We start from the raw sequence: 143,838 nt of genomic DNA, 5'->3' as shown, positions 1-143,838 counted from the left end.
TGGCCTTGAACCTGCAATCCTCCTTTCTTAGCCTCCCAAGTACTGAGATTACAGGCATGCACCACCATACCTGGCTTCTCTCTTTTTTTATTATTACAGTGTTGGCAGATTGAACTCAGGGACGTTCTACCTCCAACATACACCACAATTTCTTTTTCTATTCTCATTTCTTTTATTTTTGGTGGTACTGGGGATGGAACCCAGGGGCCTTCTACCCCCGGGCTACACTCCCAGACCTATTTTATATTTTATTTGGAAACAGGGTCTCTTAAGCCAGCCTAGGCTGGCTTCAAACCAGCATGATCCTCCTGTCTCAGGCTCCCAAGCACAGGGATTACAAGTGTGCATCACCACGCCTGGCTCTCATTTTTTTTTAAAACAAGGTCCCGCTAAATTGCTGAAGCTGGCCTTGAACCTGTGATCCTCCTGTCTCATCTTCTTAAATACCTAAATTTGAATGACAAAAGATGAATACAGTCATCTGCCACCATACCCAGCTCCAGTATTTCTTTTAGTATGTATGGTGGAGGCCGGTACTGGGCACTGAACCCAAGGGTATCCTACCTCCAAGCTATACCCCTGACACTTTTTATTTTATTTTATTTTATTTTATTTTATTTTTGTTGGTGCACTGTAGTCTTAACAGGGTACAAGATGGTAGAGGCATACATGCACATAGCACTCATTTAGCCCTTCCCCAATTCCCACCTCATTCCCTCCTTCTCAAGTTTGGCTCTGTGATTGACTCTGATATGTTTGTGAATGTACGTCATGTACATTAGAGATTTCCCTCTCCCCCGTCCTATCCCCCTCAGTTAGGTCACCTTATTTGTTCATCTATGGTTTTTCCTTCTTCATCTCTGCCCTTTAATTTTTATTATTTTCAAAAAAGGATCTCACTAATTTGTTGAGACTAGTCTCAAATTTGCAATCCTCCTATCTCAGCCTCCTGAGTACTGGGATTAAAGACTTGTGCTATCACTCCAGCCTTATGTTTCTTTATATAGATAGAAGCAGATATAAATGTATTTCTGTGCCAGGCGTGGTGGCCCACACTTGTAATCCCCGCGCTTGGGAGACTGAGACAGGAGGATCACACAGGTTTGAAACCAGCCTCAGCTACTTAGTGAGGCTCTCAGCAACTTAGTGAGATCCTGTTTCCAAATAAAGTATAAAAGTATAAAATAGGTCTGGGAGTAGAGCCCAGAGGTAGAAAAGCCCCTGGGTTCCACCCCCAGTATCACAAAAAAAATGTATTTCCTAGTTCACTTCCCTTCTTCCTTACAAAGAATGTTCCATACTATACACACTGTTATACATGATGCTTGACACGCAAAAATACATCCTAGAAGTCTTTTCACATGAGAGAACTAGAGAGTTTCTAGGATTTATACAGCCACAATATGAGATCACATAGTGTACTACCTTAAATTACACGGATATACAATCTTTTATTTAGTGACTGCAGTCCCCTATTGATGGACAGTCAGGATGTTTTTATTCTGATATTACCAACAGTGCCATCACATGCCAAGAATGACATTTGTAACTTTGGTAGATCCGACCAAATTTGCCATCCATAGGTATTGTATAATTTTGCCTTTTTATATTTATTTATTTATTGTGCTGGGAATTGAACCCAGGGGCATGCTTCCTCCAAGCTATACCCACAGCCCTATTTTATTCTTTTAGTCTGAAACAGGGTCTTGCCAAATTGCTGACAGCCTCACTAAGTTGCTGAGACTGGCTTCAAACCTGCAATCCTGCCTTAGCCTCCCAAGTACTGGGATCACAGGAATGTGCCACTGAACCTGGCTTATTTTTTATTTTGAACCACGGTCTCACTAGGTTGCTTTAGGCCTCATTAAGTTGCTGAGACTGGTTATGAATCTGCAAGCCTCCTGTATCAGTCTCCCAAGTACCAGCCTGCACCGCCTCATCCAACTTCATTTGGCATTTTTCCCAGCAGTATGTTTCAGCACAGCCTCATAAGCAACAAAGTATATTGTTAGGCTTTCAGGATTTTGCCAATGTGATAAGTAAGAATTACTATCTCAGTGTATTTTTTTTGTGTCACTGAGAATGGAACCCAGGGGCATTCTACCTCCAAGCTACACATCCAGCCCTAATTTTTTTTTTCAGTACTGGGATAGAACCTACAGGCATTCTTCCTCTGAACTACACCTCCAGCCCTATTTTTTATTCTTTATTTTTTTAAACAGGTTCTCACTGAGTTTCAAAGGGCCTCACTAAATAGTAGCTGAGGCTGTTGGCGAACTGCAATCCTCCTCTCAGCCTTCCAAATGCTGTGCTTACAAACTTGTGCCACCACACCCAACTTATTCTTTATTTTGAAACAGGGTCTCACTGAGTTGCGGAGGGCCTCACCAAGCAGCTAAGGCTGGCCGAGAACCCATGATCCTCCTGTTTCAGCCTTCCAAATTCAAGTGCGTGCCACTGTGCCCGGCTAATTTTTTTTTTAAAACAAGGTCTTGTAGAGTGCCTCTCTAAGTTGGTAAGGCTAGCTACGAACCTGTGATCCTCCTGTCTCAGCCTCTCAAGTACTGGGATTACAGTCATGGGCTACCACGTGCAGCTTGAGTGAAATTTAAAAAACAATTTGAGCTGAGTGTGGTGGCACATGCTTGTAATCTCAGGACTTGAGAGGTCGAGAGAAGGAGGACCACAAGTTCATGGCCAGGCTCAGCTACTTAGTGAGGCCCTCAGCAACTTAGTGAGACCCTGTTTCAAAATAAAGAATAAAAATTAGGGCTGCAGGTGTAGCTTGGAGGTAGAATGCCCCTGGGTTCCATCCTCAGTATCAAAAAAGAAAGGAAAGGAAGGGAGAGAAATAGAGAAAGAATAATAAAACAAGGCTGGGGTGTAGCTCAGAGATAGAATTCTCTTAGGTTTGATCCCCAGTTCTGAAAAAAAAAATGTGTGATACTAGGGATGGAACCTAGGGGGTTTCTACCTCTGGCTACACTCCCAGCCCTATTTTGTTTTCTCTCTAACTTGCTGAGCATCTCACTAAATTTCTGAGGCTGGCCTCGAACCTTCAACCCCCCTGTCTCAGCCTCCCAAGTAGTGCGATTACAGGCATGTGCCACCAAACACACCGGCTGAAATTTTAATTTATATTTCTCTCGTTATGAGTGAGGTTGAACATTTTTCCAACTGTTTAAGAGCAATCTTTAGCCAAGTGTGGTGACATACACCGGTAAACCTAGTATTTGGGAGTCTGAGACAGGAGGATCACAGGTCCCAGGCCAGTGCTCAGTAATTTAAGGAGACCCTGATTCAAAATAAAAATAAAGTCAGGTGGTGTGGTGCATGGCTATAATCCTGGTACTTGGGAGTCTGAGAGAGGAGGACTGCAGGGTCAATGCCAGCCTCCGCAATTCAGCAAAACTGTCAGCAACCTAGTGAGACCCTGTTTCAAAAACAAAATATAAGTCAGGTGTGGTCATGATTCCCTTTGCAACTTAATGGGATCCTGTTTCAAAATAAAATATAAAACTAGGCATGGCAGCACACGCTTGTAATCCCAGCATTCGGGAGACTGAAACAAGAGGACCTCAGTTTGCGGACAGTCTCAGCTACTTAGGCCCTTTGCAACTCAGTGAGACCCTGTTTCAAAAATAAAGAATAAAAAATAGGGCTGGGAGCCGGGCGTGGTGGCGCACGCTTGTAATCCTAGCGCTTGGGAGGCTGAGACAGGAGGATCGCACAGGTTTGAAGCCAGCCTCAGCTACTGAGTGAGGCTCTTAGCAACTTAGTGAGACCCTGTTTCCAAATAAAATATAAAATAGGTCTGGGAGTATAGCCTGGAGGTAGAAAGCCTCTGGGTTCCACCCCCAGTACCACCAAAAACAAAAATATATAAAATAGGGCTAGGGTATAGCTTGGAGGTAGAATGCCCCTGGGTTCCAACCCCAGTACCCAAAATAATTATATATATAGATGTACATATGTATACATAGATATATATGGGTGTAGCTCAAATGTAGAATGCCCTTAGATTCAACAACAAGTATCACACACAAAAAAAAGAATGCCCCTGGGTTCAATTGCCAGAACTACAAAAAGAGCCATCTTTATGTCTTTTTTATTTATTAACTATACCTTCTCTTCCTTTTTGTATTTAGTTATTGGCCTTTCTTTGAATCTCTATAATGAAGGAGATCCCATGCCGGGCGTGGTGGAGCTCACTTGTAATTCCAGTACTTGGGAGGCTGAGACAGGAGGATCGTGGTTCGCGGACAGCCTCAGCTACTTAGTGAGGCCCTCTGCAACTCAGTGAGACCCTGTTTCAAAATAAAGAACAAAAAATAGGGCAGGGGGTGTAGCTCAGTGGTCAAATGCCTCTGGGTTCCATCCCCAGACCTGCAAAAGACAAAAAGAAAACCCCATATTCTTCAGTGATATCAGTTGTCAAAATCTTTTCCAATTTGTTGTTCTTTTTACTTCATTAATCAATTTTTCTGAGCTCATTGGTTTTGTGTGTGTGTTAGTTTCCAGGAATTAAACCCAGGGGTGTTCTACCTCTGACCTACACCCCCAGCCCTATTCTATCTTTTCTTTTGAAATAGGGTCTCACTAAGTTGCTGAGGCTGACCACAAACCTGTGATCCTCCTGTCTCAGCTTCTCAAGTAGTCGGATTACAGGCGTGTACTAGCATGCCCAGAGTATGTTTTCTTTTATGGATGCTAGATATCCCCCCCCTACTGGGTATTGAACCCAGGGGCATTCTACCTATGAGCTACATCCCCAGCCCTATTTTAAAAATTCTTTATTTTGAAACAGTGTATCATAAGTAGCAGAGGCTGCCTGGGAACCTATGATCCTCCTGTCTCAGCCTCCCAAGTACTGGGATGACAAGGGTGCACCACCATGACCTGCTTGGATGCTAGATTTTGAGTCATAGTTGTTCTAAAATGCTGCTTTAATGACTCTATTTTTTCATTTGTCTTTGTATCCACAGCTTTTGATAGTACCCTCCTGGGCGCTGGGTTTAGCCATGTGACTTGTTTTAATGAATATGATAGTAGCAGGCTTAATATAAGGAGACACTTGAAAAGCCTCTGGCATTTTCTGCTTCTGCTCTTGGAGCTCTAGCACAGATGTGTGAACATACCCAGGCTGGCTGCTGGAGGGCTGGCAGACATATCGAAATAATCTTAGTCAACCCAGTTGACTCATCCTATAGCCAGGATCTTCCCGCTAAGCCACGAACTGAGCAGAGACACATGGATGAGCCCAGTTGAGAAAACAGAGAGGTCCAGACCGTAGGACCCCCAGCTGACCCATAGCATCCCTTAGTTTGGTATGTAGGATTTTTTGGGTTTTGTTTGGTTGTGGGGGGTATTGGGGATTGAACTCAGGGGCATTTTACTTCTGAGCTATACCCCCAGCCCTTTTTATTTTTTTTATTTTTTATTTTTTGCAGGTACTGGGGATGAAACCCAGGGGCATTCAACCTCTGAGCTACCTTGCCCTATTTTTTTATTCTTTATTTTGAAACAGGGTCTCACAGAGTTGCAGATGGCCTCACTAAGTAGCTGAAGCTGTCTGCAAACCACGATCCTCCTGTCTCAGCCTCCTAAATGCTGGGTTACAAGCGTGCACCACCATGCCTGGCTCCATTTTAATTTTTACTTTGAAATGGAGTCTCACTAAGTGACTGAGGCTGGCCTAAAACCTGAAATCTTCTTGTCTCAGCTGCCCAAATACTGGGATTATATGCATGAGCCACCATGCCCAGCCTCTCGTTTTGGTTTTGTACAAAGTATTGTTGTGGTAGGAGTCCCCTATTATTGTTCCACTTTCCCAGATATATTCTGCCATGCTTGCTTATTATGTTTCCATATGTACTTTAAGGTAGCTTGTTTGGGTTCAGAAAAAGAACAATAATCTGTGCATGGTGGTACAGGCTTGTAATCCAAGTACTTGGGAGGCTGAGACAGGAGGATCACAGTTGTTTTTTTTTTATTGTTTGTATTCTTTTTTTTTTATTATTGGTGCACTGTATTCATACATCATAGTGGGATACAAACTTTTGTAGACATACATGCACACATCGCCCAGTCAGCCCCCACCCGATCCCCACCCCATTCTCTCCCCATCTCTCCCTCTCATGCTTGGCTTAGTGGTTGACATCTAGTATTATAGCAATTTATCCAAAATTAAAAATGATAATCTCACATAATAGTTTCATTTGTCTGATACCAAGCTTTTGATGACTTAAAGATAACATTTCAATATTTCTTTTTACTTTCTTTCTTACCAGAGAATATTTTTTTCTATTTTTTAGGTGAAACTATCATATATTTATATATTTATTTTTCAGAAAAAAAATCTATCCTAATATGGAATATGGACTCTAGATACCCAAAACGATCTTGAAAAAGAACAAAGCTAGAAGATATATATTTTCTGATTTCAAACCATATAAAGCTACAATAATTGAAACAGTGTAGTACTATTCTAAAGGCAGATATATAAACCATTGGAGTTAGCCGGGCGTGGTGGCGCACGCTTGTAATCCCCGCGCTTGGGAGGCAGAGACAGGAGGATCGCGCAGGTTCGAAGCCAGCCGCGCGCGCTGGCTTAGGAGACCCTGTTTCCAAGTAAAAATGTAAAAATAGGTATGGGAGTATAGCCCGGAGGTAGAAGGGCTTCCGGAAACCCCAATACCACAAAAAGAAATAAATAAAAAAATAAAATAAAAATAAAACATTGGAGTTAAATAAAAGCCTAGAGCTAAATTCTTCCCTATATTGTCAAGTTATTTTTGACAAGGTTTCCACGAACATTTGGTGGTGGAAATAATCTTTTAACTAAATATTGTTGAAACATAATAATTACATGGAAAAGAATAAAGTTGGACCCTTACCTAATCCCATATACAAATATTAACTCAAAATAGATAAAAGACCTAAATATAAATCTTAAGACTATAAACTTTTAGGAGAAAATCTGGGTCATAAAACCTCACAACATTGGAAACTGGCAGTGATTTCTTGGATATGATTTCAATGGCACAGGCAACAGAAGAGTATACAAACTCCCTAAAAAATAAAAAAGATATTGTATATCCAAAGACAATGTAAACAGAGTTAACAGTTACTAATAGAATGGGATAAAATATTTCCAAATGCTATATCTGAAGGTATATTAATATTCCAACTAGAAATCCTAAAAATTAACAACAATAAAGGCAAACAATACCATTTAGAGATAGGTAAAAGACTAACATAAGTAATGAATCTCCACAGATAACCAATCTTAGTTGACTGTTGGATGGAAACTCTTTTTTCTCTGGTTTTGGTGTGTGTTACCTATTTCTTCTTTGTAGTTCATCTCTTTGAGTATTTTCTCTAGTGCTGGTTTTGAAGACATAAATTCCTTCAGTTTCTGTTTGTCATGGAAGCTTCTTATTTCTCCATCTAATTTGATAGAAAGTTTTGCTGGGTAGGAAATTTTTGCCTGGAAGTTGTTTTCTTTCAGAGTTTGGAATATGTTACTCCAAGCCCTTCTGGCTCTCATGACTTGGTTTGGGAAGTCTGGAGTGATTCTAATTGGTTTGCCTCTGAATGTCACTTGGCCCTTTGTTTTTGTTGCCTTTAAGATTCTCTGCTTGGCTTCCACATTGGTCATTTTGACAATTATGTGGCGTGGGGATCCTCTTCTCCGATCCTGTCTAAAGGGAGTTCTATAAGTTTCCTGGACCTGTGTATCAACCTCTTGCTCTATGTTTGGAAAATTTTCTGCTATTACTTCCTTGAAGAGATTGTTGATCCCTTTGGTTTCACTTTCTTTTCCCTCCTCTATTCCAATTATTCTTAGGTTAGCTCTCTTAAAATGGGCCCATATTTCTTCAATATCAGATTCCTGCTGTCGGATATTTTTTCCTAGATTAGAAACTATGCGTTCATTTTTGGAATGATCATCTTCTAAGAGCGAGATTCTGTTCTCCATGTGGTCTAATCGGTTGTTTGTGCTTTGAATTGAGGCCTTTACTTCATTAATTGCATCCTTTATCTCTTTTTGACTCTCTCTGAGTTCTTTTCGAAGAACCTCTATTATTTCTACAGTTATTTTCCTGATTTGATCTTCTAGAAATCTCTGATTTTCTGTTTTATCAGGTTCTGATGTTGTGGGGTTGTGGGCATTCATTGCTCCAATATTATTCCTCTTTCCCATGATTTCAGAAGTTTGTGCCTTCTCTGGGTTCTTCCCTTGGGTCACTATGACTTCACTTAAGGTGTTCTGGATCTCGAGTCAGTAGTATCTCAGACCCCACTACTCCTTTACTGGGTTGTATCACAGAGTCTCCGACCCAGAGAGTCGATAGAGGCTGCTTTAGACTGTGGGGGGTGCCGGGTTGCATGTTCTCCTATGGTGTGATATCTCTGCCACCGCCACTCCCCCACTGGGTCAAGTCCCAGGGAGTACAGTACTGGGATTTCTCCTCTGTGGCCCGCAATTTGACTCACTGTTCTTGAGTACGCAGATGTAGCTGTACTGGATTCGGTGAATTCTCTGCTGCTGCCGCCGGTGACAATATGGCGCCGCTGCTACGGCCTCGGCCGTGAGACTGGCGTATTTCTTCTTGGTTTTGATTTCCACTCTGAATCCCTGCAGTGTGTGCTGAGCTCAGCCACTGGAAGCTTTAGATTTTACCTGCGGCGAGAAATCCCGCCTGGCTGTTCCGCAGCGGCTCACCTCGGCTTACTGTAGCCGTCCGGTGAAGTCGCAGCTGCCGCCGGCAGTATGGCACTGCTGCTGCGGCCTCGGGCGTGAGGCCGGTGTATCTCCTCTGTGGCTCTGAGCTCTGTTCTCAGACCACTTTCTCTCTGAAGCCTGGTGATTTTTTTGTTTCTCTGGTGATGGTGTTTTCTGGCTATGAAAGGCGCTGATTTTGTGGTAATGGAGATTGGTTGTTAGCGGGGCTCTTAAGCCCCGCTTTTCTCGGTCGCCATCTTCAGGAGGATCACAGGTTTGAGGCCAACTTTAGCAATTTAGTGGGACTTTCAGCAGCCTAGCGAGACCCTGTATCAAAAAAAAAAAAAAAAATTCTAAGCCGGACGTGGTGGTGCACGCTTGTAATCCCCGCGCTTGGGAGGCTGAAACAGGAGGATCGCGCAGGTTCGAAGCCAGCCTACGCTGACTTAAGAGACCCTGTTTCCAAATAAAATATAAAATAGGTCTGGGAGTGTAGCCCGGAGGTAGAAGACCCCTGGGTTCCATCCCCAGTACCACCCAAAAAAAAAAATTCTTAACAAGGACTGAAGGTACAGCTTGGAGGTACAATGTCTCTCAGTTCAATCCCCAGTACCACAAAATGAAAAAAGAAAAAGAATAGGTATCTTAATGGGTTTACACTAAATTTATAAATTAATTTGAAAGCCAGGCACAGGGGCATGTGCCTATAGGCCTACCAACTCAGGAACAGGAGGATCTCTTGAGCCTAGGAGTGTGAAACCAACATGAGAAACATAGTAAGACCATGTCTCAAAAACCCCAAACAATCTGAGATGAACTTGGTACACGCCTACAATCCTAGACTTGGGAGGCTGAGACTGGAGGAGCACAGGTTCACCGCCAGCCTCAGCTACTTAGACCCTGTTTCAAAATAAAAGAATAAAATAGGGCGGTTGTAACTCAGAATACCCTGGGTTCCATATATAATACCACACAAAATTAAATAAAGTGTCTGGCATGGTGGCACACGCATGTAATCATCAGTATTTGTGAGGCTGAGACAGGAGGATCACTGGTTCAAGGCCAGCCTCAGCTAATTATCAAGGACCTCTTAAACTTGGTGAGATCCTGTTTAAAAAAAAAATAGCCAGAGCCAGGTGTGGTGGGATACAAGTGTAATTCCAGCACTTAAGGAGACTGAAACAGGAGAATCATAGTTTGTGGACAGCTTCAGCTACTTAGTGAGGCCTGCTTTAACGTAGTGAGACACTATTTCAAAGTAAAGAATAAAAAATAGGGCTTGGAGTGTAGCTCAGAGATAGAATGCCCCTGGGTTCCATCCCCAGTACTACACACATAAATTTTATATCTATATCCATATATAATATATTATATATGAATTATGTATTATATATGGCTGGGGGAGTAACTCAGAGGGTTTAATCTCCATTACCACAAAATAGATCGAAATAAATAATAGGACTTGGGGTATCAGAGATACAACACCCCTGGATCCAATTCCTAATACCATAAAAAACTGTGCATTTAATGACTATGATTTTGAGTCTTCCTATATACAAACATGGGATGTGTCTCCATATTTTTAGCCTTCAAGATGTTATGAATGTTTCTGATAAATGTCATGGACCATTTTGTAGGCGAGCACAATAAAGGAGACTGAACGCAGGTCCTCTCACATGCTAGGCAAGCATACTACTGAGCTATGTATCTGGCCCTTTTTTATTTTGAGACAGGATCTTGCTAAATCATCCAGGGTTGAATGAAACATGTGATCTTCTTGCTCCAACCTTCTTAATAGCTGAAATTATAGATGTATGCCACTGCACCCAGCTAAACATCTCTATCTCTCTCTCTCTCTCTCTCTCTCTCTCTCTCTCTCTCTCTCTCTCTCTCACACACACACACACACACACACACACACACACACACACTGGAGATTGAACCCAGGATCATATTCTACCTTTGAAATACATGCTCAGAGCCTTTTTATTTTGTTCTTATTTGTTTATTTTGTGGTACTGGGATGGAAACCAGGAGCGTTCTCCCTTCAAGCTACACCCCCAGCCCTATTTTATTTTATTTTATTTTTTGTGGTAATGGGGATGGAACTCAGGGGTATTCTACCCCTAAGCTACAACCCCAGCCCTATATTGTATTCTTTGTCTTTGAAACAGGGTCTCACTGAATTGCAAAGGGCCTCACTAAGTACTAGCTGAGGGCTGTCCTAGTAGCTGGGATTACAAGCATGTGCCACCACCCCAGCTATTTTTTGTTTTGAAACAGGGTCTCACTAAGTTGTGGAGGGCCTCACAAAGATACTGAGGCTGGCCACGAATCTACGATCTTCCCAAATGGGATTACTGATGTGCACCACCACGGCTTTATGTTTGCTCATTCTTGTATTTTATTTCCCAGTACAGGGGAGTGAACCCAAGGGTGCTCTACCTACCACTCAGCTACATTTCCGCCCTTTTTAAAAAAAAGTTTATTTATAAGCCGGGCGTGGTGGCGCAGGCTTGTAATCCCCGTGCTTGGGAGGCAGAGACAGAAGGATCGCGCTGGTTCGGAGCCAGCCGCGCTGGCTAAGAGACCCTGTTTCCACATAAAAAAAGTTAAAAAATAGGTCTGGGAGTGTAGCCCGTGGGAGTGTATCCCGGAGGTAGAAGGGCTTCCAGGAACCCCATTACCACCCAAAAAAAAAAAAAAGTTTACTTATTTAGTGCTGGAGATTGAACCCAGAGGCATTTTTACCTCTGACCTACACCCCCAACTCTTCTTATTTTTAAACAGGGCCCCACTAAATTGCTGAGGCTGGTCTTGAACCAGCAATCCTCCAATCTCAGCCTCCCAAGTACTGGGATTACAGGTGCGTGCCACCACTCCTGGCTCATGTTTCATTTTGAGACAGGATTTCACTAAGTTATTGAAACTAGTCCCAAACTTCCCATCTTCCTGCCTCAGCCTCCTAATTAGCTGGAATTACACGCGTGTACCACATTGGCTGGCACATTATTATATTTTTAATCTGTCTGAATCCATTTGTTTTGGCTTGCTCGCTTGTACTTCGTCTCCTACAGTGCTAAGGATGGAAGTCAGTGCCTCCGGCATGCTAGATAAGTGGTCTACCACTGAACCTCATTCTCAGACCCTGTTACTCTGTTGAATAAAGCAGCTGGGTTTTGCTTGGTGATCCAATGGGAAAATATTTTTCTTTGACATGTGAGCTAATATATCATTTCTGTTTATTGATATGAAAGATGTTTGCTGTATTTATTGATAATTTTATTTTTTATTTTCATCTATATATTTATATTAAAAGCATTTTGCTGTATAATCTCTTTTTTGTGGTACTGGCAGTGGAACCAGGGGCTTTCTACCCCCCTTCTACTCCCAGACCTATTTTCTATTTTCTTTGGAAACAGGGTCTCACTAAATTGCTGAGAGCCTCGCTAAGTAGCTGAGGCTGGCTTCGAACCTGTGCGATCCTCCTGTCTCAGCCTCCCAAGTGCGGGGATTACAAGCGTGCGCCACCACGCCCAGCTTCTTTTTTGTTTTTGTAGTTATCCTGACATTTAGAAAGGTTTAGGACTGGAGCTGGAGCTCAGTGGTAGGGTTCTTGTGTAGCATTCAAGAAGCCCTGAATTCAATCCCTAGCACTGTTTTAAAAAGTAAGAAAATTAACTGTTCCTTGAGAGTCTGGCACAATATACCTGTAAAACTATCTGTGCCTGGATCGGGGGTGGGGAGGGAGGTCTTTGACTGCCATTTCAATTCCATCACTACTTAGCTGTCTATGGAAGTTCTACATGTGTTTCTATACTATTTTTGTCATTTGATATTTCTCTAGGAAAAAAAAAAACTTATCCAAAATTCCAGATTATTTCTGTCTAGTTCCTAAGTCAGGTTTCTGGCTCAAGCGCAGGCAGTCCCTTAACGGGGTCGGGGGGGGCACTAGAGAAGCAGCATGCCTGTCATTTGGGGGCCAGAGGGAGTCTGGCTCCTTTTGCACTTTTAAAAAAAATGACTGAATGATTCTCTGGCATTGCATATTTGTAACTGTATATGATTGTGTACACTCCTATGAATGTGTGTGTTTATACATGATGCTCTGCTGTGCTTCTGTTTATATGAAAATATAAGGCTGAAAGAGAACGATTTTTTTTCCAAGAGAAATTGGCTGGATGATTCCCCGCATAGCTATTCTTCTGTATCATTTTGTACTGGTCCCGGAGCTGCACGGAGGTAGTTCTGTGGGGCTGTGTGTCCCTATGGACGTCTACATCTCGGCCAGTGGGGATTCATTCTGTGTGCTCTCCATGTCTCTGAGTGGCTGCGTCTGGGAGGGCGTGTGACTCTGCGTGGATCTTTGCTGTTTCTGCACGTGTCTGGGTCTTGAAGGGTGGGGATTCTGCGCACGTCTCCGTGTCTCACTGTGGAAATGTATAGATGGAGTGCGCACGCTACGTGGCAAGCGCAGACTCTCCAAGTCTGGAAGAAACATTACAACAGGAAATGCTCTGGATTCCAGCTTCCGGATGGAATTTCACTCAGAAAAAAATACCCCTTCCTGGTCCTCCCAATTAATGCAGCATTCGTTGTCTTTCTTTAAGAGGCCGAGTCGAGGGGGTTTATGCTAACCTTGACCTCAGAGGCCACATCTTTCAGGAGGTTTTGGCAGAGCCATGAAATTCCACACCCTGCCACTCGCCTCTCGCCAGGCCTACTCCTTCCTCCTAAACCCTTTTATAGCTCCACATTATCTACCAGACCAATTGCAATCAAAATTGTTCACAGTGGCCAGACGAAGACACAGATGAGAACAAAAAAGTAGTAGAAGATTTTGTGGGGTACTAGGGATTGAAGCTCTGAGCCCCCGTCCTTTTTATTTTTTTTTCTTTTTTGCGGATTTGGGGATGGAATCCAGGGGCATTCGACCTCCGAGCTACACCCCCTGCCCTATTTTGTATTTTTTATTTTGAAACAGGCTCTCACTGAGTTACAGAGGTCCTCACTAAGTAGCTGAGGCTGTCCGCGAACCGCGATCCCCCGGTCTCAGCCTCCCGAATGCTGGGATTACAAGCGTGCGCCACCATGCCCGGCTTTTGATTTTTTTAAATTTTGAAACAAGGTCTCACGAAGTTGCTGAGGGACTTTCTAAGTTGCTGAGGCTGACCTCAAACCTGTGATCCTCCTGTCTCAACCTCCCAAGTACTAGGATTATATATCTGTGCCACCTCACCCAGCCAGTATAATGCTTTTTTGCAGGTCTGGGGATGGAACCCAGGGGCATTCGACCTCCAAGCTATACCCCATACCCTATTTTATTTATTCTTTATTTTGAAACAGGGTCTCACTGAGTTGCAGAGGGCCTCACTAAGTAGCTGAGGCTGTCTGCAAACCACAATCCTCCAGTCTCAGCCTCCCGAATGCTGGGATTAAAAGTGTGTACCACCACGCCCAACTCAGTATAATATTTTTAAAGTAAATCCATAAATATAGATAGATATGGGGAATGAGGAACAAACAGAGAAATAAAGAAACAGAGACAAAGAAGTACATTTTGGGAAGTAGGAACAAAGGGACAAACAGTTAAAAAATGGAGATTAAAGAAACAGAAGTCCAGCGTGATGGTACAAGTTTGTACTCTCAGCATTTGGGAGGCTGAGACTGGAGCATCCTTGTTAATCCTGGTACTTGGGAGGCTGAAACAGGAAGATCGCAAGTTTGTGGCCAGCCTCAGCAATTTAGTCAGGCCTTCTGCAACTTAATGAGACACTGCTTAAAACTAAACATTAAATAGGGCTGGGAGTGTAGCTCAGAGGTAGAATGCCCCTAGGTTCAATCCCCAGTACACAAAGAGAGAAGGGCAGGGCATAGCAGCACACACTTGTAATCCAGTACTTGAGAGGATGAGACAGGAAGATCTTAGGTTTAAGGCCAAGCTCAGCAATTTTGCAAGACTCAGTAATTTAGCAAAACCTGGTCCAAAATAAAATGTTTTTTTGTACTGAAGGTTAAACACAGAGATAGACTACCTCCAAGCCACATCCCCAGCCCCTTGTTTTTATTTTGAAGCATGGTCTCACTAAATTGCTGAGGGTGTCCTCTAAATTGTGATCCTCCTGTCTCAGCCTCCCAAGTACTTGGATTATAGGTTTACATTACCATTCCCCACTAAAAATATTTTTTAAGAAACGAAAGGATGGCCGGGCGTGGTGGCGCACGCTTGTAATCCCCGCGCTTGGGAGGCAGAGACAGGAGGATCGCGCAGGTTCGAAGCCAGCTGCGCGCACTGGCTTAAGAGACCCTGTTTCCAAATAAAAAAATGTAAAAATAGGTCTGGGAGTGTAGCCCAGAGGTAGCAGGGCTTCCAGGAACCCCAGTACCACCAAAAAAAAAAAAAAAGAAGAAACGAAAGGATGGAGATGCACACAGATGAAATAAGCAGGACAGTGGAAGAGGGGCTAAGCCAGATGAGGCAGAAATGTAGGACGAGGTAGCAGGAGATGGAGAGACAGATTCAGAGAAGCAATATCATTAAAAATGAGGGCAATGTAATCCCAGCATTCGAGAGGCTGACAGGAGGATCGCGGTTCGCAGGCAGCCTCAGCTACTTAGTGAGGCCCTCTGCAACTCAGTTAGACCCTGTTTCAAAATAAAGAATAAAAAATAGGGCAGGAGGTATAGCTTGGAGGTCAAATGCCCCTGGGTTCCATCCCCAGACCCGCAAAAAAAAAAAAATGAGGGCAAGCCAGGCGTGGTGGTGCACGCGTGTAATCCCAGCACTTGGGAGACTGAGACAGGAGGATGGCGGTTCATGACCAGCCTCAGCTACTTAGTGAGGCCCCTTGCAAGTCAGTGAGACCCTGTTTCAAAATAAAGTAAAAAAAAATTTTGCCTGGGGGTGTAGCTTGGAGGTAGAATGCCCCTGAGTTCCATTAGCAGTACTGAAAAAAAAATGAGGGCAGACAGCCAGGCATGGTGGCACATACCTGTAATCTCAGTACTTGGGAAGCCAATGCAGGAAGATTACAAGTTCGATGATAGCCTCAGCAATGTAGCAAGATTCTCAGCAACCTAGCAAGACCCTATTTAAAAAATAATAATACAGCCAGTTGTGGCAGTGCATGCTTGTAATCCTAGTACTTGGGAGGCTGAGACAGGAGGATCGAGGTTCTTGGCCAGCCTCAGCTAATTAGTGAGGCCCTCCTCTGCAATTTAGTGAGACCTTGCTTCAAACTAAAGAATAAAGCTGGGCATGGTAGCGCACACTTGTAATCTCCGCATTTGGGAGGCTAAGACAGGAGGATCACAGTTCGTGGACAGTCTTAGCTACTTCGTGAGGCCCTTTGCAACTCAGTGAGACCCTGTTTAAAAATTAAAAATAAAATATAGGGCTGGAGTATAAAGTTACAACACCCCTGGGTTCCATCCCCAGTACTGAAAAAAAAAAGGAATAAAAATAGGGCTGGAGGTGTAGGTCAGAGGTAGAATGCCCCGGGGTTCAATCCCCAGGACCACAAAAATAAAAATGAAAAAATACAAGCCAGGCGTGACAGCACACACTTGTAATCGTAGTACTTGGGAGGCTGAGACTGGAGGATCACAGACTCAAGGACAGCCTCAGCAATTTAGTGACGTTCTCAGCAACCTAGTGAGACCCTGTTTCCACATAAGAAATAAAATTGGTCTGGGGATGTAACCCAGAGGTAGAATGCCTCTGGATTCAATTCTCAGTACCCCTGAAATTTAAAAAATAAAATAGAAAATAGTATAGAGCTAGGAGTGTAGCTCAGAGGTAGAATGCCCCTGGGTTCAATCCCCAGTGACACACACACACACACATACACACACACACACACAGACAGCTGAGGCTGGACATGGTGCTGAATGCCTATAATCCAAGCTACTCAGGAGACCAAGGGAAGAGAATGGCACATTCAAGGCCAGCCTGGGCAACTATATCAACTATATCAAAATAATAATGGTGTGGATGGAGCTCAGTGGTAGAGCTCCCCTGAGCTCAATCTCCCCCTCCCCCAGTGAGTGCAGAGAAATGATAACAGATTGAGGTAGACTGGGGGAGCAACTAGGATTAGACAGAGATGCCAATAGAAACCATAAGGAGGCAGAAGATGCTGATGTTGAAGCTAACATTTTTGGGTGGTTTTGGGGATGGAAGCCAGGGGCATGTACCTCTGAGCTACATCCCCTAGTCCTCGTTTATTTTGAAACAGAGTGTCGCTCAGTTTCTGCCTGCCAGCCTTCAACCCAGGATCCTCCCAGCTCAGCCTCCCAAGTGCTGGGAGTATGGGAGTGCACCCCCACACCCAGCGGAAATGAACATTTTTGAGCATTTGTCCTGAGGCAGTGATCTCCGAGTTGTTCGTATATTCATCGGTTGACTCTACACAGTCATACTAGGAACCACAGATTCTCAGCCTCATTTTACACTGGGGCACAGCCTGTCCACGGCGCTTCTAGGATTGGAATCCAAACAGTCTAGCACCAGAGACCAGCCACTCCATTATTCCCTCAGTGACAGAGACAGAGGCAAAGAATGTGAATTAAGGGACAGAGATGAAGACAGATACGGAGATTGGAAGAGAGAGGTGAGAGCAAGAAACCGGGTGTGATGGCGCACACCTATAATTCCAGTACTTGGGAGGCTGAGACAGGATCACAGATTCGAGGACAGCCTCTGCAAGTAGTGAAACGCTCATCATCCTAGCGAGACTCTGTTGCAAAATAAAAATAAAATAAAATAAGGCTGGAGGTGTAGCTCTGAGGTAGAATGCCCCTGAGTTCAATCCTTAGTAACACCAAAAAAAAAAAAAAAAAAAAAAAAAAACCAGAGCAAGAAAGACAGATATGGAATAGAGACAGGTAAATGCAGCAACACCATTAGAAAGATGGAGACTGGGAGGCAGTCAGAGAAGATACATAAGGACACAGTGATAGGGACATAAGGACAGAAAAGTGGACACAGTAGTGCATGCCTATAATCATAGTACTTGGGAGGCTGAGACAGGAAGATCGCAAGTTTTAGGACAGCCTCAGCAACTTAGTGAAGCTCTCAGCAACCTACTGTAACCCTGTTTCAAATAATCATTTTGAAAATGACTGGGGATGTAGCTCAAAGGCAGAATGCCCCTGGATTTCATGCCCAGCGTGTGGGGAGCCATTAAGGCTTTCCCCTGGATTAATGTTTCTGACTCAGCTGACTGTCCTTCGTCCAGAGTCAACAAGGTTCGGGGTTATGGAGAGTTCAAAAAGGTCTGAGAGAAGATCAGGTGGTGATGACACGAGGGTATTGATTGATCTACCTGTACTGTATGTGCTTTGGATTTGGTCTTTATTGTATTCCAGTGGTGATAGCACGAGAATGTTGATTGGCCTGTGGCTGTGTATAAATACCTCTGGAAAACAAACCCATCGTCAGTGCAATAAAGATGAGATTGACCCAGGCATAGTCATCGACCTGTAGGAAATATTGACCCAGGAACAGGGGTCAGCCAGTAGAGATAGTAGGCTGGCGGCTCCCCCACGTTAGAATTAAAAATTCTTCATCCTCACTCCTCTCTTCAGAACCCATACTTTTGCCGGCTGGCTCCGGCACCAGCACAACAACAAAAAAAAAACAAAAAAAAAAAAAAGGAAGGAAGGAAGGAAGGAAATGGAAAGAGACACACAAACGACAGAAATTCTAGAACACAGAAATTCAGAAACAGATAAGGTTGGTCACATATATAAGGACAAAGACACAAACCAAACCAAGGTGAGGGTGGTGAATTAGGCCCAGGATGAAGACCAGGCAGCCCCAAACCTAATATATAGAGTAAGGCAGCAGAGACCAGAAGGGGACAGAGTGCGAGAAAGAGAAATAGGCAGACAATGAGAAATAGGCAGACAGGAAGAAGAAACAGCCAGACAGATGGAAACAAAAGGACAAGAGAAAATAAGAAATAGAGATGGGGATGTCTGAGAGGTGGTGAGAGCCAGTGAACAAGGGGGGAAGAAACAGGCGAACAAGTATGAGAAATAGAGACAAAGGACAAAGTCATTTCAATCCAGTGACCAGTCAAAAGTCTCTGGACACATCAGAGCCAGCTCTGGACTGCATGTGTCCCACTAGACTACGGTCTTGTAAAGACAGCTGGGTGTGGTGGCGCATGCCTACAATCACTGTATTTGGGAGGCTGAGACTGGAGGATGGCAGGTTCGAGGCCAGCCTAGATTATTTATTTATTTATTTATTTATTTATTTATTTATTTATTTATTTATTTTCGGTACTGGGGATGGAACCCAGGGGCATTCATTCTACCTCCAAGCTACACTCCCAGCCCTATTTTTTATTCTTTCTTTCTTTCTTTCTTTCTTTTTGGTGGTACTGGGGTTCCTGGAAGCCCTTCTACCTCTGGGCTACACTCCCAGGCCTATTTTTACATGTTTTATTTGGAAGCAGGGTCTCCTAAGCCAATGCGCGTGGCTGGCTTCGAACCTGCGCGATCCTCCTGTCTCTGCCTCCCAAGCGCGCGGGGATTACAAGCGTGCGCCACCACGCCCGGCTATTCTTTATTTTTTTGAAACAGGGACTGACTAAGTTGCAGAGGGCCTCACGAAGTAGCTGAGGCTGTCCTTGAACCATGATCCTGCAGTCTCAGCCTTGAATGCTGGGATTATAAGCATGCACCGCCACACTGTTCTCAGCCTAGACAATTCCCCCCCCCTTTTTTTTTGTTGGTACTGGGGGTGGAACCCAGAGGCTTTCTACCACCGGGCTATACTTCCAGACCTATTTTTTAATATTTTATTTGGAAACAGGGTCTCACTGAGTTGCTGAGAGCCTCACTAAGTAGCTGAGGCTGGCTTTGAACCTGTGCGATCCTCCTGTCTCAGCCTCCCAAGCGCAGGGATTACAAGCGTGCGCCACCCCTGGCTTCAGCCTAGACAATTTAGTGTGACCTTCAGTAACCTAGTGAGACCTTGTTTGAAAATAAAAAATAAAGAGGGTTGGGGTGTAGCTCAGAGGTAGAATGCCTCAGGGTTGGGTTCGATCTCTATTACCAAAAATAAAAATAAAAATAAAAATAAAAATAAAAGGCATCACCCTGGCCTTTGTTATTCACCACTGCATCCTAAGCCCATAATAGAATCCTGGGGAGGACTCTCACTAAGGATTAGGTACCAAGGACTGCACTTGCGAGTGTGTGGATTATATCATCAAATCCTCATGACTTTCAAATCCATACATCCTCAAATCCTCCTAACTCCAGTGTAGTAGCATCATTGGGTTATAGAGAGGGAAAGTGACACTTTAATTGATAAGTAACACATGTCACACAGGAGAGGTCCAAGTGAAGCCCTAGTCTGGAACAGAGATGAGAGGTATTACACTCTCATCTCACTTACATCAAGGATTTGGATGTGTGCACAAGTGCGCACCACCAACTGTTTAAATTTTTTTTCAAAATTAAAAAAAATAATAAAGCTGGGCGTGGTGGCACACGCTTGTAATCCTAGCACTTGGGAGGCTGAGACAGGAGGATCGCACAGGTTCGAAGCCAGCCTCAGCTACTTAGTGAGGCTCTCAGCAACTTAGTGAGACCCTGTTTCCAAATAAAGTATAAAATAGGTCTGGGAGTACAACCTGGAGGTAGAAGATTCCTGGGTTCCACCTCCAGTACCACAAAAAATAAAATAAAATAAAAATAAAAATAGCCATGAGTGGTGGCACACGCTTGTAATCTCAGTACTTGGGAGGCTGTGACAGGAAAATCAAGGTTCGCAGCCAGCCTCAGCTACTTAGTGAGGACCTCTGCAACTTAGTGAGACCCTGTTTGAAAATAAAGAATGAAAAAAATAGGGCAGGGGGTATAGCTCAGAAGTAGAATGCCCCTGGGTTCAATCCCCAGTGCCTAAAAATTTAAAAATTAAAAATAATAAAAAGGGCTGAGCAATCCCCAGCCCCCCAAAAAACCAACCAACCAAACAAACAAACAAAAAACAAACAAAAAAAAAAAGAAGCCAGGTGTGGTGGAGGACGCTTGTAATCCCAGCATTCACATTCGGGAGGCTGAGACAGGAAGATAGCAGTTCGGCAGGAGGATCGCGGTTCGCGGACCGCCTCAGCTACTTAGTGAGGCCCTCCATAACTTAGTGAGACCCTGTTTCAAAATAAAGAATAAAAAACAGGGCAGGCTTGTTGACAGACAAATGGAGGGCTGCACAGGCTCTAGTAAGCATGTCCTGACAATTTATTCTCTGTAGAAAAAGAAATTCTATCAACCATCATTAAAAAGGACTGGCGGCCAGGCATGGTGGTATAAGCCTGTTATCCCAGTACTTGGGAGGCTCAGACAGGAGGATTACAGGTTCACAGCCAGCCTCAGCAATGTAGTCAAACTCTCAGCAACGACAGAGACCCTTTTTAATCCCAGTACTTAGGAAGCTGAGACCAGAGGATCACAGATTTGAGGACAGCTTCAGCAATTTATTGAGACCCTATTTCAAAATAAAAATAAAGCTGGGTGTGGTTGCTCATGCTTGTAATCTCAGTACTTGGAGGCTAAGACAGGAGGGTGTAGGTCGGAGGTAGATGCCCCTGGGTTCAATCCCCAGTACCACAAATAAAATTAAAAAAATCATACTGGGGATATAGCTCAGGGGTAGAATGTTCTGGGATTCAATCCCCAGTATCACTAAATAAATAAATAATAAAATAAACACATGCCTGTAATCCCGGTACTTGGAAGGCTGAGACTGGGGGATTGCAGATTTGAGCCAGCCTCAGCAACTTAGTGAGACCCTGTTTTTTTCTTTTTTCTTTTCCTTTTTTATGGTATTGGGGACTGAACCCAAAGGATCTCTATCTGAATTAAACTCTCAGCCCTACTTTATTATTTTTATTTATTTTTATTTTATTTTATTTTTTGGTGATACTGGGGTTCCTGGAAACCCTTCTACCTCCAGGCTACACTCCCAGACCTATTTTATTTATTTATTTATTTTTTTGAAACAGGGTCTCTTAAACCAGCGCAGCTGGCTTCGAACCTGCGCGATCCTCCTGTCTCCGCCTCCCAAGCGCGGGGATTACAAGCGTGGGCCACCACACCCGGCTATTATTTTTATTTTTATTTATTATTTTTTGGTGATACTGGGGATGGAACCCAGGGGCCTTCTACCTCCGGGCTACACTCCCAGACCTATTTTTTATATTTTATTTGAAAACAGGGTCTCTTAAACCAGCTGAGGCTGGCTTCGAACCTGCAGGATCCTCCTGTCTCAGCCTCCCAAGCACGGGGATTACAAGTATGCATCACCATGCCTGGCTTTATTTTTACTTTGAAAATGGTCTTGCTGAGTTGCCTAGGGCCTCACCAAATTGCTGAGGCTGGCTGCTCAATCTGTGATCCTCTTGTCTCGGCCTCCCAAATACTAGGATTACAAGTATGCACCAACATGCCTGGTAACCCTGTTTTATTTTATTTTATTTTATTTTATTTTATTTTATTTTATTTTATTGTGTGTGTGGTACTGGGGATGGAACCCAGGTGTATTCTACCTCCGAGTTACACACATAGCCCTATTTTTTATTCTGTATTTTGAAACCAGGTCTCACTGAGTTGCAAAGGGCCTCACTAAGTAGCTGAGGCTGTCCTTGAACCACGATCCTCTGGTCTCAGCCTTCCAAATGCTGGGATTACAAGTGTGCACCACCACTCCTGGCTCTAACCCTGTTTTAAAATAAAAGGGGCATGGTAGTTTCCAAACGTCCTCATTCTAACCTGCCATACTCCTGTTTCAGCCTCCCAAGTACTGGGATTGCAGGCGTGCACCACTATACCTAGGTTCTCCCTAAATGAAATCCTTTTTATGACTGGAATGTAATTCAGCCCTGGGTTCAATTCCCCAGTACTGCAAAAGCAAAATAGTATCCTCGTATTTTATTTTTTTCTGCACTGTTTTGCAACATGTCACGACATCCATATATTATTTAATTTTGCATGTTTCCAGCTTTATATAAATAAATGTTTCTGGAGATGTGTGTGTGTGTGTGTGTGTGTGTGTGTGTGTGTGTGTGACTAGAGATTAATCCCAAGGATTTTCTACCTCGGAGTACACCCCCAACCCTATTTTTATTTTTTTGAAACAGGGTCTCACTAAGTTTCAGAGGGCCTCACTAAATTGCTAAGGCTGGCCTTATACCTGTGATACTCCTGTCTCAGCCTCCCAAGTACTGGGATGACTGGAGAATCTCATTGATGTTGACACAGCTTTCATTTTTTATTTCTTCATAGTATTCCACTGTATAAATATGTCTCAAAGTATTCATCCCATGCTTATGTTTCAAGTTTCTTGCTGTTATAAATAGGCTTTTGGCTGGGCATGGTGGTGTATGCCTGTAATCCCAGTATTTAGGAGACCGAGACAGGAGGATCACAGGTTCACAGCCAGCCTCAGCTACTTAGTGAGGCCCTCTGTAACTTATTGAGACCCTGTTTCAAAATAAAGAATAAAAATAGGGCTGGAAATGCAGTTCAGATTTAGAATGCCCCTTGGTTCTAACCCCAGTACTATACACACACAAAAACTTCCTCTGGACTATTTTCCCAACCCTCTTTTATTATGGAAACAGGGTCTCACTAAGTTACAGAGGGCCTAAGTAGCTGAGGCTGGGTGTAAACTTGCTATCCTCCTGTCTCAGACTCCCAAGTACTGGGATTACAAGCATGAGCCACCATGCCCGGCTAAATACATTAATTTAAAATTAACAATATTCAAGCCAGGTGTGGTGGTGCACGCTTGCAATTCCATTTCTTGGAAGGCTGACACAAGAGGATCACAGATTCAAAGCCAGCCTTAGTAACTTAGTGAGACTCTTATCAAACCCTGGGTTAATCCCTAGCTCTACAAAATAAATATCTTCAACCTTCTACATTTAACACAAATATCATATTTTTTAGTGTGTGGTCCTAGAGATTGAACCCAGGGGAATTCTACCTCTAAGTTATACCCCCAGCCCGATTTTTATTTATTTATTTTGTGGTACTAGGGGTGGAACCCAGGGGCTTTCTACCTCTGGGCTATACCCTAGCCCTATTTTATAATTTATTTGGAAATAGAGTCTCACTAAATTGCTGAGAGCCTAAGTAGCTGAGGCTGGCTTCAAACCTGTGCGATCCTCCTGTCTCAGCCTCCCAAGCACTAGGATTACAAGCATGCGCCACCACGCCCAGCTCTCCCAGCCCAATTTTTTACTATTTATTTTGAACCAGGGCCTCACTAAGTAGCTGAGGTTGGCTGTGAACCCGGACTCTCCTGTCTCAGCCTCCCAAGTACTGGGATTACAAGCATGCACCACCACGCCTGGCCAATTATCACATTTTTATGAAAAATATATTTCCCAAAACAAATAGAATTGAGCCAGGTGTGGTGGTGCACGATTATCATCCTAGTACTTGGGAGGCTGAGACTGGAAAGGTTAATGGCTAACCTCAGCAACTTAGTGAGACTTTGTTTGAAAATAAGGCTGGGGGTATAGCTTGGAGGTAAGAAGCCCCCTGTGTTCCATCCCCAGTACATCATCATCATCATCATCATCATCAAGTGAGAAGAGTGACACCACTGTATATTTTGGGAAATCCCTACTGTATGGCTTAATAGAAGGCAGCTGGAATTTCATATCTACGTCTACATCCAATCTGTCGTGATATCACATATCATGTAGCCTCACAGGACCCCTAGACCATACTGCGAGAACTGCTACTCTGGGATATGCACCTAGAATTGCTGAATTATGGAGTATTCACCTCATTCCATTTTTTTTAGAAAATGTTCAGCTTTTCCCAGAGTGGTCCTATCAATTTACACTCCCACCAATGAATGCATTCTGGTCTCACCCTCACCCCGCCAGAACTATCCCTATCAAGGCCACCGACAATATTCATGTGGCCATAACCAATGGACCCTTTAGTCCCTCCTCTTACTTGACTTCTCTGCGCTCTTGAAATATCCCAGACACTCTCCCAATTGGGAGCTCACCTCTTTACCCCTCTCTTTCTCTTTTTCTTTGCCAACTGCTGCTCCTTTACCAACCTGTAGAGCTGGGCTTCTTTACAGCTCAGTCATGGAACCACTTCCATTTTTATTCTTAGCTCTGTCTCAGGCTGATCTTTATTCCATGATGCTGGCGATTGAATCCAGGACCATTCACCTCTAAACTGTACCCTCAGCCCTATTTTAGTTTTTATTTTATTTATTTATTTATTTATTTATTTATTTATTTATTTATTTATTTGTGGTACTGGGGGTGGAACCCGGGGGCTTTCTACCTCCGGGCTATACTCCCAGACCTATTTTATATTTTTTTTATTTGGAAACAGGGTCTCACTAAGTTGCTATGAGCTTCACTCAGTAGCTGAGGCTGCCTTTGAACCTGTGCGATCCTCCTGTCTCAGCCTCCCAATTATGGGGATTACAAGCGTGCGCCACCACGCCAGGCTTAGTTTTTATTTTTGAAACAGGGTCTAAGTTTCAGAGGACCTTGCTAAATTGCTGAGGCTAGCCACGAACCTGTGATCCTCTTGTCTCATCCTCCCAGATACTTGGATTACAAGCATGAGAGTTGATCTGTGCTTTTTTGAGGGGAGGGTACTAGAGGTTGAATGCGGGGTATTCTACCTCTGAGCTACATTCCCAGCCTTATTTTATCTTTTTTTTTTGTGGTACTGGAGCTTGAACCCTGAGGTATTCTACCTTTGAGCTATACCCCCAGCCTGAATTTATTTATTTGTTTTTTGTTTTTGTTTTTTTGGTGGTCCTGGGGGTGGAATCCATGGGGTTTTCTACCTCTGGGCTATACTCCCATACCCATTTTTATACTTTATTTGGAAACAGGGTCTCACTAAGTTGCTGAGAGCCTCACTCAGTAGCTGAGGCTGGCTTCGAACCTGTGCAATCCTTCTGTCTTAGCCTCCCAAGTGCTGGGATTACAAGCGTGCACCACTACGCTTGGCTTGTATTATTTATTTTGAAATAGAGTCTTGCTAAATTACTGAGGTTCTCATTTAGTTGCTAAGACTGTCCTCGAACCTGCAATCCTGTCTCAGCCTCCCAAGTACTAGACTCACAGGCATGGGCCACCGCTCCCAGTTCCAAAATCTTATTTTAAAAATGTTGAACCGGATGCCGGGCATGGTGGTACACACTTGTAATCCCGGTGCTTGGGAGGCTGAGACAGGAGGATCATGCAGGTTCTAAGCCAGCCTCTCTGACTTAAGAGACCTTGTTTCCAAATAAAAATATAAAATAGGTCTGGAAGTGTAGCCCGGAGGTAGAAGGGTTTCCAGGAACCCCAGTACCACAAATAAATAAATTAAGTAATTAATTAATTTAAAGGTCAAGCCGGGCCGGGTATGGTGGCGCACATTCGTAATTCCCATGCTTGGGAGGCGGAGACAGGAGGATCACGCAGGTTCAAAGCCAGCCTCTCTGGCTAAAGAGACCCTATTTCCAAATAAAAATGTAAAATAGGTCTGGAAGTGTAGCCTGGAGGTAGAAGGGTTCCATCCCCAATACCACCACAGAAAAAAAAAAAAGTCAAGCCAGGTATGGTGGTACATGCTTGTAATCCCAGCATTTGGGAGGCTGAGACAGGAGGATTGTAGTTCGCAGACAGTCTTACCTACTACTTAGTGAGGCCCTGTTTCAAAATAAAGAATAAAAACAGGACTGAGGGTGTAGCTCGGAGGTAGAATGCCCTTGGGTTCCATCACCAGTACTGAAAAAAAAAAAAAAAAAAAAGAAAACCTCAAAAGCCATATGTGAGCCAGGCTGGTGACGCATGTTTGTAATCCCCCTGCTCGGGAGGCGGAGACAGGAGGATAGCGCAGGTTCAAAGCCAGCTGCTCTGGTTTAAGAGACCCTGTTTCCAAATTTTTAAAAAAAGTATAAAATAAGCTGGGTGTGGTGGTGCACACTTGTAATCCCCGCACTTGGGAGGCTGAGACAGGAGGATCACACGGGTTCGAAGCCAGCCTCAGCTACTTAGTGAGGCTTTCAGCAACTTAGTGAGACCCTGTTTCCAAATAAAGTATAAAATAGGGCTGGGAGTATAGCCCGGAGGTAGAAGGCCTCTGGGTTCCAATCCCAGTACCCCCCCCAAAAAAAAGTATAAAATAAATAGGTCTGGGATTGTAGCCTGAAGGTAGAAGGGTTTCCAGGAACCCCAGTACCACACACACAAAAAAAACAGATGTGGTGGTGCACTTAGTAATGTCCTCCGCAACTTAGTGAGACTCTGTTTAAAATGAAAAATAAAATAGGGCTGGGAGTGTAGCTCAGAAGCATAAAGCCTCAAGGTTCAACCCTCAGTACCACACACATGCACACATGTACACGCGCACACACGCACAGTGTTAAATATTGTGTGGTTGATTCCAAGCTAAAACCTTTCAGCATGTATTTCAGCACTTTTTGGATGTGAAGTGTCCAGAAAAGAGATAACAATTTCCTAACTCACGAGGCGGCGCATGCTTGTAATCCTAGGACTGAGGAGGAGTTCAGAGATAAAATGCTTGGGTTCAATTCCTAGTACCTCAAAAGAAGAAAGAGGAGGCAGGGGAGGAGGAGGGGGAGGAGGGAGAAAGAGGAGGAGGAGAACAAGGAGAGGAGAAGGAGGGAGGAGGAAAAGAAAACGATACTATTTCCTTATAATTCAGTTCATGTATGGTACTAAATGATAAGTTTCTTGAAACATTTTCTTCCCATATGATCCTATGATACGTTCTAACTTTATTTTTATTCTTTCTGGCCCTGGGGATTGAGCTCAGGGACATTCTACCTCTGAGCTACATGCCCAGCCCTATTTTTTTTTATTTTGAAACAGAGTCTTGTTAGGTTGATAAGATTCTCAGTACTTGGGGAGGCTGTCCTCCAACAGGCAATCCTCCTGTCCCAGCTTCCCAAGTACTGGGATTAAAAGTATGTGCCACCATGCCCTGCTTCAGTCTGATACTTTCTATTTCCTCAAATTGACTTCAATGCCTTCTCCAGTTTGGCCCACAGGTAAATTCACTGCTCAAACCTTTTCCATTGTTTGAAGAATAAAATCCATACTCGTTACCACTGCCTAGAAAGCCCTGCACAATCTGGCTCCTGGCAACCTCTTCAATCTCTTGTGTGGCTCTTCTTACCATTGGCTCTCTATTCTCTATTCACACCAGCCTTCCTATAGCTCCTAAATACAAGTGGACCTACTGGTTCCAGGACTTCCACCCAAATTTGCTGATGCTTATACCCTTATACCAAATGACATAATCTGGGCAACACAAGACCCAGCTCAAAAAAATGTCCCACCAGTTGGGCATGGAGACGCACACCTGTAATCCCAGTACTTGGGAAGCTGAGACCAGAGGATCAGAGATTTGAGGATATCCTTAACAATGTAGTGAGACTTTCAGCAACCTAGGGAGATCCTGTTTTGAAACCAAAAACAAAAAGGGCTAGAGGTGTAGCTTGGAAGTAGAATTCCCCTAGGTTCAATTCCTACTAGCACGTGCATGCCACACACACACACACACACACACACACACACACACAATCATAGTATTTGCAAATAACCCGTGCCCATTCTCATGTATACTTTATTTTTTTTGTGTGGTACCGAGGGTGGAACCCAGGGTCTTTTCTACCTCTGGGCTACACTTCGAGACCTATTTTGTGTTTTATTTTGAAACAGGGTCTCACTAAGTTGCTGAGAGTCTCACTAAGTAGCTGAGGCTGGCTTCGAACCTGTGTGATCCTCCTGTCTCAGCCTCCCTCCCAAGCACTGGGATTACAAGCATGTGCTACCACACCTGGCTCCTCATGTATACTTCAAATCATCTCTAGATTACTTATAAGACCTACTACAATGTATTCTATGTAAATAATTGCTATACCTTATTGTTTAGGGAATAATGACAAGGAAAATGTCTGTACAAGTTTTTTTTGTTGTTGTTTTTTGTTTTTGGGTGTGTGTGTGTGTGTTACTGGGGGTCGAGCCCAGGGCATCACACATGCTATGCAAGAGCGCCACCACTGAACTATACATGTGATTCTTATTGGTTATTTTAATTTGAAATACAATGTCACTAAATTGCCCAAGCTGGCCTCCAACTTTCAAGCCCCCTGCCTTGGCCTCCCACAAAACTGGGATTACAGATCTGTTTCACCATATACAGCTTCAAATATTTTTTTCCTGAAGTTTGTTGAATTGCAGGATGCTGAGGGACAACTGTATCTATTTCCCATTATCCCCAGGGCTTTCCCACGTCCTGTGTCCACTGCCTGCAACGAACACATTTGCCTTCACCAACTCTCATTTCTTCAGTCTCAGTTTAAATATCAGCCTGACCCTTGTGACTATAGCACCCCCAACCCCGTTATTCTTTCTCCTGTCATCCTGTTATCCTCTTTATTGCCTTATCACAATTTGTAATTATGTGTGTTCATGTGTAGTAATTAGGCATTTGTTTGTCGGACAGTCTTTCCAGTACCAGACAGTAAATAGTTTGTTCACCACCATCTTGTTCCTGTCTGTCTTACTACTGAGTAAGTAGCGCCTCCCAGGGAGCTTGGCCCATAATGTGTGCTTAAGAGTCAGTTATTGAAGCTGGGCACAGTGACACACACCCGTGTAATCCCAGGACATGGGAAGCTGAAATAGGAGGATGGCAGGTTCGGAGCCAGTCTCAGCAATTTAATGAGACTTCCTGCAACCTAGGGAGACCCTGTTTCCAAATAAATAAAATAGGTCTGAGGTTGTAGCCTGGAGGTAGAAGGCCCTTGGGTTCCAGCTCCAGTAGCACAAAAAAATCAAAATAAATAAGCTGAGAGTTGGAGAACAAATAAAGTGGAATTAAGGGAAAAGGTGGACAAAGTTTCATGTTGAGGCGACAACATATGCAAAAACTCGGAGGCTATGGGGACTCAGAAACAGTCTAAGAATTTCAGTTTTGACTAAAGTATGCAGTCTGGAAGGGCTGGCAGGGAGCCAGATCATGAAGGGCCCAGCTTAACCTTCCCTCTTAAGGAAGGTAGATTTCCTTTTGAGCCAGTGGGGACACGCTGAAGGAATCTAAACACAGGAGTGATATGAGTTGATCTGCTCTTTTTTTTTTTTTTTTTTTTTTTTTTTGCAGTACTGGGGATTGGATCTAAGGGCATTCTATCTCAGAGCTACATATCCAGTCCTATTTTTTTCTTTATTTTGAAAGAGGGTCTCACTAAGTTGTGGAAGGCCTCACTAAGTAGCTGAGGCCACAAACCTGTGATGCCTCTGTCTCAGCTTGCCAAGTACTGGGATTACAAGGGTGGACGCCAAGCCTGGTTTGATCTGCCCTTTCAAAAGATACACACTGCCTTCAATGCATAGACTAGATTTCAGAGAACCCAGCTGAAACAGGAGGCTGCGAAAGTCCTAAAGGTTGGCAAAGGTGCTGGTCTCTACTAGGATAGTGGTTGAAGAAATGAAGAGGCTACCTAGATAGCCTTGGGTGATATTCAGGAGGTAAATGACAGGATTTGCTAATTGCAAGGGAGATGGAGGAGAAAAAAGAGGTAAGGGTGTTGCTCAGATTTCTGCTTCGACCAGAGTAACATTTGCTAAGCTAAAGAACAGAGAAGGAGGCCGGGTGTGGTGGCGCACGCTTGTAATCCCAGCATTCGGGAGGCTGAGACCGGAGGATCACGGTTCTTGGCCAGCCTCAGCTACTTAGTGAGGCCCTCTGCAACTCAGTGAGACCCGGTTTCAAAATAAAGAATAAAAAATAGGATGGGGGGTGTAGCTCGGAGGTAGAATGCCCCTGGGTTCCATCCCCAAACCCGCAAAAAAAAAAAAAAAAAGACCAGAGAAGGACAACTGGTTGAGAGGAGGTGATGGGGGACATGCTGCCGGATGTCTCTGAGATATTTAGGTGAAGATATCTAATAACCAGCTGAATGCATGAGTCAGGAGAAACTTGCAGTCTTGAGGTATCTGTTTGGGAGTAACCAGCAAAGAAATGATCACTGAAGGCATGGGTGCAGAGGAGGAGAGAGACAAAGGTGAGGAGAGAGAGAAGCCAGGCGCAATGGCACACACCTGTAATTCCAGTACTTGGGAGGCTGAGACAGGATGATCACAGGTTCACCACCACCTCAGCACTTTAGCAAGATCCTCTTTGCAAATAAAAACTCAAATAGGGAGCCGGGCGTGGTGGTGCACGCTTGTAATCCCCCTGCTTGGGAGGCAGAGACAGGAGGATCGCGCAGGTTTGAAGCCAGCGCTTAAGAGACCCTGTTTCCAAATATACAAAGTGTAAAATAAGTCTGGGAGTGTAGCCCGGAGGTAGAAGGGCTTTCAGGAACTCCAGTGCCACCAAAAAAAAAAAAAAAAAGAAAGAAAGAAAACAACTCAAATAGGGCTGGGGTTGTAGTCCAGAGGTAAAAGGCCCCTGGGTTCCATGCCCAGTAACACACACACACACACACACACACACACACACACACACACACACCAGCGAAGGAACTCAGGCTAAAACCCTGAAGAATATGAACATTAGGGATTGGACCAAGAAGAACCCAGAAAGTAAAAAGGAATTACCAAAGGAGTAGGAGAGAAATAAGAAGCCCGTGGTGTCACAGAAGCTGTTTAAGGAGAGAGTGGTCACCAATGCCAAATGGTTCCTAGAGGTGAAGCAGGGTAACTTCTGGTAAGACTTGATTGGATTCAGCGACATAATCCATGGTCTTGAAAAGCAAGTAGTGGAGGCAGATTGGAGTGGGTTGGGAGATAAGTGGGAGGTGGGAAAATGTAGACAGTTGAGTGTAGGCAACTCTTTGCAGAAGTTTGTATAGGGAGGAGGGAGGTGGTCCGAGAGAGAAAGAACTTGGGGCAATTGTTTATTTGTTTTCAGATGGAAGAGACCTGGGTATATTTAGATTCTGATGGGAAGGAGTTAGGAATTAACGAATTCCTAGGCTTGATGGCAAAAAGTCAAGAGCTTCCTCTTGGCTGGCTTTTGTTTACTCTGTGAAGTAGGAGGTGGGGTCATCTGCTGAGAGGGGGCAGATGGAAGCGCTGGGGGGCTGAGGGGAGGGGAGCCGTTTGTAATGGCCGTCGTGGAGAGTGAGGAGAGATTAGGGAGTGGTTCCAAAGAACTCGGAAAAACTGGGAATCACGGTTTATAGCGGCAAGAATCCGTGACGCTGAATAGTTTTCTCCAGCAACGTTCAGCTGCCTGGAACCGGCAGGGAAAAGCCTAATCCACGGTTGGACTGATCCAAGGTTGGGATGGTGCCGGGAGGATACGAAGAAGCAGGGAACTGAGAGTCTTCGTTAAGAGCGTGGAAAAGTAAAGGACCATGAGGTCTGGTCTCTGGAAAAGAACCAGAGACAGGCCCGCTAGGAGCTGAGCCCTAGGGAACTCTGGAACGCGTGCAAAGGCGTCTGGAATAGAGAATGATGGGCGAGCGGAAGAAGACCTGAGACGGGACGGAAGAACAGACTTCGGCGGTGGAGCCAGGAGACTCGCCGGTACCGGACCGGAGAGGGATGGGGAAGGCCAGCGCAGAGGGAATTTTTTAAGGGGCCGAAAGAGGGCGGTCGCCGCGAGGAGCGAGGCGGGACCAGCGAGGGGGCGTGGCCAAGCGCAAATCCTGGGCGAGGGGGCGGGGCCCCGGTAACTGGGTCCCAGCGCCGCTGTGGCTGCGGCTGCCTCGGGGACGGCTCCCGCCTCCCCACCCTCCTTGCCAGGGCTTCTTCCCGCCCGCCGCCGCCGCCGCCGAGACCCGGGCTGAGGCTGGAGAAGACAGCGGCGCCCGGCCCGGGCCGCTCCCCTGCCCTCGCGGCCGGAGCATCGTCCGGGAGGACCGGCTGAAGGAGCGCCCCGCAGCCCCAGCGCGCGGCGCACACGCGCGCCCCCAGGCCACCGCCGTCCTCTCCCCTCCCTCTCCCTTCCCTCCCCTCCCTTCCCTCTCCTCCGCCCCCAGCCTCCGCTGCGGCGGGAGGAAGAACCCCTTCCGACCAGCGGGGAGAGCCCTGATCGATTCCCGTTCGGGGAGTACGGAGAGACCCGGCACTCGGAGCCTTCTGGCCGTTCGCCCCGGGGCCACGGAAGTGGCTCGCCGTCCGCCGGAGAGCCCGCGCCGAGTGCAGCCCTCCGACCCTCGGCCGGCCGCTGCCGCATAGACAGCGCTCCCCAGCGGGCCCCCGGCCCGGCCGAGCCCACTCCCCGCTTGGGGCCAGGGCCGGCGATGCCTGGCACGGCAGCGGCGGTGGCCGCGGCTGCTGCTGCTACTGCCGCCGCTGCCACGGCTGCTGGCCCGGGCCCGGGCCGGGGGCTCGAGTCTCCGCAGTGGGGCTGAGCCCGCAGCCCCGCCCCCCGAGCCCGAGGCCGTTGCTCCGCCGGGCGCCGGGCCTCCTCCGCCCGCGCCTCCGCCCCAGGAGCTGGAGCCAAGCGGGGAGCCCGGGCCCCGCGCCCAGGCCCGGACCATGCACGGCCACCGAGCCCCGGGGGGCGCCGGGCCTTCGGATCCCCAACACCCGGCCACAACCCCCCCAGGAGCCGCTCCGCCCGCCGGTGCCGACTCGGACCCTGGAGCCTCGGAGCCCGGACTGCCCGTACGCAGGGGCTCAGGCTCGGCTCTCGGCGCCCCGCCGGATCCCCCATTTGCCGGACCCTCGGACGCCAGCCTGGGTGCCTCTCCGGCGCCCCGGGTCTTGCCCTGCGGCCCCAGTCCACAGCACCACCGGGCCCTGCGCTTCTCCTACCACCTGGAGGGCTCGCAGCCTCGGCCTGGTGAGTGATCGAGACGGCACGGGAGCCCGAGCCACGGGCCTGGTACTGGGAGCGGGTTCTTGTTCTCCGGCCCTCTAAGCCCCACCTCAGGGGCGGCCCGCTCACCCCAGCCCTTTGGGTCCCTTCAACCCCGATTCCCCATTCCTTCCCCTCTCCCTCAGCCTTCGTCCTCTCCTTTCAACCTCTGTTCCCTGACTTTTCTCTGTCCCTTGTGCCCCTCTACCCAACCCCCTTCTCTTCTATCTGCTCAGGCTAATGGGTGAGGGAGCACTGCAAGAAAAGGGGGCAGATTGCAAAGCAGCAATCGGTGTGTAGTGGGAGAACTGGTGTTTAGTTGGGGAAACTGAAGAAAAGGAGTCTCCCATTAGCCAGGCGCCTACATTGTGCAAGGCTTTGGACTGTGTGCTTTACTTGGTTGGATTCTCGGTTCACCTTCAGGAGCCCTCTGTGAAGTAGATGTTGTTAACCCCATTTTGTGGGGAATGGAGGGAGGAAACCGAGGTTCAGAGAAGTTAAATAACTTGCCCAAGGTCACACAGCCAGTATGGAGTCTGGCTTGAAAACCAAATCTATCAGAGTGCAAAGTCTGTGGTCTTTCCGCTTCCCCAAACTCAGGCTCGAGACCATGAAAGTAATGCCAAGCCTTCTGCTTATGTGATTTTCTCCTGTGCTATTCAGCAGCCCTGGAGTATGAGTGGAAAAAAAAGAGGGATGGTGGATTCATCCAAGGTTGGGGTTCTGCCAGGTGTGTGTGGCGGGAGGACAAGGGAAGGAAGGAGTTGAAGGTGCTGATGAGAAGGAAAGGTGGGCCTTGGTGTGAGGCTGGAAGGAGAGGCTTGAGGGGCGAGTAGGTAGGCGGCAGCAGAAAGGTCAGAGGGGGCAGAAGCCAGTTGTAGCAGAAGCAGAGAACCGCAGGGCCACGAGGTTGCTTATGAGGATAAATCAGGATGGTTGCTCGATGGATTTGCAGAGGCGGAGCAGGTCTGGGTCAAGCCAGGGCCACAGACAACTGCCCTGAGAGGCGTTTGCACAGCCCTTAGTGTCTGAGGAGCCCAGCAGAGCCTCCTCCATCTGGGCACATTCTCATGGGGGCCGGAGCCCAGGAGCCACAGAGAAAGAGGCAGTGTACATCTGCCCTGCCTTCCACTGGGAAAAAGGAGCTTGCAATGACTTCCAGGGTTCCCTCCCAGGCTCTACAGGTCTTTGGGACTGTGGCCCAGCAACCAGGTAGCAGCGGTGAAGCATTAGACACAGCCACCATGCACTCCCTGCTGCTGACCTTGGACTGGTCATCAGCATCTTCAACTCCTTCCTTCCCTTGTCCTCCGTCCTCAGAAGCTCTGGGAGGTTTCAGGGATCCCTCCTTGTGTGCAGCTGACAACAGGCCTTTGCCGCTCCGCACGGCTTGTTGCTTCTGCTGCCTTTCCAAACTCCCCTTGACAGATGCTGCGCAGTGGGGGCCACTCATACTTTACTGTAGCCGTCTTTCAGCTCCCAAAACACCCACACACACTCCCACCCTGTGCATTTGCTTCGCCTTCTGCCTGGTAGCTCTTCCCCCAGCCCCCCACCTGGCTCCCTCCTCATCTTTCGGGTCTCAGCTCAGATGTCACCTCTTCCCAGAAACCTTCTCTGACCACTTTAGGTAGGGCCACTTGTGAGTCGCCATCACAGCTGCCGGTGTGCCCTGCCGTCCTTGTGCTTAATACCGTTGGAAGTCACTTCTCATGTGTCTACTGGTCCATTGCCCCTCTTCCTTCACCAGAACGTGAGCTTTTGGAGGGCAAGGGCAATGTGTCTGTTTCTTCCACCATTGTATCCTCAGCAGCTAGAGTGGTGCCTGGAACACAGTAGGTGCTCAATAAATCCTGTCAAACAAGTGCCCGAATAGACCAAGGGAGTATGTAGCAGGCCCTCTTCTAACTATTGCTTAAGAGAAGGACAAGGACACAGAATCCCTACCCCCTGATTACTCTGGTGTGGGAGTGTCTAGATCCCTGGTCTTTGGCTTCTCTGATCAATACATGGTGGTGATTCTCAGTACACCTCCCCATTCCATCAATCTTTCCAAATTATAAATCATAATACTTTTCCCGGACTACACTCTTCCTCCCCCCAAAAGCAACACAGCATCCCCAGGATCCCTTTTCCCTAGTAGACTGTGAGTGTGTAGAACATGTCTTTTTTTGGTACTGGGGATTGAACTCAGGGACATTTGACCTCCTACCTATGCTTCTAGTCCACTTTTATTTTGAAACAGGGTCTCCCTAGGTTGATGAGAGTCTCACTACTTACCAGGGCTGTCCTCAAACCTGTAATCCTCCTGTCTCAACTTCCCAAGTACAGGTGTTTTTTTTAATATGAAATGAGGGTTGGGAATAAGAAAAGGGCATCAGGGAAGGACCTAATCTCCCACCCAGCCACTCATTCATAACTGACTCCCTTTGTCACCCCAGGTGAAGAACTTCTCTTCTGTGAACCTCAATAAATTCATCTAGAAGATGCCATGGGGAAGCCAGGTTCAGTGATGCACAACTATAATTCCAGTACTTGAGAGGCTGAGGCAGGACAGCAAGGATCTTAGTTGAGACCCTCAGCAACTTAGACCCTGTTTCAAAATAAAACATGGCTGAAAGTGTAGCTCAGATGTAGGATGTGTCTGGTTCATCCGCAGTCCTCAATATTATACACACACACACACACACACACACACACACACACACACACGTCATGAGGAGCCTAGAAGAAACTGGTTGCAAAGCCTATGACATGGCCCAAACCCTTAACAGCTGGGTTTTTTTTGTTTTGTTTTGTTTTTTGATTTTTGCAGTACTAAGGATGGGATTCAGGGACATTCTACTTTTGAGCTATAACCCCAGCCCTATTTCTTAATCTTTATTTTTGAAACAGGGTCTTACCAAGTTGCAGAGGACCCCATTAAGTAGCTGAGGCTAGCTGCGAACCTTGATTCTCCTGTCTTAGCCTTCCAAGGACTGGGATTACAAGTGTAGGCCACCATGCCCGTATAGCCAGAAGTTTAAAGTAAAATAAAGTCACTAAATGTGAAAAGATGTTCAACTCTCTTAATAGTAAAAGAAACACAAAGTATAACAAAGAGATATTTTGTCTATTAGATTGCCATAATTAAATATGTTGAGAATATCCAGATTGGTAAGCTTAATAGAAGGTCATATATTTGTGGGTTTTGGGGGGTTTTTTTTGGTGGTAATGGAGGTGGGACCCAGAGGCTTTCTACCTCCGGGCTATACTCCCAGACCTATTTTCTATTTATTTGGAAACAGGGTCTCACTAAGTTGCTGAGAGCCTCACTCAATAGCTGAGGCTGGCTTCAAACCTGCGCGATCCTCCTGTCTCAGCCTCCCAAGCACGGGGATTACAAGCATGCGCCACCATGCCCGGCTTAGAAGGTCATATATTTGGAAAAAATATGGTATTATCTATAAAAATTTAAGTAATTATATTCTGTGACTCAGAAATACAACGACAGAAAGGATTGTGGACATATTTAATGATAAATATACCATGAGATTTGCTGTGATATTATTTGAGATATTAAAATCATCAAAACAGTTTTTAAAAAGTAAAATAAAATCAGAAGAGAGGAAAATCTTCTAAAGAGGAGGCGGAGGAATTGCTCAAGCCCTGGCAAGGCGGGCGCTGGGCCATGTGATTCACAGCAGCATGGGTTGTGAGAGGCCCGCCTCCCCCACTGCCCAGCCAGCCCAGGGGTAGGCACAAGGGACTTGCTCTCTTTCCACGGGACTCGCCTATAATTGGCCCAAAGAGGGCAGGGTTGGTGGTTGTAGGGTGTGTAAGAGTGGGAGAGAGAGAGGGAGAGAGAGAGGGAGAGAGAGGTTTCCTGAACTTCAATTAAAGGGTTGAAACATTTTAGTCCACATGTTAAGATTTCCTTGTGCCTTCTGACTTCCTCCCCCAGACTGCAGAGGTTTTATTGAATCACCATCCTCAGGTCCAGTCCTGAGTGGCAGTGCTTTTATTTATTTATTTATTCATTTATTTATTTATTTATTTACTCATTTATTTTTGGTACTGGAGATTGAACCCAGGGATATTCTACCTCCAAGCTACACTCCAGCCCTATTTTATTCCTTATTTTGAAACAGGGTTTCACCAAGTTGCTGAGGCTGGTCTTAAACATGGGATCCTCCTATCTGTCTCCCAAGGGCTGGGGTTACAGGCATTGCACCAAAGCACTTTTAAATAGTTTGTTTTTATTTTTATTTATTTGTTTTTTTGCGGGTTTGAGGATGGAACCCAGGGGCATTTGACCTCCAAGCTACACCATCTGCCCTATTTTTTACTCTTTATTTTGAAAGAGGGTCTCACTAAGTTGCAGAGTGCCTCACTAAGTAGCTGAGGCTGTCCGTGAACTGTGATCCCCTGGTCTCAGCCTCCCGAATGCTGGGATTACAAGCGTGCGCCACCACGCCCGGCACTTTTAAATAATTTGAAACAGGGATTTACTAAATTGCAGAGGAACTCCCTAAAATGGCTGAGGCTGGACTTGAATCTGATTTTTCTGTCTCATCCTCCCAGGTGCTGGGATTACAGGTGTGTGACACTGTGCTGGCTGGGGGAGGCGTGTGTGTGTGTGTGTGTGTGTGTGTGTGTGTGTGTGTGTGTGTTACTAGGGATTGAACCCAGGGGCATTCTACCTCCCAACTACACTCCCAGCCCTTTTTAAAAATCTTTGTTTTGAAACAGGTTCTCCCTAGGTTGCTGAGAGTCTTGTTATGTTGACCAGGCTATCCTTGAACCTGCAATTGGCCTGCTTTAGCCTTCAAGTACTGGGATTACAGGCATGTGCCACCATGCCTGGTTTTGGGGGAGGCCTTTTAAAATAATGATTAGATCTTGTCTGTGTGAAAAGCTTTGAATTCCTTCCAGGCCCTTTCTCTTTTAGTTGTCCCCTCTGATTCTTGGTGGAGGAAGGGACCATTGTTATTATGTTCATATTCCAGGTCGATAAAACATAAGGCTCCATTGGGTTACAGGGTAACCCAGTGAGGTGCCACAGAGGCTTTGAGAGGGTTGGAAAGGAGTTCACAAGTATATGTTTACACACAGAGAGTTGGGAGAATCCTATCCTGGGGTGAGACTTAGATGTCCTTCCAGATGACTGGGGGTGGGGGAGCTTGGGGCTTGACCTACCTGGGTCAGAGATGTTAGAGGCACCTGATATTAGAGGCTTTTTCGTGGGGAGTGGAGAAAACAGCTGATTTGGGGGCAGCAGGAGAAGCTGATTCCTTCCGATTCGCTAAGTAGCTGAGGCTGGCTTCGAACCTGCGCGATCCTCCTGTCTCAGCCTCCCAAGCGCAGGGATTACAAGCCTGCGCCACCACGCCCAGCTCCTTGTTGACTTTAAAAAATGTTATTCCCAAACTCATCCTCAGAGCTCCAAAGTCATGGTATCAGAAGCAAGGAATCATTAGGCTGGTGGTGCACGCCTGTAATCCCAGTACTTAGGAGGCTGAGACTGGAGGATCCAATATTTGAAGTCAGCCTCAGTGTAGCAAGACCCTGCTTAAAAAAGAAAAAGAAAAACATAAAATAGGGCTGGGGATATAGTCAGAGGTAGAATGCCTCCGGGTTCAATTCCCAGTCTGCCTCAGCCCGCCTGTTTCTCTTTCTTTCTCTTTCTCTCCCTCCCTCCCTCTCTCTTTCTCTCTTTCCCTCTCTCTCACACAGACACAGACACACACACACAGAAAGAAAAATGTCCCCTGTGGTGACATTCAACACAGAGTACAAAGTACTGACCAGGCCCGTTTTCCAGATGAGACAGTGGAGGCTTAGAGATGCAGTGATTGGCCATGGTCCTGCAGTGAGATAGCATCATTAGAGCCAGACTGCATTGGCTCCCCCTCTGAGGGCCCCTCCCCAGCCTCCTATACGAGGGCCCCCACAACTCACTCCTGGCCCGAAAAGGATGCTGGGGATCTATGGTAAAGAGGGTGAGTCCAGCCCTCACCCACATATGCATAAGCACTGGCTACCTCAATTTACCCCTGTCCCCAGTTCTTGTGAACGTCTATCATTTGGCAGTTCCAAGTTGGAAGGCAGGTGCAGTTCTGGGGCTCTGGCAGAGGAGACCCTGGCATCAGCGGTGCCTGGCACAGAGCCTGACCGGAGGAAGGAGCCTAGGGGGATGTCAGGCAAGGACTGCGGAGCTGGAGAGGAGCATGGGGGCACTTGAGGAAGGATTGGCGGGAGCAGAGGCACGAGACTTGGGGCAGGGGTGGCATCAGGCAGGCTGGAGGGGTAGGGCTGGCAAAAGGGCATCTTCCGAGGGCACACTGTAACCACTGCAGGGTTTTCTACCAGGGAACGATGCCATGTGGCTGTTAGAAAGTGTCCCATAGGTGCGTGTGAGGGCATTCTACCACTGAGCTATACCCCGGCCCTCAGCCCTTTTTCTTTTTCCTTCCTTCCTTCCTTCCTTCCTTCCTTCCTTCCTTCCTTTCTTCCTTCCTTCTTTCTTTTCTTTTTTTCTTTTTTGTGGTGCCATAGATTGAACCCAGGGATTGAAATCTGAGGTACACCCCAGCCCTATTTTATTTTTGATTTGTAAACAGGGTCTCGCTAGGTTGCTGCCTGACAATTGCTGAGGTTGATGTTGAACCTGCAATCCTCCTAACTCAGCCTCCAAAATACTGAGATTACAAGCATGTATTACCGCATCTGGCTCCTAGTTTGTTTTCTGAAACTAACTCCAGTGTCATAGTGAATGGTGTTGGGGCTGTCTACATGCATGAGAAGGAGCAGGGTTAGGAGAAGATAGTGAGTTGTGTTTGAGAAATGTTGAGTTTGAGAGTCCCAGGGATATGCTTTTGGATTTAGGATTAAAAATCTCAGGATCACCAGGCGTGGTGGCGCACGTTTGTAATCCCCGCGCTTGGGAGGCTGAGACAGGAGGATCGCGCAGGTTTGAAGCCAGCCTCAGCTACTTAGTGATGCTCTCAGCAACTTAGTGAGACCCTGTTTCCAAATAAAATATAAAAAAGGTCTGGGAATATAGCCCAGAGGTAGAAAAGTCCCTGGATTCCGACCCCAGTACCACACACATACACACAGAGAGAAAAATCTCAGGATCACCAGGCATGGTGGTACACAGCTGTAATCCCAGTACTTGGGAGGCTGAGACAAGAGATCACAGGTTCGAGGCTAGCCTTCGCTATGTAGTGAGGCCCTTTGCAACTTTTTGAGACCATTTCAAACTAAAAAATAAAATAAGGTTGGGAGTATAGCTTGGGAGGTAGAATGCCCCTGGATTTAAACCCCAGTTAATACACACACACACACACACACACACACACACACAATCCTTTGGGCCAGAATTATTTGAAAGTTTTCACCACCGGTGTATAATATGGACCATATGGTATCTCATGGTTCTGAGGCTATATCATCCTTGAAGACAGATATTGAAGTCAGCGGAGTGGTATACAGGTGGATCATAGATTACCTGTCCACACTTTGCCTTAGAAATGCCTCTCTTAGGCGAGAGGTAGTGGTTTACATCTGTAATTCCAGTAGTTGGGAGGCTAAGACAGGAGGGCCACAGGTTCGAGACCAGCCTCAGCACCTTGAGACCCTGTTTCAAAATAGAAAAAAAAAATTAAAGAAGGCTGTGGGGATAGCTCAGAGGCAGAACCCTCCTAGGTTCAATCCTCAGTATGAAAAAGCAATGCCTCTCTTTAGGTAGAAACAGGTTTTTTTTGTTGTTGTTGTTTTGGGTTTTTTTGTTGCTGTTTTTTTCGGGGGGGGGGGTCTGGGGATGGAACCCGGAGGCATTTGACCTCCGAGCTACATTCCCTGCCCTATTTTTTATTCTTTATTTTGAGACAGGGTCTCACTAAGTTGCAGAGAGCCTCATTAAGTAGCTGAGGCTGTCCGTGAACCGAGATCCTCTGGTCTCAGCCTCCCGAATGCTGAGATTACAAGCATGTGCCACAACGCCCAGGCTAAAAACAGTTTTTAAAGCATATTTGCACGGAGTCAAGACCCATTTTACATGCACCCAGGGGAGCTGGCTTTTGCAAAGAATTGGAGTATTTCTGAAAGACAAATCAAATATTGGTGAATTCATGTGATTCCCTTAATGTTCTCCCTCTTGAGGGCCTGAGAGGCCACCGAAAGGGTTTTCTCATGGAAAGGAAGGAGGGGACTCAAGAAAGGAGGGGGTCTCAGTGGGCTCTGAGGGGGGTTTTGGAAAGCAATAGTTGAGATTCCAGGAGAGGGTCTAAGAAAAGACCCAGAATTGGTTCCTAGTTAGCTGGAGCCTTCCAAACAAACAACCAGATGTAAAGACTCTGGGTAGCTGGACCAAGGGCTGCCCCAGATAGGACTAAAAGAATTGAAGTTTTAGATGGACGTGGTGGTGCACACTTGTAATCCCAGTACTTGGGAGGCTGAGACAAGATGATCGCAGGTTCATGGCCAGCCTCAACTACTTAGTAAGTCCCCCCCCACAACTTAGTGAGATGCTGTTTCAAAATAAAGAATAAAAAATATGGCTGGTGGTGTAGCTTAGAGGAAGAATGTCCCTGTGTTCAATCCCTAATACCACTACTGCCAAAAAAAAAAAAAAGTTTCTTCAGGGTGTGGGGGAACCATGCCTGTAATTCTGGTATTTGGAAGGCTGAGACAGGAGGATTGTAAATTCATGGCCAGCCCCAGCAACTTAGTGAGACTGTGTTTCAAAATAAGAACCAAAATAGGGCTAGGGGCATAGCTATGAGGTAGAATGACCCTGGGTTCGATCCCTAGTACTAAAAAAGAACTGAGGTTTCCAAGTGTAAATGGCGTGCATTCCCATTCCTTGAACCCAGGGCCATAGTACATCCAGGTTACAACCCCAGCCCAGTTTTTTATTTCTTATTTTGAAACAGGGTCTCACTTAAGTTGCTGAGGCTGGTCTCAAACCTGTAATCCTCCTGCCTCAGCCTCAGCTTCCCAAGTGCTCAGATTACAAGGGTATACCACCACACCCAGCTTAGCCTCTCAAATTTAAGTTCATTGATCTGGAGAGAGTGGATATCTTTGGAGCAACTAATCTAACCTTTCAAGTGTCCCATGTATAGCTCTTTGAACCTGGAAGGTGGGACACCTTCAAAACAACTGGGCATGGTGGTACAGACCTATAATCCTAGTACTTAGGAAGCTTTATTTTGAAACAGAGTCTTGCTTAAACTGCTGAGAGTCTTGCTATGTTGTTGAGGCTGACCTTGAACCTGCAGTCTTCCTGTCTCAGCCTCAGAAGCGCTGAGATTACAGGCATGTGCCACCATGCTGGGCTCTTTATTGCCCCCTTTGAAGCTAATTATATAAGTGTTTCTTCTTCCTCCTCCTCCTCCTCCTCCTCCTCCTCCTCCTCCTCCTCCTCCTCCTTCTTCTTCTTCTTCTTCTTCTTCTTCTTCTTCTTCTTCTTCTTCTTCTTCATCTTCCTGTCCTCTCTCCTCCTCTTCTTTTTTTTTTGAGGGTCTGGGGGTGGAACCCAGGGGCATTTGACCTCCAAGCTACACCCCCTGCTCTATTTTTTATTCTTTATTTTGAAACAGGGTCTCATTAAGTTGCAGAGGGTCTCACTAAGTAGCTGAGGGTGTCCGCAAACCGCAATCCTCCTGTCTCAGCCTCCCAAATGCTGGGATTACAAAAACCACACCCAGCTTTCCTCCTCCTCCTCCTCCTCCTCCTCCTCCTCCTCCTCCTCCTCCTCCTCCTCTTCCTCCTCCCTCCCTCAGCAGTGGAGATTGAACCCATGGGGGATATCACTAATCTACACTTCCAAACCTATTTTTTTGTAGTACTTAAGATGGAACCCACAGGCATTCTACCTCCAAACTATACCCCCAGCCCTAATTTATTATTTTGAAGCAGGGTCTCACTAGGTTAATGAGAGTCTTACTTCTTGCTGAGGATGCTCTTGAACCTGTGATCCTCCTGTCTCAGTCTCCCAAGTACTGGGATTACAAACCTGTGCCACCAGGCCCTGCTAAATTTTTATTACTCTTTTGGTACTAGGGATTGAAGATATGGACATATGGAAGACATGTAACCTCCGAGTTACAGCCACAGCCCTTTTCATTTTTTTTTATTTTGAAACGGGCTTGCTAAATTGCTGAGGGCCTCACTAAGTAGACAAGGCTGGCCTTAAATCTGCAGTCCTGCCTAGCTTCCCACACACAGGGGTTAGAAACATGCATTAGAGAGTCTGGCTTAATTTTTCTTTTGAGGCAGGGTCTGGTGACATTGCCTGAGGTTGGCCTCCAATCTGGATCCTCCTGTCTCAGCTTCCCAAGTACTGGGATTATGGGCAAGTGCTGCCGCGCCTGGCAGGAGGCATCTCTTTAGCATGTGTCTATTGTGTTCCTAGTATGCATCCCGTTCTGTGCCAGGTGCTGGGTGGGCAACTGGATAGGCTCAATCCCTGTTCTCCTGGAGCTCACTTCTAGCAGGACAGATACTATAAGTACTTGCAAACGCCGACAGTGCAGGGACACACTGGGAGGAGGCAGGGAAAGGGAACATTTGATTTGAAACCTGGAGGATAAACAGGAGTCCAGAGGCACTTACTGACCAGCAGAAAAACCAAAAGCCCTTCAGTGGAACGCCATGTGCCAGAGCCCCAGGCGGAAGAGAGCACTTTCGAGGAACAGACAAGAGGCCATTGTGGCCGAGGGTGGGGGCAGGGAAGTGTTCATGAGCTTAGGCCTTCCTAGCCCCTGCCTGTATTCAGGAGTTTGAAGTTCACCCGAAGGCAAGGGGAACCCTTCGGAAGGCTGAGGGAATGAAGGAGACTGTGTTCTCCCAAAGCTGGTTGTGCCATTGAGAACGCCTTGCAGAGGGCCCTGAGGATGGGGGGCAGTCAGGAGCTGAGGGTGCAGTGGGAGGATTCCAGAGCTACCAGGAAGCCGGGTGCAGGTCCCGGGGGCTGGCTGTGTGACTGCTGGGAGGGAGCAGTGTTGGGTTACCAAGTGGTTGGGGGAGCCTGGGCCCAGCCGGCTGGATTAAGAGGCTGGGGTAGAAGTGTGGTTTACTTGGGATGCCCTGGATCTGAGGAACCAAATACCGGACATCCAGGCGACAGTGCCCAATAGGCATGAGCTGTGCCCCTGCGGGCTCTGGAGTAAGGGCAGGGGGGTGAGGGGCACAGGTGTGACCTCAAGCTCCTCTGCTTTTAGTCGGCTGGCTTCCCCGTGGCCCTGCAGGGAAGGGGTTAAGTGGCCGAGGGAAGGCGCCGGTGGAAAGCTGGAAAGGCGGGCCTGGCAGGGCTGGCCCCTGGGAACTGCAGCTGGCATAGAAGCCTTTCCGCCCCGGCCGGCTGCCGCGGACCCAGCCGCCGCCACCACGGTCGCCTTCACCTCCACCTTCCCCGCTCCCCCTCCAGCGTGTTCCGGGCTCCCGGGCCGGGCCTCCCTACCTAATGCATTCCAGGTGTAGACGCGGCCCCTCCCCCAGCCCGGGGCGGCGGCGGGGGCCGGGAAGGCGCGGGGCGCTCTCCCGGTGCGTCTCTTAGGGTGAGTCCTCAGTCTCACTTCTTCTTCAGGGATCTCTTTTGGGGCCGGCCAGGGGGAGAACCCCACCCCCACCCCAGACACAGCTCTGCCGTTCTCAGGTGACCTGGGGCTAGCCGCCTGGCCTCTCTGAGCCTCGCTTTTCTCATCTTTAAAATGGGCTTGAAGGCCCCACCTGGTAGGCTGGTAAGATGAAAAGCCACAGGCGAAGCCCACAGTTGTCAGCAGGGCACACTGTAGTCTTGAACAGATGGCTCTGCGTGGCCCTTTTTGTCCTTGCCCCGTGGTCTGCCTTGGCCTGCATCCCTCCCTGGCTCCCAGGCCCGGAGGACCTCTTTGTCCCGGTCTGACTTGTGACTGGTCCCTTTCCCCCTTCCCCAGTATTTATCTCTGGGTCTCCGGTAGTGTTCCTGGCTTCTCCCTCCCTTTGTCCCAGTGTCTCTGTATCCAGTGTCTTTTTCCCTCTTCTGTGTCTTCAACTCTTGGATTTGCCCTGGTGGATGGGAGGGGAGGAGGGGGGTGTAGGGGTCTCTTGGGTTGAGTCAGGGGGCAGAGGGACCATCCCCCTGTGACTGTGTCCTCCTGGGAGGGGAATCCCAGCCAGCGTGGCAGCCCCAGCGCAGGGTAATTACTGTCCCGGTGCTCCCAGCTGCACTCCCTTCCCTTCCTGTCCTCTGAAGTCCCCAGCTCCTCCCTGGGGTGGAGCTACCACCCGCTATCCACCCGAAGGTCCGAGAACCGGGAGGCAGCTGCCTAGCTTCTCAGCCATCAAGAGACTGGAAGAGGGATGGGCTGCTTGTCCTCTCCTGTGGCTGTGTGATTCCTGTGTGTGTGTGTGTGTGTGTGTGTGTGTGTGTGTGTGTGCACGCACGCGTGCATGCCTGGACACCCTTTTGCCTGGCCTTCTGGATGGCTTTGTCCGTATGGATCTGTTTTGTGTGTCAATTTTTCTTTTGGTACTGGAAATTGAACCCAGAGGCATCCAGTCTCCAAGCTACACCCCAGCCCCTTTCAGTTTTTAAATTTTGAAACAGGGTCTCACTAAATTACTGAAGGTCTCATTAATTTTCTGAAGCTGTCCTTGAACCTCAGATCCTACTGTCTCAGCCTCTCAAGTACTGGATTACAGGCCTGTGCCACCACACCTGGCTGTTTTGTGTGTGTTGTTTCTGTATGTCGGTGTGTGTCTTACATCCATGTGTGTATTTTGAACTAGATACATTGTATGTTCAGATTGTATATCACCTTGGCTCTAAGCATATGGTTTCTTGATGTTTGTGTCCGTCTATTTCTGTGTTTGTCCACATGTCTGTGTCTGCTTATGTTCCCCATCTGTGGTGGCGGTTGGTGGGCTGGGGTGCTACCTGCCTGCTTCTTTTGTCTTTTCCTTGCCCCTTCTTGCACACTCAGCACTCTTCAGACACACACTTAAACCACACACCCTCCCAAGTGTCCATACTTTTGTTTTTCAATACTAGGGATTGAACCCAAGGCTATTCTACCTCTGAGTTATATCCTGGACCTTTTTTTTTTTTTTTTTTTGCGGGTCTGGGGATGGAACCCAGAGACATTTGACCTCCAAGCTACACCACCTGCTCAAGTTTTTTTTCTTTATTTTGAAACAGGGCCTCTCTGAGTTGCAAAGGGCCTCACTAAGTAGTAGCTGAGGCTGTCCGCAAACCGCGATCTTCCAATCTCAGCTGGGATTACAAGTATGCGCCACCACGCTGGGCTTTATCTTAGACCTTTTTATACTCTATTTTGAAACAGAATCTTGCCAAATTGTTGAGGCTGGCCTCAAACTTGCAATCCTCTTGTCCTCCCAAGTAGCAGGATTGCGGACATGCACTAGCAAGCCTGACCCAAGTATCAACACTTTGACCTGCTTTTCTCTTCCCTCACCTGCGGGACCATCTCCCTCTATCTGCCTATGAAAAGCTCCCCTGAGCTACTTACTTCAGAAAGTCTTCTTGCCTTCCCCTCCCCCTGATTTCTTTCCCAAGTCAGCAAACATTCAGGGAGATGCTCTGGGTGACTCTGGACAAAGACATACTCAAGATCGAGCTCCCTGACTTTTAGCCGCGTATCCTCAAGGCAATCCTTTCGCTTCTTTGTGCCTCAGTATCCTTATCTGTGAAACAGAGCTAATAGTTCAGGAGTTTAGGGGAGAATGTCACGCAGGAGAGTAGCAACACAATGCCTGGACTAGAGGAGGTGTTCCGTAAACACTTGAATTCCCGTACCTGCTAAACTTTAATATTTGGAGAATTTGGAATATTCTCACAATCCCCTGATCTCTTCCCTCTGCACCCTGCACAGGGCAGAAGGGGAACTGGAACACGCAGAACAAAAAACAGATTCTTTTTCTTTTTAACCTAGGGGCATTCTACCTCTGAGCTAGGCCCCCAACCCTATTTTTTATTCTCTGTTTTGAAACAGGGTTTCACTGAGTTGCAAAGGGCCTCACTAAGTAGCTGAGGCTGGCCGCGAACTGTGATCCTCCTGTCTCTGCCTCCCAAATGCTGGGGTTACAAACGTGCACCACTACACCCGGCTTAAAAAAACAGATTCTAATCGTCAGAATTCCTGACAAGTGTCCCATGAGCCAGCATTCTGGGCCTTAGGCCCTTCCAGAGAGTGTGAAAGGGAGTCTTCAAGCCTGCTGCCTAAAAGCCAGATCAGGACAAGATCCAAAAGGGGACACAGAGGGGGAATAGGCCTCAGGTCCATAGAAGATATGGCAACAGGATGGCTGCAAGTTGAATTTGACTAATGCATTTCATTTGGCCTGCTCGCTGCGTTTAAAATTAAGAGATTAAAGCTGGCTATGGTAGTGTGCACCTGTAATCCCAGGATTTGGGAAGCTGAGACTGGGACTGCAGGTTCAAGGCCAGCCTCAGCAACTTAGTGAGACACTTAGCAACCTAGAGAGATCCTCTTTCTTTCTTTTCTTTTCTTTCTTTCTGTCTCTGTCTCTCTCTGTCTCTCTCTGTCTCTCTCTGTCTCTCTCTCTCTCTCTCTTTCTTTTTTTGTGGAACTGGGGACTGAACCCAAGGACATTCTACCTCTGAGCTATAACCCCAACCCCATTTTCTTAAAGCTTTTTATTTTGAAACAAAGTCTCACTAAGTTGCTGGGGCTGACTATAAACCTGTGATCCTCTTGACTCTCAAATACTGGGATTACAAGTGTGTCCACCACGCCTGATTGGAGACCCTATTAAAAAAAAATTAAAAAGGTTTGGAGGTGTAGCTTGGAGGTAGAATGCCCCTGAATTCAATCCCCAGTATCCCCCTGCACACACACACACACACACACACACACACACACACACACACACATGGCCTCTGGGTTCTATTCCCAGTAAACACACACACACACACACCAATAAAATAAAAATAAAGCACCGGGCATAGTGGCTGAGACGGGATCGCGGGTTGGAGGACAGCAACATAGCGAAACTCTCGGCAACTTAGCAAGACTGTTTCAAAACAAGAAATAAAATTGGGCCGGGGGGCTATAGTTTGGCAGTAGAATGCCCCAGGTTCAATCCCTAGCAACATACATACACATAACATCTTCATATATATATGAATTCACATAAAAATGGATTTCTGGATTCTCTTGAAATGTTGGAAGATGTGGGAACTATTCTTGCAAGGTAACAACAGGATGGAGGGGAGGAGCAACTACCCCTATTTTAGGCGAAGCATATGCTCTGCTGTTTGCCCCAGTCCCTACCATTCCCTATTGCCTTGTACTGCCCCAGCTACAGAAACTTTCTCACTTTATCCAAATTTACAGAAAGGTCCATCACTTACAGAAGGGTCTTGCTTTACAACAAAAAGAATTCCTCCATTTTATAGACAAACCTTCTGTCAAAGATCCTTTATTTTACAGATTGGTCATCCATTTAACAAAGGGTTTCTAAGAACTCACCTCATTTCACAGAATTTCCCTTCATTTTTTTTTTTTTTTTTGTACTGGGGACTGAATCCAAAGACATTTTACCTCTAAGGTACACCCTGAGCCAAATAGATATATTTGTGTGTGTGATACTGAAGCTGGAACCCAGGAGCATTCTACCTTAGCATTATACCCCCAGCATGATATTTTTTATTTCCTGGAAACAAGGTCTCACTAGGTTGATGAGAGTTTCATTACTTGCTGGGGCTATCCTTGAACCTGTGGTCCTCCTATCTTAGCAACATGTGCCACCACGCCCAGCCCTATTTGTTTTTTATTTTGAGAGAGGCTTGCCTGGTGGCCATAGACTGGTGTCAAACCTGCAGTCTTTTTGTCTCAGCCTCCCAAGTACACCTGATTTGTCCCTCCCTTTACAGAAAGGACCTTTTTTAAAAAAGTAAAGAGCCTTCATGATGTAGGCAGCTTCTTCATTTTGCAAGAGGTCACCCTCCTCCTCCTCCTCTTCCTTCTCCTTCTTCTAATTCTTTGGTACTAGGGATCGAACCCAGGGGCATTATACTTCTGAGCTACATCCCCAGCCCAATTTATTTTGTTTTGAAAAAGGGTTCCGCCAAGGCCACGTTGCTCAAAGTTTTGCGTCTTGCTACATTGCTGAGGTTGGCTTTGAACCTGGGATCCTCCCATCACAGCCTCCCAAGTACTGCGATTTCAAGGGTGCACCACCAGCCACCACACCCACTTGGAGGTCACACTCTATAAGAAGCTCCTTACTGGCCAGAATGGCTTCCAAAGTGTCTTCATGCTGCAGAAAGTGCCCTTGTTTTTCTGCAAAGACCTAATGTTCAGAAGGCTGGTGGACTTGGGGAAAAAAACCTCCAGACGACCCACAGGGTTCCTGTAAACAATTCCTCCTGAACATTTCACACTTGACAGACCTTTGCGTTTGAACTTCCAGAAAGAACAAGCGCCAGGCCCCTCGGGTTGCAGTCCCTGGTTGCACTCCCAGCCTTGAAGTTGGGCTGAGTCAGCGGGGCTGGAGCTAGCATTCCCGCGACCCCAGCAGAAAGGGGTGGGGCCTATGCCTTCACCCTCCCTTTTCTTTGAAGCCCCCCCCCCCTACAGAGCTGGCTTCCCTAGAGGCACTTTCCTTGTTGTGTTCTTTCTTCTCCACTCCCTCCTTTCCCTTCCCCACCCCAACCCCAGGAATTCCAGCAGTCCCTGGGGTCGACCTCTCAGCCAGGAAAGGCAAAGATTTGGGGGCTTTTTGGAGAAATATTCATCCCATGGATTCCTCACAGGGAGCACACGCATGCCTGTAATTCTGGTACTTGAAAGGCTGAGACAGGAGGAGTGCAGGTTTGAGGCCAGCCTCAGCAATGTAGCAAGATGCCTCAGAAACTTAGCAAGACCCTGTTTCAAAATTAAAACTTTTAAAAGGACTAGGGGGTGTAGCTCCAAGGCAGAACACCTCTGGGCTCAATCCCCAGTACCAAAATATATATAATAAAATTAAAAGGGCTGGGGGTCTAGCTCAGAGGTAGAATAACCCTGGGTTCAATCCTGAGTACAAAAAATGTGTGTATGTGTGTGTGTGTGTGTGTGTGTGTGTGTATGTGTGTTTTTGTGTAATAAAAATAACGAGTATAGCTTGAAGGTAGAATGCTTTTGGACTCAATACCAGGTACCAAATATATATATATATATATATATATATATATATATATATATATATATATGAAAAATAAAAAGGGCTGCAGGTGTAGCTCAGGTAGACTGCCCCTGGGTTCAATTCCCAGAACCACACATATTCTTTCCATTTTGCAAATGGGGAACTTGGGGTCCAGAGCTCTGAAGACATTTGCCCAGGTCACTAGAGAGTTAATGGCCGAGGTCTAGTCTGAGGTTGGAAGAGCTGTTTTGAGATGAAGCCAAGGCTACAGCTGGGAGAGGGGATGCTGCTGGCCAGGGAGGGGGGAAGCTGGCAGCTAAAATGCCCAGAAAGAGGTGAGGGAGAAGTAGGGTCTGGTTCCAGTGGGAATGGACCCAAAGAAGAGTTCTTGTCCTCAATCTCAGGGCAAAGCTGGCCCTGCCCTGCCAGCCAACCCTGAAGCGTGTGCCCAAGGCACCTGCCAAGCAGGGCCACTCAATGTCCAGAAACAGATTCTGGAATGATTTCGCTATTTCAGCCAAGAGTTGTCATGGGAAAATTCAGAACTCAGCTACACTTCTGGACACATATGTTCCCGTTTGGAGGTTTTGTGTTTTTTCATTGTGCCTGTACCGGGGAGGCAGGGCACCAGCGTCTTCTGGGCCCTGTCCTGATGTGCTGGGGCACTTGTGTGGCTTTGCTCCTGTTCCTCAGTCCGTCAGGAGTTCTGCGCTGAGTCGTGGTCTGTGGGTTTGTGTATCAGCATGAGAAGTTCCATGCCTTTGTGCGCGTGTGATTCTTGTTGATTTTCCAGTTTAACCCACATCACTCTTTGTGTTAGGGAACACTTCCCTTTCCTTTCATCGTGAAGGGAATCATAGATGCCCTCAAACCCAAGTGGCTGTTATTATCTGCTTTTCTAGACAGGAAAGCTGAGGCTCAAACAGATAGGTGCCCAAGGCCACTTAGTAAATGGTGGTGTTGGGATTTCATTTTATTTATTTTTTGGTACTGGGGATTGAACCTAGAGGCATTCTACGTCCAAACTACACCCCCAGCCCAATTTTATTTCTTTATTTGGAAACAGTCTCACTAATTTTCTGAGAACCTTGTTGTGTTGCCAAGGCTGGCTTTGAGCCCATGTTCCTCCTTTCTCAGCCTCCCAAGTACTGGGATTACAACTGTGTGCCACCATGACTGGCAGTGTGTTGGGATTGCAATGGCAAGCTGTGTGACAGCTTAGCCATTCCCGGTCCAGTTCAGGCACAGCAAAACCTCCATCCATGCAGTCCAGTCAGCGATCGTGATAATACTACTCCTGGAGTAGTCAGGTACCATGATTTTTTATATTATTGATATCCTCTCTTTAATTTTTTTTTGGTATGTGTGATACCCAGGTGCATTCTATCTTTGAGCTGCATCCCCAGAACTTTTTTATTTTGAAACAGGGTCTCACTAAGTTGCTGAGGGACTTGCTAAATTACTGAGGCTGTTCTTTCTCTGTCTCTCTCTTTCTCTCTCTCTCTCTCTCTCTCTCTCTCTCTCTCTCTCTCTCTCCCCCCTCCTTCGTCCCTCCCCTCTCTCTCTGTAGTCGGAGACCAGCCTGCCTGATTGGCTTGCTAAGGGGCTAATCTCTGCCTTCACCTCCATGCTACAAAGTGACAATCCCTGCCCACCTAGAACTCCAGGAATCTAAATTTCCCTTTTGCGGGGCTCCCTGCAAGGAGGCAGAGAGCAGGAAGAGGCAGCCCCTTGGTGGGCTTTTGGGTGAGGCAGTGGGGAAGCAGGAGGTGGCCAGGGCAGCCCATCCCCAGGAGCAGCGGAGGATCGGGGAGTGAAGCCCCCCAGGAGTCTTGAAACCCCACTGCAGACCAGCTGCAGAGGGCTGGCTGGGAGGTCTGCAGGCTTTGGGTGTCCAGCAGGCCTCCGGAGGCACGTTTGTGTGGCGGGCACCTGGCCCTGGCAGCTGCTCCCTGGGCCTCGCTTTTGCTGCTTTTGCTGGACCTGTGTCTTTCCAACTGTGTCTCCGCCTGTACCACCCTCCAGGTGATTCATGCTCGTCAACCCCACGCCCAGGGGGAGGGCAGGGCAGGGCAGGACCAGCCAGGATGTGCTGAGCAGGGCAGGGTGAGCCCAGCCAGCCTCCCGGGGCCTTGTGGGGCCTGCTGCCCTGGTGGGGAAGGAGAGCCGAAACTGCACCCAAAGCCAGGTACAGGGTGGGGGTCAGTGCTTCCCTGGGGCTCCGTGTTTCCTCAAGGCTGGGAAGGGCATGGCCTGAGTCCCTTGGGGCCTACTTAGCTGGGCTCTAGGCAGGGTGGGGTCAGTGGCCCAGGAAGCTTCTAGCACCCAGTGGGTTGGGCTAGTCCTTCCCTCCAACACCGGGAGACCTAGAATCCCTCTGGATGGCCCTGGATGTGAGGGTGTCGCTAGCTCCTCCGCAGCAGAGGTGGCAGGACACTGACTGTTTAGACCTGGAGGAGGGTATATGTCTGTGTGTCTCCCTGGGATACCATGGTCATGTTTGTTTCATGAGTATGATGGTAGATTCTGCCATATGGCTAGCTGTGTGCATTTTGGAATATGTGGTGACGTGTGGCTTTTTTCTGCTTTGCTATCATGTGAAATTTCGTCTGACCTGGTAAAGCTGACCCTGTGTGGCTGTAGTCTTTGTGTACAACCAGGCTTGAGGTGTGCAGAGGCGCAAAACAGCATATATAATACTTCATGGCCCTGCAACTTGAGACAGAGTGTAAATGACCCTATGTATCTTTGTGATTCAGCAACCACATCTGAGGGATTACAGTGTAACAAGGTATATGACCTGGTATAGCTGCGCATGCCCACAATCCTAGTCTTTGGTTGGGGAGCTGAGATAGGAGGATCAAAGGGTCAAGGCCAGCCTCGGCAACAAAGTGATACGCTCAGCAACACAGCAAGACCCTGTTTCAAAACAAAATAAAAAGAACTGGGGGTGTAGCTCAGAGATGGCGCACCTCTGGAATCAATGCCTAGTACCAAGCACACAAAAAGATGTATGAATGATGTGGAGTTAGGTGATTGTTTTTGTGGGGTGGTAGAGGTGCCATTGTGTCTGTGTGTCTTTGTGACTGTGCACAACCACATTGGCAGGTGTATGTGATTTTGTGACACTGTGGAATCACATGTGAGGTCATAACTGCAGGACTTTGTGCCTGACTGGGATTTTAGGACATTAGAATCTATATGGCCCCAGCCAGGCATGGCAGTGCACACTTGTAATCCCATACTTGGGAAGCTGAAGCCGGAGGATCGCAGGTTCCAGGACAGCCTTAGCAAATAGTGAGACTCGCAGCAACCTAGTGAGACCCTATTTCCAGAAAAAAAAATTGTGTGGTCCTACAATTGTATGAAACTGTAAATAGCACCATGTGTGTTTTTTTGTGTGACTGAGTGGGCCCATTCATGACTGGTCATTTATGAGAATGCCACACAAGGTAACAGAACCTTTGTGGCTAGGGGAGGCTGGGTGGCTGTGCACAACACAACTGACACCGTGCACAGGCAGGAGCTCCAGGAGCAGCGCTCCCTCCCCTCTCCTCTCCTCTCTTCTCCTCTCCTCCTCGCCTCCTCTCCTCTCCTCTCTCTCCTCTCTCTCCCCCCACTGGGGGTTGAACTCAAGGGCATTCTACCTCTGAGCTATACCCCCAGCTCTTTTTATTTTCTTATTTTGAAATAGGGTCTTGCTAAGTTATGGAGGATGGCCTCAAGCCCAGGATCCCAAGTACTGGAATTGCAGGTGTGCACCACCACACCCGGCTTCTCTCTTCCTTTCACACAAGCTTACCTGCATCTCTTCCAAAGCCAGGGCTGTTTGTGGCTCCCTTTTACCACAGGATAGGTATCTAGCTTCTTAGTCTGTCATCTGAGACCTTCTCCCTCCATTCTGGCCCCCACCTGGCAGCTCTTCCATCTGAAGCTCCCACAGCCCCACCTGAGCCCCTCCCCCACTCCTTTCTTTGGAAACTGTCAACCTGGGAGGTCCCTCCAGCCTCCCAGGGCCCTGACTGAAGGATTTAGGGGACCTTTTGTTGTGTGTGTGTGAAGGTACTGGTGATTGGGCCCAGGGGTGCTCTACCACTGAGCTACATGGCCAGCATTTTTATATTTATTTATTTATTATGTATTTGGTACTGGGGATTGAACCTAGAGGTACTCTACCATTGAGATGCATCCTTGGCCCTATCTATTTATTCATTTGATAATGGGGTTGAACTCAGGGGCACTGTACCTCTCAACCATACCTCCAGCCCTTTTTAATTTTATTGTAATATTTGTTCCTTCGTTCCTCCCTTCCTTCTCGTCCTCCCTCCCTCCCTCTATTCCTTCCTTGTACTGGAAGTTAAACCCAGAGGCATTCTACCTCTGAGCAACACCCCCAGCCCTATTTTATTTTTTATTTAGAAACAGGTTCTCGCTCAGTTGCTGAGGCTATCCTCAAATCTTTGATCCATCTGTCTCAGCCTCCCAAACACTAGGATTACAGGCATGTGCCATCATGCCTGGGTCATTTTTTATTTTGAGACAGGGTCTCACTAAGTTACTGAGGCTGACCTTGAACCCACAATTCTCCTGTCTCAGCCTCCCAAGTGCTAAGGTCACAGGAGAGCATCACCATGCCCAGCTCTGCTGGCTGCTTTACTGTCATTCCTGTGTCCTCAGCCCTGGGTGCTGGGTGTGTGTAGATGTAGTAAAGGAAGGTAGTACAGATGGATGAGAAGCTGAGATTTCAAGAAGCAAGAGCCGGGCATGGTGGCGCAAGCTTGTAATCCCCGTACTTGGGAGGCTGAGATAGTAGGATCACAGGTTTGCGGCCAACCTCAGCTACTTCATGAGGCCCTCCACAACTTAGTAGGACCCTGTTTCAAAATAAAGAATAAAAAATAGGGCTGGGGATGTAGCTTGGCAGTAGAATGCCCCCTGGGTTCCATCCCCAGTACCTCAAAATAAATAAATAAATTAAAATAAAATAAAAAAGCAAAACTTGGGAGGCTGAGACAGGTGGTTCACAGGTTTAACACCAACATGCAATAACTTAGGAAGACCCTGTTTTAAAATAAAAGTGCTGAGGGTGTGGCTCAGAAGTAGAGAACTCTTGGGTTCAATCTCCAAGTACCACAAAAAAGTACATGCAGCTATATAGAATTGCAGACAAGAAAATACCCATAATCTCAATTCTTTAAAAAAATAAAGAGCCGGGCATGGTGGCACATGTTTGTAATCCCAGCATTTGGGAGGCTGAGACAGGAGGATCATGGTTCGTGGCCAGCCTCAAGCTACTTAGGCCCTTTGCAACTCAGTGAGACCCTGTTTCAAAATAAAGGAAAAAAAATAGGGCTGGGGGTATAGCTCAGAGGTAGAATGCCTCTGGGTTCCATCCCCAGTACTGCGAAAAGAAAAGAAAGAAAGAAAAGAAAAGAATGGGTTATTTCAGGCATACCCATTTATACTGTGGCTATATAAACGATGGTTACAAACTTTAGTATGCTTACCCTACCCCCAGATTGGTTAAACTCCCTAATAAAATAGCCTACTAACATATATGAAATCAGTGCACTAAATCACAAAGAAATCTTATCTATTGATGAAAACAGTTAGCCCCAGCTCTGGGCCCGGCACCCCACCTGAGGGCTGGGTTAGAGGTTTCCCAGCAAAGTAGTGAGGCCAGAAAAGGGGTTCAAGGAAACCCAATACCCCATATACTTGCTAAGGCACACAACTGGCTGGGTGCAGTGGCACACACCTATAATTCCGTACTTGCAAAACTGAGGCAGGAGGATCACGCGTTTGAGCCCAGCCTCAGCAACACAGTGATATCCTCAGCAATTTAGCGAGACTGTTTCCAAATGAAAAATACAAAGGGTTGGGGGTGTAGATCGGAGGCGGTATGCCCCTGGGTTCAATCCCCAGTACCACACACACAAAAAGACACAATTGCCTGGTCAGTTTGGAGTACAGCCAGCTTCTTGACATCCATTTTCTCCCTTTCTTTAGGGCTGCACCAGGGAAATCGAATTCTGGTTAAAAGTTTGTCCCTTGACCCTGGCCAGAGCCTCGAGCCACATCCTGAAGGCCCCCAGCGGCTTCGCTCAGACCCAGGTCCCCCTACCGAAACCCCTAGCCAGCGTCCTTCACCACTGAAGCGGGCACCGGGCCCGAAGCCACAGGGTAAGTACTTCCAGAAAGAGCAGAGAAATGGCCCAGGGGAGGGACAGAGGAGGGAAGAAGTTAACCAGTGGCAGAGGAGAAAGCTTGTTACGAACAGGAGGCCCCAGGGTCTGGGGGGTGGGGGGGCGGTGCTACCTACCCAGAGGGTAGAGGGCCTTTCCAGGGCTGACGTGTGTGTGTGTGTGTGTGTGTGTGTGTGTGTGTGTGTGTGTGTGTGTGTGTGCTGGGCTCTCACCTCAGCCCTGCTCAGTAATTACCCATAAAACGAGTTCCTGGAAAGGGTGTATTCTGGCCATGACAGCTGCTATCACCCCAGTTCATTGAGGCCTCTCATCTTTTCCCCACCCATCCCTCCAGTCCCCCCAAAGCCCAGCTACCTGCAGATGCCCCGGATGCCCCCGCCACCTGAGCCTATCCCTCCTCCGCCATCACGCCCACTGCCTGCAGACCCCCGAGTGGCCAGGGGTCTGGCCGCCAGGGCGGAGGCCAGCCCCAGTTCTGCAGCAGTTTCCTCGCTGATTGAGAAGTTTGAAAGGTGAGCCTGAACCCTGTAGGAATGGCGGGGAGGGCGGAGCTGGGATGAGAAGGGACCTTCATAGGGGAGGCCTATCAGTGGAGCTCATACTCTGCCTCCGTGTGTGTCCACACCCACCTCAGAGAACCTGTGATTGTCGCCTTGGATAGGCCAGTCCCTGGCCCCTGCCCAGGTCCCCCAGAGCCAGCCATGTTGCCTCAGCCACCCCCGCAGCCACCAGTGTCCCAGCTCCCCGAGGGCGAGGCCTCCCGCTGCCTGTTCCTGCTGGCTCCAGGGCCCCGGGATGGTGAGAAGGTGCCCAACCGGGACAGCGGCATTGACAGCATCAGCTCGCCATCCAACAGTGAAGAGACCTGCTTCGTCAGTGATGACGGGCCCCCCAGCCACAGCCTCTGTCCCGGGCCCCCAGCCCTGGCCACTGTGCCTGTTGCTTTGCCTGACCCCCACCGGCCCGGCTCCCAGGAGGTTGACAGTGACCTGGAGGAGGAAGATGAGGAGGAGGAGGAGGAGGAGGAGGAGGAGGAGAAGGAAAGAGAAATCCCAGTGCCTCCGATGGAGAGACAGGAGTCTGTGGAGGTACTGACCATTGTTCACCGAGAGGCAGGACCATGCAGAGAAAGCGGGAGCCCGGCTGTTGTGTTTGCCTCTTCCCCTAGCGTGGGATTTCTCAAAACCGGGCATCCTTGCCATTTAGGATGTTCACCTTCCCCGATCTTCTTTCTGGCACTGCCTACCAAGAGCAAAGGCCTTCCCCCCTCCAGTTACCATCACCACCAAAATGACCATGCACCTTTTCAGATGCCCACCAGGAAGGGGATTTAGCCCTCGCCAGAGAGCCACGAGCCACAGCTCTTGTTTTCATCGTGAAGATGGGCATCCTGATTAGGATGTGTGTGTGTGTGTATTGGGGGATATTTGGAGTTAAACTCAGGGTCACTCTACCACTGAGCTATACCCCTAACCCTCTTTATTTTTTATTTTTATTTTTATTTTTGGTACTGGGGATTGGACTCAGGGTCATTCTACTTCTGAGTTACACCCTCAGCCCTTTTTACTTTTTGTTTTGAAACAGGGTCTCACCGGGTTGCTGCAAGTCTAGCTGAGTTGCTGAGGCTGGTCTTAAACTTGCAATCCTCCTGTCTCAACCTCAACAGTACTGGGATTACAGGGGTCCATCACCACACCTGGTTTATATATTTTATTTTGAAACAGTATCTCACTGAGTTGTCTAGGCTGGCCTTGACCCTGGGATTTTCCTATTTCTGCTTCCCAAATACTGGGATTACAGGTGTGCACCACCATACCTGGCTTTTATTTATTTCTCTATTTATTTTTTGTGGTACTAGCAATTGAACCTAGGAGCATTCTACTTCTGAGCTGTACCCCCAGCCCTTTTATTTTTTTGTTTGGAAACAGGGTCTTGCTGGGTTGCTAGGGCTCTCCTGAACCTGCAATCCTATCTCAGCCTCCCAACTACTGAGATTATAGGCCTAAGTACTGGGCCCAGCTACTCATTAGGGATCTTTAAAGTCCTGTCTCAATCAGAAAAAGTCCCATGATCTAGTAGCTTTGTGACATTGGGCAAGTCTCTTCCCTCTTTGGTCAACCACCACAAGCCTCAGTTTCCTTTTTTTGTGGTACTGGTAGTGCTGGGGATCGAACCCAGAGGCATTCTACTTCTGAGCTCCACCAATAGCACCATTTTATTAAGTTGCAGAGGGCCTCCCTAAATTGCTGAGGCTGGCTGCGAACTTGTGATCCTCAGCCTCCAAGTACTGGGATTACAAGCATGTACCATCACGCCTGGCTTCCTTTCTTTTTTTTCTTTCTTTTTTTTTTTTTTTTAGTACTGGAATTTGAACCCAGAGATATTCTACCTCCTACCTCCACCCTATCCCTGTTTTATTTTTTATATTGAAGCCAAGTCTCACAAATTGCTGAGATCCTCCCTAAGTTGCTGTGCCTGGCCACAAACCTGTGATCCTCCTGTCTCGGCCTCCCAAGTACTAGGATTACAGGCGTGCGCCACCAGGCTTGGTTAAGTTTTCTTATTTGTCTAACAGAAAGTCTCTCCCATCCCAGAAAGGCTTCCCAACACCTGGCTGTGGAGATAAGGGCTCTTAGAGGCAGGGACCCCTTTTTGTGCCCTGGCAGCCTAACATTTCTTCAAAAGGCATTCCTGCACTTGATGCATTCTTAGCCAGAATGCCTGCTCCACCAGGACCAAGCTCAGGCTGGGTCCAAGAGCGGACAATTGGGATAAAAGGTCCTTGGCAAATATGTGCCCAACAACAAGAAATTGGACCACCAGGCAAAGCTTTAGGATTTTCTAGATACTTTTTGTTTGGTCCTGGGGATGGCATTCTCCCTCCGAGCCACACCCCCAGGCCTTTTGATTTTTTGTTTTGAAGCAGGTTGCTGAGAGTTTTTTGCTATTTGTGCACCACCACGCCCAGCTTGTTTTTCTTTTTCTTTCTCTCTCTCTTTTTTTTTTTTTTTTTTTTTTTGCTGTGTGTGGTACTTGGAATTGAACTTAAGGCCTTTCTACCTCTGAGATACATCCCTAGTCTTTTTTATTTTTATTTTTTTAAAAATGGAAACAGGGTTTCACAAAGTTATTATACACTGGCCTTGAACCTGTGATCCTCTTTGTCTCCTCTCCCCAAGTAGTGGGAATCTAGGTGTGGACCACCTCGCCTGGCTATTTTTGTGTTTTTCTCACACCCCAGGTACCCAGCAAGTCTTTGCTGATGGTGACCAAGTGGGCAAATAGCTAAGTAATATTTATAGATACTTAATCTGTAGTCAGCTCTGTTTTATTTTATTATTTATTTATTTATTTATTTTTCTTTGTACTAGGGATGGAACCCAGGAGCATTCTACCTCTGAGCTACACCCCCAGCCCTATTTTATTTATTTATTTATTTATTTATTTATTTATGTATTTATTTATTTAGTGGTACTGGGGATTGAACCCAGGGACATTCTACCTTTAGGTACATCCCCAGACCAATTTTATTTCTTATTTGGAAACAGGGTCTCACTAGGTTGCTAAGAGCCTCTCTAGGTTGCAGAGGATGGCTTTGAACCGATTATCCTCCTATCTCAGCCTCCCAACGTATTTTATTTTTTATTTTGAAACAGAGGGTCTCACTAAGTAGCTGAGGCTGGCTGTGAACCTGCGATCCTCCTATTTCAGCCTCCTAAGTACTGGGATTATAGGTGCGTGTCACCACACCCAGCACTTTATTTTAAAATATATTTGTTGGTGCACTGTAACTCTATATGATGGTGAGGTTGACAGTGATATGTTCATATATGCACATACCATTATTTGGTGTGTTTCTCAGATTTCCTCTTTCCCAACCCCTTCTCTCTCCCACTCCAAACCTCCTTTTCCGTCCTACTCCCTCCGCCATCTCCCTACACTTTACTTGTCTCCTTCCAGATTTTCATGGCATCCTTTCCCAGCCCAGGCCCAGTTGTCAAGGGTCTCACTAAGTAACTGAGGCTGGCCGCAAACCTGGGATCCTCCCGTATCAGCCTCCCAAGTACTGGGATTACAGGCACATGCCACCATGCTCCGCTAATTTGAGACAGAGTCTAAATGGCCCAGGCTGGTCTCAAATTTATGATCCTTCCTGCCTCAACTGGAATTATAACTATGAGCCACCACACCTGGCTTCTCTGGTTGATTTATATAAACCAATTCATTATCCTTTGCAAATCTTATAGGATCATGCAAACTAGTGAGTGGCAGAGCCAGGATTTGAACACAGAAAGCCTGATTTTAGTCAGGTATGGTGGCGTATGCTTGTAATCCCAGTACTTGGGAGGCTGAGACAGGAGGATTACTGATTTTAGGACAGCTTCAACAACTTAGACCCTCCACAACTTAGTGAGACCTTATTTTAAAATGAAAAATAAAATAGGGCTGGGGGTGTAGCTTGGAGGTAGATTGCCCCTGGGTTCAATTCCCAGTACCACAATAAAAATAAGTCTGACTTTTCAGTCCCTGTGCTTAAATCACTGCACTGTCACCAACGAGTACAGGGTGGGAACTGGGTGCGCTGGTACATGCTGCTAATCTCGGTTCTTAAAAGGCGGAGACAAAAGGATTGCAGGTTCTAGGCCAGCCTCGGCAATTTTGTGAGACCCTGTTTCAAAATAAAATAATAGCCAAGCATGGTGGTGCATGCTTGTAATTCTAGTACTTGCGAGGCTGAGACAGGAAGATCGTGCAGGTTCAAAGCCAGCCTCAGCTATTTAGTAAGGCTCTCAGCAACTTAGTGAGACCCTACTTCCAAATAAAATATAGGTCGGGAGTGTAGCCTGGAGGTAGAAGGCCCGTGGGTTCCATCCCCAGTACTACAGAAAATAAAATAAAATAATAAAAAGGGCCAGGCATAGTCGCACATGCCTGTAATCACAGTATTTGTGAGGCTGAGACAGGAGGATCACAAGTTCAAGGCTAGCCTCAACAACTTAGTGAGACCCTCAGCAATTTAGGTAGACCTTATTTCAAAGTAAAAAAACAAGAAGAATGTGGTAGTGCACACTTGTAATCATCATTACCTGGGAGGCCGAGACAGGAGTATTGCAGGTTCAAGGACAGCCTCAGCAAATAGTGAAACTTTCATTAATCTAGTGAGACCCTGTTTCAGAATAGAAGTAAAATAGTGCTGGGGTATAGCTCTGAGGTAGAGTGCCCCTGGATTCAATCCTCAGTGCCACAAAAAACAAAAACAAAAAGTAAAAACCATAAAGGGCTGGAGGTATAGCTCAGAGGTAGAATATCCCTGGGTTCAATCCTCAGTACCAAAAAAAGCTCCATGTATGGGCTTTACAATCCACCAGGAAGTCAGAGATGGGCGGCCTTATAACACTCGTTATCTCAGCATGGCATTAGACTTAGAGCAGGATGGGAGCTATTCTAAGAATTCTAGGGAGAACTGGCACAATAACGGGTGTCTATAGTCTCAGCTACTGGGGAGACTGAGGCAGAAGGATCCCCTGAACCCAGGAGTTTGAAGCCAGCCTGGGCAACGTAAGGAGACCTGGTTTCTAAAAGAAAAAAAGGAAGGCTAGGACATGGTGATGCATGTCTGTAATGCCAGTACTTAAGAGACTGAGACAGAAAGATCACAAGTTTGAGGACAGTCTCAGCAACTTAGCCAAATCCTGTTTCCAAATAAAAATAAAATAGGGCTATGGTTGTAGCTCAGAGGTAGAACACTGCTGGGTTCAAGCCCCAGTACCAAAGGAGAAAACAGACCTCTGGGGGCTCGGATTTGGTTATGGTCAAGAATGATGGATCGGGGCTCACCTCTTCTCCTTTCCAGCTGACTGTGCAGCAGAAGGTGTTCCACATTGCCAATGAACTCCTGCAAACTGAGAAGGCCTACGTCTCCAGGCTCCATCTCCTGGATCAGGTGAATGCCCATTCAGGGGTCCCAGGGCCCCAGGTCCTGGTAAGTGAATTGCTAAGAGTAACTGGTAGGGCCTGGGCCCAACTCTACCACTTGGCCAGAATCTAGAGGTGGGACAGCCCCTTTCTCACCTTGAAGCCAATTTGTCCCTGAAACCTACTCTGATCATGATCCCAAGTTTGATGCTTGTACCAACCCTGACTCTTCACCCTGAGCACCCTGGCTGCTCTCTGGCATTAATCCCGACCCTCCCCAGATCCTGAAGTTACTCCTCAAGGTGAGCCTCATTCCCCTCCAGCCCTGTTCTTGACTTCACATCTACCAGAATCCCTGAGGGAGGGATTTTTGTCTCGGTTAACTGTTCTATCCCAGTCTCTAGGACAGGGCCTGGCACACAGGACCCACTCAGAAATATTTGTTAAATGAATGGATCAAATTCCAACTTCTTCCTTGATCCTGAATCTATTTTAGACCTTGCCCCTGATCCTGACTTCTCGTTCCAACACTTAACTCCAGGCCCTAAACTTGACAACCTGAAGTCTAACCACGTACAAAACCCTGACTCCATTCCCTCCACCCTCAGTCTCAGGACCAGTGCTGATCCCAAAGCTTCTCGCAGCCACTGCAAGCTGCCCCTTCCCCAGGAGAGCCCTAGCCCTACCCCCACTGAGTGCACCTGCCCTGCCCCACAGGTGTTCTGTGCCCGGCTGCTAGAAGAAGCTCGGAGCCGCAGCTCCTTCCCAGCAGACGTCGTACATGGCATCTTCTCCAACATCTGCTCCATCTACTGCTTCCACCAGCAGTTCCTGCTGCCAGAGCTAGAGAAGCGCATGGAGGAATGGTGAGGCCCCAGGCCCAGGCCGCCAGCTCCTTCCGGCCCAAGCCCAGATGTGCACAGCTTTGCCTGGAGGTGGCGCTCAGCAGTAGAGCGCTTGCCTGGCATTCCCAAGGCCCTGGTTTCATCCTCAGCTCCATGGAATAGTTCATTCCTACCTGCCCTCTCATATCCACAAAAAGAATCAGGCCCACAGATCTGTCTGCTAGGCCCTCCCAATCTAATGTGCAATACAAACCCAGTTAGAAAAGGACAAGAGGACAGAGCCCTTAAGAATAAGAGGTTCAAGCCAGGTGTGGTGGTACAAACCTGTAATCCCAGTACTTGTGAGTCTGAGACAGAAAGATCACAGGATTGAGGACAGCCTCAGCTACTTAGTGAGACTAAGCAATCTATCAGACCCTATTTCAAATAAAAAACAAAAAGGGTTGGGGATGAGCTGGGTATGGTGGTGCACACTTGTATTTTCAGTACTTGGGGCGGGGGGTGAGACAATGATTGAAGGTTTGAGGACAGCCTTAGCAACTTAGTGAGACCCTATTTCAAAATAGAGCTGGAAGTGTAGCTCAGAGGTAGAATGTCCCTAGGTTCAATCCCCAGTGCCCCCCACACACATAAAGAACTGGGGTGTAGCTCAGAGGTAAACCGCCCCTGGATTCAATCCCCAGTATCCCTCCCATACAGACACACATGCACAAAAGAGTAAGCGATTCAGAGCTAAATTTGCTGAGTCCAGACACTAGCCACATCCCTTTTAGCAAGTTTCTTGAGTTGCTATACATCAGTTTTCTCATCTTTAAAATGAGGATAAGCCAGGCATGTTGGTGTATACCTGAAATTCCAGTACTTAAGAGGCTGAGACAGGAGGATCACAGGTTCCAGGTGGGCCTCAGCAATTTAGTGAAACCTTGTTTCAAAATGGAAAATAAAAAGGTCTGGGGGTGTAGCTCAGAGGTAGAATTCTCCTCGGTTCAATCCTTAATACCAAAAATGAATGAATAAATAAGCAGGGCTGAGCTGGGCATGATGGTGCATACTTGTAATCCCGGTATTCTGAAGCTGAGACAGGATAATTGCAGATTTGAGGCTACAATTCAACAGTTTAGCAAGATCCTCTATTTAAAAAAAATAGAATAAAGCCGGGCGTGGTGGCACATGCTTGTAATCCCCGTGTTTGGAAGGCTGAGACAGGAGGATCGCGCAGGTTCAAAGCCAGCCTCAGCTACTTAGTGAGGCCTCAGCAACTTAGTGAGACCCTGTTTCCAAATAAAGTATAAAATAGGTCTGGGAGTATAGCCCGGAGTTAGAAAAGCCCCTGGGTTGCACCCCCAGTACCACCAAAGAAAGAAAGAAAGAAAAGAAAGAAAGAAAGAAAGAATGAATGAAAGAAAGAAAGAAAGAAAGAAAGAAAGAAAGAAAGAAAGAAAGAAAGAACCAAAGAAAGAAAGAGAAAGAATAGGGTCAAATGTGGTGGCACATGGTTGTAATCCCAGAACTTGGGAGGCTGGGACAGAGAATCCCAGGTTTGCAGCCAGCCTCAGCAACTTAGTGAGGCCCTCCATAACTTAGTTGAGACCCTGTTTCAAAATAAAGAATAAAATAAGGCTGGGGTTAGAATGTCTGAGTTCAATTTCCAGTACTGAAAAAAAAAACTAGAATAGGCTGGGGATGTCATTTGGAAGTTGAGTGCCCCTGCTTTCAATCCTTAGTACCATAAGTAAATAAATAAGTAATGGGGAGGCATACATAAATAAATAGAAAGAAAAGAGAGAAAGGAAATAAGAAAGAAAGAAAGAAAGAAAGAAAGAAAGAAAGAAAGAAAGAAAGAAAGAAGGAAAGAAAGAAAGAAAAGGGGAGGCAGACTTGGTGGTACATTCCTATAGTCCCCGTACTTGGGAGGTAAATACATGCGGGTCATAGGTTTGAAGCCAGTTTCAACAATTTAGAGAGACCCTGTTTCAAAATGATAATTTTAAAAAAAAGGATTGGGAATATAGAGGGGATATATTTTCAAACCCATACATGTAAAAAGCTTAGAATAAAATAATACCAGTATAGAAGAGCTCAGTAATTATGAGCTGTTATTATTTTTTTTATTGTGTGTGTGTGATACTGGGGATGAAACCCAGGGGCCTTCTATATCTGTGCTATATCCCCAGACCTATTTTTTTGTGTGTGTGGTGTTAGTTGTAGAACCCAGGGGCATTCTACCTCTGATCTACACCTCCAGCTCCATTTTATTTTTATTTTTTATTTACTTTTTCGGTACCCTCCAAGCTACACCCCCAGCCCTATTTTTTTATTCTTTAGTTTTTGAAACAGGGTCTCACTGAGTCGCAAAGGGCCTCACTGAGTAGCTGAGGCTGTCTGCAAACCATGATCCTCCTGTCTCAGCTTCCCAAATGCTGGGATTACAAAAGTCTACCACCATGCTGGGCTTTATTTTTATAATTTTTAAACAGGGTCTCACTAAATTGCAGAGGGCCTCACTAACTTGCTGAGGCTGGCCATGAACCTGTGATCGATCCTCCTATCTCTGTCTCCCAAGTATTAGGATTACAGGCATGCATCACTGCACCCAGCTCCCACACCTATTTTATTTCTTATTCGGAAACAGGGTCTGGTTAATTTGCTGAGAGCCTTGGGCTAAATTACTGAGGCTGCCTTCCAACCTGTTTATCCTTCTTTTTCAGCCTCCTAAGTATTGGGATTATACCATGCTGGGTTTGAGCTGTTGTTATTTTAATCAGTGCTTGGTGGGGGTGAGGATGTGAGGCTGTGGGGATCCTGACTAATAGGACTGAGCCTAGCCTGGGGGCTGATTAGGCTTCAGGCAGGGGAGTATGGGGGAAGGGTGGTGTTTATCTTTATTAATGAGTTCTAACCTCCAGGCTCTCTTTCAGTTCAGCTTTTAGTCTACAATACCTGCTGAATGAGGGGTGTGTGTGTGTGTGTGTGTGTGTGTGTGTGTGTGTATGTGTTACTGGGAACTGAACCCAGGATGGCTCTACCACTGAGCTATATTTTTTATTTTGAGATAGGGTCTCACTAAATTGCTGAGGCTAACCTCGAACCTATGATCCTCCTGCCTCAGCCTCCTAAATAGTGGGAAATTATCTTATTATTTAGCACTGGGGATTGAAACAAGGGGTGTGCTACAACTGAACTATACTACCAACTCTCTTCATTTTATGTTTTTTTTTTAGTGGTACTGGGGTGGAGCCCAGAGGCTTTCTACCTCCGGGCTATACTCCCAGACCCTTCTTTTTTATATTTTATTTGGAAACAGGGTCTCAACAAGTTGCTGGAAGCCTCACTGAGTAGCTGAGGCTGGCTTCGAACCCGTGAGATCCTCCTGTCTCAGCCTCCCAAGCGCAGGGATTACAAGCGTACACCACCACACCTGGCCTTCATTTTCTGTTTTTAAACAAGGTGTCACTAAATTGCTGAGGCTGGCCTTGAACTTGATATCCTCCTGTCTCAACCTCCAAAGTACAGAGATTACATGTCTGAGCCACTGTGCCTGGCTGGGAAATGCTTTTTTTTTTTAAATAACACTTTTCTATTTTTGGTACTGGGAATGGAACCCAGGGGCATTCTACCTCTGAGCTATACCCCCCACCCCTATTTTTTATTCTTTATTTTGAAACAGGGTCTCACTGAGCTGCAAAGGGCCTCACTAAGTAGCTGAGGCTGGCTGTGAACCGTGATCCTCCCGTCTCAGCCTCCCAAATGCTAGGATCACAAGCGTGCGCCACCATGCCCGGCTTTAACACTTGTTTTAAAAATAACATTTTTAAATGACAATAACACAATAAGACTATGTCATTCCAATCTGTTTCAAATTATCTCCATGTCCCCAAAACCCCAGGATAGTGTGTCCCTCTCACTAGACTGTGACCACAGAGGGCTGGTGTGAAGCTTGATTCCCATATCTCCCCCCTAACTTGTGACCCCAGGTTGGGTTTGTCTCCCACATCAGATTCTGAGCAATGAGGAGCGCTAGCCAACCTGGTCACTTCACTTGGCCTCCCCAACCAGACAGTGAGCTTCTTAGGGCTCTGAGGGTATGGCTGGTTTTCGTGTCCCCGGCACCATCGAGCACAAGGTCAGGGACAGGATCAGTAATCTGTGCATGCAGTGGCAGGGCAGGTGCTCTGCAGGGCAGAGCCAGAGCGGGGAGAGGGGGTCCCAGGATGTGGCCTCAGGTCCAGCCGAGCCTCTTGGCCTAATAGCCCTGTCTAGAGTAGAAGCAACATTTTCATAGAAACAGCCCACCAAGCAGTAGGTTTTCAGGCCAAAGAGAGCCATGTGCTGGGGCCAGAGACCTATGGGGGCCCTGAGCGCTGCAGATCAGCAGGAGCACATCAGCCCACGCTTCTACCCCAGGGACCGCTACCCACGCATTGGGGATATCCTCCAAAAGCTGGCACCCTTCCTCAAGATGTATGGCGAGTATGTGAAGAACTTTGACCGGGCGGTGGAGCTGGTCAACACCTGGACAGAGCGCTCTACCCAATTTAAAGTGATCATCCACGAGGTGCAGGTCAGTGGCTGTGTTGAAGGGCGCAGACTGGGGCAGGGTAGGCCTGCGGGGACCTGAGCTCCTGTGCTTGTCTCTGTCGCAGAAGGAGGAGGCCTGTGGCAACCTGACGTTACAGCACCACATGCTGGAGCCTGTGCAGCGCATCCCCCGCTACGAGCTGCTTCTCAAGGACTATCTGCTAAAGCTGCCTCAGGGCTCCCCGGACAGCAAGGATGCCCAAAGTGAGTGTGTGCACCAGGCCTGGCCGGACCACCGAGGCAGCCCTCTACTGCCACATGATTGGCATCCCAGAATAGCACCTGCGGTCTTAGAGGCCCATAGCAAGACTCTGAGGGAGACCATAGGATGAACCTCCACGTTGAGTACCCAGAAAGAATACTCAGAGTGTTCCAAGCCAGCGTGGCAGAGCACGCCTGTAATCCCAGTACTTGGGAGGCTGAGATAGGAGGATTGCGGGTTCAAGGCCAGCCTCAGCAAGTTAGTGAGGCTCTCTGCAACTTAGTGAGACTCTGTTTCCAAATGAGAACATTAAAAAGGCTGGGGGTATAGCTCAGAGGTAGAATGCCCCTTGGTTCAGTCTCAGTACTACAAAATAGAAGATAGGTAGGTGGATAGATGGGTGTGTGTGTGTGTTTGAAGAGTACTCCAAGCCATGCACGGTTGTACATGTTTATAATTCTAGTATGTGGGAGGGTGAGCCAGGAAGATTAATGGATTCGAGCCCAGCCTCTACAACATAGCAAGACCCTATTTTAAAAAATAAAATGGGCTGAGAAACTCAGAGGCACACACATATAATCCCAGTACTTGGGAAGCCGAGACAGGAGAACTGCAGGTTCGGGGCCAGCCTCAAGAATGTAGTAAGACTCTCAGAAACCTGGCAAGACCCTGTTTAAAAAAATAGGGCTGGGGGATGGAATGCCCCTGGGTTCAATCCCCAGTACCCAAAATAAAATGAAGGGTAGAATGACAGAAGTCAGGTTGGAGAGAGGAGCAAGGCTTTGAAGGCCAAGCTAAGGAGATGGATTTCTCGTGAGTTTGGTGGGGAGCCGTACAAAAGTTCAGGCTTGAATTGCATGGGGAGACCAAGAGAGAAGTTAGAAGACCGTTACAATAACCAAAGTGAGAAAAGCCCACTTGGATGAGGATAGTAGTAGTGGAAGTGCTGAAAATAGTTCCATTTGGGATACTTTTTTTTTAAGTAGAACTGAAAAGGTTGGGATGGGAGTAGATGTGGAGCTTAAGAGTCAAGAATGGTGGTTCTAGCTGGGCGTGGTGGTGCATGTACGCAGTGATCCCAGTACTTGGGAGGCTGAGACAAGAGGACCGCAGGTTCAAGGACAGCCTCAGCAATGTAGCGAGATTCTCAACCAACCTAGTGAGGCCCCATTTCAAAATAAAAATACAATAGGGGTGAGTGTGTAGCTCAGAGATATAATACGCCTAGGTTAATTACACACACACACACACACACACACACACACACACACACGATGGTTTTTAGCCAGACAAAGTGTCATATGCTTGTAATCCTAGTACTTGGCAGGCTGAGACAGGAGGATTGCAGGCTCATGGCCAGCCTTAGCAATTTAGTGAGACCCCCAGCAACTTAGCAAGACCCTGTTTCAAAATCAAAACTAGGAAATAGGGCTGAGGTGCAGCTCAAAGGTACAATGACCTGGGTTCAATCCCCAGTACCAAAAAGAAAAATGATGGTTCTTGAAGCCAGGCACAGTGGCACATGCCATAGTCCCAATACTTGAGAGGCTAAGACAAGAGGATGGCAGATTCACCAGGGACGGTAATTTGGTGAGACCCTGTTTCAAAAGAAAAAGAGGCTGGAGGTATAGCTCAGAGGTAGAACACCTCTGTGTTCAATCCTCAGTACTACATACAAAAAAAGTATGATTGTTCTTGAGACGAGCTCAGGAGTTTGATTTTGGACATGTTTAAACATGCTGCCAGTTTAGGCAGTTAAATGAGTCTAGAAGTCCAGGGAGAGGTTTGTATGTCACTGGCAGTTACATAGTGTTCAAAGCCGTGGGGCTGGCCAGGATCACCAAGGAAGGGTGTGAATGTAAATGGAGGAGAATGGGACCAAAGTTCAGCAAAGGAGACTGTAGGAACAGCCATAAAGATAGGAGGACACAAAATGGGGAGCCAACACTTCCTCAGCTGCACCCTCTCACCCCACCAGATGGGGTATGTTGCTAACAAAGCCTGGACTTCTAGAGTGAGCTAGACCTCTTTAGAGAGACCTCTTTAGAGAATTTGATAGCTGAGCTCTCCAAATGGACATGTGCACACAAAGTATATACCTCATTCCTCCCTGCCGAATAAGAGCCCCACTGAGATGCCGGGATGAGCTAAATAACCCGAACCTGTGGAAAGAGCCTTTTAGACTGGTTCATTGGGATGAGACTGATGGATATACATCTCCAAACTGAGCCCTCAGTCTGAGGTCCCAGTTATAGATACCTACACTGTGTTCTTAAACAAAGATCCCTAAACTTGGCCACAAGAATGCTTTCCTGTTGGGTACAGTGGCACACACCTGTATTTCCAGTGTTCAGAAAGCAGAGACAAACAAACCCATCACTTCCTGTGTTGTACCAATTGCAACCCCATTCAAGTCCCCAGAATCTACATCAGACCTTGAGTTTGGCCAATTGAATGCCCCACATTGAACTCAGAGATTAAACCCCCAGAATTTCCAATCTAGTATTCTGTGTTCTGGATTTGTTTAATTAATTAATTAATTTATTTATTTATTTGTTTTGGGTGGGTCTGAGGATGGAACCCAGGGGCATTCAACCTCTGAGCTACACCCCCTGCCCTATGTTTTATTCTTTATTTTGAAACAGGGTCTCGTTAAGTTGCGGAGGGCCTAAGTAGCTGAGGCTGTTCACACACTGTGATCCTCTGGTCTCAGCCTCCCAAATGCTGGGATTACAAGCATGTGCCACCTTGCCTGGCTGTTTTTTGTTTTGTTTTGTTTTGTTTTGTTTTTGACCCTGGGAATTGAATCCAGGGGCCTTCTACTTCTGAGCTATATACTCTCAGTCCTTTTTATTTTGAATTTTGCAACAGGGCCTCACTAAGTTGCTGAGAGTGGCCTCAAACCTGAGATCCTCCAGTCTCAACCTCTGAAGTACTGGGATTACAGGCGTGTGCCTTCACACCCAGCTCCTGTTCTGGTTTTCAGATCTGCTCAGAATGAGAATCTCTGAATGAAAGCTAGCTAAAATGTGCCCACTAAGATCCTCAGCCCAAGATGAACTCCCTCTTCTTTACCCCTCAGACTACAATCCCCATGCTGAGCCCCACTCAGTCATACATCTGCTACCACAGATGACTCACACATTCTCTAGCTCCTGGTTGAATTCCTCAGCCTGCACACTGGGATTACTGTTGAAGTCAGCTGTCTGAGCCCCAGACTCAGCTCGCCCCAAGATCCGAGACTGCAAAATTTGGACCAGGCTCCATTAAAGTTCAGTCCAGCTCAGCATGGGAGTGCATGTCTGTAATCCCAGTGCTTGGGAGACTAAAAGGAGGATCACAGGTTCAAGGCCAGCCTGGTCAACTTAGTGAGACTGTGTTTCTTTTGTTTTTTTTTTATTCTCAGTTTGAAACCAGGTCTCACTAAGTTGCTGAGGCTGGCTGCAAACCTGCAGTCCTCCTTCTCAGCCTTCCAACTGGAGGAATTACAAGTGTGTGCCACTGTGCACACACCTTGGAGGTAGAATGCCCCTGGGTTCAATCTCCAGTACAAAAAAAAGGAGTAGAGGAAATTACACAAAAATATAAAGAAAACATTTTTATGTATTTGTGTATTTATGTATGTATGTATTTATTTATTTATTTGTACTGGGGATTGAACCCAAGTTATACCCCTAGTCCAGTTTTTAATTTCTTAATTGGAAATAGGTCTCACTGAATTGTGGAGGGACTCACTAAGTTGCTGAGACTGGTTTCGAATCTGCCACTCGGCCTCCCAAGTACTGGGATTACAAGCATATGCTAGCTAAAGAAAACATTTTAAGACCACCCACAGTCCTCTGTCCACAGACAACTTGATAAACATGGGTGTTTCAAACTTCCAGTTACACGTGTAACTATTCTTTTCATTCCTATGAATGGTAGTATTAATCTTGCCAAGCTTGCAGTTAGTGGCGGGCAACTTTTCATGTTCTGCTCTTGTGGCATTAAGACCGTTTCTGATTTCAAATGATGTTGTGGGGGACCTCACTGACACTTTCTGGGCCGGGGTGGGTGTGGTCAGGCCAGGAGGAAGTATCCAGACAGGAAAAGGCACAAGAGCTTCCTGTCTGCCCACTGCCCATCTGACCTCCTTCTCTGCACCCACAGAGTCTCTGGAGCTAATCGCCACAGCAGCTGAGCACTCCAATGCTGCCATCCGCAAAATGGTGAGTGGCCTTTCACCCTTCCCTTCCTCGACCACGCACCTGTGGTATCTATCCCAGGGCCGGGGGGCTTGCGGCTCTGGGACATCCTCTGTCTCCTGCCAGGAACGAATGCACAAGCTGCTGAAGGTGTATGAGCTGCTAGGGGGCGAGGAAGATATTGTGAGCCCCACCAAAGAGCTCATCAAAGAAGGCCACATCCTCAAGCTGTCGGCAAAGAACGGGACCACTCAAGACCGATACCTCATACTAGTGAGTGCAGGCGTGGGGCTGTGGCGGGAGTGCCCTCCCCTGCTCACACACCCACCTGCTACTCCCTCAAGACCCAGATGGGTGCGGTGGTGTATACCCGGAATCCCAATAAATGGGAGGCTGAGATAGGAGGATTACAGGAGGTTTGAGGCCAGGCTCAGCAACTTAGTGAGATCCTACTTCAAAGTAAAAAAATAAAATAGAGCTGGGGGTAGCCTCAGAAGTAGAATGCTCCTGGGTTCCAGCCTCAGTAACACCCCCCCAAAAAAAGACTACACCTACTGCCAGTCTCATAGTGACTTGCTGCTTGTGCTATGAATTGTTCTTTTCTTCCTTACAGATGATGTAGCTGATGCTTAGAAGTGACCTGCACATGGTCACAGACTAGGAAGTGACTCCCAGGCCTAGGCTCTTCCTTTGCAGCTTCGCTTCCCAACCTAGTCTCTTTCCTCCATCTGTTGCTTCGAAGCTGGGCGTGGTGGCGCACGCTTGTCATCCCAGTACTTGGGAGGCTGACACAGGAGGATCGCGGGTTCGCGGTCAGCCTCAGCTACTTAGTGAGATTCTGTTTCAAAATAAAGAATAAAAAAAAAATAGGGCAAGGGGGTATAGCTTAGAGGTAGAATGCCCCTGGGTTCCAACCCCAGTACCACACAAAAATAGAGAACTTCGAGATTCTCCCAAGGTTGGGGAGCAGGGTCATATCCCCACGAGGTACCCCGCACATACATGCCCAACCTTTTCTTCTAGTTCAACGACCGCCTCCTTTACTGCGTGCCCAGACTGCGGCTCCTTGGCCAGAAGTTCAGCGTGCGGGCACGCATTGATGTTGATGGCATGGAGGTGAGTATCGGCAGGTGGGAACTGGAAACCTGAGGGGGTGTTGGTGTTCAGAAGAACAAAGATGTACCGGCTTTGACCCCAAGTCTGCATGTCCGTACGCGCATGCCTCGGGCCCTGGGGAGCTCAGTAGGCCACACGTGACCCTTTCTCCCACCACGCAGCTGAAGGAGAGCTCCAACCTCAATCTGCCTCGGACCTTCCTGGTGTCAGGAAAGCAGCGCTCCCTGGAGCTCCAGGCCAGGTACCTGCCCCTGCCTATGCGTCCTCCAGCCCCGTTTCCTTCAGGTCTGCGTGGGCATTCCAGGCTCCACATTGTTTGGGAAAGAGTGAGCACCCTTTCCCAAAGATGCAGGCTTACTTTTCAGCTGTGGGATAGTCCCGAGGGCTAGATGCTTTGGGGCCAGGAGGATTACTTCCTGGCCTGGAGAAAGCTAGCACTCCTGTCAGGGGGTATTTGGGAGAATGAATAAGATCTTCTTCATTGAAACAAGAATTGAAGGCCGGGCGTGGTGGCGCACGCTTGTAATCCCTGCACTTGGGAGGCTGAGACAGGAGGATCGAAGCCAGCCTCAGCTACTTAGTGAGGCTCTCGGCAACTCAGTGAGACCCTGTTTCCAAAGAAAATATAAAATAGGTCTGGGAGTATAGCCCAGAGGTAGAAAGCCTCTGGGTTCCACCTACACATACACACACACACACACACACACACACACACACACACACACACAACAAGACTTGAGCCAAGCGTGGTAATGCACAAATATAATTCCACTACTTGGGAGGTGGAGACTAGAGGATTGTAGGTTTGAGTTCAGCCCAGCAACTTAGTGAGACCCCATTTCAGAATAAAAAATAAAAAGGGCTAGGAGTGAAGCTGGGCGTGGTGGTGTACTCCCGTAAACCCAGTAATAGGGAGGCTGAGGTAGGAAGATCGCAGGTTTCAGACAAGCCTCAACAACTTAGTGAGGCCCTCAGCAACTTAGCAAGACCCTATTGCAAAATAACAAATAAAAATAGGCCTGGGGTGTGCCTCAGAGGTAGAATACCCCTGGGTTCAATCTCCAGTACCCCCACTCCAAAAAAAACACAACTACTTAGTGAGGCCCTCTGCAACTCAGTGAGACCCTGTTTCAAAATAAAGACTAAAAAATAGGGCAGGGGTGTAGCTCAGAGGTCAAATACCCCTGGGTTTCATCCCCAGACCTGCAAAAAAAAAAAAAAAAACCATAAGGATTTGTTTGGTGAATTTTGTGTGCAGGAGAGAGGAGAGTTAGAAAACTAGATACTAATCTTAACATGAATAGCAGTACCACAAGGAGTTTATTGTAGACTGACAGACTGAAGAGAAATAAGAAGCAAATGCAATGCAAGTGGTTCTCACAGGAGGCGGGTTTGGGAGAAACAGTCCCAAAAGACATTTGTCGGACAGTGAGGAAACTTTGAATTGAATTGAGTCTTATATATTGGAATTATTGATATTGGAACTTTCTGAGGTGTGATGATGGTTTTCTAGGGGAATGGCCTCGGTTTTTCTTTTGTTGTTGTTTTTGTTGTTGTTGTTGTTGTTGTTGTTGTTGTTGTTGTATCAGGGATTGAACTCAGGAACATTCTTTTTGTGTATGTGTGTGGTACTGGGGACAGAACCCAGGGGCTTTTCTACTTCCAGGCTATACTTCCAGACCTATTTTTTTTGTGTGTGTGTGGTCCTGGGGGTGGAACCCAGGGGCTTTTTACCTCTGAGCTACACTCCCAGCCCTATTTTATACTTTATTTGGAAACAGGGTCTCACTAAGTTGCTGAGAGCCTCACTAAGTAGCTGAGGCTGGCTTCAAACCTGTGCGATCCTCCTGTCTCAGCCTCTCAAGCACTGGAATTACAAGTGTGCACTACCACGCCCGGCTTGAACTCGGGAACATTCTACCTCTGAGCTATACCCCTAGTCCATTTTATTTGATATTTTGAAACAGGGTCTTACTAAATACACTGTATCTCTGCACTGCTATGTGTGTGTGGGGTGTACTGGGGATGGAATGCAGGGGCATTCTATTTGTGGACTATGCACCCAACTCTATTATATTTTGAAACAGGAATAGCTAAGTTGCAGAGAGACTCTACTAAGTTGCTGAGGCTGGCCACAAACCTGTGACCCTCCTGTCTCAGCCTCCCAAGTACTCACTGGGATTACAAGCATGTATCACCATGGCGAGCTAAAATATTTTTAATTGTATCAAAATCATGGATATATAGATATTTGTTGTATTAGTGTTATCTTGTCTACTTTTCTGTATGCTTGAGGTTTTTCATAATAAAAATATTTAAATATTTTAAAATAGAGCCGGGCATAGTGGTGCACACTTATAATCCCAGTACTTGGGAGGCTGAAACAGGAAGATGCAGGTTTGAGGTTAGCCTCATCAATTTAGTGATGCTTGCAACAACCTAGTAAAACCCTGTTTCAAAAATAAAAATAAAAGGAGAGCTGGGCGTGGTGGCGTAGGCTTGTAATCCCAGCATTTGGGAGGCTGAGACAGGAGGATCTAGGTTCTTGGCCATTCTCAGCTACTACTTAGGCCCTTTGCAACTCAGTGAGACTCTCTTTCAAAATAAAGAATAAAAAATAGCAAGAGCTGTAGTGGTGGTGCACCCTTGTGATCCCAGCATTCGGGAGGCTGAGACTAGAGGATCGTGGTTTGTGGACAGCCTCAGCTACTTAGTGAGGCCCTCCGTAACTTAGTGAGACCCTGCAAAAAAAATTTTTTTTAATTTTAAAAATTAAAAAAATTAAAAAGGAGCTGGGTGTATAGCTCAGAGATAGAATGTCCCTGAATTTAATCCCCGATTACTAACACACACACACACACACACAAGCACACACACATGTAAAATGCCCAGCCTTTGTTCCTCTACTCGAATGATTTGAATAATTGATTGCATTTCATAAAGCCTTTTGTGCCAAGTACTATTTCTTCTGTTTCTTTCTTCTTCTTCTTTTATTTTGATACTGGGGATTGAACGCAGAGGCATTCTACCTCTGAGCTATACCCCCAAACCTATTTTATTTTGAAATAGGATCTCACTAAGTTGTGGAGTACCTCAAGAAGTTGGTGTGGCTGGACTTGAACCTGCGATCCCATCTCAGCTTCCCAAGTACTGGGATTACAGGCGTGTGCCACCACATCCAGCTGCTATTTATTTATTTATTTATTTATTTATTTATTTATTGTGGTACTGGGGATGGAACTCAGGGGCATTCTAGCTCTGAGCTACACCCCCAGCCCTATTTTTTATTCTTTATTTTAAACAGGGTCTCACTAAATTGTGAGGGCCTCAATGAGTACCTGAGGCTGGCTGCGAACTTGCAGTGTTCCTGTCTCAGCCTCCCCAATACTGGGATTACAAGTGTGCACCACCATGCCTGGCTTTGCTTTATTTATTTATTTTTATTTTAAATTGGTACTAAATTGTAAAAGTCCTCACCAAATTGCTGGGGCTGTCCTTAAAACTGTGATCTTCCTGTCTCAACCTCCCAAATTCTGGAATTAAAGGCATGTGCCACCATGCCTGGTGCCCAGTACTATTTTAAAAAATTTTTTTAGCCAGGCGTGGTAGCGCACGCTTGTAATCCTAACATTTGGGAGGCTGAGACCTGAGGATCGCGGTTTGCAGACAGCCTCAACTACTTAGTGAGGCCCTCCGCAACTCAGTGAGACCCTGTTTCAAAATAAAGAATAAAAATAGGGCTGGGGGTGTAGTTGGAGGTCGAATGCCTCTGGGTTCCATCCCAACTCACCAAAAAAAAATTTTTTTTTGTTTGTAGTGGGGATTGAACCTAGGGGTATTCTACCTCCAGACTATACCCAAACCCTTTTTTATTTTAATTTGAAATGGGGTCTCACTATGTTGCTGAAGGTCTCATTAAGTTGCTGGGGCTGATCTCCAACCTGCAATCCTTCTGTTTCAGCTTCCCAAGTACTAGAATTACAAGTGTGGGCCACCTAGTTCAGCTACTATTCTAACTTAAAAAATTGAAGTTGAAACTGACTAATTGAAATCCTTACAATAACTCTTAAAATAGCTACTGTTACCATCAGCCCATTGTATAGATATGGGGACTGAGGCACAGAACAGGTAAGCACCTTGTCCCAGATCAAACAACTGGGGAGGAACCGAGCTGGGACTGGCGCTCAGGCTGTGTGTGCCGGAGTCCATGCCCCTGGCCACTGCGCGTGTGCCTTCCCAGGTCTCAGATGAGGGGTCTCAGTGACCACGGATTGGGTGCACATCAGTAGAAGAGCAGCTTCTGACAGCTGTGTGGAGTCAGAAATGTCCAGGAGACTACCTGGAGATGGACTGAAGATGAGTGTGGCCTGGAGGGAAGTGAGCTGGGCCGTGGGCCTGGGACTCAGGGAAATCGAGAGCCTCCCTCACTGAGGCCTACAGCAGGGAAAGCCAAGCCAAACATCCGCCAGGCACATCCGGGAATGACAGCCACGTGACAGGGACCTGTCCCCCACACAGAAGGAGGGGCTGCTGAGACCAGTAGTGTAGGGTTTCCTCCTAGTGGCAACAGGAAGGTTTGCTTCTCAATCCTTTTAGTGCACTTAAAATGTCATTATGAAAAATGTCGTGTGTGTGTGTGTGTGTGTGTGTGTGTGTGTGTGTGTTACTGGGGATTAAATTGAAGGGTGTTCTCTCTTCAAGCCATACCCCTCGCCCTACATCATTTTTGTGTGTGTGGTACTGGGGGGTGAAACCCAGGGCTCTTCTCCCTCCGGGCTACACTCCCAGGCCTATTTTATACTTTATTTGGAAACAGGGTCTCACTAAGTTGCTGAGAGCCTCACTCACTAGCTGAGGCTGGCTTCGAACCTGCGCGATCCTCCTGTCTCAGCCTCCCAAGTGTGGGGATTACAAGCGTGCGCCACCACGCCGGGCTTCACCTTTTATTTTGAAACAGGGCCTCACTAGGTTGCTGAGTCTCAGCCTTCCATATTAGGATTAGAGATATGCGCCACCACACCTAGCTAAAAATTTGAAATATCCAGAAAAGTAAAAGTCTACCAAGCACCCTTATGTCCACGAATCTTAGGCAACAGCTTCTCAACATTTGGAACCATCACTTTATTATTTATTTATTTATTTATTTATTCATTTATTTATGGTACTAGGGATTGAAACCAGGAGCAGAATATTCTACCTCTAGCCATACTCCCAGCCTGGTTTTATTTTTATTTTTTGAAACAGGGCCTCACTAGTTTTATGAGAGTCTCTAAGGCTGTCCTCCAACCTGCAATCCTCCTGTCTCTGCTTCCCAATACTGAGATTACAAGCATGTGCTACCATGAACCATTATAAAGTAAACTGCAAATATCATGATACTTCACCCCTAGATACTTAAGCATAAATAGAAGCCAAAATCACTATTGTGGTTGTGTGTGTGTGTGTGTGTGTGTGTGTGTGTGTGTGTGTGTGTGTGTGTGTTTTACTGGGAAAGGAAGCCAAGGCCTGAGGCATGGCTAGGCAAGTAAGTGATCTGCCACTGAGCTATATCCCGAGCCAGGACTTTAGTTCTTAAAAATCAAACCAATACTTATTCACTACAAAGATATTATAAATATATTAAAAGACCGGCTGTGGTGGCTGCACACCTGTTATCCCAGTTCTTGGGAGTCTGAAACAGGAGGATCAGAAGTTGAAGACTAGTCTGGGCAACTTAGCAAGATCCTACCTCAACATTAAATAAATAAATAAATAGGACTGGGGGTGTAGCTCAGTGGTAGAACACCCTTGGGTTCAGTCCCCGTAACACACGTGTGCATACACACACACACTACGCGCACACAAACACATCCAAAGTAAGATCCCTCTAGAATCCTACCAGCCAGAAACTCTTTCAGTCCTCCTCTCCCTTTCTCCTGGCCTCTGTCTTTTTTTTTTCTTTTTTTTTTATACTAGGGTTGAACCCTGGAGTATTCTGTCTCTGAGCTTTGCCCCCAGTCCCCACTTTTTTGTGGTACTGGGGATTGAACCCTGGGGCATTTTACCTCTGAGCTATGCCCCCCAGTCCTATTTTTTATTCTTTATTTTGAAACAGGTCTCACTGGGTTGTAAAGGGCCTCACTAAGTAGCTGAGGCTGGCTGTGAACCACGATTCTCTGGTCTCTGCCTCCTGAATGCTGGGATTACAAGCATGCCCCACCATGCCCAGCTTTTATTTTATATTTCAAAGCAGAGTCTAAGTTGTACAGGCTGACCTCAAACCTGAAATCCTCCTGTCTCAGCCTCCTAACTACTGTAACTACAAACATACACCACTGTACCTGGCTTCTGGACATTTTCTTTTCTTTTCCCTTCCTTCCTATTTATTTCCTGCTCCTTCCTCTCTCCCTCCTCCCTCCTTCCTCCTCCTCCTCCTCCGTCCTCCTCCTCCTCCTCCTCCTCCTCCTCCTCCTCTTCTTCTCTTCTTCTTCTTCTTCTTCTTCTTCTTCTTCTTCTTCTTCTTCTTCTTCTTCCTTCTTCTTCTTTTGTGATTTTGTGGTGCTAGGGATTGAATGCAGAGGAATTCTACCTCTAAAATATACCCCCGGCCCAATTTTATTTTATTTTTTTATTTTTTGTGGCACATACCCCAACCCTATTTTTTATTTGGAAACAGGGTCTCGCTAAGTTGCTGAGGCTGGCCACGAACTTGTGATCCTCCTGTCTCAGCCTTCCAAGTACTGAGATTACAAGCATGTGCCACCACGACTGGCTAATTTATAGGCCTTTTCTTTCCAGATTTTATTATGAAAGCTTTGTAAAATATAGAAATTTAGAAGAATTATACAGTGAGTACTCAAACCCACTGTATAGACTCTATAATTGTTAGTATTTTGCTATATTTACTTTAGTACAGATCTTTTAGCCATCCACCAATCCAGGGGTTAATGATTTTCAATACTAGGGTTGTAACCCAGCAGTGCTATCCTATCAAGTTATACCTCTAGGTGTGTGTGTGTGTGTGTGTGTGTGTGTGTGTGTGTGTGTGTGTTACTGGGGATTGAACCCAGATGCATTCTACCTCCAAGCTACACCTTTAACCCTATTTTATTTTTTTTTTTATTTTGAAACAGGGTCTTGCTAGGTTGATGAGAATCTCACTACTTGCTGGGGCTATCATCGAACCTGCTATCCTCCTATCTCAGCCTCCCAACAAGTACTGGGATTACAGGGGTGTGCCACCATGGCCTGCCCAAGTAATTTTTTTTCTTTTCTTGGTATTGGGGATTGAGCCCAAGGGCATTCTACCTCCAAGCTATACTCCAGCACTCTGTTTATTTATTTATTTTATGGTACTGGGAATTGAACCCAGAGGCATTCTACCTCTGAGCTATACTCAAAGACTGATTTATTTATTTGGAAACAGGGTCTTGCTAGATTGATGAGAGTATCACTACTTACTGAAGCTATCTTTGAACTCGAAATCCTTCTATCTCAGCTTCCCAAGTACTGGAATTACAAGCATACACCACTGCACCTGGCTTATTTTTTGCTTCAAAACAAGGTCACAGCTGGGCGTGGTGGCACACACTTGTAATCCCAGTATTTGGGAGGCTGACAGGAGGATTGCAGGTTCTCAGACAGCCTCAGCTACTTAGTGAGGCCCTCTGCAACTTAGTGAGACCCTGTTTCAAAATAAAGAATAAACAATAGGGCAGGGGTGTAGCTCAGAGATAGAATGCCCCTGGGTTCAATCACCAATACCACAAAACAAAATTAAACAACAACAACAAAAAAAAAACAGGGTGTCACAAGGTTGCCTCTGAGAGTCTTTTTACATTTCTGTGGCCCCCAAGTGATATTTTTTTTTTGCGGGTCTGAGGGTGGAACCCAGGGGCATGCGACCTCCGAGCTACACCTCCTGTCCTATTTTTTATTCTTTATTTTGAAACCGGGTCTCACTGAGTTGCAGAGGGCCTCACTAAGTATCTGAGGCTGTCCGTGAACCGCGATCCTCAGGTCTCAGCCTCCCAAATGCTGGGATTACAAGCGTGCACCACCATGCCCAGCTGCCCCCAAGTGATTTTAAAAATGCGTGTTAAAATAAGTGTAGCCCGTCATGGTGGAGCATGCCTATAATCATCTTTGTTTCACAAGGAAAAAAAAATAAACTGCCTTCTTTTCTCAGACTGTACATCCCAGCATAGAGAATTATTGATACTGTTTCTCACACGCAGGTTCAAATTCTCCACCTGAACCTCAGGCTAGGCCAGGCCTCTCCTCTGGGTTCCTCAGTCCTCTTTCACCCAGTCAAAGCACTGATCCCGTGTTGTTCCTGTCTGTCTTCTCTGCTAGATCATGATCTGCTCCTTAAGGCAGAGTCTTCTCTGAGGCCAAGTTGTACAGGGTCTGGGAGGTAGCAGAAAGTGTTGAATAAGGCTGGGCATGTTGATGCATGCCTGTAATTCCAGTCCTTGGGAGGCTGATACAGGAGCATCACAGGTTTGAGGACAGACTCAGAAAGTAGTGAGACTCTCAGGAACCTCTAGTGAGACCCTGTTTCAAGATAAAATAGGGCTAGGGTAAGATTGCCCCCTGGATTCAATCCCACCAAAGAAAACTGTTGAATAAACCAGGCATGGTGGTGTATACCTAAAATCTGAATACTAGGGAAGCTGAGACAGGAGGATCAAAGGTTCAAGGCCAGCTTCAGCAACTTAATGAGACCCTCCATAACTTAGTGAGACCCTATTTCAACGTAAAAATATAAAAATAAAAAAGTCTGGGGGTGTAGCTTGGAGGTAGAATGCCTCTGGGTTCAATCTCCAGTACAAAAGAAAAAACTTGTTGAATAAATAAACCCAGACAGAGTCTGGCATGATGGCCCACACCTATAACCCCAGTACTTGGGAGACTGAGATAGGATCATGTATTTGAGGCCAGCCTCAGCAAGTCGTAAGACTCAACCACCTAGTGAGACCCTGTTTCAAACTAAAATAGTGCTGGGGATGTAGCTCTGAGGTCGAATGCCACTGGATTCAATCCCTAGTACCGAAAAAGGAAGAAAGAGACACAGACATGTTAAGTGACTTGTCCAGTGCCACACAGTAAAAAGTGAAGAAGAGGGTCAAACCCAGGTTTAACTCCAATAAAACATCTGCTCTTCGCCATTCTGATTGCTCTTTGTTCTTCCCTTTTCTGCTCCATGGCGCAGGGGTCAAACTTGGGGCCTCATGCATGTCAGGCAGGCACTCTCCCACTAAGCTACATCCCCGGCCTCTGGTTGCTTTTGTCGGTCTAACCCAACATCTTTCTTTTTTCTCCCCAAGGACTGAGGAGGAGAAGAAAGACTGGGTCCAGGTAACACCCCTGAAGGCTTTGAGGCGGGGCTGGAAGAGTATTGACAGGTCTCCTAAGGGTTGGTGGGCTGCTCCCCAAAACTCACCTCTGATCACAGTGGGCCTGGATTCCTGCCTGGCAATAAATTTTACCACCCCCATTTTACAGATAAGCAGACTGAGGTTCAGAGGTGAAAGAGAAACTCACAAATTCTGTCAGAAGCTGCTTCCCCGCAGCTGGTTCCCCGTGAGTGAACTCTTGTAAAATCTTATACCCAGGCCAGGCCAAGAAGCTGCCCGGGGGTTTCAGCCACACTCCCCTGCATTTTTTCATAAGTCTGCGACTGAAACTTGGATTGGGGAAGGATTTGCTGAAGGTCACACACAGAAAAGTAAGGAAAGGGTGGAAAATGGTGGCTAGCGGGATCTGACCTCTGCTTCTCCTCTCCTCCCCACCAGGCCATCAACTCCACCCTCCTGAAGCACGAGCAGACCCTGGAGACCTTCAAACTGTTGAACTCCTCCAACAGGGAAGATGAGGACACGCCCCCCAACTCTCCAGTAAGAGTCCCCTCCAGGTTCCCACCTCCCCTGGAAGTGATTCTCTCCCCTTCCCAGAAAGCCTCAGCAACTTCCCAAGACCCTGTTTCAAAATAAAAGAATAAAAAGGGCTGGGGCTGTGCCGTGGAAGTGGAAATCCCCTGAATTCAATCCCTAGTACCAAAAAAAGAAAAAACCAGGCATGGCCAGATCACAGGTTCAAGGACAGCCTCAGCAGCTCAGGGAAACTCATCAACCTAGTGAATCCTTGTTTCAAAAATTAAAATAGGCCTGCGGGTGTAGCTCAGAGGTAGAATGCCTCAGAGTTCAGCCAGGCACTGTGGCACCTGCCTGGAATATCCCCAATACTTGGGAGGCTGAAACAGGAGGATTGCAGGTTCGAGGACAGGCTCAGAAAATAGACTTTCATCAACCCAGTGAGACCTTGTTTGAAAATAAATATAAAATAGGGCTGGGGATATAGCTCAGAGGTAGAATGTTCAACCCCCAGTACCCACAAAAAAAAAAAAAGAAAGAAAGACCAGAGAGGTAATACAAACCCTCAGAAGTGTAGTTTTCTGTTGGTAGGGCCATAGAGACATCTCTGGAGAAACCAAGCCCCAAAAGGACAAGTTATTAAGTAGTTAAATAGAAAAAATAAAGCAGGGCAGAGAGAAGGAACAGACGAAAGCCTTACAGAAAGGAAAGACAGGCTGCCCAGCTGAGGCCAGAGACTCCCAGCCTATTATATTACATTGTGCTTTACACGAGCCAGTCTTGCGTAGCTGCACTGAGCTGTGGCGTGAAACCCAAAATGAATACACATGAAAAGGGATGGATTTCTGGGGGATTTAAAAAGTCCATCTTGAGCCAGGCATGGTGGCGCACGCTTGGAATCCCAATACCTGGGAGACAGACTGACACGGCCAGCCTCAGCTACTTAGTGAGGCCCTCGGTAACTTAGTGAGACCTTGTCTCAAAATAAAAGAATACAAAACAGGGCTGGGGGTGTAGCTCAGAGGTACAATGCCCCTGGGTTCCATCCCCAGTACCACAAAAAATAAGAAAAAATAAAAAAAAATAAAAAGCCTATCTTGTACCCCATTAAGATGTATGATTACAGTATACCAATAAAAACATTAAAGATGAGAAACAAATACACAATTATACTAAGAGATTTTAACAATGTTTTGAGCACTTGATAAAACAATGAAGAAAATCCAATAAAGCTATAGAAAAAAAGCCCACCACGCCGCAGAGTGTCTCTCTCCCCACCTTACTCTGCTCCCAGACCATCCTGTGGCGTGTATCCAATAAAGTTTCTCAGTGGCTACCTAGGCATCCTCCGGATAAGATCTTCCTTTGGGGCAGGGTTTTTGTGGCTCTGTAACAAATTGACTTCAGTAGCACAGGGAGGTAGGGGCAGAGCCAGACCCAAGAGGCAGGTCTTTGGTCCTGGGGATTGAACTCAGGGGCATACTACCTCCAAGCTGTACCCCCAACCCTATTTTATTTTTATTTTGCAACAGAATCGTGCTAGGTTGCTAAGAGTCTCACTGCTTCCTGAGGCTGTCCTTGAACCCGTGATCCTCCTGTCTCAGCCTCCTAACTACTGAGATTATAAGACCAGGCCACCATGCCCAGCTGAGACAGGTCTTCCAATCATGTCTGCTGGGCTCCCCACCCATGACAGTCAAAGCCTCTGCAGGGGCAAGGGCTGGCCGGCCTGGGCTGAGGATGGCTCTGACCTGGGACGTGACCCTCCCTCTAGAACGTGGATCTGGGGAAGCGAGCACCCACGCCCATCCGGGAGAAGGAAGTGACCATGTGCATGCGCTGCCAGGAGCCTTTCAATTCCATCACCAAGCGCAGGCACCACTGCAAGGCTTGCGGGCATGTGAGTGTGAAGGCGGGCAGGGTGGGGGAGGCGAAAGCGCACTGTGGGAGCTGGTACGCCGCAGGGGAGGGTCCGCTGCCATCAGGCTGCCCTGGCCCGTGCACTGCCCAGGTCATTTGTGGGAAGTGCTCCGAGTTCCGGGCCCGCCTCATCTACGACAACAACCGCTCCAACCGCGTGTGCACTGACTGCTACGTGGCCTTGCATGGGGTGCCCGGGAGCAGTCCAGCCTGCAGCCAGCATACACCACAGCGCCGGAGGTCCATCCTGGAGGTAAGAGCCAGGCCCAACCGGTTATCCCCGCGTGGGCCCCTCTGGTGAGGAGGCCTGGGCACCTCTGAAATAGGATGGGGCTATCCACGTGCAGCTGCTGATCAAGGGAGCCAAGCCTGCAGTGAGTGCAGTGCATGCACGAGTGAGTGGAAGACAGGAATTCTCTTTTTTAAACTTTTTTGTGTGCGTGTGGTACTGGAGATTGAACTCAGGGGCATTCTACCTCCGAGTTATACCCCCAGCCCTATATTTTAGTCTTCATTTTGAAACAGGGTCTCACTAAGTAGTGGAGGGCCTAAGTAGCTGAGGCTGGCCTGAGATCCTCCTGTCTCAGCCTCCCAAATGCTGGATTTACGAGTGTGTGTCACCGTGCCCAGGTAGGAATTCTTGTTTTTATTTATTTTAGTAGTTGAAATATTGAAACGAGGTTTCACCGAGTTGCTGGGTGTCTTGCTAAATTGATGAAGCTGGCCTTGAATCTCCAATATTCCTGTCTATTCCCAAACACTGTGATTATAAGCAGGTGCCACCATGCCTGGCTCCTATTTGTTTTATTAGAAATAGGACCTCCCGCCGGGCGTGGTGGCGCACGCTTGTAATCCCCGCGCTTGGGAGGCGGAGACAGGAGGATCGCGCTGGTTCGGAGCCAGCCTCGCTGGCTTAAGAGACTCTGTTTCCACATAAAAATGTTAAAAAATAGGTCTGGGAGTGTAGCCCGTGGGAGTGTATACCGGAGGTAGAAGGGCTTCCAGGAACCCCAGTACCACCAAAAAAAAAAAAAAAGAAAGAAAAAAAGAAATAGGACCTCCCTAAAAGTTGCTGAGGGTAACCTTGAACCTGCCATCTTTCTGTCTCAGCCTCCCAGGATTTAGGATTACAGGTGTGCACCACCATGCCTGGCTAAATTTATTTTTGTTTGTTTGGTTGGTTTTTTGTTTGTTTCATACAGGGGATTGAACCCAGGGACATTCTACTACATTCAGCTATACTACCCCAGCCCTTTTTTTAAAAAAATGAAACAAGATCTCATGAAGGTACTGAGTCTGGCCTCCAACTTACAATCCTCCTGTGTCAATATCCCAAGTACTAGCCGGGTGTAGTGGCACACACTTGTAATCCCAGTACTTGGGAGGCTGAGACAGGAAGATCGCGCAGGTTTGAAGCCAGCCTCAGCTACTTAGTGAGGCTCTCACCAACTTAATGAGACCTTGTTTCCAAATAAAATAGAAAATAGGTCTGGGAGTGTAGCCTGGAGGTAGAAAGTGTCTGGGTTCCATCCCCAGTACCACACAAAAAAAAAATCCTAAATACTAGGATTACAGGCATATGCTACTGCACCCAGCTAGGTTTTTTGTATTATTATTATTCTTAATTATTCTTAATTTGCAGTATTGGGAATGGAACACAGGAGCATTCTACCTTCAAACTATAGCCCCAGCCCTATTTTATATTCTTTATTTTGAAACGGGGTCTCACTGAGTTGCAGAGGGTCTCACTAAGTAGCTGAGGCTGTCCGCGAACCACGATCCTCCCGTCTCAGCCTCCCAATTGCTGGGATTACAAGCGTGCGCCACCACACCTGGCTATTGTTACTGTGTGTATGTGGTACTGGACACTGAACCCAGGGACATTCTACCTCTGAGCTATACGCCCAGCCCTATTCTATGTTTTATTTGGAAATGGGTTCTAAGTTCCCAAGGGCCTAAGTAGCTGAGGCTGGCTGTAAACCTTCAATCTTCCTGTCTCAGTCTCCCAAGTACTGGGATTACATGTGTGTACCATACACCTGGCTCAGCTTCTTTTTTTTTAATATGGGGTTCTGCTAAGTTGCTGAGGCTGTTTTGAAACTTGCCATCTTCCTGCTTCAGCCTCCAGAGTAGCTGGGACTATAGGCATGGTTCACTGTGACTGGTTGTAGGATTATTTGGGGGTGGGGGTTTCTAGAAATTGAACCCAGGATTTATTCCACCTCCAAGCTACACCTCCAACCTCCTTTTTTTTTTTTTTTTTTGCAGTACTGGGGTTGAACCCAGGGTCTTTTCTACCTCTGGGCTATACTCCCAGACCTATTTTCTATTTTCTTTGGAAACAGGGTCTCACTAGGTTGCTGAGAGCCTCACTAAGTAGCTGAGGCTGGCTTCAAACCTGCATGATCCTCCTGTCTCAGCTTCCCAAGCACGGGGATTACAAGCGTGCACCACCACACCTGGCTCTTTTTTTCTTTTTTTGAAACAAGATCTCACTAAGTTGCTGACAGTCTTGCTAGTTGCCAGGTTTTGCCTTGAACCTGTGATCCTCCTGTCTCAGCCTCCCAAGTACTGGGATTACAGATGTGCACCACATCTGGTTTGTACCAGCAACTATTCTAAGCGCTTTGCATATATTAATTCAGTTAATCTTCACAACAGCCCTCTGCTTTCCTTCCAAGTCCATGCATTTTCACCAAGGGCTGGGCTTCTGAGCCAGACTGCATTAACCAGCCACCGCCCCTTTAACCACAATGCTAGTAGATTGCCTCTTGCTGAGTGTAGGCAATGGATGCGTGATGCAAGATGAGAAAAGATGAGGTGCAAAGGCCTGAATGACTTGAGCAATAAAGAGACTGGCTGGGCCAGGTGTGGTGGCACATGCCTGTAATCCCAGTACTTGGGAGGCTGAGACAGGAGGACCACAGGTTTGAAGTCAGCCTCAACAATCTAGCGAGACCCTACTTCAAAATAAAGAAATCAATAAAAAGGACTAGAGGTGTAGCCCAGATGTGGAGCACCTTGGGTTCAAATCCCCAGTACCCCCCCCCCCAAAAAAAAAGTTTGGATGAAGAGTGCCTGCCTCTGTACTTATTTATTTACATGGTAGTACTTCTACTTCCTGGCCACACCCCCCAGCTCTATTTTTTATTCTTTATTTTGAAACAAAGAGGGTTAAGTTGCAGAGGGCCTAAGTTGCTGAGGCTGGTTTCAAACCTGCAGTCCTCCTGTCTCAGCCTCCCAAGTACTGGGATTACAGTGTACACTACCACGCCCGGCTCTGACATTTAGATGCCACAGCTTAGATCAGTCCACTCTGTCCACTGGCTCCGAGGCAGCAGCCATGGCCTTATTCAGGCACAGACCCAGCTTTGAGTCCCTCACTGCGCATCATTCTTGCCACCTGAGCTTCGCTTTCCTCATCTGAGACATGAGAATAGCAACCCAGGGGCTGATTATGCCTCTGACCCCACCATGTCTCTGGCCACAGAAACAGGCCTCCGTGGCTGCTGAGAACAGCGTCATCTGCAGCTTCCTACACTACATGGAGAAGGGTGGGAAAGGATGGCACAAGGCATGGTTCGTGGTGCCCGAGAATGAACCCTTGGTGCTGTACATCTACGGAGCCCCTCAGGTTCGTGCCCCACTCCCTCCTCCTGGCACCTTCCCCCAGTCCTTGATCTCCCCCAGCCTTGGAGGATGGAGGGGGTGAGCCCGCCTCTGCCTAAGGGGAAATTAGAATCCCCACCCTTGGGTGACAGAGACTGGCTAGAGACCAGGACTGGTTGTGGGCTGAGGCATGCAGGATAATCAGGTGAGTTGGGGCAGTGGGGGAGTTGCTGGCTTTCTGGAGGAAACCCTACTAGGTCTAATTTGGGGTGGGGAAAAGCATGCAAATAGGGGTGATGGCCTAGACAAAGGACCTCCCACTGCAGGTTCAGGTGTGGGAGGATACAGACCGTACTCTAGCCCCAGTCCCACTTTCCAGGGAAGGTTCTTGGGGAAGGAAAGGGGGGTGTAAGCCCAGTTGGCAGCTGGGGCCACAGGGAAGGTCCAGCCTCCCAGGCAATCCCAGCTCTGTCCCTACTCTAGGACGTGAAAGCCCAGCGCAGCTTGCCCCTTATTGGCTTTGAGGTGGGGCCACCCGAGGCTGGGGAGAGGCCCGACCGAAGGCACGTCTTCAAGATCACCCAGAGCCACCTAAGCTGGTACTTCAGCCCAGAGACGGAGGAGCTCCAGCGGCGATGGATGGCTGTGCTCGGCCGGGCAGGCCGCGGAGACACCTTCTGCCCGGGGCCCACACTCTCTGAGGACAGGGAGACAGAAGAGGCTCCCATGGTGGCCTCAGGAGCCACTGCCGAGCCCCCCGAAGCCCCCCAGACCCGAGACAAGACCTAGGTCTGGGGACTGGGAGCCCCACCCCACACTCTAGCTGCCCATGTCCAACCGGGGTCTCCAGCCCCCCCCCCCAGCGCAGTCAATACTTGAACTCCCATCACGGGCACTTTCAATCCCGAATGCTGGGTCTTGGGTTTTTTAATTCATCTTTTCACAAAATGTGGGCTTTTAAAAAATATTCCTACAATGGTATTGATTTTTTTTAATCCCTAAACCCAGGGAGGGTGGGAGCTGTTGCCAGACCTGCCTGAAGTAGGCAGTTTCTCTCCCCTGACCCCCAACACCCCACAGATCCTGCCTCCACCCCATGACTCCCTCCAAAAGCACCAGAAGCAGATCTGGATTCCGAGGGCCCGCCCGCCCCTGCCTCTCCCGCGGCTTCTAGCTTCTACCAGGCTACCCAGTATTTTATCGTCCAGACCCATGGCAGGGCCACCGGGCAGGACAGGGGAACGGGGGTGGGGGGAGGACAACGGATACTCTTTGTTTTGTTTTGTTTTTTTTAAAAGAAAAATACAGTTTATTTCAGGCTTACAGTAACTTTCAGAGCACAGCTGTGTTCCATCGTCTGTCTGTTTCTTTGTCCAAAGTAGCAAGCTGCTAGGGTGGGTCCCTGAAACCGCGCCCTGCCACCCTCTGCCGCTCAGGCCCCAGAAGCGGAGGCTGCTCACAGGTACAGGTCGAGCCACACATTACACAAGGCGGAATTATTTATTAAGATCTGAAGCCTCATCCCTGGACTTAATTGGGACTGGGTAAAGATTGAGGGAAGAGGTTGGAGGAGACAGAAGACAGCCCAGCTCTCCCAAGCTGACACCTAGCCAAAGTCTTAAGATTCCTGAGGGCGGGCAGGAGGCTGGGTTGAGGAGAGGCACCACTGCTCCTTTCCTTCATATCTTTCTTCTGTCCTCCATCTGCGAGGTCACTGATCCCCACCAAGCCAGCACCTAGTGCTAAGTACTGGGCCCTGGCTGGTCCTCTGCACAGTCCACCTGCCCCCATCCGCCAGTCCAGCACCTCCTCTAGCCATGGCCACACTCCCCCCCCAACGACACTGCAGCAGCCAGAGGTACCTGCCAGAAACCCAGCCTCACCTCTCAGAGAACTTAAGGCCCAAGCAGGCGTGACAGACCAGGTCCCACCATCCCGCCAACCAACACCCTAGGGCTTTTCTTCCCCTTGAGGGAGCTGCAGAGGGGCACAGGAGATGGGGTGGGGTAGGGTGACCAGCCCAGAGGTCTCTAGCGCTCCAAAAAAAGCCCCTACGCAGAAGTTTCAGAACACTAGCACGCCAGGGCCCAGGCCATGTCCCGCCCCGCTCATTTCTTTCTCCGGACAATGGTCCAGCCATCTTCCACTATATCTTCTTCCTTAATAGTCTGGGGATTTGGATCAGAGGCTTCCAGCTGGGGGCAGATGCTCTCCGTAGTGGCCCCAGTAGTAGCTGTGACCTGGGGAACAAATACAAGAAGAGAGTGCTAAGGACCCTGGGTATTAGAGACCCAGGCTCAGCTCCCACCTCGCCCAGGATCACCTAAGGGACTTGTCCCTCCCTGGATGATCACTCCTTCAACAACATCCCCTCATCACTTCCCTGTGAATCCAGTTGCCCTCCTGGAAACATCATATCCCCAACCCGAGGACACCCTTTTACCTCCATCTCTTCCACGCTGTCTGTGTCACCGCGGTCATCGGGCCCCCTGGCGGTCTCCAGCGCGGTGGCCGTGACTTTGCTCTTTCTTTGGGTGATGTGGGAGGCCATCTCCCGCAGAGCGGCCATGTCTCCCTTCTGAAAGTGCTGGAACATGGTCCGCAGTTGCTGGCTCACCTACCAAGGAAACATTCAGCAGTCTGGGTCCTTCCGGAGAGCCCAGTATGCAAGCAGCCAGGGTGTGTGGTGGGAGTTGGAAGGGAACTGGGATTTTCCAAAAGAGAATGGGACTCATTCCTTTTTAAAAAGTTCACCAGGGAGATAGCTCCAAACCAAGGGCTCACAGGAGGGCCTGATTTCTTGAAGGAGGGCCTCCCAGCAGGGAAGGCACTAGAACTGGCCTTTAAGGAGCAGAAGCTATAAAAAGGAAGGGAGCCTCACCAGAGGCAGGGGTGCCTGGGGCAAGGAACAGGCCTGGAAGGGAATGCCTCATGGAGGACAAAAGAAGGTAAGGCTTGGAAATGCTTAGAAAGACTGGGCTTTTTTTCTGTAAGCAAGAATGAGTCTTGGAAGGGTCTTGTATTGGACCAAAGAGAAGAATGGTTACAGTCAAGAGTCTTGGCCCCAGACAGCTGTCAAGAAAGACTGTAGGTGAGGAGATGGCAAATGTACCCAAAAGCATACCTGGGGTAGAGTCCCATCCTCCACGACTGTATCAAACTCGTTGGTCATCAACTCGCCAAGGAAGTCTTCCACCTCCTCTAGTTCCAAGTCAGCTGAGTAATAAAGGACAGGACCCTTTGGTCAAAGACCAGCTAGTGCCATTCCTGCCCAGTGGTGGGTCTGCATCTGGCTGGCTGGCAAGAGCCCAGTGAGCCTTTTAATCACTAATGTGCTCTTTTTTATCTGGCCTGTTCAAACTGGCCTCCCTTCTACATGGTCTTGAGCAAGCAACTTACTCCTCTCTGATCCTCAGTTTTCTCATCTGTAAAGTGGGGCTGACGGTGGCCTCCTTCAAGATCAGGTAGGTGAGTCATCCAAGTCAACGGAAGAGATCCCCAGTCCAAGCGAATTCCCATCAGTCTAGGGCTGAAGATTTTGGATTTGGCATAGGGGATGGGACCCAGGAGCATTCTACCTCCAAGCCCCAGCCCTTTTCATTTTTTTTCAATTTTGAAACAGGGTCTTCTTTAATTTGCTAAAGCTGCCTTAGAACGTGTAACCCTCAGCCGGATGTGGTGGCGCACGCTTGTAATCCCCGCGCTTGGGAGGCTGAGACAGGAGGTTCTCACGGGTTCGAAGTCAGACTCAGCTACTTAGTGAGGCTCTCAGCAACTTAGTGAGACCCTGTTTCCAAATAAAAAATATAAAATAGGTCTGGAAGTGTAGCCCAGAAGTAGAAGGCCCCTGGGTTCCATCCCCAGTACCACAAAAAAAAAAAAAAAAAAAAAAAAAAACCTTGTAACCCTCCTGTCTCGGCCTCCAAAGTACAGGGATTACAAGGATGTGCCAGAACACCCAGCTACCTTTTCTGAATTACAGAAAACCTCTCCCTCTCTTCCCTCTATGGGATCTCCTTGGGGGAGCTCATGCACTCCGTTTGTCATTCCTTACCATGCAAAACCTAGTATCCCCCAAATCTGTCTCCAACTCAGAGTACTTGTATATCCACATGTTTCACAGGTACCTCTGGTCTCCCATTAGCAAAGCCAGACTTATCACCTAATCCTCCAAACCTGGCCCACGAGGGTTCCTTTCTAATCCATGAAAAAGCATCTCACCTGTCCAGCCTCAAACCTGAAACCTGCCTCTTTCCCCTCCTCCCTTGAGCCAAGCACTCTCCAAGGCCCTAATCCATCCCTTTCCTAGCCCCCTCCCATTTTATTATTGTTATTATCATTATCATTATTTTTTTCCAGGTCTGGGGATGGAACCCAGGGGCATTCTACCTTGGAGCTACACACTCTGCCCTATTTTTTATTCTTTATTTTGAACAGGGTCTTCCTGAGTTGCGAAGGGCCTCAGCTACTTAGCTGAGGCTGTCTGTGAGCCTCGATCCTCCGGTCTGGAATGCTGGGATTACAAGCGTGAGCCACCACGCCCGGCTTTGTTATTATTTTTTACTAGGGATAGAACTCAGGGGCATTCTACTTCTGAGGCACACCCATAACCCTTTCTATTTTTTAATCTTGAAACAGGGTCTCACTAGGTTGCAGAGGCTGGCCTTGAACCTGTGATCCTACTGCCTCAGCCTCCCAAGTACTGGAATTACAGGTATGCGCCCACCATGCCCAGCTATTTTCTGAACTTTGTAGTCAGCAACCCCATTCTATTACTCACCTTAGAACCTGCCAATGGATTTTACCACCTACGTGTTTCATAGTTTGCCTTTGGGAAACATCTGTCTGCTGGGTTTAAGGGAAGCTATCCACAGAATGCTAATGAACAAAGGCAAAAAAGGTTGCTTTCAGTGGTTCTTATCATGCCAGGAATACATTCATGAGTGTAGTGTTATGAGTTGAACACTCAACTAGACCAGTCTCCCCTTTTGAGGGAGGGTCTCAACGCCCCCCAGCCTCGCTCTCTACCACAACCGCACTCCCATCCATTACACCCTTACAATACAGAACCCTCATCCAGGCGTGGTGGTGCACGACTGGAATCTCTCGAAGGCTGAGCCAAGAGGATCACAGGTCTCAGCAAGTTTAGAAAATTTCAAGAATAAAGGGAGGCTGAGGCACTCAGAGGTAGAGTGCCCCTAGGTTCAATCCTCAGTGTCCCCCTCCAAAAAAAATACAGAACCCTCTGCCACCTTCCAAATATAACACATTATATCTCAGAGCACCCGAGGCTCACATTCTCTACCTCCCTCCTCGGTTAACTTCTTTTTATCCCTCCAGACCCGAACCAATCACCATTTCTCTCAAAAGCCTCCCCAGGCTCCCATGACCCTAAGAACCCCCAAGAACCCCACATTTCTTACCAGAACACTGGTCACCCAGTGTTGCACCTTTCCATTTGACCATCTGAAAACCTCACTAGATAGTAAACTTTCTTGAGAAATGACTGTGTAATATCATCTCCAAGGCAAGATAATGAAGAATTTTGCAAAAACCATAGCATGTACCAGGCACTTTAATGGGCCCCCGTTCTCCTATATCCTTTAAGCTCAAGGTGTAGTTCCTAGCCACATGAAGTAGGATGTGGTGGCCGCACACCTATAATCTCGGTACCTGGGAGGCGGAGACAGCAGGATCACAGGTTCACTGCCAGCCTCAGCAACTTAGTGAGCCTCTCAGCAACCGGTGAGACCATGTTTCAAAACAAAACAAAATAAAAAGGGCTGGAGGTGTGTGGCTCAGAGGTGGAATGCCCCTGGGTCCATTATACATACATATACCAACAACAATACCAACATAGGATAACTAAGTGCCTGAAATGTATCTAAGCCAAAATCAGATGTGCTAAAATGGAAACCAAGTTTCCTGTTTGAAAACATTCCAAGCAAAATATTTCAATGGTGTTTGTTTTTGCAGAATTGGAGATTGAATCTATGGATTGGCATGATGAATATTGCTAGCTGTGTGTGTGTGTGTGTGTGTGTGTGTGTGTGTGTGTGTACATACACTGAGGATTGAACTCCGGGGCATTTTACTTCCAAGCCACACCCAAGCCTGACCGACCTATGGACTTTGTTTATTTATTTATTTTGTAGTACTGGAGATTGAACCCAGATGCATTCCACCTCCAAGCTATATCCCTACATCTATTTTATTCTTTGTGTGTGTGTGTGTGGCACTGGGGATGGAACCCAGGAGCATTCTACCTCTGAGCTACACGGTAGCCCTATATTTTCTTCCTTTTTTTCTTGCAGTACTGGGATGGAACCCAGGGGCATTGTACCTCCAAGCTACACTCCCAGCCCTATTTTTTTAGGCCTTTTATTTATTTATTTTTTCTTGCGGTACTGGAGATGGAAACCAGGGGTATTCTACCTCCAAGCTACACCCCCAGCCCTCTTTCTTTCTTTCTTTTTATGTTTTTGGTGGTACTGGGGCTTTCTACCTCCGGGCTATACTGCCAGACCTATTTTATATTGGTGGTACTGGGGTTTCTGGACGCCCTTCTACCTCCGGGCTACACTCCCAGACCTATTTTTACATTTTTATTTTGGAAACAGGGTCTCCTAAGCCAGCACGTGGCTGGCTTCGAACCTGCGCAATCTTCTTGTCTCTGCCTCCCAAGCGCGGGGATTACAAGCGTGCGCCACCACGCCCGGCCCTATTTTATATTTTATTCGCAAACAGGGTCTCACAAAGTTGCTGAGAACCTCACTAAATAGCTGAGGCTGGCTTTGAACCTGTGCGATCCTCCTGTCTCAGCCTCCCTAGCGCGGGCAATACAAGCATGTACCACCATGCCCAGCTACTTGATGCCAGTTTTTAAAATACTGTGCATATGAACTGAATATGATATATTAATAATTTCGAGGTTCAACTCAGGTTCCAATGTAGCAAGGCTCGCAGCAACTTAAAGGGACCCTGTTTCCAGATAAGTTGAATCTGGCTGGGGGTGTAGCTCGGAGGTAAAACGTTCAGTTCAATCCCCAGTACCACAAAAGAGAAAGAAAGAAAGAAAGAAAGAAAGAAAGAAAGAAAGAAAGAAAGAAAGAAAGAAAGAAAGAAAGAAGGGAGGGAGGGAGGGAGGGAGGGAGGGAGGGAGGGAGAGAGAGAGAGAGAGAGAGAGAGAGAGAGAGAGAGAGAGAAAAGTGGCTGCTGGGGATGGAACCCAAGGCCTCTCATACTTAGGCAAGAGCTCCACCACTGAGCTATACACCCTGGCCCAAGAATTTTTAAGTCAAATGCTATGACTCACGTCATTCTATTGGGCAGCGCTGGGGTAAAAACGCGTACATTCATCTAGGGTCTAGGAAAGTCTCAGCAAGGGAAATGCCTTGTTCAGGGGCATACAGTCCCGCGAGGCAGGGTTCAGCCGCCCAGTCCACACGCCTCGCTCCTGGCCTTCAGCCGCTGCCAAGGACTGCTCCAGAGAAGAGCCTGCCTCCAAGATGGGGCTCCTCCAGCCCGCGCCCCGCTCTGGCCAGCGCGGCGCTCGGCACTCACCATTGCGGATGAAGTAATCCTCCACGGCACCCCCCAGCCACTCGGCCTTCTCCTGGCTCTGCACGCCCCCGAAGCCGTTTTCCACCGCGATCTGCGAATACAGGCCAGCCCACCACGTCAGCTCGGGGACAGCCCAGGGGTCTACCGCTGGCGCCATCCAGCCCAGCTCATGGCGCCTTGCCCACCCAACTCTCTCTCTCTCTTTTTTATTTAACTGAGCATTGAATCCAAGGGCATACCACCTGCGAGCTACGCCCCCAGCATCCATCCATCTATCTATCTATCTATCTATCTATCTATCTATCTATCTACATATATATTATTTGAAACAGTGTCTCACTAAGTTGCCGAGGCTGTCCTCAACCAGCGATCCTCTTGCCTCAGCCTCCCTAGTACTGGGATTTCTTGTGCGCCACCACGCCCGCCCGGCTGTCATCAGGCCAACTCCTATTTTGCCCCAGCTCTAACCTTGATCTGGCCGACCCCACTCACCTGCAAAGCGGGCCAAGCTTCCAGCGCGGCGCGGACGCCAGCCCCAAAGAGAGCTCGCGCATCTTCCCCGGCGCCCGCCATCATCCGGCCAGGACCACGTGAAGCCGGGGCGGCCCAATCCCTCTGCTGCTAGGGACAGGCAGAATGAAACGAAAGCCGAACCTGAGAACAGATTCCCTTTTCCGCTGATCTGGCAGCAAGACTAGAGCAATTGAGAAGTCTAGCAGAACGATCTATTGCATCACCACTGTTAACACTGGAAATAATTAAAATCAAAAGATACCAGACTTGGAGAACTTGTGAGACCTGGACTTCCGGATCCGTGGCTAATGCGAAAGAAAGATGAGGGGAGTTTATTAAGGATACAGATTCCAGCCGGGCGCGGTGGCTCACAATTAGGAAGCTGAGACTGGAGGAGCACAGGTTGACTGCCAACCTCAGCAGGTACCGGTGCACTCTTGTAATCCCAGTCCTTGGGAGGCTGAAACAGGAGGATCACAGTTTTGTGGCTAGCCTCAGCTACTTAGTGATGTCCTCTGCTGCTTAATGAGGCCCTTTGCAACTCAGTGAAACACTGTTTCAAAATAAAGAATAAAAATAGGGCTGGGGGTGTAGCTCAGAGGTAGAATGTCCCTGGGTTCCATCCCCAGCCCTGCAAAACAAACAAAAAAAACAAAAAAACATAAGGTGGGCGTGGTAACAAACGCCTGTAATCTTAGTACTTGGGAAGCTGAGAAAGGACGATTGCAGTTTCTAACACCGGAGTGTTTCTAACACTGGAGTGCCTCAGCAAGTCGTGAGACTCATCAACCTAGTGAGACCTTGTTTCAAAGTAAAAAAAAAAAAAAAAAAAAAAAAAAAATAGGGCTGGCAGAGTAGCTCAGCTGTACAATGAACCTGGACTGAATCCTTATTAAAACACACACACACACACACACACACACACACACACACACACACATAATAAAAAAGGGCTGGGTATGTGTCTCAGAGCTATAATGCCCTTAGGTTCTATCCCTAGGGCCAAAGAAAAGAAAGAAAATCAATAAACGATAAAAAGCATTAGATAGACTAAGAAAAAAAGAAGACTCGAATTATTGAAATCAGTAATGAAAGCGGGGACATCACTACTGACCAGTCAAAAAAGACCACAAATTGCACTGTACTATTTATATAAACTATCCACTCTGGGCAGATCTGTGGAGAAGACAGATGAATGAACCAGCCATGGTAGTGCGCACCTGTAATGCCAGTGCTCTGGAGGCTAAGACAGAAGGATCACAGCTTTGTGACCAGGTACAATAACTTAGCGAGACCCTGTTTCAAAATTTACAAAAATGAAGCCTGGCATGGTGACACACACTTGTAATCCCAATGCTTGGGAGGCTGAGACAGGAGGATCACAGGTTCAAAGCCAGCCTCAGAAACTTAGTGAGATTCTCAGCAACTTAGTGAGATCCTGTTTCCAAATAAATATAAAATAAGTCTAGGGGTGTAGCCCGGAGGTAGAAGGCTCCTGGGTTCCATCCTCAGTACCACACACACACCCATCAAATAAATAAATAAATAATGAGAAATGAAGGAGGGCCAGGTGTGGTGGTGCATCCTATAATCCTAGTACTTGGGAGGTTGAGCCAGGATAATTACAGGTTCAAGGACAGCCTCAGCAAGTAGTGAGACTCAACAACCTAAGTGAGACCTTGTTTCAAAACAAATAATATATCAAACTAACACATGTGTATCTACTTTCATAGCTACACAGTTGCTACACAGTTCACCATTGCCAAACTATGGACCCAGCCAAGATGTCCATCAACAGATGAATGGATTACAAACTGTGGGCTATGTACACATGGAACTTTACTCAGCCATCAAAAAAAAAAACTCAATTACATCATTTACAGGGAAATGGATGGAACTGGAGGACATTATGCTAAGTGAGATTAGTCAGTCACAAAAAATAAGAAATCAGATGCTTTCCCTAATATGTGAAAGCTAAGGAGAAATGGGTCATAGGAGGAACTCTAGGTGAAAAAGGAAATCCTATGTAGGAGGAGACAAGACAACCTAAATGAGGTGATGGGAGGGGGGAAGAAGGAAATTCTCTAAAACACACAATGTACTTAAACACATCAAAGTCAACTATTAAGCCAAGCATGGGAAGGAGGGATGGGGACGGAATGGGGTGGAGAATGGATAAGGGCTAATTAGGTGCTGTGTGCATTTATGTCTCCACAAATCTTTTATCCCATTACAATGTATGACTACAATGCGCCAATAGAAAATTTAAAAATATTAAAAATAATTTAATTTTTTAATAATGTATTGATTATTAATAATTTATTAATTATTATAATTAAAAATAACAATAAAATAGGGCTGGAGATATAGCTCAGAGTTAGAATGCCTCTGGGTTCAATCCCCAGTACCACACAAAAAAAGAATTAAGCTGTTTTATTTAACATGTAACAGATAATTGTCATGAAACAATGTATTCATTTTTTCCATACCTTAATGTATTTCCACAAATCTTTAAGTATACATTTTATAGTTTTCCAATCAAGAAAATGATATCTTTTTACAGGTAGCTAATTAAAGGTTTTTAGAGGGCTTAGACTGCAAATTAGGCCAGGCATGGTGGCACATGCTTGAAATCCCAGTACTTGAGAGGCTAAGACAGGAAGAACATAGGTTTGAGGGAAGTCTCTATAAGTAGTGAGATTCTCATCAACCTCTTGAGACCTTGTTTCCAATAAATAAAAAAATAGGGCTGAAGATGTTGGAGGTAGAATGTTCCTGGGTTCAATCCCCAGTATGTAAAAAAAAAAATAGAAATTTATTTAGGCATAGTGGTGCATGTTTGTAATCCCATAATTGGGAGACTGAAACAGGAGGGTTGCAAGTTCAAGGACAACCTCAGGAAGCAGTGAGACTCTCATTACCTAGTGAGCCCCTGTTTCAAAATAAAAATAAAATAGGGCTGGGGTGTAGCTCGGAGGTAGAATGCCCCTGGGTTCAACTCCCAGTAGCCCTCCCCAAAATGGTCAGTTTAAACCAAATTAATACTTATTTAATCTTAATTTTATTTCCTCTACTCTTAAATCATACTACTTTGCAAGTAACATAGGTGTTTCTTAGGTTTTTTGTTTGTTTTGTTTTGTTTTGCGGTACTGGGAATGGAACCCAGGGGCATTTTACCTCTGAAGTGCACCCCTGCCTTATTATTATTATTATTATTATTATTATTATTATTATTAGCAATACTGGGGATTGAACTCAGGGGCATTCTACCTCTGAGCTACACCCCCACATTATTATTATTATTATTATTATTATTAGCAGCAGCAGCAGCAGCAGCATTATCAATATTATTATTTGCAGTACTGGGGATGGAACCCAGGCAATCTACCTCTGAGTGACACCCCTAGCCCTATTTTTTATTCTTTATTTTGAAACAGGGTCTCACTAAGTAGTGGAGACTGGCTGTGAACCTGTGATCCTCCTCTCTCGGACTCTCAAGTACTGGGATATCACACTTTCTTTGTCCAGTCACCTGTTGATGGACACTTGGGCTGACTCCATAATTTGGCTATTGAGAATTGTACTGCTATAAACATGGGTATGCATGTATTCCTCTAGTATTCAGACTTTCGTTCTTATGGAAAGATACGTGGGAGTGGTTATAGCTGGGTCATATGGTGATTCCATTCCTAGCCTTTTGAGGCACCTCCATACAGATCTCTATAGTTGTACTAAATTACAATTCCACCAAAACTGTGTAAGTTTCTATTTCACCCACAACTTCACTAGCATTTATTATTGCTTGTATTCTTTTTCTTATGGCACTGGGGATTGAACCTAGGGGCATTCTACCTCTGAGCTACACACCCCCAGCCCTATTTAAAATTTTTTTAACAGAGTCTCCCTAAATTGTGGAAGGCCTCACTAAGTTGATAAGACTGGCCTCGAACCTGTGATCCTTCTGTCTCAGCTTCCCAAGTACTTACTATGACTATAGGTGTGGGCCACCACACCCTGATTATTGTTTGTATTAGTTTTTTAGACGAGTTAGTTTAATGATGGTGGTGGTGATTGTTTTCATTTTATTATTATTTTTTACAATAAGGGTGTAGCTCTTATACTCCACACACACAAAATAAAACAAGTGCTTATTATGAAAGAGTCCCTTGCCCCCACCCCTCAAACATCCTGAACATAGCAATTCGATAGAAGAGAAAAATCAAGACAAGTCTGATTTCAAAATTTCAATAAAAAAGCAAAAGTATGTAATGCAACAGCTGTTCAACTTCCAAATCTAAATAGGCACCGTCAAACAAACAAACTCAGTATTTAAAATTTCTCCAGCACACATTCCAGTATTAATGGTCTAAACTGTAATCAGCTAGTAATTAATAATGGAAATAAAATCTTAGAACAGAAGTTATATTGCTTCCCTGATCCTTTCTCTTCCGGTTGGAGGGTGCAGGTATTAGGAGATACAAAAGTCAGAGGAAGAAGAATTTAAAAAAATTCTCAAAGCTGCTGCTGTTTGGAGTAGAAAAGAAGACAGCATCTTACAAATATTCAAAAAAGCCAGGTGTGGTGGTACACGCTTGTAATCCCCGCGCTTGGGAGGCTGAGACAGGAGGATCGCGCAGGTTCGAAGCCAGCCTCAGCTACTTAGGCTCTCAGCAACTTAGTGAGGCCCTGTTTCCAAATAAAGTATAAAAATAGGTCTGGGAGTATAGCCCGGAGGTAGAAAGCCTCTGGGTTCCACCCCCAGTACCACCAAAATAATAATAATAATAATAATAATAATAATAATATAAAAAATTTCAAAAAATCCCAAGGCAAGTAACACAGTTCATTCACTATCTCTCCTACTTGAAAGAATGGAGAGATCAGTGTCTTATTATATAGACTGTACTTCAGAACTGCATTACAGGTTTACCAGAAACTATGGATGTCGTTTTAGGCTCCATCAAGGAAAACAGGTCCAGCTCAGATCATGTTAGATACTGTGTATCTAGCCTGCCTGGATCTGTGTCTGGAACTGCTGGCTGTCACCCTGAACAGCTGTAAACTAAACAATAACATGGAACTCCGTAGGAAGCTTAAGGACTGAAGATGTGCACACAGCTAGTTAGATCTCCCCTGCTTCGCGCTCTTCAGAGCTCCTCCCGTCTTCTGATCTGCCATTAGCACTCTCAGAAGACCGCTTCTTATCTTTGCGATCTCGGTTACGAGGTGATCTGTCTCTCGAACTCCTGTCTCTGTCACGTGATGCGAAGTCTTGGTCTCTGAATCTTTCTTTTGAGGATCTCCTCTTGGAGCGCTCTCTGCTCCTATCTCTAGAACTGTGTCTTCTCTGGTGGCTCCGGCTGCTGGAGTGGGACCTGCGGCGATGGCGTTTCTCTCGAGACTTGGACCCGGTCCTCCTCTTGCGTTCTCGTGACCTGGAGCGAGACCGATGTCTGCGGTGCTCTCTGGATCTAGATCTTTTGGGATTCTTGCTATGTGATCGGGACCTTCTCAGCTTCTCCCTTTCTTTTCTCTCTCTCTCTCTCTCTCTCTCTCTCTCTCTCTCTCTCTCTCTCTCTCTCTCTCTCTCTCTCTCTCTTCGTTTCAGGCGTTCCTGGTTCCTTTTCTCCTGCTTCTCAGCAACAACTCTCTTTAATTCTTCAAGCTTCTCTCTTATTTCAATAAATCCCAGGTGCAGTTTACCCACAAAATGGTCAGCCAGTCGTCTATCATTATCGTGAAGACCTAAATAGGCAAAGCAGACTTCACAAACTCGAAGTTTCTGCTGCTGGAAACTGGAAGCCGGCGTAGAATTGCGATAAACTTCCTCTGCTTCTCTTTCCTTTGCTTGTGCTTTCTCTACTTCATCCATTACTTTCTGGGATTCTTCCACGTTCCCTTCAGCTCCTAGTTGTTCCACCTTGGCTAACAATTTACCAATTTCTTCATTTAATTCATGAACACGTTCTGCCTTTGCTGCCACGTCAGCACTTAATCTCTTTTTGGGTTTCTGCTAACTTTTTCTTAGCCACTTCTGTTCTGTGGTCACAATCTGCAATGAATGATTGCAGATGAACCATGGCATCAAGTTCAAAGAAAAAAAATCCTGTTCTTTGGGTGCGATTTCATAATCTGCTCTTAAATCCAGGTCATGGACTTTCAGACATTCACCAAGATCCATTCTGGTTCCAGAAAGGACGTCATGGGGGCAACAGTTGAGAAGGTGTCTCTTGAGCACTCGGTCATCACTGAATTTGATTCGCTGATGAGTAGTATCTCGGCTCGGCGATTGCGGGGCCTGACACTCCCTTGCAGACTGAAGGAGGCACGCATAGATACATTGAATTTACAGGGCTGCAATTCTGACACAGTAACACTTGGACTCTGGATATCTGGTGCCTTTTTTTTTTTTTTTTGGTGGTACTGGGGTTCCTGGAAGCCCTTCTACCTCCGGGTTACACTCCCAGACCTATTTTCTATTTTTATACTTTTTATTTGGAAACAGGGCCTCTTAAGCCAGCGCGGCTGACTTCGAACCTGCGCGATCCTCCTGTCTCCGCCTCCCAAGCGCGGGGATTACAAACGTGCGCCACCACGCCTGGCTAGTTCGATATCTGGTGCCTTCTATCATCCAGAAATTTCTATACACAAAATTAGAAGTAATGAGCGATATCTTTGGCTATGAAGAAAGAGTTGAGCTCTAAACCACTGTAGAGAATCTGAGGACAACACAGGGTTCTATGAGGTGACATTTTAATTGTTTTCTGGGCTGCGCCAAGTTTACAATAAGAGACCAGGTATCCTGAGTCTCAGCCCAGTGCTCTTTTCTTTAGCCCATGATGCACGATACCCTGCTTCCATTTATGCAGTATGCCAGGCATCAGCAGGATTTTCAGTGGCACACAGGTGGTTGCCACCACCAGGGCCCGTCCCGGGAGGTGCCCATCAATTGGTCTTGTTTGTATTCTTGACAATTGCCATTCTAACTAGAGTTATATGCAATCTCAATGCGTGTATGTGTGTGTGTGTGTGTGTGTGTGTGTGTGTGCACGCGCGCGCGCGCCGCAGGCGCATGTGCAATACTGAGGATTGAGCCATGGACATTCTACCTCCAAGCTATAACCCCAGCCCTATTTTATTTTTATTTTGAAACAGGGTCTTACTAGGTTGAGGAGAGTTTCACTACTTTCTGAGGCTGTCCTTGAACCTCGATTCTTCTATCTCAGCCTCCCAAGTGCTGTGATTACAGGTGTATACCAACACGCCCCACTTCAGTGTGGTTTTGATTGGCATTTCGCTGATTTCTAGGATGTTGAATAATTTTATATAGTTGAATAATTTTTATATATTTGATTTGATGCCATTTGTATTTCTTTTCTTTTCTTTTTTTTTTTTCTTTTTTTTTGCGGGTCTGGGGATGGAACCCAGGGGCATTCGACCTCTGAGCTACACCTCCAGCCCTATTTTTTATTATTTCAAAACAGGGCCTCACTAAGTTGCAGAGAGCCTCACTAAGTATCTGAGGCTGTCCACGAACCGCGGTCCTCCGGTCTCAGAGGTGTGTCCATTCAGTTCAGTTGCCCATTTTTAAATTGGGTTATTTGTTTGTTTGGTGTTAGGGTTTTTGTTTTTGTTTTTGTTTTTGCAGCACTGGGGATGGAACCCAGGGGCATTCTACCTTTGAGCGACACTCCCAGCCCTATTTTTCATTCTTTATTTTATTTTTTTACTAAGTAGCTGAGGCTGTTCGCGAACCACGATCCTCCTGTCTCAGCCTCCCAAATGCTGGGATTACAAGCGTGTGCCACCAGGCCCGGCTAAGTTTTTGAGTTCTTTGTATATTCTAGATATTGATCCTTTATCAGAAGAGTAGCTGGCAAATATCTTCTCTCGTTCTATAGGTTCTTAGACTCTTGATGGTTTCTGGTGATTAAACCCAGGGGCATTCCACTTCCAAGCTACACCCCCAAATCCTTTATGTTTTAAATTTGGAAACAGGGTCTCCTTTAGTTGATGAGAGTCTTGCAAAGTTGCTAGCACTGGCCTTGAACCCGTAATCCTCCTGTAATCCTCCTGTTTCAGCCTTCCAGGTACTGAGATAACAAGTACAAGCCACCATGCCCAGCTGCACAAAGCCTTTTTAATTTAGCGTTATCCCATTTATTGATTCCCAGTTTTATTTCTTGAGCTTTAGGTCTTGTGAAATTATATGATGGAGAGTTGGTCCTATATTTTCTTCTAGTAATTGCAAAGTTTTTAGTCTAATTTCTTTGTATTTGGTGGATCTTGAGTTGGCTTTTGTGAAGTGTAAGAAAGGTCTAATTTCATTTTTTTTTTGAGGTACTGGGGATGCAACTCAGGGGCATTCTACCTTTGAGCTACACTCCCAGCACTATTTTTTATTCTTTATTTTGAAACAGGGTCTCACTGAGTTCACAAAGAGCCTCACTAAGTAGTAGCTAAAGCTTGCCGAGAACTGTGATCCTCCTGTCTCAGCCTCCCAAAGGCTGGGATTACAAGTGTGCACCACCACTCCAGACTCTAATTTTATTCTTTTACATAAAGATATCCAATTTTCAAAATGTCAGTGGTTGAAAAGTTCGTTTTAGCTGGGTGTGCTGGTGCACACCTGTAATCCCAGTTCTTGGGAGGCTGAGACAGATGGATTGCAGGTTTGAGGACAGCATCAGCATTTTAATAAGACCCCATTTCAAAATAAAAAATAAAAAATGCTGGGGGTTTTCTTGGAAGTAAATGCTCCGAGTTTCAATTCCCACTACCAAAAAAAAAAATTTTTTTTTCAACTGGCTAAAAACTGGACATGATGGCACATGCCTGTAATCCCAGTATTTGAGAGGCTGAGACAAGATCACAGGTTCAAGGCCAGCCTTAGCAACTTAAGGAAGTCCTTAGCAAAACTTTAATGAAACCTTGTTTCAAAAAAATAAGGCTGAGGTTGTAGCTTAGAGATATAGTCCACCTGGGTTTGATCCCTAGTACCACACAGAAAAAAAAAAATCAACTGGCTGTAAGTGTCAGAATTTGTCTCTGTATTTTCTATTCCATTGTTGATGTGTCTGGTTTTCTTTTTGTTTGTTTTTGTGGTACTAGGGGTTGAGTTCAGGGGTATTCTACCTCTGATTTACACCTCCAGCCCTTAAAATAGGGTCTTGATAAGTTGTCAAGGCTGGCTTCGAATCTGCAATTTTCCTGACTCAGCCTCCCAAATAATGGGATTGCGGGCGTGCACCACCATGTCCTGCTATGTCTCTCTTTGTATGCCAGTGCCATACTGTTTTTGTTACCATAGCTCTGTAGCATAATTTGAAATCAGATATGATGATTCCACAAGGTTCTTATTGCTCAGGATTACTTTGGCTTTTCTGAGTCCTTGATTCTTCTATATAAATTTTACAACCTTCGTTTTCTTGCTCTGTGAAGGATGACATTAGCATTTTGATAGGAATTGTATTGAATCTGTAAATTGCTTTTGGGTAGAATGGCCATTTTGACAATATTTAACCTACCTATGCAAGAACATGGGAGTTTTTTTTTTTTTTCCATTCTCTATGATCATGTTCAGTTTTCTGTAATTTTTATTATAAAGGTCTTTTATCTCCTTGGTTAGATTTATTCCTATTGTGTGTGTGTGTGTGTGTGTGTGTGTGTGTGTGTGTGTGTGTGTGTGTTACTGGTGATTGAATCCAGGAACATTCTGCCTCTGAGCTATGCTCCCACCCCTACTTTATTTTTGTTTATTTATTATTTTTTGGTGGTACTGGGGTTCCTGGAAGCCCTTCTACCTCTGGCTACACTCCCAGACCTATTTTTATATTTTTATTTGGAAACAAGGTCTCTTAAGCCAGCACGGCTGGCTTCGAACCTGTGCAGTACTCCTGTCTCTGCCTCCCAAGCGCGGGGATTACAAGAGTGCGCCACCACGCCCGGCGTATTATTTTTATTTTGAAACAGGGTCTTTGTAGGTGGATGAGACTCTCACTACTTGCTGAGGCTGTCCTCACCTCCTGCCTCAGCCTCCCAAGTACTGAGATTACAAGTGTGAGCCACCACGCCTGGCTATTTTTAATTATGTTGTTTTAGGCTACTGTAAATAAAATTGTTTTCTGGATTTCATTTTCAGTAGATTCGTCATTGCTGTGTAGCAAAGCTATTGATTTTTGTAAATAGATTTTGCGTCTGGAATAAAGCTGTTTTTAGAACAGTATCCTAGGTGATTTCCCTTACGCAGCAAAGGTTGCAGACTTTGGACAAGACCATGCTCGAACATCACTGACACATCCGTGCCTGGCCCTGTGCGAAGTGCTGCTCGTCACGAAATTGATCACCTTGTGATCTAGCATGCCAGACTGTTGCCCAGGATAAATTGAGGCTTGAAGGACCTGAATCAAGTGCAATTTTATAAGCCCTCTTTAAGAAAAAGTGAATTGCCAGGTGTGACACTGAACACCTATAATCCCAGTACTTGGGAGGCCAAGACAGGAGGATCACAGGTTCAAGGCCAGTCTCAGCAACTTACCGAGACCTTCAGCAGTTTATCCAGACCCAAATAAAAATCAAAAAACAAAACAAATAAAAAATTAAACAGAGCTGGAGGTGTAGCTGGGAGGTAGAATGCCCCTGGGTTCAATACCTAGAACCAAAAAAAGAAAAAAAAAAAGGTGGGGTAGGCATGGTGATACACTCCTGTAATCCCAATGCTTGGGAGGCTGAGATAGGAGGATTGCAGGTTTGAGGACAGCCTTAGCAAGTACTGAGATGCTCATCAACCTAGTGAGACCCTGTTTTAAAATAAAAATAAAATAGTGCTGAGGGTGTAGCTCAGAGGTAGAACATCCTTAGGTTCTATCCCCTGTACTACCCCCCCCACACACAGGAAAACAGGACTGGAACTTAGTTCAATGATAGAGTACTTGCCTACGATATGCAGGAGGCCCTGAATTCAATACCCAGCACCACACATACACACAAAGTCAGTGTGGTGGTACACGTGTTTAATCCCAGTGCTTGGGAAGCTGAAACAAGAGGATTGCGGCAGCACAGGATAACTTAGTGAGACCCTTTCTAAAAATAAAATAGGGCCGGGGTTTTAATTCTGAGTTAGGAACGTCCTGGGTTTAATCACCAGCAACAACAACGGAAAGAATTCAATTGATTCCAGTTCAACTTGATTGGTCATTTCTTGATTAACATTAGTTTAGAAAAGATTCGGCTTTTGTGAATTTTAGTGTTGTTTATCCAGGCCTGTTTAGAACTTTAATGAATTCAGTGTTTGTGAATTTTAGGGTGACTATCAAATTGGGGGAAGCCTCTGGTTTCTTTTCCACAGGAACTCTGATTTCAGGGTAGGTTGATATCTCAGGCAATGACAAAGCCTACATCCTCTTCCAATCGATGATGCGCAGCAACCAGAGGCTTGGGTCATGTCAGGCTGAGATTAGCCAGACACAGAAAATCAAGGGCTGCTCATACGTGAAAGCTGGAGACAAAACAAGTGACCTCATGTCAATTAGGAGAGAGATCCGTAGAGTAGCAGGTGGGGATGGGGGCAGAAAGGAGGGAAAGGGAAGCGTTGGGGAAGAAAACAGACCAAATGATATTATGTGAATATATGACTATATCACTATGAATCTCACTATCATGTACAATTACAATGAACCAATAAAAAAAAAGTTAAAAATAGCCGGGCGTGGTGGCACACGCTTGTCATCCCAGCATTTGGGAAGCTGAGATAGGCGGATCATTGTTCAAGGCCAGCCTCAGCTACTTAGTGAGGCCCTTTGCAACTCAGTGAGGCTCTGTTTCAAAATAAATAAAGAATAAGAAACAGGGCTGGGGTTATAGCTCAGAGGTAGAATGCCCCCTGGGTTCCATCTGCAGTACCACACACACAAAAAAAAGTTAAAAACAATCAGAGGCTACGAAGTGGCCTATGTAAGCATGGACCCTGAGGCTTCTCTTTACTGGCTGGAAGATAAATCCATGTGTGTGCAATGCCTGAGGAGAGAGCAGCAAAGAGGTGGGTGGAAAGCCTGCAGAGGGGCTGACCTAGCAGTGGCGGTGAGTCAGGCATCCGGGGAGACTAAGTCTGAGTCAATTCTTAAGGTTTGCGTGGCATCTGGCTGGATGACGGGGAGTTTGTGTGTATGGGGGAGGAGGTGTGTTACTAAAAGCAGAAAATAGCCTTCCCAGCAGAGGAAATGATGTGTGCAAATACAGAAGTGGGAAACATGGTGTGACAATAATTATTAGTATCCCCAGACTAATAACCTCCAAAGCCTGCACTCCTCCCAAGGCCCGGGCTCAGCAAGCGGCATTGACTTCAAAAAGGCCCAAGCGGCCGGGCGTGGTGGCGCAAACTTGTAACCCCAGTACTTGGGAGGCTGAGACAGGCGGATTGCTGGTTCATGGCCAGCCTTGGGTATTTAGTGAGGCTCTCTGCAACTCAGTGAGACCCTATTTCCAAATAAAGAATAAAAAAATAGGGCTGTGGGTGTAGCCTGGAGGTAGAAGGGCTTTCAGGAACCCCAGTACCACAAAAAATAATAATAATAAAAATAAAAATAAAAAATAAATCAGGCCGGGAGTGTAGCTCGGAGGTAGAATGCCCCTGGGTTCAATCCTCAGTACCACACACAAAAAAAAGGCCCAAGCATAAATACTCAGATTAAGCACCTCAATTTGACTTCTTAGGGTCTGAGGCCTTGAACATCACAAGCCAGGCATAGTAGTACATGCCTGTAATCCCAGTACTTGGGAGGCTGAGACAGGAGGATCACAGGTTCATGGCCAGCCTCTGCAACTTATACTGAGGCAGTCAGCAACTTGATGGGACCCTGTTTCAAAATATTTTTTTGTACTAGAGATTGAACTCAGGAGCAATTCTACCTCTGAGCTACACTCTCGGCCTGATTTATTTTTATTTTTTACTTTTCTTGTGTGTGTGGTACTGGGGTCCCTGGAAGCCCTTCTACCTCCAGGCTACACTCCCAGACACCTATTTTTTATATTTTTATTTGGAAACAGGGTCTCTTAAGATAGAGCGCTGGCTTTGAACCTGCGTGATCCTCCTGTCTCCACCTCCCAAGTGCAGGGATTACAAGCGTGCGCCACCACGTCCGGCCCTCTCGGCCTGATTTTATTTTTATTTTGGAACAGGATCTCGCTAGGTTGCTGAGAATCTCACTACTTGTGGCTGTCCTCAAACCTGTGATCCTTCTGCTCAGCCTCCCAAGTACTGGGATTACAGGCATGTGCCATTATACCTGGCTTCAAAATTTAAAAAAAAAATTAAAAATGGGCTGGGAGTTAAGTCAGACCCTTCTGGGCTCTAAAAAGCAAGGCCTCAAAACCAGCTTAGTGGCCTACACCTACAATCCTCACACTTGGGAGGCTGACAGGGGAGGTACAGGCAAGTTCAAGGCCAGCCTCAGCAATTTTTTTTTTCCTGAGCTACACTCCCAGCCCCTTTTCTTTTCTTTCTTTCTTTCTTTTTTTTTCTTTTCTTTTCTTTTTTTTTTTTTTGCAGTACTGAGGACAACCAGTACCCAACAACCCAGGGGCATTCTACCTCCGAGTTATACCCCCAATCTTACTTTTTATTCTTTATTTTGAAACATTGTCTCACTGAGTTGCAAAGGATCTCACTAAGTAGCTGAGGCTGTCCATGAACTGCGATCCTCCTGTCTCAGTCTCCTGGATGCTGGGATTACAAGTGTGCGCCACCACGCCTGGCTCTCCTTTTTATTGGTGGTACTGGGGATGGAACCCAGGGACCTTCTACTTCCGGGCTACACTCCCAGACCTGTTTTATATTTTATTTGGAAACAGGGTCTCCTAAGCCAGCTGAGGCTGGCTTCGAACCTGCGCGATCCTCCTGTCTCAGCCTCCCAAGAGCTCCTTTTCATGTTTTTTAAAAAAATTGAGCCAAGCGTGGTGACGCACACTTGTAATCCCCAGGCTTGGGAGGTGGAGACAGGAAGATTCCGCAGGTTCGAAGCCAGCCGCGCTGGCTTAGGAGACCCTGTTTCCAAAATTTAAAAAAAGTATAAAAATAGGTCTGGGAGTGTAGTCCGGAGTTAGAAGGGCTTCCAGGAACCCCAGTGCCCCCCAAAAAATTTGATACAGGGTCTCACTAAATTGCTGAGAGTCTCACTAAGTTGCTAAAGCTGACCTCAAACAGATCCTCAGTTCTTGGCCTCCCATGTCCAGGGATCACAGGCATGTGCAAACATGCACAGCTTTTTCTTTCTTTCTTCCTTTCTTTCTTTCTTTCTTTTTTTTTTTTTTTTTTTTTTTTTGGTGGTACCAGGGATGGAACCCAGGGGCCTTCTACATCCGGGCTACACTCCCAGACCTATTTTATATTTTATTTGGAAACAGGGTCTCTTAAGCCAGCTGAGGCTGGCTTCGAACCTGCATGAACCTCCTGTCTCAGCCTCCCAAGCGCGGGGATTACAAGCGTGCGCCACTATGCCTGGTGACATGCCCAGCTTTCACTTCTTTCTTTATCCCACAAATACCCCTAAACCTTGTACTCAGAGAAGCAGATTTGAGATTTGGGACTCTTGCTTCCTTACATTTCAGTGCTTTGTGAATTAACTTTCTTTTGCAAAACTTGTCATTTCAGTGATTGGTATCTGAGTACTAGGAAAAACTAGCCTCATTCAGGAACAGTTGCATCCAGGAGTTCGAGGCCAGTCTAAACCTGAGAACCTGTCTCTAAAAAAAGGTAAAATACAAGCTAGGCGTGGTGGCACATGCCTGTAATCTAAGTACTTGGGAGGATGAGACAGGAGGATCACAGGTTCAAGAACAGCCTCAGCAAGTAGCGAGACTCTCATCAACCTAGTGAGACCCTGTTTCCAAATAATAATCAAATAGGGATGGGGGTGTGTGGCTTCGAGGTAGAATGGGCTCAAACCAAGTATCACAAAGTATATTTAGAAGTAATAAAATGGTTATCAAAATATTACAAAAATGCCATTCCAAATTATATATTGTTTACCAATAAAATTATAATTAAAGTGGGCATGGGGCCACATGCCTGTAATCCTAGTACTCAAGAAGCTGAGACAGGAGGATGTTGGGTTCAAGGACAGCACATAGTTAGTGAGAACCTGTTTCAAAATAAAAAGGGCTAGGAAAGTCGGGCGTGGTGGTGCACCCTTGTAATCCCAGTACTTGGGAGGCTGAGGCAGGAAAATCGCTGGTTCACAGCCAGCCTCAGCTACCTAGTGAGGCCCTCTGTAACACAGTGAGACCCTGTTTCAAAATAAAGAACAAAAAATAGGGCTGGGGGCATGGCTCAGTGGTAGAATGCCCCTGGGTTCCATCCCCAATACCACAAAAAGTAAAATAAATAAAAAGGGCTAGGGAGCTGGACGTGGGGTGGGTGGTACACACCTGTAACCCCAGTACTTGGGAGACTGAGACAGGAAGATCACAGGTTCAAGGACAGCTTCAGCAAGTAATGAGACTCATCAACCTAGCAAGATCCTGTTTCAAATTAAAATACAATGGGGCTGGGGGTATAGTTTGGAGATAAAATGCTTCTGGGTTCAAGCCCCAGCATCACAAAATATTTTAATCAAAAATTATAAAAATTGCCGGGCGTGGTGGTGCACGCTTGTAATCCCCGCGCTTGGGAGGCAGAGACAGGAGGATCGCACAGGTTCGAAGCCAGCCGCGCTGGCTTAAGAGACCCTGCTTCCAAATAAAAACATAAAATAGGTCTGGGAGCATAGCCTGGAGGTAGAAGGGATTCCAGGAACCCCAGTACCATCAAAAAATAAAAGATAAAAATTATAAAACTTGTATTATGTGTTGGCTTATTAACATATTAAATGGTATGATCTAGTACTAGCAAGTTCAATGACTACAGTGATTTCAAAGTAATGAGAAGTATAAACAATATTTTGAGTGGGGATTTAGCTTGCCTAGAATAAACAAAGCCCTGAATTCAATCTCCCAGAAGGGAAAAAAATTCCTAGTAAAACAATATTTTAAGACAACTTCTATTAAAAAAAAAATCTATGTAGCCAGGTGTGGTGACAACACCTGGAATCTCAGTACTTGGGAGGCTGAGTCAGGAGGATTGCAGGCTCAAGACCAACCTCAGCAATCTTGTGAGAGATCTTGTTTCAAACCAAACAATTAAAAGGGCTGGGTGTATATAGCTCAGTAGTAAAATGCCCCTGGATTCAATCCCTAGTATCACAAAAAAGAAGACAAACACATCTATGTCCTAGTAATCACAGCTACGCAGGAGGCTGAGGCAGAAGGATCCCAAGGCCAAACTCAGTAACTTGACAAGACTCTGTTACATGAAAATAAAAAAAGTAGCCGGGCGTGGTGGCGCACGCTTGTAATCCCCGCGCTTGGGAGGCGGAGACAGGGGGATCGCACAGGTTCGAAGCCAACCTCTCTGGCTTAAGAGACCCTTTTTCCAAATAGAATATAAAATAGGTTTGGAAGTGTAGTCTTAAGGTAGAAGGTTTCCATCTTCGGTACCACCAAAAAATAAAAAATAAAAAGTAGTTGAGCATGATGGCACATGCCTACCATCTCAGTATCTGGGAGACTGAGGCAGGAAGATCACAGGTTCAAGAGCACCTTAATGAGACCTTGTTTCAAAACAAAATTTAAGAGGGGGTGGTGGCATAGCTCAGTGGTAGAAAGCCCCCGGGTTCAATCACCAGTACCCACCAAAAAGGATTTAACTCTCAAATTAAGTCTTCATAATGAGCCTCTAGGTTGAGCAATAGAGCCAAAACTCTAAGTCTGGCTGCCATGAGTAGTGTGTGTGCGTGTGTGTGTGTGTGTGTGTGTGTGTGTGTGTGTGTGTGTGAGTTTTGCTAGGGATGGAACTCAGGGGCAATTCTACTCTGAGCTACACTCCCAGCCCTACTTTTTTTTTTCTTTTTTCTTTATTTTGTGGTACTGGGGAAATCCAGGGGCTTTCTACCTCTGGGCTATATCCCCAGCCCTATTTCATAATTTATTTGGAAACAGGGTCTCACTAAATTGCCAAGAGCCTCACTAAGTAGCTGAGGCTGGCTTTGAACCTGCACAGTCCTCCTGTCTCAGCCTCCCAAGCGCGGGGATTATGATTACAAGCATGCACCACCACACCTGTCTCCATCCCTACTTTTTATTCTTAATTTGGAAACAGGGCCTCACTAAGTTGCTATTTTATTTTTTATTTTGAAACAGGAAGCCGGGTGGGGTGGCGCACACTTGTAATCCCAGCATTTAGGAGGCTGAGACAGGAGGATCGCGGTTTGTGGACAGCCTCAGCTACTTAGTGAGGTCCTTTGCAACTCAGTGAGACCCTATTTCAAAATAAGGAATTAAAAAATAGGGCTGAGGGTGTAGCTTGGAGGTAGAATGCCCGTGGGTTTCATCCTTAGTACCACAAAATAAAAAAAACAAAAAACAAAAACAGGGTCTCACTAAGCCATGGAGGGCCTCATTAAGTTGTCAAAGTTTGCTTTGAACCTGTGATCCTCCTGTCTCAGCCTCCCAAGTACTGGGATGACAGGCGTGCATCACTGCACCAGGGTCCCAATTTAGCTTTTTAAAGGAGCGTGGGGACTGAAATCCTTCCTACAAGTGGGCCCAGGCTGAGTCCCCACAAGGTGTCCTTATGCGCTGAAGCCACAGACTCAATCTCTCATTTACTCATGTTCTGCAATTCCCTCAGACTGAAAACCTAATGTTTGGGTTCCAAATAACATGCCCAGAAAGAGCCATAAAGGGGGTCCCTAGAGAGAACTTCCAGTATGTGCTCCTTGGCGGCCATAGCAGTACATCTCACAGAACTTAAACTACAGCTAATATAATTGATCATTACGGAGCCCCAGCTGCTGTTCTAAAACCCATGCCTGCCTTTGTGCAAAGACCTGCTTCCCACAAACTTACTCCCAGCTAATAACTAAGTACAGCAGGGGGACTTCAGTAGCTTTAACTCAAGGGATTCCAGGCAGCTGTGGCCAAACTCCCTACACTGCAGAGCAGGCTGGACCACTTTCAGCCAAACTTCCCTCTTAAGCTCCATGTGCGTGTGCCTGTGTTTGTGTGTGTGTGTGTGGGGGGGTTTACTGAGGATTGAACTCAAGGACATTTTTTTTGCAGTACTGGAGATGGAACCCAGGGGGATTCTACCTCTGAGCCACACCCCCCAGCCCTATTTTTTTATTCTTTATTTTGAAACAGGATCACACTGAGTTGCAAAGGACCTCACTAAGTAGCTGAGACTGGCTTTGAACCTGCACGATCCTCCTGTCTCAAACTCCCAAATGCTGGGATTACACGCGTGCACCACCATGCCTGGCTTGAACTCAAGGACATTTTACCTCTGAGCTATACCTCCAGCCCTATTTTATAAATTTATTTAATTTATTGGTACTGAGTATTGGACCCATGGACATTCTGCCTCTGAGCTATAACCCCAGCCCTATTTTATTTTTTATCTTTTTTATTTACTTATTTCTTTTTTATTTATTCATCAGTACTAGGAATTAAACCAAGGGGCATTCTACTGCCAAGCTACAGCCCCAGCTGTATTTAATTTTTTTTTTTTTTTTGCGGGTCTGGGTATGGAACCCAGGGGCATTTGACCTCTGAGCTACACCCCCTGCCCTATTTTTTATTCTTTATTTTGAAACCGGGTCTCACTGAGTTGCAAAGGGCCTCACTAAGTAGCTGAGGCTGTCCGCAAACCGCGATCCTCTGGTCTCAGACTCCTGAATGCTGGGATTACAAGCTACCACGTCCAGCTTTTAATTTTTATTAATTAAATAATTAATGTATTTATTTATGGTCATGAGGATTGAACTCAGGGACATTCTACCTCTGAGCTACAACCCCAGCCACATTTTATTTTTATTTGGAAACAAGTTCTCACTGAATTACTAAGAGCTATGCTAAATGTCTGAGGCTGGCCAAAAACCTGCAATCCTCCTGTCTTAACCTCCCAAGTAGTGGGATTACAGGTATGTGCCACCATATCTGGCTTTTCTTTTCTTTTCTTTTTTTTTTTGCAGTACCCCAGGGGCATTTGACCTCCGATCTACACCCCCAGTCCTATTTTGTATTCTTTATTTTGAAATAGGGTCTCACTGAGTTGCAAAGAGCCTTACTAAGTAGCTGAGGCTGTTTGCGAACTCCGATCCTCCTTTCTCAGCCTCCTGAATGCTGGGATTACAAGTGTGCACCACCAGTTGCTGATGACCTCTTTAAATTACTGAGGCTGGCTTTGAACTGCAATTCTCCTGTCTCGGCCTCCCAAGTAGTGTGTGTTCTTCTCAGCTCCTCCTTTTTTATTTTTTTTTTAATGGTGCTGGGTATTGAACCCAGGGTCTAGCTGAGGCTGGCTTCGAACCTGCGCAATCCTCTAGTCTCAGCCAAGCACTGGGATTACAAGCGTGAGCCACCATGCCTGGCCCCTATTTTATTTTTATTTTGAAATAGGATCTTACTAGGTTGCCGAGAGTCTCACTACTTGCTAAGGCTGTCCTCAAACCTGTGAGCCTCCTGTTTCTGCCTCCCAAGTACTGGAATTACATGTATGCTCCACCAAGCCCAATTCCCTAGCCCTTTTTCTTCTTCTTTCTTTCTTTCTTTCTTTCTTTTTTTTTTTTTTTGTGTGTGGTTCTGGGAATTGAACCCAGAGGTATTCTACCTCCAAGTTACATTACATTCCTAGCCTGTGTGCGTTTGTATGTGTGTGTATGTGTTACTGCAGATTGAGCCCAGGGGCATTCTACCTTTGAGCTATACCCCCAGACCCATTTTTTGCCTTTTTGGACTGAGGATTGAACTCAGAGGCATTCTATCTCTATGCTATACTCCCAGTCTTTTTGTGTGTGTGGTACTGGGGATTGAATGCAATGGAATTCTATGTCCAAGCTACACCCTCAGCCATATATATATGTGTGTGTGTGTGTGTGTGTGTGTGTGTGTGTGTGTGTGTATCTGGGGATGGAACCCAGGGGCATTTGACCTCCAAGCTACACCCCCTGCCCTATTTTTTAAATTTGAAACAGGGTCTCACTAAGTTGCAGAAGGCCTAAGTATCTGAGGTTGTCTGTGAACCATGATCCTCCAGCCTCGGCCTCCCAAACACTGGGATTACAAGTGTGCATCACCACACCCAGCTCCCAGCCCTATTTTTATTCCTTTTTTTTTTTTTTTTGAGGGTCTGGGGATGGAACCCAGGGGCATTCGACCTCTGAGCTACACGCCCTGCCCTATTTTTTATTCTTTATTTTGAAACCGGGTCTCACTGAGTTGCAGAGGGCCTCACTAAGTAGCAGAGGCTGTCCTTGAACCCCGATCCTCCAGGTCTCAGCCTCCCGAATGCTGGGATTACAAGCGTGCACCACCACACCCGGCTTATTGCTTATTTTGAAACAGAGTCTCACTAAGTTGCAAGGACTTCACTAAGTAGCTGACGTTAGCCTCAAATCTGTGATCCTCCTGTCACAGCCTTCCAAATACTGGCATTACAAGCATGTGCCACCACGCTTGGCTTCTCAGTCCTATGTTGTTGTTGTTGTTTTTGTTTTATTTTGAAACAGGGTCTCATTAAGTTGCAGAGGGCCTCACTAAATTGCTGATGCTGTTTGTCCTCAACCTATGATCCTCCTGTATCAGTCTCCTAAGGACTGGAATTCCAAGCATGAGTCACCACCCTGGGCAAAAAAACAATTTTTTGGAAACAATATTTTACTAGGTTGCTGAAAATCTTGCTTCATTGCTGAGGCTGACCTTGAACCTGTGATCCTCCTGTCTTAGCCTTCCAGGTACTGGGATTACAGGAGTGTGCCACCATGCCCAGCCCTTTTTCTACTGAAACAGGATCTTGCCAAATGGCTGAGGGTCTCACAATATTTCAGGTATGCACAGCCATGCCCAGTTTTGTGCAAGGATTTTATTAGTACCCAGGGGAGATAATAGGGAGGGTGCCATGGAAGAACTAGAGAACCAGTAGACTGTAATACAGTTTTTTTTGTTTGTTTGTTTGTTTGCAGGAAGGGGAGTAAATGGTTTATTAGAAGCAGCAGGGAATAGGGAAAAGTGGCCGAACACCCCAAAGGGGCATTCGGAACTCTGGTGTCCAGTAGCTGCCTTCAGGTCACTACTGGAGTGTTGCCCGAACCAAGTGCCGTCAATTGCAAACTACTGTCTCCCAGGGTCCACACGATCTGCCAGAAAAGAGGTGCAGGTCATCCCTAGGGGCCCTGGTCGGCCTTGATGTCCAGCAGAGGCCTTCAGGTCACTACCCGAGAGCAGCCTGGGCCAAATGCCTTCATTGCACTCCGCCTTCTCTCAAGGCTAACACGACCTGCGAGAGAGAGAAAAGCTCCCCAAAGGGGAGGGGGTACCTGAGAGGGAAAAACCCTGTAATACAGTTTGATGTAAAGAGGAACAGAGGAGCCTGGCAGGGTGACATACATCTGTAATCTTTGTACTTAGGAAGTTGAGACAGGAAGATTGCAGGTGAAAATATCGGCAACCTAGGGAGACCGTTTCAAAACTAAAAAATTAACAAAAGGGCTGGGAGTATAGCTTGAAAGTAGAATGCCCCTAGGTTGGATCCCCATTAGCACACAAACAAATTAAAAGGGTTGGGTGTGCAACTTAGACATAGAATGCCCCTGGGTTTGCTGGGCATGGGGGTGTTTGCCATGACAGAACTTGGGTGGTACAGGCAGGTGAATTGCAGGTTTGAGCCCAGCCTCAGCAATTTAGTGAGTCCCTGTTTCAAAGTAAATACAGCCAGGCATGGTGGCACATGCCTGTAATCCCAGTACTTGGGAGGTTAAGGCAGGAGGATTGCAGACATGAGGCCAACCTCAGTAATTTAGAGAAACCCTGTTTCAAATTTTTAAAAAATATGCCAGGCATGTTGACGCACTCTTGTAATCCCAGCATTCGGGAGGCTGAGACCGGAAGATTTCGGTTTGCCGACAGCCTCAGCTACTTAGTGAGGCCCTCCGCAACTTAATGAGACCCTGTTTCAAAAAAATGAATAAAAGCCAGGAGTGGTGGTGCACACTTGTAATCCCCGCACTGGGAGGTAGAGACAGGAGGATCACGCTGGTTCGGAGCCAGCCTCACTGGCTTAAGAGACCCTGTTTCCACATTAAAAAAGTGAAAAAATAGGTCTGGGAGTGTAGCCCATGGTAGTGTATCCCAGAGGTAGAAGGGCTTCCAGGAACCCCAGTACCACCAAAAAAAGAATAAAAAATAGGGCTGGGGGTATAGCTTGGAGGTCGAATGCCCCTGGGTTCCATCCCCAGACCTGTAAAAAAATAAAATAAAATAGATCCAGGCATGGTGGTACACACTTGTAATCCCAGTACTTGGGAGGCTGAGACAGGAGGATCGCAAATTTACAGCCAGCCTCAGCCACTTAGTGAGGCCCTCTGCAACTTAGTGAGACCCTGTTTCAAAATAAAGAATAAAAAATAGGGCTGGGGGTGCAGCTTGGAGGTAGAATGCCCCTGGGTTCAATCCTCAGCACCATAAACAAACAAATAATAGGACTGGGGGTGGAGTTTGGAGGTAGAATGCTCCTGGGCTCTATCCCTAGCACCACAAGGTAAATTTGATAGGTTGGGTCCCCTCTCAGGACCCTGCAGCTGGGACAGAAGATGGAGTCCTGGAAGCCAGAAGCTGAGACGGGGCAGACTCCAGACATCTCATGAGAGGACCGGCATTCTCCTGCCTCCCTAGCCCCCACCCCAAGACACTGGCTACTTAAACACCCTCACTTCCTATCTCGGGCATGACTCTGCAGACTGATAGGCCCCCCAAATTGGTCTGCAGACCTCGTGTCTGAGGGCAGCAACTAAAAGTGCCTGTTCAGCCAGGTGTGGGGGTGCATGCTTGTAATCCCAGTACTTGAGAGGCCAAAACAGGAGGATTGCACAGGTTCAAAGGCAGCCTCAGCTACTTGTTTCCAAATAAAATATAAAATAGATCTGGGAAGCCAGGTGTGGTGGTGCACGCTTGTAATCTCAGCATTTGGGAGGCTGAGACTGGAGTATCGCAGTTCGCAGACAGTCTCAGCTACTTAGTGAGGCCCTCTGCAACTCAGTGAGACCCTGTTTCAAAATAAAGAATAAAAAATTTGGCAGGGGGTGTAGCTCAGCTCAGAGGAAGAATTCCCCTAGGCTCCATCCCCAGTATAAATAAATAAATAAATAGGGCTGAGGATGTAGGTCAGAGAGATAACCACCCCCTAACCTGGCTCAATCCTCTGGTACTCAAACAAAAAATTCCCCTAGGTTCAATCCTCAGTACCAAGTAAATAGTTTTAAAATGGGCTTGGGATATAGTTGAAAGGTAGAGTATCTCTAGATTCCATCCCCAGTGCCACACTTAATTCCATCTTGACAGCTGCTTCTCAGGACCAACAGAATTTCCCAGACAAGAGACTGTGAGGTTAATCCCTTCAACCTGAGCTCCCCAGCTGGAGCCTTCCACGTTTACTTGCAAAACAAACCTACAGATTGAGATCAATTGTTTGAATGCTCCCAGGTGATCCTGATCTGAGTCCTAAGACTGGAAGGAAAGACAGAGAAACCCAAGTAGGCCGCAGTCTGGGCCACTGACTTAAACCTCCACCCTCAAAACCTCAGGCTTCTGTTTGCGGAATTATCCCCCAACACAACTCCCCAGTGTAAATAAGCTATTTGATTACCCATTCCATTGGCTCCTACAATGAGGTCCCAGTGTCTGAACTCCAAGACATACCCCAAAACTGAATCTACAGACAAGCATCCAGAGAGAGGAGGTCCCTAACAATCCAGTCTGAAGACCCCATGCTGAATCCCCAAGATTGCAGAGGCTACTCCCCTAAAGTGAGCTGGTTCCTTTAGTCTAAGCCTAGGAAAGCTGGGCCCACAAACCAAAGCTCAGAACAAGCACTAGACATACTACTGGCCAAAACCCAAAGCAGAACCCCAAGAATCAGGCTCTCAGAAGAGACTGAACCCAGGGCTTTGTTCCCCGGGCAAATGCTCTACCACTGAACTACATCCCAATCCTTTTTTGTTTAATTTTGTCTTTGTGGTTTTTGGTACTGGGGATTGAACTCAGGAGCATTCTACTTCCAAGTTACATTCCCAGTACTTTTCTTTCTTTCTTTCTTTCTTTCTTTCTTTCTTTCTTTCTTTCTTTCTTTCATTTTTTAATCTTGAAACAAGTTCTTGCTAAGTTGCTGAGGCTGGCTTCGAACCTGTGATCCTCCTGTCAATCTCCCAAGGACTAGGATTACAGACGTATGTCACTCTGCCCAGCTTCCCAGTTCTTTTGGTTTTGTTGGTTTTGTTTTGTGGTACTGGGGATTGAACCCAGGGTCATTCTACCTCTAAGCTATACCCCCAACCCTATTTTATTTATTTAATTTTGAAACAGGGTCTCTCTAAATTGTGGAGGTTCCTTGCTAAAGAGAAGCATCTATTTCTCTCAAGTAAAAGCAATCCTAAGGAACAGCCCCCATGTGTGTGTGGGGTGTGTGTGTGTGTGTGTGTGTGTGTGTGTGTGTGTGTGTGTGTTACTGGTGATTGAACCCAAGGGCATTCTACCTTGGAGCTATACCCAAGGCTGAGGCTGTCCTCAAACCTGCTATCCTCCTATCTCTACCTCCAAGTACTGGGATTACAGGTGTGCACCACCATGCCAGGCTTTTTCAATTCTTTTTGTAAATTTCATTTCTATACAGGGTCTCACTAACTTGCCCAGGCTGCATTTGAACTTGCGATCCTCCGACCTCAGCTTCTTGAGTAGCTGGGACTACTGCAAGTATATGCCACTGTGCCCAGCTTCTCATTCTCATTCATTCTCTCTCTCTCTCTCTCTCTCTCTCTCTCTCTCTCTCTCTCTCTCTCTCTCCTTCCCTCCCTCCCTCCCTCCCTCCCCCCTCTCTTTTTTCCATACTGGAGATTGAACCCAGGGGCATTCTATCTCTGAACTACACCCCCAGCCTTATCTTTTTACTTTGAAACAGGTTCTCACTAAGTTGTGAGGGCTTCTTGAGGTTGCTGAGGCTGGCTGCAAACCTGTTATCCTCCTGCCTCAGCCTCCGAAATACTGGGATTACAAGCATACCCGATTGCACCTGGCCTGAATTCTTATATTGAAATACTATAATGATTGGGTATGGTGGTGCATGTCTGTTATTCCAGCAGTTGGGAGGCTGAGACTGGAGGATCACAGCTTCAAGGATAGCCTCAGCAGTAGGGAGACTTTCAGTAACCTAGTGAGAGAGACCCTGTTTCAAAACAAAATTAAAAAGACCTGGGGGTATAGCTTGGAGGTAGAATGACCCTGGGTTCAATCCCCAGTAACACACACACACACACACACACACACACACACACACACACTATAGAACAAGGCATGGTGGCATGTTCCTTTGAGTAATGAAGAGGCTGAGACAGGAGGATCACAGGATTGAGACCAGCCTCAGCAACATAGTGAGACCCTGTTTCAAATACAAAAAATAATATGGCCGGGGGTGTAGTTTGGAGGCAGAATGCCCCAGGATTTAATCCCCAGTACCACAAAAAAAGAAAGAAAAGAAAAGAAAAGAAAGAAAGAATAAGACAGGCGTGGTGGAGCACACTTATAATCCCAGCATTTGGGAGGCTGAGACAGGAGGATCTGGGTTTGCAGACAGGCTCAGCTACTCAGTGAGGCGCTTTGCAACTCAGTGAGATACTGTTTCAAAATAAAGAATAAAAATAGAGCTGGGGGTGTAGCTTGGAGGTAGAATGCCCCTGAGTTCCATCCCCAGTAATGCAAAAAGAAGGAAAGAAAGGAAGAAAGAGAGAGAGAGAGAGAAAGAGAAAGGAAGGAAGGAAGGATGGAAGGAAGGACAAGAATGGGGATCTGAGGGCTTATGTAGGGTATAGTTCAGTGGTACAGCACTTGCCTGACATGCAGGAAGCCCTGGATTCCATCCCAGCACCCATTTCTCCAAAAATCAATGGGAAACTCTAGCCTGCATCAGCCAGACTTTGTACAGGCAGAAACTAAACTCAGCGAGGCATGGCAGTGCACGCTTGTAATCCCAGCATTTGGGAGGTCAAGACAGGAGGATTGCAGTTCGTGGACAGGAGGATCGCAGTTCGTGGACAGCCTCAGCTACTTAGTGAGGCCCTCTGCAACTCAGTGAGACCCTGTTTCAAAATAAAGAATAAATAATGGGGCTGGGGGTGTAGCTCGGAGATAGAATGCCCCTGAGTTTCATCCCCAGTGCCACACAAAAAAGAAAAGAATAAAAAGTAGGGCTGAGGGGGTATAGCTCCAAGGTAGAATGCCCTTGGGTTCAATCACCAGTAACACACACACACACACACACACACACACACACACACACACACACCCCACACACACATGGGGACTGTTCCTTAGGATTGCTTTTACTTGAGAGAAATAAATGCTTCTCTCTTGATTTTGTTTGTTTCTTCATTTAATTTTAGTGGAGATTGAACCCAGGGACATTCTACTTCCAAGCTACGTCCCTAGCCCTTTTTATTTTGAAAGAGGGTCCCACAGAATTGCTTGGGATCTCTTTAAATTGCCAAGGCTGACCTCAAACCTGTGATCCTCTAGTCTCAGCCTCCCAAGTATTAGGATTACAGGTGTGCACCACAATACCTGGCTGAGGCTTCTATCTTGTTTAAATCAACATTATATGGTAGTTTATGGTTACATGCAATTGAATCTGATATCAGCTGATGCCTTTTGACTGGGCTACAGTCTAAGCAACAGAAGTCTGAATCCCAATGCTGAGTAAACAGCAGTGCGTGACACAGATATGGATCCTGATTTACTAATACAAGGAGACTGATTTTGATCTCTAAGCTACCAGCCTGTCTGAGCTCCTAAACACACTACCATAAGGCTGGAACCCAGTTTCTAGGCTAAACCCCAATATTTATTTTCTAGGACAAACACCCCAGTTGAGTCCCCAAAGGAAGCTCCCCAGGCTGTTTAAAAGAGACTCAGTTAAGCCAGGCATGGTGGCACACCCTTGTAATCCCAGTACTTGGAAGGCTGAGACAGGAGGATCATAGGTTCGAGGACAGCCTCAGGAATTTAGCAAGACCCTCAATAACCTAGCAAGAGCCTGTTGCAAAACAATTTTTTATTTTTATTTATTCATTTGTGGTACTGGGGATGGAACCCAGGGGCCTTCTACCTCTGGGCTACACTCCCAGACCTATTTTTTTTTATATTTTATATGGAAACAGGGTCTCTCTCTCTCTCTCTCTCTCTCTCTCTCTGTGCTACTGGGGTTCCTGGGAGCCCTTCTACCTCCAGGCTACACTCCCAGACCTATTTTATACTTTTGGGGGGGGGGGGAAACAGGGTCTCTTAAGCCAGCACGGCTGGCTTCGAACCAGCGCCATCCTCCTGTCTCCGCCTCCCAAGCCCGGTGATTACAAGCGTGCACCACCAAGCCAGGTGGAAACAGGACAGGGTCTCTTAAGCCAGCTGAGGTTGGCTTCGAACCTGCATGATCCTCCTGTCTCAGCCTCTCAAGCCTGTGGATTACAAGCGTGCGCCACCACGCCTGGCTCAAAACATTTTTCTTTTTAAAAAGGGCTTACGTGGTGGCTGGTAAAGATCTTTTCCCATTCTGTAGGCTTCCTCTTTAGGTTATTGATAGTTTCCTTTGATGAGAAGAAACTTTTTAGTTTGATGCTATCCCACTTGTTAATTCTTGCTTTAATTTCCTGAGCTTTGGAGGTTTTGTTGAAAATATTGGCCTGTGCCAATATGTTGTAGTGTTGAACCTATGCTCTCCTCTACTAACTTCACAGTCTCAGGTCTAATTTCTAAGTCTTTGATCCATCTTGAGTTGATTCCTGTGCATGGTGAGATATAGGGGTTTAGATTCATCTTTTTACAAATGGTTAGCCAGTTCTCCCAGCACCATTTGTTGAAAAGGCTGTCTTTTCTCCAGCGTATGAGTTTGGCCCCTTCGTCAAAGATTAATTGACTAAAGATGTGTGCGTTTGTTTCTGTATCTTCTATTCTAATCCACTGGTCAGTATATCTGTTGTTGTGCTAATATCCAGAATATTCAAAGAGCTCAAAAGATTCTACACTAGCAAAACAAACAACCCAATCAAGAAATGGGCAAATGAACTAAATACACACTTCACAAAAGAAGAGATACAAAGGGCCAATAGATACATGAAAAGATGTTCTACATCATTGGCCATCAGGGAGATGCAAAGCAAAACTACACTGAGATTCCATCTAACCCCAGTCAGAGTGGCAAGCATAAAGTATAACAACAAATGCTGGCGAGGATGTGGGGGAAAGAGGAACTCTTTTACACTGTTGGTGGGAGTGCAAACTAGTTCAGACACTATGGAGATCTGTGTGGAGATTCCTAAGAAAGCTAGGAATAGATCCACCATACAATCCAGCTCTACCACTCCTGGGTATTTTTCCAAAAGGGTTGAATACAGAGAAATACAGCAACATATGCATACCTATGTTCTTAGCAGCACAATTCATAATAGCCAAAATATGGAACCAACCCAGGTCTCCATCAACAGATGAATGGATTGCAAAACTTTGGGAAATACACACAATGGAATTCTACTCAGCCATAAAGAAGAACAAAATAATATCATTTGCAAGAAGATGGAAAGTCCTGGAGAACATTATGTTAAGTGAGATCAGCCAAGCACAGGAGAAGGTACATATGTTTCCTCTAATATGCCCAAACTAGGGAACGTAGAGGATACCAGTGGTACTCCAGGTAATGGAGGGGAAATACCAGCAAAGCTTGAATGGAAAGATAGGGGAGGAGGAAGACTGAACTTGATTAATGAGGGTCTACATCCGAATATGTGTAAAATTATGAATATGGCATGGTTACCCTGGACAATCATTGGTGGGAGGAGGGAAGGGAAAACGGGCAGGGGGGGGAGAGAGGGCACCAAGTATAGTTTAAATGTATACCACTTATGTTCAATAAAAAAATAAATTGGTAAACAAGAAAAATAAATAAATTTCAAAATTAAAAAAGGGCTTACGTGTAGTTCTGAATGCCTCTAGGTTCAATACACACACACACACACACACACACACACACACACACACACACACACTTAAAACCTTAAAACTGGCCAGGCATGGTGGCGCATGCTTGTAATTACAGTACTTGGGAGGCTGAGACAGGAGGACCACAGGTTTGCAGGCAGCCTCAGCTACTTAGTGAGGCCCTCAGCAACTTAGTGAGACCCTGTTTCAAAATAGAAAATAAAAAATTGGACTGGGGGTGTAGCTCAGAGGTAGAATGCGCCTGGGTTCAATCCCCAGCACTACACACACACAAAAAAAAAACCACCTTAAAACTAAAAGAAATAAATAAAGAGGAGTGCTGGAGATGTAGCTCAAAGGTAGAATGCTTCTGGGTTTAATCCCAAGTATCAGAAAAAAAGATATTTATTTATTTATTTATTTATTTATTTATTTATTTATTTATTTATGGTACTGGGGGTGGAACCCAGGGGCTTTCTACCTCCGGGCAACACTTCTAGACCTGTTGGGGCCCACTCGGCAGGACCGAGGTGGCACCCAGGCTTGTTGCCAGCGTGGACTCAAGATGGCGCCTGGGCTTGCAGCCAAGTCACGAGGCTCACGAGGCTGGCGGTGCCCTGAGCCTGCGCAGTGAGCCCTATCAGGCGCCTTACGGATGATTAGTGACGCAGCGCCTCGTGCTACCACCTGCCCGCCCAGGAGAAGGTTAAAAAAGCGCGCATGCCCTAGCGGGCGAGAGAGAAGAGGGTTGGTGGACAGGAAGAGCAGTTCCTTGGTGGACTGCTCTGGGCTCCGAGCTGGGACGGACATGTTCACAAAGCCACCACTGTGACCGGTGTGTGCTGCAGCAGAGACGTAGAGTGCCACGGAGGAGGGTTGGTGGAGTGATGAGGGAGGAGATAGAAGACTGATGTTGTTTTTACCTGAGAGGGCGTTGAGAGAGCATTGAAACTGGGGTAATAAAACTGCTTGAGGAAGATCGTGTAAGAGTCGTCACTGCGCACGACATAGACCCATTTTATATTTTATTTGGAAATAGGGTCTCACTAAGTTACTGAGAGCCTCACTAAGTAGTTGAGGCTGGCTTCGAACCTGTGTGATCCTCCTGTCTCAGCCTCCCAAGCTCTGGGATTACAAGCATGTGCCACCACGCCCAGCTGAAAAAAAGATTTTTAAAAGCCAGGTATAAACCAAGCATGGTGGTGCATGCTTGTAATCTCAGTACTTGGAAAGTTGAGACAGGAGGATCGAAGGTTCTCCCGCCAGCCTCAGCAATTCAGTGAGGCCCTCTGCAACTTAATGAGACCCTGTTTCAAAAATAATACATAAAATAAGGCTTGGGATATAGCTCAGTGGTAGATTACCTCTCTCTCTCTCTCTCTCTCTCTCTCTCTCTCTCTCACACACACACACACACACACACACACACACACACACACACAAAAGCCAGTATGGTGGCCCATGCCTGTAATCCCAGTACTTGGGAGGCTGAGGTAGGAGGATTGCAGGGTTGAGGACAATCTCAATCCTGCAATGGAAACAGGGTCTCCCATAGAGACCCTGTTTCAAAAATTTTTAAAAAAAGGCTGGGGAGCTGGGCGTGGTGGCGTACATTTGTAATCCCAGCATTCGGGAGGCTGAGACTGGAGGATCGCGGTTCGTGGACAGCCTCAGCTATTCAGTGAGGCCCTCCGCAACTTAGTGAGACTCTGTTTCAAAATAAAGATTAAAAAATAGTGCTGGGAGTGTAGCTTGGAGGTCAAATGCCCCTGGGTTCCATCCCCAGACACACCAAAAAATAAAAACAAAAATAAGTAAAAGGCAGGGAGTGTAGTTCTGAGGTAGATAGCCTCTGGGTTCAATCCCCAGTACTAAAAAAATAATTTAAAAAAGAGAGAGATAGCCAGGAATGGTGGCACACACTTGTCATCCCAGTACTTGGGAGACTGAGATAGGAGGATCACAGGTTCGCAACTAGCCTCAGCAGCTTGAGAGGCCTTTCACAACTTAGTGGGATCCTGTTTCAAAATAAAGAGTAAAACAGGGCAAGGAGTATAGGTCAGAGGTAGTATGCCCCTGGATTCAATCCTCAGCACCACAAAAAGTAAAGGAGAGAGAGAGACAGACAGACAGACAAACAAGCTGACTTTGCAGCTGGGAGTGGGGACATACACCTGTAATCCTAATACTAGGGGGACTGAGACTTGAGGATCGCAGGTTCCAGGCCAGCTGCAGCAAGTTAGCAAGACCCCATTTCTTTTTTGTGATTCTTGTTTTGGTGTTGGGGTCTCCAGGATCTCCCTAGTTGCTGAAAGTCTCCCTAAATTTCTGAGGCTGGGATAGAACCTGGGATCCTTCTGTCTCAGCCTCCCAAGTACTAGAATTATAGGCCAGTGCCTGGCTCCTCCTATCCTTCTGTTCTTCAAGAAAGGGCCAACTTGCAAGGACCTCCCATTTCCAAAATATTCCAAATAAGACACCTCCAGCTGTCCTCTCCTCAGTGACTCAGATCAGGCCTCACTTTATCATTCCGTATCACCTCCTAAGACTCCCAGCCTATGCTTATCTACTGGCCTCCAGAAAACCCAGCGCCTGCACTGCTGGGGATTACACCCAAGAAAGACCTACCTCTCAGCTACACCCCCAGCCATTTTTTTTTTTACTGGTACTAGAACTGAACTCCGGGGTATGCTACCTCCTACCCCAGCACTTTTTTTAAAATTTTGAAACAACATCTCCTTAACCAGCAGTGGTGGCACACACTTGTAATCCCAGTACTTAGAAGGCTGAGACAGGAGGATCACAGGTTCGTGGCCAGCCTCAGCTACTTAGTGACGCCCTAAACAACTTAGTGAAACCCTGTTTCAAAATAAAGAATAAAAAGTAGGGCAGGGGGTGTAGCTCAGAAGTCGAATGCCCCTGGGTTCCATACCCAGATCTGAAAACAAACAAACAAACAAACAAAACAAAACAAACAAACAAACAAAACAAAACAAAACAAAACAAAAAAAACAGGGCAAGGGATGTAGCTCAGAGGTAGAATGCCCATGGGTTTAATCCCTAGTACCACAAAGAAAAGGAAGGAAGGAAGAAACAGAGTCTCCCTAGGTTGTTCAGGGTCTCCCTAAGTTGCTAAGGCTGGTCTCCTTCTGTCTCAGCCCCAAAAGAACTGGAATTACAGGCTTGCCCCACTGCTCCTGACACCCCCTTCTTTTTCTTTGAGACATTTCTTAGTATCCCGTGGACTCCCTATTGCAATGGCCCGAATAGACACATCTTATTTGTCCAGAACATTTTGTCTTTCAAACTGTAACAAGAGGAAAATAAAAAACAGTGCTGGGAGTATATGGAAGCTTAGCTAACAGGTAGTGTGCCAGCCGGGCATGCTTTGAGGACAACTTCAGCAAGTAATGAGACTCTTACCAACCTAGTGAGACCCCTATTTTCAAATAAGAAGTGAAATCGGTCTGGGAATGTAGCTCAGAGGTAGAAAGCCTCTGGGTTCAATTCTCAGTACCATAAAGCAAACAAACAAACAAACAAACAAATAGGGCTGGGGTGCAACTTGGAGATAGAATGCTCTTAGGTTCAATCCCCAATACCAAAAAAGAAAATCACTTGATCAGGTCCTGGTAGCACACCCCTGGAATTCCAGTACTTCGGAGGCTGAGACAGGAGGATTACAGGTTCAAGGATATTGTTTTTCATTTATTTCTCCTTTTGTGTGTGTGTGTGTGGGTCTGGGGCTGGAACCCAGGGGCATTCTACCTCTGAGCTACACCCCTGCCCTATTTTTTATTCTTTATTTTTTTTTTATTTTTTTCTTTTCTTAAAGAAAGGCAGACTGCCACGTGCAGCGCCTCAGTTGGATGTGTCTGGAGTCTTGGAAGCTTGACTCCCCTACGTTCTCCTACAAAAGGACCTTGAGAGCTTGTTTGGAGGTTCTAGCGCAGCTACTCGTGTACCCTTGACCGAAGACCGGTCCTCCTCTATTCGGGGAAGGTCGTCCTCTTCGACCCAGCGCGCAGCTTCCGGAGGGACGCACAGGGAGCCGTGAGGGAGGAAGGGGACACCCGCCTAGCCAGCCAGGTCAGCCGAATCCACCCTGGCGATCAATGGGGTGACAGATGTCGCAGCCAGATCGCCCTCACATCCTATTCTTTATTTTGAAACAGGATCTCACTAAGTTGCGGAGGGCCTAAGAGCTGAGGCTCTCTGTGAACCGTGATCCTCCGGTTTACATGCGTGTGCCACCACGCCCGGCTTATTTCTCCTTTTTACTTCTTTCTTTCTTCCTTCCTTGTACTAGAACCTTTCTTACTTGAACTCATGAGTATTCAACATTTTGAGCTACACCCCCAGCCCTTTTATTTTTTATTTCAAAGAGGATCTCACTAGGTTACTGAGAATCTTGCTACATTGTTGAGGTTGTCCCCAAACCTGCCATCCTCCTGTCTCAGCCTGCAAAATACTATGATTACAGGTCTATCTCAAGGCTTCTTTTGTTTGGTGGTAATAGGGATTGAACCCAGGGACATTCTACCTCTGAGCTGTACCCCCTTCCCCATGTTATTTTTTATTTTGAAACAGGATATCATTAAGTTGCAGAGGGCCTTTCTAAATTGCTGAGGCTGTCCTTCAGTCTGCAATCCTCCTGTCTCAGCCTCCCAAATACTGGGATTACAAACAAGTGCCACCACACCCAGCCTTGTTAATTTTTTTCTTTTCTTTTCTTTTTTTTTTTCAGTACTAGGGATTGAACCCAGGAGCATTCTGCCTCTAACCTACACCCCCAGTCTGTTTTTTTTCTTTATTTTGAAACAGGGTCTCACTGAGTTGCAAAGGGCCTTGCTAAGTAACTGAGGCTGTCCACAAACCAGGATCCTCCTGTCTCGGCCTCCCAAATGCTGGGGTTGCAAGTGTGTACCACCACGCACAGCTTGGTCTTGTTAATTTTTTTGCGGGTCTGGGGGTGGAACCCTGGGGCATTCGACCTCCAAGCTACACCCCTGCCCTATTTTTCATTCTTTATTTGAAAACAGGGTCTCACTGAGTTACGGAGGGCCTCACTAAGTAGTTGAGGCTGTCCGCGAACCACGATCCTCTGGTCTCAGCCTCCCGACTGCTGGGATTACAAGCGTGCGCCACCACGCCCGGCTTTGGCCTTGTCAATTTTGGCAAGAAGTTTTAAAAAAGTTTTTTTCTGTAGTACTATGGATTTAACCTGAGGGGATTCTACTTTCGAGCTACACCCCCAGACCTATTTTTTATTCTTTATTTTGAAACAGAGTTTCACTAAGCTGTGGAGAGCCTCACTAAATAGCTAAGGTTGTCCACGAACCTGTGATTCTCCTATCTCAGCCTCAAAGTTTGAAATTTTTGTAGTTCTGGGGATCAAATTTCAGGCCCCACACGTGTCAGTCAAGGGCTCTACCACTGAACTACACCTCCACTATTGAGTTTATTTTAAATTGAATGGAAAAAATTCTATGTAGGGGAATGAAATGATCTGATTTGCATTTTTGAAACCATTTTAGTTTTTTGCATTGTAGTCATACATCTTCATGGAGTATGTGATGGTAGGGGCATACATGCACACAGCACTCACTTGGCTCTTCCTTGCTTCCCACCTCATTCCCTCTCCCTCTCTCCTTCTTATGTTTGTCTTAGTGATTGACTCTGATATATTTAAGAATGTACATCACCGGGCGTGGTGGCGCACGCTTGTAATCCCCGTGCTTGGGAGGCAGAGACAGGAGGATTGTGCTGGTTTAGAGCCAGCTGCACTGGCTTAAGAGACCCTGTTTCCAAATAAAAAAAAATAGGTCTGGGAGTGTACCCCGGAGGAAGAAGGGCTTGCAGGAACCCCAGTACCACCAAAAAAAAAAAAAAAAAAAAAAAAGAATGTACATCATCTACATTAGGGTATTTTAGGGTATTTTCCCTCTTCCCCCTCCCATCCCCCTTAGTTAGGTTGCCTTATTTGCTCATCTACACACCTCCTATGTTCTTCTTTATCCCTAGCTTCTGCATATTAGGGGGAGCATCCAATTTTTTACTTTTTGTGACTGACTAATCTCAGTATAATGTTATCCAGTTGTATCCATTTACCCGCAAATGATAGAATAATTTTGTTCTTTTTTATGGCTAAGTAAAACTCCACTGTATACATATCCCATAGCTTTGTAACCCATTGGCAATTGTGATTTGTGCAGCTATGAACATAGATACGCTTGCATTAGTCTGGTAGTTTGATTTCATTCTTTTGGGTAGAAACCCAGAAATAGTATTGCTGGATCATCTGGTAGGTTCATTCACATTCTTCTGAGGATCCTCCATACTGTTTTCCAAAGTGGTTGTACTAATTTGCAATCCCACCAACAATGTATCCCTGTTCTCCACATCCTCACCAGCATTTGTTGTTGCTTGTGTTTTTAATGATTGCCATTCTAGTTGGAGTTAGGTGAAATCTCAGGGTAGTTTTGATTTGCATCTCTCTGATTTCCAATAATGTTGAGCATTTTTTCATGCATCTATTGGCCATTTGAATTTTTTCTTTTGTGAAGTGTCTATTTAGTTCACTTGTCCATTTTCTTTGGTTGGGCTATTTGTTTTCTTAGTGCTGAGTTTCTTGTGTTCTCTGTATATTCTAGATATTAGTCTTGTCTCAGAGGAGTAAGTGGCAAAAATCTTTTCCCATTCTCTTAGCTCTCAGTTGAGGTTCTTGATAGTTTCCTTTGCTGTACAGAAGTTCCCAGATCTATTTTATACTTTATTTGGAAACAGAATCTCACTAAGGTTCTGAGAGCCTTACTAAGTAGTGGAGGCTGGCTTCAAACCTGAGCAATCCTCCTGTCTCAGCCTCCCAAGTACTGGGATTATAAGTGAGTGCCACAATGCTCAGCTCCCCCAGCCCTATTCTATATTTTGTTTTGAAACAGGATCTCACTAGTTTGCCAAGAGTCTCACTACTTACTGAGGCTGTCCTTGAACCTATGATCCTCCTGCCCCAGCCTCCCAAGTACTGAGATTACAGGCATGTACTACCATGCCTAGCTAGAAAACTCTTCAAATAATTCATTTTAATTATAAGCAATCTTTATTGTGTCAATATTGGAAAATTGCTTTGATATTGATTTCCAATAAAAATGTAAAGGCGATCAGAGCCTAGATGCTATGCAGGCACTCAGGCAGGGAAAAATGCAGCTTTGTTTGTTACACTTCAGAACTCCCCCTCCCTTCTCCTTTGCCTTGATGTCAACCCATAGTAAAAATGTAGAGGTAATTAAATCCTTTACCCTTAAAATATATAGAAGCAATTAAAAGTCTTAAGATAACAGTGACTCTGCCCAGCACATTTGAAACCCATAAAGAGCCTCATGCAGCTGGGCACACACTTGTAATCCCAGTACTTGGGAGGCTGAGATAGGAGAATCCAGGTTCGTGGCCAGCCTCAGTTACTTAGTGAGGCCCTCTGTAACTTAGACCCTGTTTCAAAATAAAGAATAGCCAGGTGTGGTGGTGCATGCTTGTAATCCCAGCATTTGGGAGGCTGAGACAGGAGGATCATGGTTCACAGACAGCCTCAGCTACTTAGCGAGGCACTTTGTAACTTAGTGAGACCCTGTTTCAAAACATAAAAAGACTAAAAAATAGGAACGGAGGGTGTAACTTGGAGGTAGAATGCCCCTGAGTTTAATCCCTAATGTTACGGATTGGGAGAATATGGTTTGGGGAAACTGTTCCCTGGGAATCCCTGCTAGGGTCCCAGACACATTTTCCCCCAACCCATAAACAAAACCCCAAACGACCAAAAATGGGGGAAAAAAAAACACCCGTGGATTCTTGTCCTAAGCTAAGAATAAATATGCATAGCTTGGACAGTTGCTGAAGATTTAAAGAAGTTTATTAAAATATAGAAATACAGAGAATAGGTACAGCTCCATACCAGACTGGCATGGAGGGGTGACTCTAATGGGTATACCAAAGAAGTCCAGTTTACTAAGTGTTTTTATCCTGCCCAAGTCCGTGGCAGGTCCTTTGATCTGTAGATATGCTAGCCCCCCTATCTCTAGCCCAGTCTCTGCTGTCTCCAGGCACATTTGCCCCAGATGGGGGGGCAGCCCCGTCTCCAAACACCTTTTGTTCCATCCCCCAAGATGTGTGAAATTGTTTCTCCAGGATCTGGGATTTCCTCCCATCCCTGGCTTCAGCTTTCTTTCCTTCTCTTTAGAAATGTAAATTACAAGTCCCTCCTTTCTGCTAGCCCTGGCTTTCTTAGTATAAAAGATATATTTTTAAAATTGGAAATCTTTCCCAATACTGATATATTAATACATTTTTAAGCCTCTTCCTAATACTAGTACACCCAGCACCACAAAAAAAAGCCTCATGCCTTGCTATTAGAGATTACACAGAGCTGCACTGGCTGCAACTAGTTCCTCTGTTTCTCTCCTCTTCTTTGTGACCTGGCCTATAAACTCCATGTGTTACTTCAAAGCACCCACAGTTAATAGAAAATTGATATAGCTCGATACAAAAAAGGTAGGAGAAGATAGATTATTAACTTCCACACTTAGAAAGTACACTGTCTGGAAACAAGAAGGTACCACCGTGCTAAGAAATAAGTTACTAGCTCATTGTTTTGGTGTTAGAGTTGTAATAGCACCGTGGGCTCTTTTCCTCAATTCAAATAGATATGTTGAATCAGGAAACTAAAACTAATACACATCTCAGCTGCAGCTTCAACAAATATTTATTACAAAATCGGTTGGAAATAGAAAGTAAGAGAAGAAAAGCAGCATGCATGGAAGGCACACTGGAGAGCATGGAAATGGAACTCTATCTCCCCTCTCCTACCCTGGCCTTAAAATCCAGTTTTCATATTAGTATGTTCTTATTGGCATTGCCCAGAGGCCTATCTCTGGTATGTTCAGAGTCTTAATTCCTCTCTCTCTCTCTCTCTCTCTCTCTCTCTCTCTCTCTCTCTCTCTTGCTCTGTGTGTGCATGTATGTTAAATTGGATCTTTAAAATTTTTTTTCTTGTATTGGGGATTAAACCCAGGGGCATTCTACCTCCAAGTGACACCCCCAGCCCTATATTTTATTCTTTATTTTGAAACAGAGCTCTCACTAAGTTGTGGAGGGCCTCACTAAGTAGCTGACACTGGCCTGGAACATGTGATTCTCCTGTCTCAGGCTCCCAAGTCCTGGGATTACAAGTATGAGCCACCATGCTTGGCTTCAAATGTAACTTTAATATGATAGCCTTGTACTAAAGTTTCTAACTCTCCAAGTCAGGCCTGTCACTCCTACATGATTGTAAATATACTTAGATTTACTCATTCATGGATAGTTAGCCAGGAGACATATCTACTTTTTAAATAATTTGCCTCTTTTTATTTTTATTTTGTACTTATTTTGTGGTGTTGGGGGATTGAACCTAGGACCTTGTACATGCTAGGTCAAGGCTCAAAACTTGATCATTTCCCCAGCTGCAACCAATATCTATTTGCTGGAGCCAGCCGTCAAAAGTAAAGATAAGGGGAAGACCTTAATGGCTCCCCACATCTATTGATCAGTCAATAGAGACCACACAAAAGATCTGAAAAAGTGATCAAGACACCATATAGGAAGTTCACTTATGACAAATACCCTGAGCATAGTTAACTATTCTCAAAGAAGTATCTAAAGATCAGATAAGGGAGACCACATGAAAAGTCCAGAAAGGTCAACTGACCACCAAACTAGGAAACACGTTAGTGGTAATTGCCTTGAGCACTATTATTCCCCCCCCCACCCCCGTGCCCCTTAGGACTGGAAGATGGTCAAAACACTCTAAATAAAGCATCTTGTGATTATCCAACTGATGTTCTTCTCATCACATACTCCCCTCCCAAACACACACTTCGCCAAGTTTCCTATAAAAGAAGAGCCATGAACCCCCAAAAGGCATTTCTTTCTCTCTGGGAGTGGCCCATGTTCTTCCTTGAATGTGCATTTCTTTATTTCCCAAATAAACATCTGTCTAAAGCTGAGTGTGGTGGCACATGCCTGTAATATTAGTACTCGGGAAGCTAAGAAAGAAGGATCACGGGTTTGAGGACAGCCTTACCAAGTAGTGAGACTCTCATCAGCTTAGCGAGATCCTGTTTCAACAATAAAAATAAGCAAAATAGGGATGAAGGTATAATTTAGAGGTAGAATGCCCCTGGGTCAAATCCCCACTACCACCCATAAATAAATAAATAAATAAATAAATAAATAAATAAATAAATAAATCTCTGTCTATGTTTCTGACTGGCACCTGCTAAAATTGTCTTCTATCAGGTAATCCAAGGACCAGGCAGGTCAACCCTTCTCCCCTGACAATTGTACTAATTTCTAGTTCGACCAACAATGTATATGCATTCCTTTTCCTCTTTCACCCTAGACAGCATTTTTTATTGCCTGTACCCTGTGTGTGTGTGTGTGTGTGTGTGTGTGTGTGTGTGTGTGTTACTAGTGACTGAATCTGAGGTAGTCTGTCTCCAAGTCACACAACTGCCTTATAATAAATAGAGTTAAAATTATTTTTTGAGCTGGGCATAGTGGTGTACTCTTATAATCCTAGTACTTGGAAGGCTGAGGCAGGAGGATCGCAAGTTCACAGCCAGCCTCAGCTACTTAGTAAAACCCTCCACAACTCATTGAGACTCTGTTTCAAAATAAAAAATAAAAAATAGGGCTGGGAATGTAGCTCAGAGGTAGAATGCCCTTTGAGTCAATTCCCAGTACAGCCAAAAAAAATTTTAATTTTTTTAGTCTGAAACAGGGTTTCACAAAGTTGAGTCTACTTGATGAGGCTGTTATTGAACCTGCGATCTTCCTGTATCAGCCTCCCAAGTACTAGGATTACAATTACAAGCACATGCCACTACACATAGCTCATTTCTAAAACATTTTTTGAGTTGCTGAGGGTCTCAATAACTTGCTGAGGTTGTAGTACTTGGGAGGCTGAGACAAGAGAATCCCAGGTTCTGGGGCAGCCTTGGCAACTTAGCAGGGCCCTCCACAATTTAGTGAGACCTTGTTTCAAAAAATAATAATAAAATTGGGCTGGGGGTGTAGTTTGGAGATAGAATGTTCCTGGGTTCAATTTCTAGTAACACACACACACACACAAAACTTCTGAGACTATTTTGTACTGGGGGTTAAACTGAGGGGTATCTTATATCTGAACTATATCTCCAGCCAATTTTTTATTTTATTTTATTTTGCAACAGGGTCTCTCTATGTTGCCGAGAGTCTCACTAGGTTGCCGCGGCTGTCCTTGAACCTGCCATCCTCCAGTCTCAGCTTCCCAAGTACTAGTATTACAGGAATGTGCCACCATGCCTGGTGGCGCCCTTTTAATTTTGAAACAGGATCTCTCTCGGGTGCTGAGGCTGGCTTTAAACCTGCAATCCTCCTGTTTCGGCCTTCCAAGTACTATGATAATGGGCGTGCTTCACCACACCCGGCAGGTGTTCTGCTATCTAATGAATGAAGTATGATAGATTCAAGTTTTTCTCTCTGTGAGCAGATCCTGTGATATGAAGTAACACGTCTGTTGTAAACTATTTGCTCACACTATTGGTGTCAGGACCTTTCTGGGCTCTGCTCAAAGGGCTTTGAGTAATATGTCGGTGAGGCTAGGAGCATTCATTATGAGAATAGCAGAGATGAGCAAGGTTCACTTGGGTTTTTGCTTCTTCCGCTCTAGAATCTGCCTCATATCAAATAGCGCCCCAGATATCAACCTCATAAGTGTCCTCCCTTCCCTGGGAGAAACTAGAGCTGAACAATTCCTGGAATTCTCAACTGCTACCCTTTATCCCCAATGATGCCTGTGTCCCCAGGCATCCATTCCATCTCTGAGAACTGGGTGCTTTACATGAGGGCTTTAATCAAAGATTAACCCTCACAGAGATGTTAAGTCTGTTTCTATTTTTATGTATTTTTAGAGGAACATTCTGAAACCACCATATCAGCTGGTAGTAATCTGTATCAGGTACACAGAGAAATGTGTAACTTATCTTTCATTACTCTACCTGATTTTGAAGTTAAGGAAGAACCAGTTTATGGGAACAGTTAGTTTGGGACATCACGTTTGATCACCCCTTAACCATATCTCCTTCTAGCCACATAACATGTGAAATAATGGCTTATTAAAAACCAGTGCGTTTGTATTGCCAAGTCTTTCAACATGACCTCTCAGCAACTTGATGAACTAGAACTATTTTTTCTTTTCCTTTTGCTTTTCTTCTTTTCCCCTCTCCTCCACTTCTCCTTTTCCTTTTCCCCTTCCTCCACCTCTCTCTCTCTCTCTCTCTCTCTCTCTCTCTCTCTCTCTCTCTCTCTCTCTCTCTCTCTCTCTCTTTCCTGCTCCACTCCCATGATGCAAATCAAACCCAGGGCCTTGCATGTGCTCTAGCTCTAAGCCACATTCCCAGCCCAAAACAATTATTAATGGAGATCTGACATCAGTGTGAAGAACCCGTGATGTAGCAGGCCTTTTTTTACTAAAGCACCAAAATTAGATGAAATACCAAGCGTGTGTATACACAGTGCTCCAGAGCTTTCCTCTGGTTGTTGTTGGACAAAGAAACTTTCTACCACTTGGAAGATTCTCCAAGATACTTTGTCTTCCAAAGGAATTCATTCACAAAGCCCAAAACCAGATGTGAAAGTACATGTTTATAATCCCAGTAGTTGGGAGGTTTAGACAGGAGGATTGCAGGTTTGAGGCCAGTCTCAGTCATTTAGCAAGACTGTTTCAAAATGAAAAATAAAAAGGGCCAAAGCCAGGTGTGGTGGTGCACACTTGTAATCTCAGTATACAGGAGGCTCGGCGTTCACAGACAGCCTCAGCTACTTAGTGAGGCCCTCTGCAACTCAGTGAGACCCGGTTTCAAAATAAAGAATAAAAAAATAGGGCTGGGGGTGTAGCTTGGAGGTAGAATGCCCCTGGCTTCCATCACCAGTACCGAAAAAAGAAAGATGGTGTAGCTCAAAGAGAGACTGAACCCTGTACCCCAGGGTTCGATGTCTAGTACCAAAAAAAGGGGGGGATTCGCAAAACAAATGTACTTTATATCATCAGCAACACATAAAGGACAAAAATTGCCAGATGTGATGCCACATGCTTATAATCTCAGTACTCGGGAGACTGAGACAGGAGGATTATAAGTTTAAGGTCAGCCTCAGTAACTTAGCAAAACTCTCAGCACCATAGCAAGATCCTATTTCCAAATAAAAGAGGGCTGGGGGCCTAGCTCAGAGGTAGAATGCTTTTGAGTTCAATCTGTAATACCACAAACACCCACAAAAGGAATGGGGAATGAAAGCTGAGTGGCCAAGAACCAAATTACTGTCCACTTGACCTTTGGACTTCTTTGGGAAGGTGCAGTTTGCAAGGTCTTTTCCCCCATAAGAGTTCATCAGATGGGCCCAGATCCTATGTATTCATCAGATCTAGGCCCATCTTGGAGGCAATTAAGTTATTTTACCCAAGAAAGGGAATTCAGGGGATTGCGAAGGAAGGTCCCTTGACAGCTAGGGCAAATCCCTGGAAAATGGAAAGAGAGAAGGTCTATGATGGGCAAACACCTCACTCAGTGTGAACCCACTGTGACAGTGAGCTCTCTGAGGAGGTGAGCTGCATGATGCCCACGGAGACTGGTCACTTAGAGCTGCACCTTGGGGACCCTTTGAAGGACAAGGGACATGAACTGGAAGACAAGGTCAGCAAAGCTTTCTCTTGGTAGCTCCTCAGTAGGAGATGAGTGTAGAGCAGTGTTCAGTAGTGACACATTGTGGCAATGAGGCTTAATGACAGGCAGTGGAGGCTTTGCCCCTGAGGAATCAGGGACAATCACATTTGCAGACTGCAATTTCCTGGACAAGACAGAGGCAGAGAAGAGAACTGAACTTCTTGCTAATCTAGACCATGAGGGCTCAAGCCAGTTTTCCTTTAATTTGACAAATACAAAAATATGTGACTACTTCTGCTTCAAGAACTGGAAGGCTATAACCAAGCACTGTGGTGCACATCAATAATCCTAGTACTTGGAGACTGAGACAGTAAGATCGCAGGTTCAAGACCAGTCTCAGCAATTTAGCAAGACCCTCAGAAACTTAGTGAGACTCACAGCAACTCATAGCCTCTGTAACTTTAGAGAGATTCTATCTTTTTTTTTTTTTTTTTTTTTTTTTGCAGGGCTGAGGATGGACCCCAGGGGCATTCTACCTCCGAGCTACACCCCCTCCCCTATTTTTATTCTTCATTTTGAAACAGGGTCTCACTAAGTTGCAGAGGGCCTCAATAAGTAGCTGAGGCTGGCCATGAACCGCGATCCTCTGGTCTCAGCCTCCCGAATGCTAGGATTACAAGCATGCGCCACCACACCCAGCTGAGATTATTTTAAAATAAAAAGGGCTGTGCCGGGCGTGGTGACGCAGTTTGTAATCCCTGCGCTTGGGAGGCAGAGACAGGAGGATCGCGCAGGTTCGAAGCCAGCCGTGCTGGTGTAAGAGACCCTGTTTCAAAAATATAAAATAGGTCTGGGAGTGTAGCCCGGAGGTAGAAGGGCTTCCAGGAACCCCGGTACCACAAAATAAATAAATAAAATAAAAAGGGCTGTTGGTGAAGATCAGCAGTAGAGCACCTGTGTGTTCAATTTCCAGTACCACACACACATACACACAAAGGAACTGAAATGCAGTTTGTACCATCTACATATATATTTACACAATTATTTGTTCAGTGTCTCTCTTCATAATCGAAAACACCAAGAGTAGAAGCCCTCGGGTTTCAACAATTACATGTAAACACACACACACACACACACACACACACACACACACACCCCAAGAGGACAGGGACTCCACATGTTTGGTTCACTCAGAGGTCATGATTTTCTACAAGTGTTAGCTGAATAAATGAATATGATAAACCAAGCGTGAGGGTACATGCTGTAATTCCAGTACTTGGGAGGCTGAGGCAGGAGGATCATAGGTTCAAGGCCAGCCTCAGCTACTTAGCAAGACCTTGTTTCAAATTAAGAAGGGCTAGCCAGACGTGGTGTTGCATACTTGTAATCCTAGTGCTTAGGAGGCTGAGACAAGAGGATTGCAGGTTCATGGCCAGCTTCAGCTACACTGATTACCTTACTGAGGTTTCCAATCTGCTCTTTTATGATTGTTCAGAAAGAATTGGGTCTCAGAGCCAGGTATGGTGGCGCATGCTTGGAATTCCAGCATTTGGGAGGCTGAGACAGGAGGATCAAGGTTTGTGGACAGCCTCAGCTACTTAGGCTATTTGCAACTCAGTGAGACCCTGTTTCAAAATAAAGAATAAACCAGGCTTAGTGACACGCTTGTAATCCCCATGCTTGGGATGCGGAGATAGGACTATCGCGCTGGTTTGAAGCCAGCCTCGCTGGCTTAAGAGACCTTGTTTCCAAATAAAAATATAAAAGAGGTCTAAGCCGGGCATGGTGGTGCACGTTTGTAATCCCAGCATTCGGGAGGCTGAGACCGGAGGATCGCAGTTTGTGAACAGCCTCAGCTACTTAGTGAGGCCCTCCGCAACTTTGTGAGACCCTGTTTCAAAATAAAGAATAAAAATAGGGCAGGAGGTGTAGCTCAGAGGTCGAATGCCCCTGGGCTCTATCCCCAGACTCACTAAATAAATAAATAAATAAATAAACAAATAAATAGGTCTGGGGGTGTAGTCCAGAGGTAGAAGGGTTCCATCCCCAGTACCACCCCCCCAAAAAAAAAGAATAAAAAAGAATAAAAAATAGAGCTGGGGTGTATCTCAGAGGTAGAATGCCCCTGAGTTCCATCACTAATACTGCAAAAGAAAAAAAAAGAGTCTCAATGTCTTTTGCCCAATTTCAGTCCTTAATTTGAATTGTTATCTTGTGGGCTGGTAGGCCCTGATCTCCTGGTGCTCACCACTGGTCTCTCACCTCCCTGCCCACATCTAGTACTTAAAATTTTTTTTTTTAGTTGTTGCTTGTATGATTGCATCTGTACTGAACCTGTACAGATGTTCTTCTTGTCATTATTCCCTAAACAATATAGTATAACAACTATTTGCATATGTTTACATTATATTAGGTATTATAAGTAATCTAGGGGTGATTTAAGTATAAGACAATGGATGTGTAGGTTCCATGAAAACATGACACCATTTTATATAAGAAACTTAAGCAAATTACCAAGAGAAGGATTGACTTCTTTCAAAAGGCAAAGTTAAAAGTAAAACAAAACAAAATAAAATACTCAACACCACTCCATTTTGCTCCGGGTTTCCTCTCTAGCAACCTCGTCCTCTTAGAAACAACAATGTACTGCACAGAATAGTGTCCTCTCCAAACTTAGGTTCATCCAGAAACTGAAAATGTGACCTTTTTTGGAAATATGTAATCAAGTTAAGATGAGATCATACTGGATAAGAGTGAGCCCTAAATCAAATGATTAGTGTCCTTATAAGAAGAGGGAATTTGGGGAGGGCAGTGTTGGGAATTAAATATAGGGTTGCACACATTCTAGGCAAATCTTCTACCACTGAGCTACATCCTTTATCCTCAGCCCTTTACATTTTTTTGAGTATAAATTTTTATACATTTAATCTTAATGAGGTTATTTTCTCTTAAAGGTCGTACTTTTTTTTCTTTTTTTTATTGGTGCACTGTATTCATACATCATAGTGGGATACAAGCTTTTGTAGACATATATGCACACATCACCCAGTCAGCCCCCACCCGATCCCCACCCCATTCTCTTCCCATCCCTCCTTCCCATGCTTGGCTTAGTGGTTGACATCTAGTATTACAGCAATTTATCCAAAATTAAAAATGATAATCTCACATAACAGTTTCATTTGTCTGATACCAAGCTTTTGATGACTTAAAGATAACATTTCAATATTTCTTTTTGCTTTCTTTCTTACCAGAGAATATTTTTTTCTATTTTTTTAGCTGAAACTATCATATATTTATATATTTATTTTTCAGAAAAAAATCTATCCTAATATGGAATATGGACTCTAGATACCCAAAATGATCTTGAAAAAGAACAAAGCTAGAATATATATATTTTCTGATTTCAAACCATATAAAGCTACAATAATTGAAACAGTGTAGTACTGTTCTAAAGGCAGATATATAAACCATTGGAGTTAAATAAAAGCCTAAAGCTAAATTCTTCCCTATATTGTCAAGTTATTTTTGACAAGGTTTCCACGAACATTTGGTGGTGGAAATAATCTTTTAACTAAATATTGTTGAAACATAATAATTACATGGAAAAGAATAAAATTGGACCCTTACCTAATTCCATATACAAATATTAACTCAAAATAGATAAAAGACCTAAATATAAATCTTAAGACTATAAACTTTTAGAAGAAAATCTGGGTTATAAAACCTCACAACACTGAAATTGGCAGTGATTTCTTGGATATGATTTCAATGGCACAGGCAACAGAAGAGTAT

General features: G+C 46.1%; 2 protein-coding genes and 1 pseudogene across 6 annotated transcripts; 1 reads left to right on the top strand and 2 right to left on the bottom strand.

Annotated features, from left to right (window-relative positions):
* Positions 1-33,246: 33,246 nt before the first annotated feature.
* Positions 33,247-89,926, top strand: FGD1 (FYVE, RhoGEF and PH domain containing 1; the record flags this gene model as incomplete). The annotated part of the gene is made up of 18 exons (XM_080719117.1): positions 33,247-33,553; positions 56,717-56,890; positions 57,248-57,425; positions 57,548-58,001; positions 62,768-62,857; positions 63,547-63,695; positions 68,079-68,235; positions 68,318-68,456; positions 72,604-72,662; positions 72,765-72,911; positions 73,662-73,754; positions 73,916-73,995; positions 83,063-83,093; positions 83,531-83,632; positions 85,383-85,508; positions 85,620-85,781; positions 89,019-89,162; positions 89,621-89,926. The coding sequence occupies 18 exons, from the start codon at positions 33,247-33,249 to the stop codon at positions 89,924-89,926; spliced, it is 2,898 nt and encodes a 965-aa protein (XP_080575243.1).
* Positions 89,927-91,245: 1,319 nt separating this feature from the next.
* Positions 91,246-97,276, bottom strand: TSR2 (TSR2 ribosome maturation factor; the record flags this gene model as incomplete). Of its 4 annotated transcripts, none has more annotated exons than XM_080718471.1 (5): positions 91,246-91,386; positions 91,581-91,754; positions 92,262-92,353; positions 96,701-96,791; positions 97,193-97,276. In XM_080718471.1, 5 exons carry the CDS (start codon positions 97,274-97,276, stop codon positions 91,246-91,248), a joined length of 582 nt encoding a protein of 193 aa, XP_080574597.1. The 4 variants fall into 4 exon arrangements, with proteins under 4 accessions (XP_080574597.1, XP_080574598.1, XP_080574596.1 ...); XM_080718472.1 differs by having other exon boundaries at positions 91,246-91,377; XM_080718470.1 differs by having other exon boundaries at positions 91,246-91,377; positions 92,262-92,377; positions 97,193-97,273.
* Positions 97,277-102,335: 5,059 nt separating this feature from the next.
* On the bottom strand, positions 102,336-103,546 carry LOC308278876 (putative RNA-binding protein Luc7-like 2; annotated as a pseudogene). Its single transcript has 2 exons — positions 102,795-103,546; positions 102,336-102,749 (listed from the first exon to the last, which is right to left on the bottom strand). The product of its transcript is annotated as a putative RNA-binding protein Luc7-like 2 (transcript).
* Between the last annotated feature and the right edge of the window lie 40,292 nt (positions 103,547-143,838).

This window comes from Muscardinus avellanarius (assembly GCF_963383645.1).
Source record: "Muscardinus avellanarius genome assembly, chromosome: X".
NCBI classification, from domain to species: Eukaryota; Metazoa; Chordata; class Mammalia; order Rodentia; family Gliridae; genus Muscardinus; species Muscardinus avellanarius.
The sequence above is the reverse complement of the archived record's forward strand: the minus strand, read 5'-3'. Positions and strand labels throughout refer to the sequence as shown.